Below are 144,179 nucleotides of genomic sequence, written 5' to 3' on the forward strand. Positions count from 1 at the left end.
TTTCAATCAAAAGGGCGGGGACTCCCCTCTAATGAATAGAAAGTCTGTTGAGCGGCGGTTTAGTTTGAATGAGAAGCCGTTGATAATGCGAAATAAACATCTAGGCCTTACGTAGGCACCAAATATGTTCACAAGCATCCGAAAAATTATGCTAGTCTATCTAGACACCTCAGAACTGTGGAATATCGGCGCAATGACAGATTATTGTCATGAATGAAACTGGTTCAAAGATGCAGTTAGAGAGTTGGTTATCCTGCCATCGCGGTTCGGGAGTTCGCACAGTCCTCCCCCTAGCTCGTGATTGGCGGAGTTCGAAACTGGCTGGACAAAGAGTGCTGCGGCGGTTCCCTGTAACCACGTTCAAATTTAAACGAAATTCGTTGACTGAAGCCTTTCACTGGCGTGTTCCGGTATCTGACCGTCTTCCAAACAGACTCCTACACAAGGCCATGTTGCGTAATAAATCAGCAGTATTCTATCATGATTAAATTTATGCCAATGAAGCATATGTTGATATGGTTCAGTACGTCAAACCGTTGTGGGGAAATTATTATTTATTTTATAATCTACCACTCACTTGAACCTCGTACGGAAGAATTGGAATGTTTTAAACCATATCTGATTTAACATCTAGGACATAAAAGCGACCAACCTGTGAAATTTTGATTTTGCACGACGAACAGTAATGGAGGAATGAATACATTTTTAAGGGGTGTAGGTTTTGAAATATATATTAACATCTAGGATTCGGAAGACCACCCTTCATAAAAAAGTTATGTGTGTCTGAAACGGTTCCGGAAGGATGAGTATTGTGCTATTGAGTGTCAACTACCATCTAAACCTCTTAGGGGAGCAATATTATGAAGTATACGGTATTTTAAACCTGGGGCATAAAAGAAGACCCTTCTCGTAAAATTACAACTTTGTACGCCAAACAGTTTTGGAGAGATGAATAATTTCACACCCAGGATTTAAAATATATACCGCTATTTGTAATTTTGTGTTCGTACGTTAAACCGTTTCGGAGGAAGGAATTAGTATGCTTGTTTTCGGATATTAAGCTACATTTAACACTCTGAGGGGTTAAATTTGCTTCAAATCGACTGTTATTTAACACCTAGGATATCATTTGACTTTTTAACTTCGTAATTCAAACGGCTTCAAATAAACGGGTATCTTTTTCACCATTCCTCATCCCACAGTCAAAACCTTTTAGGGGTGTATTGTTTTAAGTCCACTTCTTATTTTTACCCTCAGAAAAAGAATTCAACTCCCTTCTTCACACCCCTATGTTGATTCCTCCCCCCCCCCCAACAGAAAATGCGTGTTCCTTTATTTTTAAAGAAGATTCCAAATACCAATTTTCACGTCCGTAACATCATTCGTTTTTTAATATAAGTATCCTCTTACAAAGAATTAAAGTCATTTTTCAATTCATTTACCCACCCTTGATTGGATTTTCCGAAAACGAAAGAATGCATATTCTTTATTTTTAAAGAAGATTCCAATTACAAATTTTCATGTATGTAACATATTCAGTTTTTGAGATATGAGTATCATCATAAAAAAGAATTCAATCCTTTTTCAGTCCTTTTTACACTCCCCCCCCCCCCTCCTTTAAGTGGATTTTACTAAAACAAAAAAATGCATGTTCCTTTATTTTTAAAGGAGATTCCAAATACCAACTTTCACGTCTGTAATATCTTCAGGTTTTGAGATATCAGTGAAAATGAAAATCCACAGCCTGTTTCCAGTCATTCGACCGGATCAGGAATGGAATGAATGAAGCCCCATCTAGCGGCGAGGTTAGGAATTGTGCCGGCTGCCGAAGCCTGTCGCACTCCTCTGGGCCAATGATTAATGAATCGCAGATGAAATGAAATGATATTGGAAAGTGTTGCTAGAATGAAAATATGACACGGAAAACCTTAGAAGGAGAAGAACCTGTCCCACCTCCGCTTTGTGTAACACAAATCGCACATGGAGTGACCGGGATTTGAACCACGGAACCCAGTGGTGAGAGGCCGGCGCTCTGCCGTCTGAGCCATAGAGGCTCTTGAGATACCAGTATCGTAATAAAAATAACTCAATCCCTCTTTCAGTCCTTTTCATCCCCCCTCCCCCAGTGATTTTTTCCGAAAACAAAGAGGATGTGTTCCTTAATTTTTGAATGAGGTTAAAATTACCAATTTTTACGTCTGTAACATGTTACATTTTTGAATTATACTCATTTTTAAATTCTCCCCTTTGTCAGTCCTGTTCACCCCCCCCCTAAATAGTTTTCACAAAAACCAACAGTACGTGTTTCTTTAGTTTTAAGAGTGATCCCAAATAAATATTTTCACGTCTGTAGCAAATTCAGTATTTTATGCACTGTATAATATCCCCCTTAAAAAGAATTCAACTAAGCTAACTTCTCTTCAACCAACCCCATCCCATTAAGTGGATTTTCCGAAAACAAAAAAGTAGGTGTTTAATTATTTTTAAAGGAGATCCCAAATACCAGATTCAATGTCTGTAACATCTTCAGTTTTTGAGATGTAAGTAACCACTTAAAATGATTTCAACCCGTTTTTCAGCCTTTGTTACGCCTCCACCCCCATTGAAGTGGTTTTTCCGAAAATAAACACATTCTTGTAACTTTTATTTTTAAAAGAGTTTGAAAATACCAATTTTCACGTCTGTGATATGTTAGGTTTTGGATATATACTGTATATATGCTCATTTTAAAAATATTCCCCATTTAACCCACTTCCACTTAAGAGGATTTACAGAAAACAAATTACGTGTTCTTTTACTTTTACAGGACCAAATACCAATTTTCACATCTGTAACACGTTACATTTTAGAGATATACTCATTTTAAGAATTCACCCCCATGATCACTCCTGTACCCCACTCCTTAAGTCCGGCTCCATGGCTAAATGATTAGCGTGCTGGCCTTTGGTCACAGGGTCTCCGGGTTCGATTACCGGCAGGGTCGGGAATTTGAACCATCACTGGTTAATTTCGCTGGCGCTGGGGCTGGATGTATGTGTCGTCTTCATCATCATTTCATCCTCATCCTGACGCGCAGCCCGCCTACGGGCGTCAAATCAGATGACCTGCACCCGACGAGCCGAACTTGCCCTCGAACACTCCTTGCACTAAAAGCAATACGCCATTTCATTTTTTTACCACTCCTTAAGTAGATTTTCCAAAAACGAGAAATACGTGTTTATTTATTTTTAAAGGCGATTCCAAATAGCCATTTTTACGACTGTAACATCTTCAACTTTCGAGATATAAGTATCCACATAAAAGGTAATCAACCCCTTGTTCACACTTTTTTCACCTCACTTAACAGGATTTTCCGAAAACAAAGAAATACGTGTTTCTTTATTTCTAAAGGATATTCCAAATACCCATTTTCATGTCTTTAAGCTGTTCATTTTTGAGATATAGATACAATCATTTTTAAAGTTCACGCCCTTTTTCACCCCATTAGCGATGGAGTATCCAAAAATCCTCCCTTAGTGAGCATCTACGTTGTAATATGAATGTATCACCAACATTTCATTTCTTTATGTCCTGTAGGTTTGACTCGGCGATGATGAATCTCTCAATCAGTCAGTCAGTCAGGAAATGTTATTTCACACACACACACACACACACACACACACACACACACACACACATACACACACACACATATATATAGTTCAAATAAATAAATACATAAATAAATAAATGAATAAATAAATAAATAAATAAATAAATAATACCATTGGAAACACGATATTGCACAATGAAGAGTGAGGCACCTACCCAATCGGTATTAGTAGTAGTAAATAGTAATAATAATAATAATAATAATAATAATAATAATAATAATAATAATAATAATAATAATAATAATAATAATAATAATAATAATAATAATTTTTCTATCATTTTCATTTTCCACACTTTTCCATTGGGTTTCTATTTGAACATAGAAAAATGGGTTATAATACACATTTCTTTTCCGCAACAGTGGAATTGGATACTATAATAATAATTAGTATATCCAACACAATATTCATTAATAATATGCCCGCCTATTTGGAAATCAAATAAACATATGTCATTATATATAATTAACTATTCAAAATGGCTGGGTATCATGGCCACTTTTTTGCCATTTCCTTGTTCATATCCAATCACATGAATACGTTATATGATTATTTTTATGATGATTATTAATGTTATTGCTACAACATGTATCAGAATCAGTGAAGTTCATCTAGTGCCATTTCCTTGTTCATATCCAATCACATGAATACGTTATATGATTATTTTTATTATGATTATTAATGTTATTGCTACAACATGTATCAGAATCAGTGAAGTTCATCTAGTGCAAATATAATTTTCATGATGTTATTTTCAAGTAGTAAATTTCTTCATTAATTTTCATTTTAAAATATTTTTTTAAACAGACCGACATAGAGTCCTTCCTGTATTTTCGACAGCTGCGGTAAGTGTACTAAAACTTCTTGTCTCTGATATATATATACTGCGCCCAGATGGAGGTGTGATAAGCGTCATGCAATTGTAATTATTTATTGAGGAATATATATTTCATTTTCAGAATAAAGAATATCTTACTGTACATACAGTAAGAGCAGGCCAGGCCGAGATGGTATAGTGAAACATGCATAGACTATTGTCTCCGCTGAGATTAACAAACACAATGAACGGCAGAATTAGAATTCTCTGAAATTGTGACGAAGGTGGAAAGAGAAAGGCACGAGTTCTTGACTAGTTGCGGAAAGTTTTCATAGCCCCGGGCACAATAGCTAGTAGCAACAGCGCAGAATGCCGGGTGCAGATTTCTATGAAATGAGGCAGGGTATCTCCGTGTACTAGCGGGAGTTGAACGCGGGGTTGGCACTGGAAGAAAAAATATGAGCCTTCCCGGTCACGTGGTTTAGGTGGACCAATGGAAAAATTCACTTGACCAAAGCAAGGCGACAACTTCGTATTGTAAGAAGCACTAGCAAGGCTAACTCCGCGGATTAAACTGATAGAAGGGAGTGAGTTATCAATTCAGAATAAGGTGGAATTTAGGATCCTTACTATATTATAAAACTTATAAAAAGTTAATAATTGCGGGAGATTGCATGATGTAATTCTGAGAATTCATGGACGCTATTCGTTGATTGGCTGGAGGCAAAAGACTCCACAAAAGAGCGTGAAATCCCAGGCCGGGATACGGCAGCTAAATTCGCAAATATATCCATTACCAGCGAACGATAATAGTTGAGAATTGGTATAGAGCATTTGAGAACATAATTACATCATTGGATATCATATTTAAGCCACTGGCAAAGGCGCAAATAGTCATATGAGGATATCGGGACTGCGCGTCCTAAGATAACCTCCCTTGAACTCGGAAGAGAGGGGATACGAGTATAAATATGAGGTCGTGGACAAGGACTGACAACTACTTTTGACAAAGCGGTCGGAGCTGATACCACGCCTGGGGTGCGTGACAACTTCTGATATTTTGTTCGAGCCGTGATTATGCCAGGGGTGCGTGTGTGTACTTACTCGTGGAGTAGGGTTCGAAGTATTATATTGTTACATAGTACAGCGATTCGTGACGTGATGTAGCTCATATTACAGTCTTGAGCAGTATACTAGTATGAAGTGCTTCAAATAGACAGGACTCAGTAAAGCATAACTTACGGAGTGTGAAATTCTACCAACAGATTAGGAAGTGCGTTACGTGAGAACGGTCACGAATGTTTATGTCACCTAGTAAACAGTCGATTCTAAATGGATACCTGGTCAGCTACACGAACGTCAGACGGGAAATTCAAGTGCGCGCACGGGCCGTTGTAAAGGGGATCCCGAGTTATCCCATATTCCTAGTGTCCGGGAAAGGAATGAAGAATGTATATCTACATTAAGTGGGCTAGATACAAGGTCGAGAGGTAAAATTTCTGAGTAGAATTTTGGGTGAAAATTATTCCAAAGTGCAACAGTTATTTTATTTGTTTTTATTCAAAATGTGTAAAGTTGAAAAGGGTCAAGGATTAATTCTTCAAGCTGGCATGAATACCAGTGGAATGCAGGGCTAAGACTGGACGGGGCCTGTGCTTCTCGTCCGGCTTAGCAGACTACAAAAAAGAGATGAGTAACCGTTTCAAATATTTGTAGATTGCTATCATTAGGGGGAGGAAATCATATTATTTTTTCATGGTAACTTGATTGTGAAACGAGCCGTTTCCGGCTCGTATAAATTCTAAGATAGATAGACAAAGGGACAAATTAATATGTATATGATTAGATCGAGCACTCATCATAATTTTGATTATTAAATAGAGTATAGTAGGGTTGAGTTGTTCATTCAAGTGCTTGAGTTGTTTGATATGATATGGAGCACGTTTCACGTAAAGATAATGTTAATATTCATTTAGAAGTGCTTCCAAAGTGTTTTTCCAGTATCGGAACTTTTATAGATATTAAGGCATGTGGTTAAGATAATCCAGAGGTAGGGTTGCCAAGTGATTTAAATTATTGTGGGACGGAATGAAGTCCATTGATTTGTTTGTAAATATCGCGAAGTTCGCCAGTGGACAAAATAATAATAATCTGTACAAGTGTCGAAGTAGTTACATTAATATTGGGTAATGTGTAAAGGCGTGTTTAATAATAATCATTGAGAATAAAGGCACGGGCCTAGTTGGATAGAATGATTGCAAATCACAGCAATTTAAATGTGGAGATATTATGCGGCATGAATATTTTATTTGGGCAGTGAATCCGATTTTAACACTAATTGTTGATTTAACGTTTTTGGACTCCATAATAATCATAAATAATTTTGGTAGAAACGAGATAGGCATTTTGATAATATGGTCACGCTATGTTTGAGGCCCAGAGTGATTTGAGCCAAACGTTGAGATTTGGAGTTTGTGGGACAGAAATCCGGCCCGAAAGGAAAGTGAATTGTACTGATGTTGATGAAGAAATAGATGGATCTTAAGGCCCACATAGAGGTTGTATTTATATACCGGTGTATTGAGTGGCAGAATAGAGTCCACACACCGAGGGTTAATTAGTGGAAATATTTTGAAGAGTTCCGATGGATAAATGGACTTCAAAATTTAAAAGGAAGGAATAATTTAACACTTGCAGAAATTGGAGGTATTTGCCCAACTGCGAGGTGTTACGGGATTTGAGAATTGTCTTAGGAGCATATGGTCTCCATGAATTAACGACAGTACGAAAATAAGGTTGCGGGTTCGAACACTATTATGTCCCGACCGATGTGAATTCGGATCTTGGTGATTTCCGTTTGGGAGAGGACGTATGTGACTAAATTATAAAGATGGGGAATAAAAATAAATATTCTCGAAAGAATAATAATATTAATAATAATAATAATATTACAAGTAAATCATGTCTGGGTTGATTAGTGCCAAAATAAATCGGAATTGTAAAAGGGGTTATGCATTAAACATATTAAGAGTGGACTACCGTGTAACAAGAGAAAATATTTTTTTTAATTGATAATAATAATAATAATAATAATAACAATAATAAATATTTGAAGAAGAAGAAGAAGAAGAAGAATTTTTACTTATGAAAACAATGATGATGGTGGAATTGAATTGAAAATATTGAAATTTTCAAACCACTTTAATAATGATAATGTTAAAAAAAAGGAAGCTACTTTTTTTTGAAAAAGAAAATTTTTTATTTTTTGGACATAATAATGATGTTCTGAGTTGAAATAAAAAATTTGAGATTTTAACTAATAATAATAATAATAATGATAATAATGAGAATATTTGAAGCAGGAGAAGAAGAATAAAAAAGAAGCTACTTTTTTGATGAGAATAATAACAGCGAGAAGTTGAAGTATTATAGCGAGGATGATTACGGGTTACGATAATCACGATTTCCACTATTAATAATAATGGTGATAATAATAATAATAATAATAATAATAATAATAATATTTTAATATTTTTATTTTATTTTATTATTTCGGATGCTGATGATGAATGATACTAGGGAAGTCAGCTGGCGAATTAACGTAATAATGTCAAGTGTTGTGAATAATAAGTTAAGTTTATAGTGGTAAAATGAAGGCAAATCCCTACATCTGGACCATTAGGTTATAGTCGCGTTGTCGTTTCCTTCAACTAACGATTAGCATATCTTGGTTAGGAACCCGGGGAGAGTTTGTAGTTTCCCGGGTTGGTCTCATCTCAATCAAAGTGGAGGCGATAACATGGTCCATGTGATCGCGCCTACTTAGCCAACAGGTAATTGGTCCACGTCTAAATATGGTCATGGTGGTAACGAAGGTATATCTGATACCTTCAGATATCAACGGTTCCACCACCCAAATGGAAGGGTGGTCAAAAGTAATAAATATTATGTAATCAATTTTCAGGAATAATTTGCCAAATTACCGGCAAATCAAGGGTCAACAGATTTTGATTGTGTGTAAAAATTATTTTGTTTACTTAAATAAAATGCTCCTTTAGCATTTGCAAGGAAACAGTTCCAGGTTCTTGTTCTTGTAGAATAGTAAACCCTTGGTGACCGTTTAAATATCCGTCCCCATCCCTACGATGGAGCCTTCATAATTTCCCTTTGATCTGAATATTATATATATATATATATATATATATATATATATATAATTTGTGTTTCATGATGAGCCTTAAAGTTAAAGATTAGTGTGTCCCGTTCAACCCTGTAGTAGTGATTGGATGGCGCCCTTACATTTAGTTGGAGATCTTATATCTCAAAATATAATTTTTTATTGTTTATTACTTGCGATAGATTCGGACCGTAACACTCCCTGAGATAAATGCTGGTTGGGACTCAGGCTTTGAGCGGGTTCATCATGGCGCTCAACGTGAAGGGCTGATTGCATCATACTTGAGCAACGCGTGACTTTAATTTTGCAAGGGAAAAAAACAAAAAAAACGAAACTTTGATGCATTAGCGACGATATCATGTCACACAACTAAGAGACGGATTGCATAATAGTTAGACCCAATCGTGGGACTTAATCATTTAGGCGGATTATATCATGATTAAACCCAATCGGGGTATTTGACTTAATTATAGACCGCATCACGGTTACGCGTTGTTGGGAAGCATTTATTCAGATCTAGGAAGGTAAATCTAAATAATTATGGCATTATCTAGTGTACGAGATGATCCCATTATTATAATACTTTGTTTATTAAATTTGATGTTTACATATCATTTGTTTTTCATTTATTTATTTTGTCATTGTGTTCAGAAATTTATTAACATAGCATAGGCTAGTAGTAATTTCCGAACGGGGCTCATTTTATAGGATGATAGAAGTAGTTTGTTGGGCTCATCTGTTAGTAAAATAATTTTTTGTGGTAAATTTTCTGATGCTATTTTATATCTGCGAATGTGGAGGCTCCACACTTTCGTCACCAAAGGGCAGTAGGAGTATATTGTAAAAACAAGGAGAATATGGTAAAATTTATGCTGAGTACCAAACTCCAAGTTAAAACAGGAATGAGAACTGGAACTGTGTCGACGAGAATTTATTAAGTTCAGATTTAAGGCTACGAGACTGCTGTGTTATGTCAAAATTTCTAGGTGGTGTTTGACATTACAGTTTCAAAATTATTTTCTATATGTGTCTGACACGTATTTATTCTGGATGGAACCAAGCAAGGTTTGTTGTCCTTATGCTACTCGTTGTTTGATACGAGTGATTGAATATAAATTGTGGTAAGAAAATAGAAATTTAATTCAAGTATTGAACCGTTAGATGATAGGAACTTGACGAACAGTTAAACGTAGTGCTGTAGGGCGAGGAGCCGTTCGGCCCTAATTTTTTATTATATAAATTCATAATGTCTGATGTAGAGGGGGAGATATCCCAGGATGGACAGGTAGGAGAGGATGAATCGCTTACGATGGCGGATATGATGAGGGCTATGGCTCTTCAATTTAAGTCGTTAGAAAAGTCTAATGAACAGTCCAATGATTTTTTGAAACAGGCTATCGAACAATCTATAGAACAAAGTAATAAGTCTATGGAGCAAAATAATGATGCTTTAAAACAGTCTATGGAGCAAAATAATGATGCTTTAAAACAGTCTATGGAACAAAATAATGATTCCTTAAAACAGTCTATGGAACAGAAATTTGAAGAAATGCGGATCACTTGTGAAAATAGTAGAATGGAATTAGCAGTGCAAATAGGTGAAGTGCGGACCGCGTGTAAAAATTACGAACAGGAATTTACCCGAGGGCTAGACCAGGTACGCGAGGGGTGTCATAAGACGAAGGAGGAAATGAAAGAACATTTCGATTCAAGTCTTATCCGAGTGACCGAGAGGGTAGAGCGAGTTAGGTCCGAAGCATTGGAGGATCGAAACGAAATCAGGGAAAGGCTAGTGGCACGACTCAATGAAATCACAACCCAGATGTCAGCTGATCGTGATGAGTCAAAGGCACAGAATGACAAAATGCGAGAGGAATGTCGGCAAGGACGCGAGGAGATTAGGTCTCAGATCCAAGGCCATATCATTCAAGCCGCACGGAAAACTAACGAGATAGTGAAAAACGTGGAAACGCTACGTACTGACCACCAACGTACGGAAGCGAAAGTTTCGGTTCTGGAGTCAGAAGTTGAATCCCTGAAAAATAATCGTGAGGTTTCAACCAAATTAGAGGATGCAGGAGTCCGGATCGAAAGTTTAGATCACAGGTTGGAGGCTTGTGAAGATATAAATGATAAGCTGATCAAAGCGACCGAAGCACTTGAAATACGGGAACAGGAAACTGAAGAGTTGGAGCAAAAATTAGGCAGGAAACTGGAAGAGTGTGTGGAGAGACAGTTTAAGACTAAGTTCATTGCGGATGTCAACGCGGATAAAATAGATGAACTGAGGAAGGAAGTTGCAATTTTAAAGATGCACGAGGACAGGTCCGGTACTCGAGATTTTAACCTAGAGTATAGGGAGTTCGAGACCCCAGAGAACAGAGGGTTGAACAGGATGAAGGTGGAAAACTTGGCAGCTGATACGACAGGTTCGAAACTCCACATGGGAGACGGATCATCGTCGGCCTCTGCGAACCATGCGACGTCTCCGATAGTTCATTTTATTAGGATGTCAGATGACAAACCTCCCAAGTTCGATTCTCGATGGCAAATCACGCCAAAATGGTTCATCATGGAGATCACGAATTACATCCAAGAGCACAGGATTCCTGCCGAAAAACAACTGCGGACAGTGGAAACATTTCTGGACGGAGCGCCAGCTATTTGGTTCAGGGCATTTCTATATACCTTTGATGACTTCATGGGGTTTCGTCAAGCCTTTTTACAGAAGTATTGGAGTATGGAATCGCAGCAGAATCTCAGGTTAGAGTTATACACGAGACGATACTCTACTTCTGCGCCAACAAAGTACTCCGAGTACTTCACCGCACAATTTCATAAAATGCGCGAGTTGGGCAATTCGGTCTGTGAGACCGAGCTCATAAGTGCTATTGCGAAGCAGTTGCCGTTCGAAATTCAGCGAATGTTGATTGCTTCTAATGTACGCACTGCAGTACAGGCGGAAAGTCTGTTAAGGCAACTTGACCAGACGACCCATCATGGAAATGGTAGGCACCAAAGATCGTCAGAGCCGCAAGTCAATAATATTGAAATGGGGACAACCCCGAAAACTGAGTCCACAAGAGACCAGAGCACGAACACCAGTCGTGAACTAACAACTTCTAACGGGAGAACGTATGAGCAAAATTGGCAACATAGACCATGGAACAACCGAGGGACATTTCAGGAGAAAGGAAGACCGCTGTACCGAGGAAACTTCCAGAGAGATAGGGGATACCGAGGATATGAGGGAAGGAGGAATGACAGTCGAACTTACCCGTACCCAGGACGGAACCCAGCCCAGCATACGGCTCGTCAGAAGGCCAATAACGAATTGGAGGATCGACATCAGGAGAGCAGACGATATATAGATGAACTAAATAAACGGAAATGGAAAGATGCGATCCAGAATAGAAATCCAGATGAACAGGTTTCCGGAGCTGAGAGCATACAGCTACAGCAAGCCAGGTCGGAGCGCCAATTGAATCCCAACGGAAGCCAATTTGACCCTGAACAAAGGTTCGGGGCTACAAAAAACGCCAAATTTTAGAGGGGGAATGGACGATCGCGAAGATCGATTCATGGATCGCGACCCCGGAGGAATTGATTGACGACCCTCAGCCTCTGATCGCCAAGGGCATCAGACAGTTACCCATTATCTTTACTAGGATTGGGAACTTAAAGATTCGCTCACTTATTGATACAGGCGCTAGCATCTCCGTAGTTTCACAAAATTTAATGGATGAATTAAAATCAAATTTTAATATCCCTATTATTCCAGTTTCAAGTATCAAAATTCGAGGGATAGTTCCGGACAAAAATATCGTTTGTAAGCAGCAAGCTTTATTGGAAGTCGAAATTGGTCAGTCGACCTTTCCACACGCGTTCGTGGTGATGGCTAAGATTAACTACAATCTTATCATTGGGGCCGATTTCATGACTGAGTATCACGCTTTGATTGACATGGGAGACAATACAATCAAGTTCAAATGTGAAGACATTATAGAGGACGCATCAATGGACCCTCAGGAAGCGACAATAAATAACGAAGAAACTGTCTGGAACACGGAGGTTCAAATTTGGGACAACGAACTAGTGGACGCAGCAGGTATTGATACAGAAGAAATTGTCGGAACTATGGGAGAAGATGATGGGGATTGTGAGAAGAACATTGAGGGAAAAATCAATGAAGCAAACATCGATCCAGAGGGAAAGGCAAAATTAGCGGATATTTTGAGAAAACATTGGGACACATTTGGCGCGAAACCGGGGAAAATCCAAAATTTTGAATATGAATTAAATGTTAATGGCTGGTCCCCGTATAAGAGAAAGGTATACCCGGTCGCGGAGAAATTCTATCCGCTAGTCAGGGAGGCTATTCGGGACATCGAGAAGGAAGGTCTTATATCTAAGTCCTCGATTCCATTCTTGAACCCGTTAGTGGTGGTCAGAAAACCCGATGGTTCCGTGCGCATTTGCCTGGACGCACGGGCCATAAATGAGAGACTGGTACCAGGATATGAACAAGCGCCAGCCATTAAAGAAATTTTAAAGACATTTAGGGACATGAGGTTCTTCTCGACGTTTGATCTCACCTCGTCCTTTCATCACATAATATTAGAAGAGAAATCAAAATTGTTAACTGGATTTTTGTTTGACCAGCAAACATACGTTTTAACAGGCTCCCATTTGGTATTAAGAACGCTGGATCAGTCCTTATCCGCGCTCTTGATCGAAACCTCAGCCCTAAAATCAGAGACACAACCATTCGGTGTGTGGATGATATTTTGATAGCCACAAAAACTCTAGAGGAGCATTTAGGAATCATCGATGAGGTCCTCACAGATTTGGGGAAGAATAACTTCAAAGTAAATCTACCCAAGTCCCATCTGTGCCAAGAAGAAGTTCTGTTTTTGGTCACTTAGTTGACGGAGAAGGAGTACGACCAAATACTTTGAAAATAGAGGCAATCAGGTTATTCCCAAAACTTACCAAAATTAAACATATCAGGCAGTTTCTCGGTATGTGTCAGTTCTTCGCGGATCATTGTCCGGAGTATACATCGGTCGTGGCACCATTGCAAGACCTCCTCCGAAAGAACAACCGTTGGAAGTGTGATTCGGCATGCGAAGAGGCTTTCAATCAAACCAAGCAAAGGCTATTGCAAAACGTAAAATTGGGATATCCAAACTACGAAGCAAAATTTATCATTCAGACGAACGCTTCCACCATAGGGATCGGAGCGGTCATATTACAAGAAGAACCAGAAAACTCTAGCAAGAAAACATACATTGCGTTCATGAGCCTAAAATTGCGGAAACCGAGTTAGAGATGTTGGCATCGTCAATGCCTTGGAATATTGGAAGAAGATAATCTATGGTTTCCGGATTATCATTCGCACAGACCACAAGGCATTAACGTTGATAATGAAGACATATATGTCAAGTGAGAGGGTCAGCCTTGGGCTTTGTTTGTTCAACAGTTTGATCTTACCGTTGAACACTGCCCAGGGAAATTGAATATCTTGGCGGATACATTAAGCCGTAACCCGAACCCACATGATTTCGCGATACACCGTTTGGAATTGGTCGATGAGGAGCGTTAGGTACTAGAAAAGTTGAGGGAAATCGAAAAGCTGCAGAAGAGAGACGATTTTACCAATTTCATGATTGATTTCTTTACCCTGAAACTTCAACCTGGCAATCCCGAATTTGTTAGCGCAGGAAAAAAGGCTCCAAATTACCATTACTACAATGGGACGCTGCACAAGTTCGTGGACGAGAACCATACGAATCTGAGGATAGTCGTGCCTTCGGAGATCCATAAGGCACTTGTAAATCACGTTCACCGAGTCATAGGCCACGGTAGAATCGGGAAGGTGTTATCCACGATACAAGAAACTTTCGTATGGAATAGAATGAACAAAATTGTCAGAGATGTGTTGAGAACATGTGACATTTGTCAGCGAATTAAGCCGAATCCATTCTTGCTCAAACAATCACCGCGTCCATTGTTACCAACTGAGCCAAAAGAGATGGTCGCAATGGACCTATACGGCCCTTTGCCAAAGGCCCGCAGGGGAAACAAATTCATTTTAGTAAGCTTAGACGTGTTTTCCAAATTCCTAGCTCTATATCCCATGCAGAAAGCAAATTCTAGACTGGTATTGAGGGGGTAATATCTCACATAATCCCAACCATGGGAAAGCCGAAATTCATCTTGACTGACCATGGAAGTCAATTCACATCTTTGGCATTTGCAAACGAACTACGCAGGCTAGACATCAAACATGTACTGAGCTCGATACGGCATCCCAAAGCCAACCCGTCAGAACGAATCATGAGGGAAATCGCCAAATTCTGTAGGATTTACTGCTCAGAAGCACACTGGCGATGGATTGATGTGGTACCCATAATCATGGAATGTATCAATACTTCTATGCACGAAGCTACGGGACGGCTACCTTCGGTGGTTCACCATAACCAATTTCCAGCCAGACCATGGCATGAAGTCGTCGATTGCCCGACGGATCCGCGAGAGTCACAAGAAATGTGCGTGACTAAGACGCGTGAACACCTGCAAGCGCAGGCCGATAGAAGGTTGAGGAGGCTGAGGAACAAGCGGTTTCATCGCCCTTTGAGGGTAGGTGAGCTCGTATTAGTCAAGAAGCCGACGGCATCGAATCCAGAGCAAAAGGTATACCACAAATTTTCTCGACTTTATGTGGGACCATTCAAAATTATTCATACATACGGGAATAATTCCTACAAAGTCCAGAGCATGGATGGCACCACAGAAAGTGTGTACAACGAAGCAAATCTTAAATTGTACCACACGCCAGCCGAGGGTATCGAAGAAGGCGAAGAAGACAAAGAAGACGAGGCAGAAGAAGAGGGGGAAGGAGATGAAGAGGATGCCATACGAGAAGAAGAAGCCATGGAAGTAGATGTCCAAATGATCCGGCCTATATCAATAGCCAGACCATGTTCAGAATGTGGAAACCCAGACAGCGACGTCCTGGAGTTCATAGAAATGATTCGTCAATTAGAGCAAGAGAACGAGGCACTACAAAAGGAGAATCATCAACGACGAAACAAGATTGTTGAAGCCAAGGAACTGATTGAGTTAAGAAGGATGTCAAGAACCAATTGATGACGCTATAGTGATTCCAAAGTTATTAAAAATTTCATGTATGCACAAATTTTTTAAACGTAGCGTGGGAAATAATGCGCCCTGGTGGAAGTGCGATAAGCGTCATGCAATTGTAATTATTTATTGAGGAATATATATTTCATTTTCAGAATAAAGAATATCTTACTGTACATACAGTAAGAGCAGGCCAGGCCGAGATGGTATGGTGAAACATGTACAGACTATTGTCTCCACTGAGATTAACAAACACAATGAACGGCAGAATTAGAATTCCGAGAAATTGAGACGAAGGGGGAAAGAGAAAGGCACGAGTTGTTGACTAGTTGCGGAAAGTTTTCATAGCCCCGGGCACAATAGGTAGTAGCAACAGCGCAGAGTGCCGGGTGCAGATTTCTAAGAAATGAGGCAGGGTATCTCCATGTACTAGCGGGAGTTGAACGCGGGGTTGGCACTGGAAGAAAGAATATGAGCCTTCCCGGTCACGTGGTTTAGGTGGACCAATGGAAAAATTCACTTGACCAAAGCAAGGCGACAACTTCGTATTGTAAGAAGCACTAGCGAGGCTAACTCCGCGGATTAAACTGATAAAAGGGAGTGAGTTATCAATTCAGAATAAGGTGGAATTTAGGAGCCTTACTATATTATAAAACTTATAAAAAGTTATTAATTGCGGGAGATTGCATGATGTAATTCTGAGAATTCATGGACGCTATTCGTTGATTGGCTGGAGGCAAAGGACTCCACAAAAGAGCGCGAAATCCCAGGCCGGGATACGGCAGCTAAATTCGCAAATATATCCATTACCAGCGAACGATAATAGTTGAGAATTTGTATAGAGCATTTGAGAACATACTTACATCATTGGATATCATATTTAAGCCACTGGCAAAGGCGCAAATAGTCATATGAGGATATCGGGACTGCGCGTCCTAAGACAACCTCCCTTGAACTCGGAAGAGAGGGGATACGAGTATAAATATGAGGTCGTGGACAAGGACTGACAACTACTTTTGACAAAGCGGTCGGAGCTGATACCACGCCTGGGGTGCGTGACAACTTCTGATATTTTGTTCGAGCCGTGATTACGCCAGGGGTGCGTGTGTGTACTTACTCGTGGAGTAGGGTTCGAAGTATTATATTGTTACATAGTACAGCGATTCGTGACGTGATGTAGCTCATATTACAGTCTTGAGCAGTATACTAGTATGAAGTGTTTCAAATAGACAGGACTCAGTAAAGCATAACTTACGGAGTGTGAAATTCTACCAAAAGATTAGCAAGTGCGTTTCGTGAGAACGGTCACGAGTGTTTATATCACCTAGTAAACAGTCGATTCTAAACGGATACCTGGTCAGCTACACGAACGTCAGACGGGAAATTCAAGTGCGCGCACGGGCCGTTGTAAAGGGGATCCCGAGGTATCCCATGTTCCTAGTGTCCGGGAAAGGAATGAAGAATGTATATCTACATTAAGTGGGCTAGATACAAGGCCGAGAGTGTAAAATTTGTGAGTAGAATTTAGGGTGGAAATTATTCCAAAGTGCAACAGTTATTTTATTTGTTTTTATTCAAAATGTGTAAAGTTGAAACGGGTCAAGGATTAATTCTTCAAGCTGGCATGAATACCAGTGTAATGCAGGGCTAAGACTGGACGGGGCCTGTGCTTCTCGTCCGGCTTAGCAGACTACAAAAAAAGAGATGAGTAACCGTTTCAAATATTTGTAGATTGCTATCATTAGGGGGAGGAAATCATATTATTTTATCATGGTAACTTGATTGTGAAACGAGCCGTTTCCGGCTCGTATAAATTCAAAGATAGATAGACAAAGGGACAAATTAATATGTACATGATTAGATCGAGCACTCAACATAATTTTGATTATTAAATAGAGTATAGTAGGGTTGAGTTGTTCATTCAAGTGCTTGAGTTGTTTGATATGATATGGAGCACGTTTCACGTAAAGATAATGTTAATATTCATTTAGAAGTGCTTCCAAAGTGTTTTTCCAGTATCGGAACTTTTATAGATATTGAGGCATGTGGTTAAGGTAATCCAGAGGTAGTGTTGCCAAGTGATTTAAATTATTGTGGGACGGAATGAAGTCCATTGATTTGTTTGTAAATATCGCGAAGTTCGCCAGTGGACAAAATAATAATAATCTGTACAAGTGTCGAAGCAGTTACATTAATATTGGGTAATGTGTAAAGGCGTGTTTAATAATAATCATTGAGAATAAAATCACGGGCCTAGTTGGATAGAATGATTGCAAATCACAGCAATTTAAATGTGGAGATATTATGTGGCATGGATATTTTATTTGGGCAGTGAATCCGATTTTAACACTAATTGTTGATGTACCGTTTTTGGACTCCATAATAATCATAAATAATTTTGGTAGAAACGAGATAGGCGTTTTGATAATATGGTCACGCTATGTTTGACGCCCAGAGTGATTTGAGCCAAACGTTGAGATTTGGAGTTTGTGGGACAGAAATCCGGCCCGAAATGAAAGTGAATTGTACTGATGTTGATGAAGAAATAGATGGATCTTAAGGCCCACATAGAGGTTGTATTTATATACCGGTGTATTGAGTGGCTGAATAGAGTCCACACACCGAGGGTTAATTAGTGAAAATGTTTTGAAGAGTTCCGATGGATAAATGGACTTCAAAATGTAAAAGGAAGGAATAATTTAACACTTGCAGAGATTGGAGGTATTTGCCCAACTGCGAGGTGTTATGGGATTTGAGAATTGTCTTAGGAGCATATGGTCTCCACGAATTAACGACAGTACGGAAATAAGGTTGCGGGTTCGAACACTATTATGTCCCGACCGATGTGAATTCGGATCTTGGTGATTTCTGTTTGCGAGAGAACGTATGTGACTAAATTCTAAAGATGGGGAATAAAAATTGTACCGGGCGGTACACCTCCACGCCGCTAATTTAAAAAATGTGCGCCTGTTGAAACTCCTCTGCTGGAGGAAGTCTGAACTTTATCTACGCTATTAATTCTTTACCTTCTCAGAAGATGTCACCACGTGGAAAATTTTGAGTTTTTGAACTGTGTCATTTTTGATGTGTTTTTGTTTCGCTTGAAGTAAGAAGTGTGAACTTTCTCTTCTAGAGGACACTACTGAAGATCAACAATAGTGCACCCTAGTGCGGAGTCAAAGAACTATTTTGTTGGAGAAATTTTTATTTCAAATGTTTGTTTCTTGTTAAATTTGTTTCTGTTATGGTTTAAGTTGGCTGTATACCCCTCTTTTCCCCCTTGTTTTAGATTTATCCAATCCCGAATTTCCTTTAGTAATTTCCGACCAATCCGATGTATCTTCCCCCTACTTGGATATGTTTCTGTACCCTAGCCAATAAAGTAATTGTGGGCGGGTGTTTTCATTCCCCTAACGCCTAGAACCTTCCGCGAGAGGATATAAACTGCTGATTTTTGGGTCTCTGCGCCACTTCTGTTCCATCTTTCAGTGTGTAAAGTACATAGCAGGGGGCGGGAAGCGCCTCTTTCCTCGGCAGCGGTCAACAACAAGGTAATGGCCGATTAATAACTTCTTTCTTTGCTAGCTCAGCAGTTTAACTCTCGGGGCGGGTTCGAAGCGTTCCACCATGTAACCTTTTCCTAAATGTAACTACTCTTTTCATATATTCTCTTTTAAAGCTACATACTGGGATAGAGAGTGCTAACCCTCTCGACCTCCCACTAATATTGTTGTGAGGTGAACTTAGTTTTCTCAACCTATTCTTCGTTAATGTAAAACAAATTGTTATCTTCTTAAGTCACCTCTTTAGTATGGGATTAGCCCTTGTATTAACGGCCTAGTGCCAAGTAGGTCTTAATCAAAGTGTATTAGGAGTGCAAGTTTGCTTCCTCTCAAATTGTTATTTTAGAGGTCATTTAATTAACCTTCTTTTCATTTAATAGACCTCAGTAGATTGGGTATTTTACCCCTGTGTTTACGTCCGTTGAGGACAACTTGAAGGTGGTGTTTGGTGTGGCCTGGGAGAGGCTTAAATTTGAGAGCGAGTGGCTCTTTTGAAAATTGAGTGTTGTATGCCTCGTGGAGGCTTTTCAGTGTAAATTGGAGCAAGGGCTCCTAGGCATGAATGGGGTTTTCTGCCCCTCTGTTGAAGCTTGTGTTTGGGGTAAAACTGAGCTGATTGCCCTAGCAGTGTGAAGTCAGGGCGCGAAGCCCAAATCCTGTAAATATTGTAACTACCCTTTTGGACTTGCTACTTTGTACCTGCCATGCTTGTTATTTCTTTGTTTTTTGAAAAGAAAATATAACCTTGTTAAATTTTAAATTAATTTTACTTTAGTAGCTTGAGACCTGTTCACCACCCCGCACCTTCTTTCACGCATAACTACCACAAAAATTCGGTAACAAGTGGTAGCAGAGCGTGGTTGAATGGGTCTCAATTTAGCCCCTTTTGACGGCTAAACATTGTTTGTTCCGAACCCTAACCATTTTCTCAGTTGCTGGAATTTTTGAGTTTTTCAAAATTGTTCTGTCATCATGCCCGGCCCTCGCGATGTTCTCCATCTTAACTATTTGCGCAAGGAGGAGTTGATTTACGAATTGACTATTAGAAATGTGCAATCTGGAGGCACGGTTGCAGTAGACACAAATAAGCTTAGAGAGTCCCTTGATTTGCCCATTTCCATCCCCACCTTGGGAGAGAAAGAAATTGACGACACTCTTTCCACGATCACGGAGAATATTACTGGGCTAGCTTCTGTAGTTAATTTTTTTGATGAAAATGATCCTTCTCCTAATCAAATTAAGCGTGTGCAAGCTAGGCTGTTTCATTTTTCAAATAGAGTTAACGATCTGTTGTCTCTAAAGTTGAATGACGTTCAGAGGAAGGAAGCTAGTACGCTGCTTGAAAATATGTCTGAATTATCTAGCAAGGTCACTCAATTGTTAACTGGGGAGGTTCCTCCCAAAACTGATCAACCCGTCACGGTGAATGTAGGTAGCGAGGAAGAGCCTCATAAGGGAGAAGTCAATAGGAAAACCATCGCTGCTCAAACAACCTCTGCCCCATTGGACGAGTCTGAACGCCGTAACTCATTAAATAATGTACGTTCTGAATTAACTACCTTGCCATTGAAACCTTTACCTACTATGTCACCCGGGTTTAGTAGCTTGCCTCATCCCTTGGCAATGTTGCTCAGAGGTATCTCTAAGTTTTCCGTTAATACCACCAGTGACGTAATTTCATTTTTAAGATTTCTAGTTGAATTTCAGGATCATGCCCTTGTTTTTTCTCTTTCTCCATGTCAAATTTTGCAAATTATCTATCCGTATGCTATTGGTATTCTCTCTGATAAAATCGTAAGAGCCATTGCCGAGCAATCATCTATTGAGGATTTCCATGCCCACTTGCTAGCTAACTTCATCCCTGCTAGGGCCAGGTCCTCCCTTATTCAGAAGTATTATTATCGTGTACAGCGATTGGATGAGAACTTGGCTGATTTCATACAAGACATTAAGTTTTATACTAGGGTGTTTGCCCTTCATTTTCCTGAAGATCAGATTGTACAGGCTATTGTAGAAGGCATTTCACCATCTTATAGGTCATACTTGTGTTTCGCGGCGTGCCCGCAAACTTTCTCTGAACTTGAAGCGTTGGCCGTCTCAGCGGAAGGAGTTAGGTACGCCGATTCCTTGCGTGTGGCAAAAGAACCCCCTCCTTCGTTTAGTAATACTCGGCCTCCACCTCGCCGACCAGTCACACCCCGTAAATGTTATGCTTGTGGGTCGCCTGACCATCTGCGCAATAAGTGTCCACTGATCAAGTCTAGTAGGGCAAATAATGGAGCTGGGTCAGCACAAGGCTGTTTTAAATGTGGGGCTTTCTCACATATTGCCAAGAATTGCCCAAACTCGAATAGCACCCCCTCCTGCTCAACTTCTGGTGCAGATTTTACCTATGCCAATAATAATAAGTGACTAGTGGCTTCGGCTGAGTCGACTAGTCCATCTTCCCGAGACTCAGCCCCTGGTAAACAGGTTGTAAATTCAGGGAACGAGCAATTTTCAAATTTATCTTTTGAAGGTCCCAAAGAATGTCTTAGGATTGCGGCGGATTTCCCCGCACCTGTTCCTTTTCTTAAGATTGACCTAAATAACGAGCCTATAACAGCTCTCTTAGATTCAGGCAGTGTTTGTTCGATTATTTCGGCTGAATGGTATTCTAAATTGAAATCTGTTTGTAAACTACCTGACTATGTCTCATCTCCTGTTCAATATGTTTCGGCTAATTCATCCCCATTAGAAATTCTAGGTTCCTTATTGGTCAAAATTCGTATTTTTAAATTCTCATGGAAAGTTAAATTGTTTGTGGCTAAGCACTTGTCTTGCCCCATCATACTGGGAGCGGACTTAATTTCTCACACTGGTCTTGTGCTCGATCTTCAGAGTAAGTCGTGCACATTCAAATTTGCGTCCAATTGTAACATTCCCTTGTTAAAGTGTAATTCTGTATCATGTTCATCTATTTCGCCTACCCAGGATGAGATGTTGTTAGACCTTAGACATCTACCTGAGGAGCAGGCTGATAGTATTCGTAAGCTGTGTCAGTCGTTTCCAGAGGTATTTTCTGATACTCTTGGTGTTACTGACCTTATTGAATACAAAATTGAGGTCACGGATTCGATTCCTGTCCGTTTTCCACCGTATAGGCTATCTCCACCTAAAATGAAGGCCCTGAAAGAAATTATCGATCAGATGTTGAAGGATGGTATTATTAGGCCCTCTAAGTCGGCGTATTCTTCGCCTATTTTTCTAGTTCCGAAACCCCAAGGAGGCTTCAGGCCTGTCATTGATTATAGGGCTCTCAATCGGAAGGTGGTGTTGCAATCTGTGCCCCTTCCTGACCTTCATTCTTGTTTTTCATGGTTTCGTAAGGCCAAGTTCTTTACTATCTTGGACTTGAATCAGGCCTATAATCAAATTCCCCTTGCCGAAGAGTCTAAACATCTTACAGCGTTTGCCACGGACTGGAACTTATACGAATACAACCGCGTGCCTTTCGGGCTCCCCACGGAAGCAGCTGTACTCACTAGGCTACTAGATAGGGTCTTCTCCGACATCAAATTGGAGTACTTATATCACTACTTGGATGATGTCGTCGTATTTTCAGAGACTTTTGAGGAGCATCTAGATCATCTGCGAGAAGTTCTCAATCGCCTTCGTAAGGCTGGGTTAACTGTCAAGTTGTCCAAGGTTGCCTTTGCTAAGCCCTCTATGTCATTCCTAGGGCATATTGTGTCACCTGATGGTGTTGCAGTCGATCATTCGAGAACACAGGCCATCCGTGATTTTAAACCTCCCAAGGACATCAAAGGCATCGCCAGGTTTATTGGTATGGTGAATTTCTTCAGAAAGTTCATTCCTAACTTAGCTAATAGAGCGGCGCCCTTAAACCTTCTTCGTAGGAAAGGCATCAAATTCGAGTGGGGACCTTCTCAACAAGCCGCTTTTGAAGATCTTAAATTGGCTCTCTGTAATGCCCCTGTACTTGCTATGCCTGATTTCTCGAAGAAATTCATCGTCCAAACTGATGCGTCGTCGTCAGCAGTAGCTGCAGTCCTTCTTCAAGAGACTGAACTAGGGAGGCGACCCATCGCCTATGCATCTAGGACCTTGTCGGCTCAAGAAGCCAAGTATTCCATCTATGAGCTCGAAGGTTTGGCAGTCTTATTCGCCTTAGAAAAGTTCCGTCTCTATCTGGAACACGTCAAATTCGACCTGGAGACAGATAATCAAGCCTTAAGCTGGGTCTTAGGTAGGCCGCGTCGTACTGGTCGTATAGCCCGTTGGGCCATCCGTATTTCTGCCTTCCAATTCGATGTCAGGCATATCAGAGGTACTGAAAATGTTGTTGCTGATGGACTCAGTCGTATGTTTTCTAACGACGTCGAGACCCATGAACCGGTCGACAGTTCATAACCTCCCGAGTCCATACTATCTGGTGTTAATGCCATCTTAACAGATGCTCCCATGCTTTTTAGGGATATCGAAAAATACCAACATGAAGATCCGACGCTGGCTCCGATAATGGAAACCCTTTCTTCTGGGGAACATGTTGTCCCTTATGTTCTGAGGAATGGTGTTCTATGTTGCCCATCGAGGCATGATAAGATGATGAAAGTTGTCGTTCCAGCTGTTCTTGTACCTATGATCTTCAAGTATTATCATGAAACCCCATTAGGAGGGCATCTGGGTATCTTTAAAACTCGTGAAAAGATTCGCGAAATGTTCATCTGGAAAGTTATGGATGGTGAAATCCGTGAACTAGTAAAGGCTTGTAAATCCTGTTTGATTAGTAAACCAACCATGTCCACCAAGGTAGGCCTTTTGTCTTCCCATCAAGCGTCGCGCCCCATGGAACGCCTGTACATTGATTATGTAGGACCCTTCCCCCAGTCAAAGGGTAATGCTAACAAGTTCATCTTTGTATGCGTAGATGGTTTTACCAGATTTTCTTGGTTATTTCCGACTAAGCTGGCTACCGCTCAGTCCACCATTACTTGCCTAAATTCTATTTTTGCTTCTTTTGGTCCGTGCCAATATATTGTGTCTGATAACGCTAAGGCATTTACATCAAATCTTTTTCGTAAATTCTGTTTTGACTTGTCCATCTCTCATGTAACTACTTCTGCTTATTACCCTCAACCATCTCTGGCTGAACGAGTTAACCGTAATCTCAGGTCCGCACTTATTGCCTATCATCATGAAGATCATTCCAGGTGGGACACGTCCCTGCATTGGTTAGCTTTTGCTTTGAATTCGGCGGTTCATGAATCACATAAATTCACTCCAGCCTCTTTAATGTTCAAATTTGTTCCCAACTCGCCGCTCTCTAACCTCTGGTCTCTGAGTGACATCCTACCCGAGACAATAGATCCGGATAATATTAAAGATCTTTGGAAGAAAGCTAAAGCCAATCTTAAGGTATCTCATGAAAAGGTTAAGGAAAGGTATGATCGTGGACGGAGACCCACCCCTTTGAACGTAGGTGACCAGGTGATGGTCAAGAACTTTGTTCCCGCGGGCAAGCTTGCCCCCAGATTTCATGGGCTTGTATCATTCTCGATTTTCTTACGCCAGTTACGTTGTTAGTAAGCAACCCAGCCACCGAGAGGATATTTAGGGTTCACCTGTCACAGGTGAAACCGGTATAATTTCTGTGTTAACTTGCTTCATATTATCGTGAAAGGGGATATGAAGGTTATATTTTTTTTTGAGTTTTCAATTTCTAGGCATTCTGCCCCTTCTATAATATTTTGTTTTATATGTAAGCATTTGTGTGAAACCTCCCCCGATTTGTTAAACTGCCATCCTGTCCTTGCCTCGGCCATTACCACGCTCCCGTCTCCTGCTCCAATACACACTGTGGCTGGATTATATTAAATGCCATGGACATCTGCACGCCGCTGACCCCTCAACCTCTTCACCAAGCCTGTGCCCTCAAAAAGATGATGGTCCAACACAATTCTGCCGCCTAGCTTTAATGTTTCAGTGCCCCCGCAGCTGCGCGGCGCCGTGCAGCAACTGGGGCAGAGGATGGGCCCCCTCTTCTCCAGCGAGTACGTCATGTGCACGGCGAGCCGGAGCTCTCCTCCCGGCCAAGGCTGATGTGTGGCGCACGACCTGCTACTTGCCCGCAGCCTGTATTCCTTCACCGCGGGCGCGGCGTCTTTCAACACCTCTGCTCCCCTCATAGTGCGGGCGAGCAGTATCTCAGGGAACTTGAGGGGTCCGAGCGGCCTCCTTTGGACGCAAGCTGCAACGGCCGGTCTGGCCATCTCACTTCATCAACATCAACTACATGAACAGTTACTATAAGCATTGACTACACTTGGGAATTCAACAGCAATATTTGGTGGACATTGCAAAAATTTTCTTCACTTTCAAGTATTAAAAGTTTATCTTCAGAACTCAACTTCTACAAACATAAAGACTGTACTTCACCTGCAACAACAAAATTTTGAAACTGAATCAAACCAAATTAAGAAAGTCTTATAAATTTTTTTTTGGCAATTAATCTCCATATCTACATCAAACTTGGACCTTGTTTTCAAACAATTTCATGTGTCACCCCTGGAGGAACTTTTGGGGGGGGAGGTCTGTACCGGGCGGTACACCTCCACGCCGCTAATTTAAAAAATGTGCGCCTGTTGAAACTCCTCTGCTGGAGGAAGTCTGAACTTTATCTACGCTATTAATTCTTTACCTTCTCAGAAGATGTCACCACGTGGAAAATTTTGAGTTTTTGAACTGTGTCATTTTTGATGTGTTTTTGTTTCGCTTGAAGTAAGAAGTGTGAACTTTCTCTTCTAGAGGACACTACTGAAGATCAACAATAGTGCACCCTAGTGCGGAGTCAAAGAACTATTTTGTTGGAGAAATTTTTATTTCAAATGTTTGTTTCTTGTTAAATTTGTTTCTGTTATGGTTTAAGTTGGCTGTATACCCCTCTTTTCCCCCTTGTTTTAGATTTATCCAATCCCGAATTTCCTTTAGTAATTTCCGACCAATCCGATGTATCTTCCCCCTACTTGGATATGTTTCTGTACTCTAGCCAATAAAGTAATTGTGGGCGGGTGTTTTCATTCCCCTAACGCCTAGAACCTTCCGCGAGAGGATATAAACTGCTGATTTTTGGGTCTCTGCGCCACTTCTGTTCCATCTTTCAGTGTGTAAAGTACATAGCAGGGGGCGGGAAGCGCCTCTTTCCTCGGCAGCGGTCAACAACAAGGTAATGGCCGATTAATGACTTCTTTCTTTGCTAGCTCAGCAGTTTAACTCTCGGGGCGGGTTCGAAGCGTTCCACCATGTAACCTTTTCCTAAATGTAACTACTCTTTTCATATATTCTCTTTTAAAGCTACATACTGGGATAGAGAGTGCTAACCCTCTCGACCTCCCACTAATATTGTTGTGAGGTGAACTTAGTTTTCTCAACCTATTCTTCGTTAATGTAAAACAAATTGTTCTCTTCTTAAGTCACCTCTTTAGTATGGGATTAGCCCTTGTATTAACGGCCTAGTGCCAAGTAGGTCTTAATCAAAGTGTATTAGGAGTGCAAGTTTGCTTCCTCTCAAATTGTTATTTTAGAGGTCATTTAATTAACCTTCTTTTCATTTAATAGACCTCAGTAGATTGGGTATTTTACCCCTGTGTTTACGTCCGTTGAGGACAACTTGAAGGTGGTGTTTGGTGTGGCCTGGGAGAGGCTTAAATTTGAGAGCGAGTGGCTCTTTTGAAAATTGAGTGTTGTATGCCTCGTGGAGGCTTTTCAGTGTAAATTGGAGCAAGGGCTCCTAGGCATGAATGGGGTTTTCTGCCCCTCTGTTGAAGCTTGTGTTTGGGGTAAAACTGAGCTGATTGCCCTAGCAGTGTGAAGTCAGGGCGCGAAGCCCAAATCCTGTAAATATTGTAACTACCCTTTTGGACTTGCTACTTTGTACCTGCCATGCTTGTTATTTCTTTGTTTTTTGAAAAGAAAATATAACCTTGTTAAATTTTAAATTAATTTTACTTTAGTAGCTTGAGACCTGTTCACCACCCCGCACCTTCTTTCACGCATAACTACCACAAAAATTCGGTAACAAAAATAAATATTCTCGAAAGAATAATAATATTAATAATAATAGTAATAATATTACAAGTAAATCATGTCTGAATTGATTAGTGCCAAAATAAATCGGAATTGTAAAAGGGGTTATGCGTTAAACATATTAAGAGTGGACTACCGTGTAACAAGCGAAATTAATTTATTTTAAATTAATAATAATAATAATAATAATAATAATAATAATAATAATAATAATAATAAGTATTTGAAGAAGTTGAAGAATGTTTTTACTTATGAAAACAATAATGATGGTGGGAATTGAATTGAAAATATTGAAATTTTCAAACCACTTTAATAATGATAATATTTAAAAAAAGCTACTTTTTTGAAGGAGGAGAAGAAGAAGAATTTTTTAAATATTTTGGACATAATAATGATGTTGGGAGTTGAAATGAAAAATTTGAGATTTTAACTAATAATAATAATAATGAGAATATTTGAAGCAGAAGAAGAAGAATAAAAAAGGAAGCTACTTTTTTTTAATGAGAATAATAAGAGCGAGAAGTTGAAGTATTATAGCGAGGATGATTACGGGTTAAGATAATCACGATTTCCACTATTAATAATAATGGTGATAATAATAATAATAATATTTTAATATTTTTATTTTATTTTATTATTTCGGATGCTGATGATGAATGATACTAGGGAAGTCAGCTGGCGAATTAACGTAATAATGTCAAGTGTTGTAAATAATAAGTTAAGTTAATAGTGGTAAAATGAAGGCAAATCCCTACATCTGGACCATTAGGTTATAGTCACGTTGTCGTTTCCTTCAACTAACGATTAGCATATCTTGGTTAGGAACCCGGGGAGAGTTTGTAGTTTCCCGGGTTGGTCTCATCTCAAAGTGGAGGCGATAACATGGTCCATGTGATCGCGCCTACTTAGCCAACAGGTAATTGGTCCACGACTATATATGGTCATGGTGGTAACGAAGGTATATCTGATACCTTCAGATATCAACGGTTCCACCACCCAAATGGAAGGGTGGTCAAAAGTAATAAATATTATGTAATCAATTTTCAGGAATAATTTGCCAAATTACCGGCAAATCAAGGGTCAACAGATTTTGATTGTGTGTAAAAATTATTTTGTTTACTTAAATAAAATGCTCCTTTAGCATTTGCAAGGAAACAGTTCCAGGTTCTTGTTCTTGTAGAATAGTAAACCCTTGGTGACCGTTTGAATATCCGTCCCCATTCCTAGGATGGAGCCTTCATAATTTCCCTTTGATCTGAATATATATATATATAATTTGTGTTTTATGATGAGCCTTAAAGTTAAAGATTAGTGTGTCCCGTTCAACCATGTAGTACTGATTGGATGGCGCCCTTACATTTAGTTGGAGATCTTATATCTAAAAACATAATTTTTTTATTGTTAATTAGTTGCGATAGATTCGGACCGTAACACTCCCTGAGATAAATGCTGGTTGGGACTCAGGCTTTGAGCGGGTTCAATACATGCAGGCTAAATTCCTTATATCTTAGAAACTTCCAGCGTTATTGCGGAAACGGTTCTGAAAAACAAATGTTACGGGAAACCAGCAAATAATTTACCGATAATGGGCTTGCTTGGGTGTCAGTTCATCACGTTTTTGGTCATTACTTCCAAAAGTATTGGACATATAAACAAAAATGTTGCATTGTTATAAAGAGAAAAGTTCAATTTTAAATTTAAAAAGTAAATTGGAAAATCGCATCTTTCGTCTGTCAAAGGCGTTGGTCCCCCCTTAAAGTCTCACTAACACATCGAAAGTTTTCAGCGACGCCAGGATGGGAAGGGACTAAGATAGGGAAGGTAGCGTCCGTTGCACTTATGATGGGACAGCCCCTAGCATTTTCCTGGTGTGAATATGGGAAACAACTGAAAACCATGTTGAAGGCTTCCGACGGTGGGATTTGAACCCAAAGTCTCCCGAATGCAAGCTCACATCTACGCGACCCTAACCCCTTTGCCGATACCTCGACACAGAACTCAACGACGTGCATGGGTCCACGAACATCGACAATGGACCATGAAACGGTAATTTGCACAACGAGTACGAAAAGGAAATAGCGGACACATCAGGCTTTTTCTCCTAAAGTACACATATGTTATATAAGAATAGGAACACCATTAGCAACTACATGTGCGTAAGTGAGGAAACCAGCGTACGACTGAAACCTGCAGATAGCAACAGAGTCCCACAACGAGAGAGAATTAAACAGAAGTAAATAATAACAATAATGCTATTCGTTTTGCGCCCCGCTAGCAACTTGTGATGGTATTCAGAGACGCCGAGGAGCAGGATGTTTGTCCCGTAGGAGTTCATTTACGTGCCTGAAAATCACGAGGCTTTCGTATTTGAGTACCTTAAAATACAAAAGGACTGAGCTGGGATTGTACCTGCCAAATTGGGCTCGATCAAGGAAAGTATTGGCAGGACCATAGGCGTGGACAAATAAATAACGGCATTAAAATGAACTATTAAATATATTCTCTAGCATTTGTTTCTATTCGGTTCAAGAATTTAATAACTGGAACCATCAAATTCAAAATTTAACAACTAGAACAACGGTGATTGATCACATTTGATAACAATTCGTAGGGAATACAGTAATATCAATTAGAATATTCTGTTATAAACAATAGACCTCAGAGCTTCGTCACTGAGCAGCAAGTGTGAATTTCCAAATTTATAGAAGGCCTATGAGCCTTTGCAATGTCAGGAAAATCACTCTCAAAATATTAACAAGCTGGGAGACTGAGCCCTTGGTTTCATAAACGATTAACAACCAGGGATAATGAACTCCTAACTTCGTAGACCATTTTGGCACTCTATGTTGAACCGGGAAACCAACAAAATACACAGGTTGGGAAAGATCAAAAATGATACAGGAACTAATACCCATGCTACAAAATTGGCCCAAAGGAAGTTAAATGCAACGGGAATACCAAAATCGGCAAAGGATATGAAGAAAGGGATACAGAACAACCTCTAGCAAACCTATGGCATTACCATAATAGACTGAATTGGGCAGAAGGCTCAGTGACACACAGAGGATAAAGCACACTACGCTATGACTAAGGTATAAAGGAAAAAACTGTGGAAAGTTGCAAGAAAGTTTAATTTTTGGAAAACTTCGTCACACGAATGAAAGTGAAAAACAAAGCGATGATACACACTGGTGCTTTCAATAGTACATTTCCTCCATTAGGGTATCTACCTACGCAGCTAGAAAACCTTAATTTTAGAAATTAAGTAATGTCAGAAACTCCCTTATTAAAAACGGTAGGTACTGCGCGACCCCAAATATTACCTGTAAAGGGGTTAAATGTTATCTCCCCGTCGCCACTAGGTGATTGTAGAAGCCGTATTGTTAGTATGAGGAAGCCACCTACCTTAAATGTTGTCGCCGTACACTAGCTGCCTTACTGGGCGAGTTGGCTATGCTGTTTTGGGCGCGCAGCTGCGAGCTTGCATCCTGGAGATAGTGGGTTCGAGCCCCACTGTCGGCAGCCCTGAAGATGGTTTTCCGTGGTTTCCCATGTTAACACCAGACAAATTCTAGGGCTGTATCTTCATTAAGGTCACGGCAGCTTCCTTCCCGCTACTAGCCCTTTCCTATCACATCGTCGTCATAAGACCTATCTGCGTCCCTGCGACGTAAAACAAATTGTAAAAAAATCTAGCTGCCTTAGGTGAGGAGTGGCCGTCATTCTTCGAAGCACTAGTGACAATAGTGTCTGGTGAGAGGCAGGTGGCTGCCTTACTTATGAATGGTTGATTGAAATTTAAATGTTCAGTAGCGACAACTCTTGAAGACAAAAATGAAGTAAGAGAGTGCTAATCCCTGACTAAAACAATCCTCCTTAAAGATGGCAATAATAAAATGTTCCAACAGCAATTCGCATGTGGCACTCCTGGCCAAAATACAGTAGTGATATCTATTGGTGGGAACAGAACAACATAGTAACACAAAGTTCAGCTTGTCTCCACAAGATTTCCGAATATTTAAATGTTTGAAGTGCTGCCTAACTCCAGGGAGAGGTCCTCCTCATATCATGGAAAAAACCTGCAACCTGATTTCCAGTCATTGACCGGGTCAGGGATTGAAGGAATGAATCATATACTGTATAGGCTATTAGCACGATAGGGGCTGCCTGGCCGAGGCGGCAAAGGCGTGCTCGTTTCGCCCGGAAGGACGTGGGTTCGAATCCCCGCCAGGAATTCGTAAAATTTAAGAAACGAGATTTCCACTTCCGGAGGTGCACATGGCCCTGAGGTTCACTCAACCTACACCAAAAATTAGTACCAAGTTAATTCCTGGGGGCAAAGGCGGCCGGGCGTAGAGCTAACCACTCTACCCCAACAAGTGCCGAGGTTAAGGATGGTGGAAGCCTTTAACTCCACCCCTCCAAGGGCCTTCATGCCCTGTACGGAGATGACTTTGCTTTGCTTTGCTTCTATTAGTACGATGGGGTCGCCACTCCCAAAATGATTTATTAATGACTGATAGATGCCATTAAATAAGAATGGAGAGTGTTGCGTGAATGAAAGATGACAGGGAAAATCGGAGTACCGGTACCCGAAAAAATCTGCCTCGCCCCCGCTTTGTCCTGCACAAATCTCACATGGAGTGACCGGGATTTAAACCACGGTATCCCGTGGTGAGAGACCGACGCGCTACCGTCTGAGCCACTGAGGCTTTAACCAAAACACGAACAAATGCCAGAATGCAAAGTGGGGCTTATCGTCGTCGATTAGCGAAGTTGAATGAATTAATATCATTACTAGAGCTTACCATACATATTTGAATTGCGTTAACGTTGAATAATTTTTGGTTGTTTCTGCAGTTAAGAGTACTTGAAATATGCATAAGTCCGCCTCTGTGGTGTGGTGGTTAGTTTGATTAGCTGCCACCCCCGGAGACCCGGGATCGATTCCCGGCTGTGCCACGAAATTTGAAAAGTGGTACGAGGGCTGGAACGGGGCCACTCAGCCTCGGGAGGTCAACTGAGTAGAGATGGGTTCGATTTCTACCTCAGCCATCCTGGAAGTGTTTTTCCGTGGTTTCCCACTTGTCCTCCTGGCAAATGCCGGGATGGTACTTAACTTAAGTCCACGGCCGCTTCTTTACCTCTTCCTTGTCTATCCCTTCCAAACTTCCCATCCCCCCTCAAGGCCCCTGTTCAGCATTGCAGGTGAGGCCACCTGGACGAGGCACTGGTCATCTTTCCCAGTTGGATCCTCCGAGCCAGAGTCTGAAGCTCCAGGACACTGCACTTGAGGTGGTAGAGATGGGATCCCTCGCATAGTCCGAGGGAAGAACCAACCCTGGAGGGTAAGCAGGTTAAGAAAGAAAGAAAGAAAGAAATGCAAAAATTAACCTTCCCAAACATACTGCACATACAGTAGCTGCAAAGAATAACGTTAGTACTTATTTTAGGCTACCGTTAGGATGATTTTCCCACAATATGAATTTGTTGACTTGACAGTCAGAGAATTGGATCTTCCTATTTCTCCTTTATTACACACAATGTGCATCCCGTTCGAGCACATCACATGTTACAGTTGTTGATTTATTCCGCGACACTTGCTCCTTGTCTTTCAATTTAGTTTCTTTCAGTTATTTTATCAATGGATATTATTAATTTTATGGCATGTTTGTCTACAATGACTGTTATCCATATTGTAACTGATCAACTGCCTAATGATAAGTCGAAAACTGATCATACTACTACTACTACGGGTAGATGGAATCTGTCTGAATGCGTTAAAATATTGAGACATAGAATTTACACGTAACCTTAACTTTTATGAACTCTTATAACATGGATCATATTTCTCCCAGAGCCATTCTTTACTGTTTAAAATAGAGGCTCAGTGCCTGGATAATTTTCCACTTATCTGTGGCGAAGAGTAAGAACACCTTTAGTACATCGTGGAACACTTCATGCCGGGATACCTGTGAATCAGGCATTAAATCACACGGACAACGTATGTTTTCCCTTTGCTAACAACCGCTGTAAATTACGCTCCATTTCAGGACTATTTCCATATGGAGGAAGATTATCTCTCATCTGGCCCCATATATGATCTTTGGTTGACATATTGGATGATTCACCAGGCTAAGAAATGGTCGGTACAGTGATGTAAGCACTCTTTAGAAAACCGAGCTCCGTGCTTTCGATCGCCATCTTGGTGGAATGCGACTTCCTGACGCATAGAAGGTCCATCGTGAACAGGTAATATCACGGATGCATTGCTCTAAAGAAATCTCAAAATTAAGTCCGAACGACTCAAATTATGGGAAATTTGGTTCACCATCCACCCTGCCTTCCGCATGTCGAATATATGACCTGTTTACATCCATCATTACGACAATCCTACCACTAAACCTCACATGCTACGTTGCTTTCTTGCCTTATGACATGGTTTATGCAGCATACTCCATGAAACGTCCTAAATTAAAGCCAAAGTTAATCACGTACATGGACATTAAGTCCGCCTCTATGGTGTAGTGGTTAGTGTGATTAGCTGCCATGCCCGGAGACCCGGGTTCGATTCCCGGCTCTGCCACGAAATTTTAAAAGTGGTACGAGGGCTGGAACGGGGTCCCCTCGGCCTCGGGATGTCAACTGAGTAGAGGTGGGTTTGATTCCCACCTCAGCCATCCTGGAAGTGGTTTTCCGTGGTTTCCCAGGTCTCCTCCAGGCAAATACCGGGTTGGTACCTAACTTCAGGCCACGGCCGCTCCCTTCCCTCTTCTTGGTCTATCTCTTCCAATCTTCCCTTCCCCCACCAAGGCCCCTGTTCAGCATAGCAGGTGAGGCCGCCTGGGCGAGGTACTGGTCCTCCTCCCCATTTATTTCCCCCGACCCAATGTCTCACGCTCCAGGACACTGGCCTCGAGGCGGTAGAGGTGGGATCCCTCGCTGAGTCCGAGGGACAAACCAACCTTGGAGGGTAAGCAGATTAAGAAAGATATGGACATTAAACACTTAAGCGAAGAGGCATTTATTGAAGATGCTTTTAACACACCGTGGCACAATACTCTGTATTTAAATAACTTGAAATAGTAAACCACATAAACGAGTAGACTGTATTGTTATATGATAAACATGCAATACTGTGTACCGCGAGGTTAAAGCGACCCTAAAACCAATGGCTTTCCCAAGAAACAAAATGGCTGATATAAAAATCAGAGACACTGACTAGAGATATTACGAGATATCCTGCATCAGACAATTTGAAAAAAAAGGACAGAAATTAAGCAACACAATTAGAGGCGCTATTTTACACCCCTCTTATGACATTCACTTTTCTACACAGGTTTCTAAATCCCTACGCGAACTGAACTTCATTAAAAGAAAGGAAAATGGCAGCAACTGTAATCCACCGGTACATTAGACAACGTGAACTAGTGTTTTAGCTCACGAACTACCGAGCTATAAACACGCAAAGGCAACAGTTCTTGACAGAATATCCCCGAAAATAAGTCATAATGGAGAACAGATCCCCTTCTCTCATGTGAGCCTAAATGATATATGGAGCTTCTTCGGTGAGGGAAAATCTGGATACACCGACCACAATGGAATGTTCTTGTCTCCTATAAAAAGAATGGTGGACGTCACGCTTTCAACTATCACAGATATCATTATCCCCTCGCTCATGACAAGACTTTTTCTTCGAAATGTGAAAATACCGTTATCTGACCCGTCCCGAAAACAACAATCCAAACGGTCCCTCTGCTAGGTAAAATACTGGAGAAAATCATACATTAGCAAATGTCTGAATATCTTACACGTTACTACTTACTTGATAGATATCAACAGGGTTCAGATCATGCTACAGTACTACCACGGCATTGGTGAAAGTGATAAATTATATTCAACCAGCGATGGGTAAACAAAAATATACTTCTCTTGTTCTCCTGGGCTTATGTTAAGCCTTCGACTGAGTAGACAGCCGTATAACTCGCTCAACATAAGACGATGACCTTTTCTGGCAGTACACTCTCCTAGGTGAAATCTTTTCTTAGTCGATGTCTACTATGTGTGTTAGTATTGTGACAGTTTCAATAGGCCGGATCGCTTGAATATGTGGATGAAGTGGCATATCTTCGAACTAGTACTCTTTGGAGTCTCAATGAATTCACCTGTGAGCATAATAATTTTCGAATTAATGGTTTAAGCTATAAAACTGTATTTGGATGTCAACGACTAGGAGTAACCGCCCAAGAAAGAAAAGAAGAAAGAAAGAAAAGAAAAGAAAAGAAAAGAAAAGAAAAGAAAAGAAAAGAAAAGAAAAGAAAAGAAAGAAAAACAGAGCGCGCATCGCTAGCATTCGAGAAACTGAGTTTCACACCGGTCATAACAAACCATATGAACGATTTGTGATACTATCAGAATAGCATGATAGAAAATTAATGTGTATGTCAAAAATAACGATTATAATAATAATGATAACAACGCTCCTGAACATTAGTTTACAAATGAAACCAGTGTGGAAAATTATTATTATTGCTAATTTGACTAGAGTTCCGGCTCGAACGCGCGTGCGTGGTGTATCAAGGAGTCCAACCGGTCAGCTGTGAAGAGAAGTAGGTTATTGGGTTAGTGTGTATGCCAGTCGCCGGACTTCAGTGGAGTTTGACACGCTGTTGAGATAAGTCCTTGGTTCGAGAGCGGACGGCGATAATTAAAGATTGAATTGTGGAAGTTGGATTGTATTAACTTAGTTGGACCATTCAAATATACTACTCAGAATATTATTCTTGTCAACGTACGTAACATAGCGGACGTCAAGTTAAGTTGAGCTGCCTACCGTGTGTAATATTTGAATGATATCTACAGGAAGTGTTGTGTGGCAAATTTACTAATCTTTCTTGTAATAGTTTCAGCTTGAAATTCAAGAGGATAGTGATGAATATCATCATGGTTTTGTCACATACTACTATATGTGTTGGTGCTGAAATGGAAGCTTAAACCCATGTGACCAGCTGACAGGCAACAGGATGAGAAGAAGGCACCTATGACTATATTATTCCAGATGACGACCAGTTATTCGACATCGTGAAGACGCCTTAAAGCTAAGTCGACACAATTGTCTAAGATAATCTGTTTGGTAGAAGTGTAGTTACGTAGTAGTAATTAGTAATGGTCTGGCAGTATATTTTAGTTATGTTGTTGTAGTACTTTACCATATTATAATGACAGTAGAAGATCTTCATATTTATTCTTGTCAGATAATAACGTGATATTGGAACGGCGTATACGGCTTATGTGGTACAGTAAGTGTGTCAGGTAGTGACAATTCTCGGAGTGTATCTTTCAGTTTTATTATAGCCACAATTGGTGGAATAATGTTAGAGCATTCGTTTATGTAGAATAGATGTTTCTGGATGTACAGTCATCGTACAGAGATGAGATATAACCGTGTATGGTATTTATTGGGTGTATAATCGTAAAATATTGGAACTTAAAGTCTTAAAAGGGAAATGATTCCGTTATTTTGGATCAGAACCCGTGTAGATAATCCTGCGGAACAAAGATAGTTGAATCCAGATATGAGAACCGGTAGGTGGATTGAATCTTCGAGAATTATACACGCGTAGAACTTGTTATGTGATGTTAGATTGAGTTTGTGATATCCCGGGGTGGATCACAAATGTATAATTGTATAGTAGGAATCGTTATTGGAGATTTTGCTACGGTTAATGTCATAATTTAGTCTTCGAGAGAAGTGATTTTGTAATGAATAAGCGAAGTAATTCTTCGAGAGTAGAATCACGCCATATAGTTATTGAGGCAAGTGATAAGTTGATAGTGGATTATGATAGATATTTGCGTGATTTAGGATATGGAACCTACGTTTGTTTGAATTTGTGTACGTTTTAGAAGAGGTAATCTTAATTAGATTTATTCCGAGTTTTCTATAATTCACGACTTTAATGTTCACGATAATTTACAAGGGTTCTAGAACACCATTCGAGACTTTGCCTGAACTCGAGATTTCCAGAATATTCGAGGATTTTCTTCCAGGTCATCGGATTAAACTTTAGAAATTTCACGATACCTTCAGCTATGATAAACTTATACAATGACACTCCGACAATATGATCAAATTATTTAGTAATACTCCGACAGTATGATCGTCTTTATGTAGCCACATGTGTAGATAATGTAAAATAGGGTGTAAATAGTAGTGTATTTTTGTATTATTGTATGGTTATGGTGTTTTGGAGTTGATTTTTTTTGTCTCAGATATTGTTACACGATGCGGATGATGTTAATGTCTTCGTTATTTGCATTTAGTAGTTGTGATATGGCATTGAAGAAATTGTATTTGAGTTAGGCAGACCATTTTAAATGCGTATTGCATTTTCAGACTTCAGTAATTTATCTATTTAATTTTGTTAATCCAGTAAGCGACTGGTAATGGAACAGATTATTATTTCATTGAGCCGACTCAGTTTTAAACTGAAATTGAAGCATCAAATTATGTAATTGTAAAGAATCGTAAATTTTTGAATCGATAAGTGGAAACTTAATGGGGTTTTGAGCAAAAGTTAATTCAAATTTTTTTCTTTTAATATTTCAGAGCTGATCGTCTGAATCCAGAACTTTCAATAAATCAAACGGAATCTGTCTATCTGATCAGAATATTAAATGAATATGTAATTACGATTTGCTAGGACAAGATAAGGTATGAAATCATGTACCACCCCATTTGATTATTTCTTTTGTACTTCAAGAGATACATTTTTAATTCGTTAACGATCATTCACATCATCACAAGTTAGGAGGATGACAATTTGAGAGTATTTTGTGATTAATAAACCATGCCATATATTAATTTTATTCTGTATTTTATTTGTTATATGCCACAATTCAGTCATATTTCCTATGCATGCCACATCCTTCGATTTGTTATATGGGCGTCTAATTTATGAACTGAGCACACCTGAGGTGTCTCGGTGTTCTCCGACTGTAGCTGTACGGTTGAATTAAGAAGCGATACACTTTCGTGGTGAACTACTGTGATGGGCGAAGCGGAGGGTGGTGTTTTGACGCCGCTTCTATTCTCATTATACAGAGTGTTAGGGGTATACCTGCACATATTTCTTCTAGCAATAGAGAACGATGTGACGAACCACTATATATCAAACTTTCAGTAATCCTCGGAAGTTATTTTCGAGAGCAAAGAGATACGACGTTTTTAGAATAGGCAGCATGCCTTGTTCTTGTAAATGAATAGCTTCCCTTTGTTAAAAGGCAAGTCAAGCGCAATCCGTGCCAAACTGGTTTCTGTTTATGTTTACGAGCAAATGTACTACGGTAACAGCTGAACGCTACCTATGCAATGCACGAGATGTTACGTAACATACTTGTCAAACTGGTTTTATGTTTAAGAGCAACTAAAGTACGATGACAGCTGAAGGCGGCTACTACAGTAGTGTATGCCATGTTACGTAACATTCTCGCCTGACTGGTTTTGTTGTTGGTAGTATTTAGTTTCCGTCTTATGGGCTTCTCACAACACCGGTCATCGGTTTCGGACCCTGGAGATGTTAATACTGGTTCACTTGCTGTTACGTCCTTTAGGGGATTGGGATATTTGTGGTCATCAGCCCCGTGGTCTAATGAGTATGGAAATGACCTAAAAAACTGTGTCGTTGCGGGACCTGTACGAGCATGTGACATAATTATTGGTTGGGATAGGCGCGCCGGGACGTGAAATACGGTACGATCCCCGTTGTGCATCGGAATTGAATTATCGAAACACATCGGACGATTAGTTTCAAAGGAATAATGGGCATGTTAAACAACTAAATAAAGTAAACGTACCTACATTTCGTGCCTCCTTCCGGGCTGAGTGACTCAGACAGTTGAGATGCCGGCCTTTTGACTCCAACTTCGCAGGTTCGAACCTGGCCCAGTCCGGGAGTATTTGTAGGTGCTCAAATACTGTACGTCAGCCTCGTGTCGGTAGATTTACGGGTACATAAATAGAACTCTTACGGGACTAAATTCGGGCACCTCAGCGTCTCAGAAAACCGAGGAAGTAGCTAGTGGGACGCAAAGCACTTAACGTTATTATTATTATTATTATTATTATTATTATTATTATTATTATTAGGTCATTAAAAGCTAAAGTACGTGGAAGAAAATAGTAAAATATGCGTGGTTTAAGAGGAAACAAAATGAAATATACGTCAAGTGGGGAAACATCGGTCACAATATTTAACTACACATTACTATGCGTAAGACGAGAACCAGGTCAAGTTCGTGGGGATGAGTCAGCTGTTATCTCGTATTGTGTATAAACATCAAACATACACATCAACAAATCTGAGAAACATAAACAAGGTTAAACGTTAGAGACATGAAGCTATTAACCTGAACGCCAGGCAGACGGTCGCTTTCATGAGCACAAGATGAGGTATCAAATTATACACAATTCACAGATGTCGAACGTATCTAAGAAAATTCCACCACAACTACATCCTACATTTTACTATGATAGTGCTAATAACAAATCGCAGCAGATACGCTAGTGCGTGTTAAGATGATGTCGTAGAATATACTATACCTGTTAAGCCATAAGGCTGCAGTAGAAGAAGAGGAAGAAGCAGGTAACGAGTGCCACATAGTCAAGCAAGACAGAGCCCAACAAGGCGCACATTAGTGATACAGACATAAGAGTGGCTTGGTCGTAGGAAGTACAGTCGCAATAATAACACTCTGTTGTAGAAAAGAATGAACTAAAATACAGTACGGGCTCCGTAATTCCAGGTGGACGCTAACAAGACTATCTCGAAGAGAAAAGCAAGGATTTACGAACGTACGCGGAAACGCTTGTGTACAAAAAATGTACCTATGTTAAACATTACAGTACAACAGTTGGAAAACAAAAACGTACAGATTGCCTTACACTAAAAGAAATTTTATACTTTCTTTTGTAAATTAACAAAACATTCTAGGCAATCTTCTTAAGTTAAATGTTTACTTATAGTTCCTATTACAGTAGTGATGAACATAAAACAAGCATTTTATTGAAATTTTATACGTGATGATGATGATTGCTCTTTTATGGTCATCTGCACTTAAAAACGCAAAGTGTCTTCTGTTTTAACTCGCAGTGAATAAGAAACAAAATATAAATTGCTCGAACACACGTAATAAACCCAAACCGCGTGCAGGATAGGATTGAGGTACAGCCGAACTGCGTTCAAGGTCAATGTCTGATGTTTTAACAAGCAGGTCTTCCGTGTGTTGTATTCAGCTTTCGCCAAGTACAAGGCACTCCCGCACTGAAACTCTAGATTTATAATTTTTGTAACCGGTACATCAATTTCTCTGCTCGGATTTATGAGAATATCGATCTATCGAGACTCAAAATCATATATCGATTCTGTACTGTACTCCCAAGCATTACGTTGCAGAAATGGCGTAACATCTGACATACGGAAGTAAAACTCGTAGCAATTGTTCAAAGTGATCACCCTGGGCTTCTCTGCAGGCTTCACTTCTCCGAATCCAGTTGCGACGCATTCGAGCCAAGATACCAGGTTTGTTCAGAATATCCTCTGCTGCTTAAACAATACGTTCACGGAGGTCATCCGAAGTGGTTACTTCAGTTCGATATACTTTGTGTTTCATGTACCCCCAGATATAAAAATCCATTGGAATAAGGTCTAGAGATCTGGCTGGCCAATTGATAGTTCCACATCGTCCTATCCACCGTTGAGGAAATGTCTGCACCATCGTGTAAAATCCACGTGGTTCTGCGTAGTCGAAGCGACACGTCCTCTGAAAGATCCAGTAACGTACTGTATCTACAGGAGCAAGGTAACATTAATAAAAAGATTATTAGTCCACGTAACCGACCTCCTACTACACCCATCCAGGTATTAATTCAGAACCGGTGCTGGAATTGCCTTCTGCCACTGAATTGGGAAGTTCCACAGCCCATGAGTGGGATATAGTGGGTTCGAACCCCTCCGTCGGCAGCCCTAAAGACGGTTTTCCGTGGTCTGCCATGTTCACACCAAAAAAATGCTGGTGATGTTCCTTAATTAAGGCCACGCTTGCTTCTTCACGATTCTAGCCCTTTCCTGTCCCGTCGTCGCCATAAGACCTATTGTGTCGGTGCGACGTAAAAGACCTAGGAAAAAAGGGACTACACCTGGCCGTTCAGGACATCGCTTTTCAAAGCGTGATGTAACACAACCTGCATCGCGAATACGCTGCAGTACAGCAAGTATCGTTGCTGGATTCGGCACCTATCTTTTGGGAAGCCTTTCCCGATTGTATTACGGAGGGCGACCCGTGTTCTGTTCTGCCACACGATACACTAGCAGCATATCATTGTATTCGTGTTATTCACACACTGGCATTATTCAAATACTGCTACTACGAAGTAACTTGCGTACTAGTACGGACGATAATTCGCCTCTCTGACAGCTATTAAACAGGTCAAGGTCAGACAGACAGCTCATACCTCTTGTCCGGTTTCATGTAGGGGCGTGAACCCGTCCTACCACAACCCCGTCGCGAGGAAGAGCAGACAACCGAACCGGCACGTGACAGGTCTAGTGCTTTTGTAGAACTGCTTACGTGGAATATTCTCCCAGAGTGTGATTTCAATATCATAGATTTTTGGGAGACCAACTCGCCGTATGCAGATACACCCCGTGTTGACGTGTACGTAAATAAAGTTTATTACGTCAACGATAGAATGCATGGGATAGGATTTCCAAGTGAGTAGTATCAGTATTAAACTGTCAAAGCACATCGAACGCGTTGCTTCATACCAATAAGGGTCAAGGTATTAAAAAAATTCAACGCACCTTCCTTTCGTGCTTCCAAACGAAAAGAACATGTTTAATGGTAAATTAAAGCATTCTAGCTTATTGCTGATTTTGCAGTGCCTATTAAACGTATCAAAATAAAACAATGCCTGGCTGAGTGGCTCAGACGGTTCAAGCACTTGTTTCATGAACTTAGCAGGCTCGATCCTGGCTCACCGAGCTCGATAGCTGCAGTCGCTTAAGTGCGGCCAGGATCCAGTATGCGGGAGAAAGCGGGTTCGAACCCCACAGTCGGCAGCCGTGAAGATGGTTTTCCATGGTTTCCCATATCCACACCAAGCAAATGCCGGGGCTGTACCTTAATTAAGGCCACGGCCGCTTCCTTCCCACTCCTAGCCCTTTCCTGCCCCATCGTCGCAATAAGACCTATCTGTGTCAGTGCGACGTAAAGCAACTTGCAAAAAAAAAGATCCTGGCTCAGACCGCTGGTATTTGAAAGTGCTCAAATACGTCCGCTTCTGATCGGTAGATTTAGAGGCACGTTAAAGAACACCTGTGGGAAAAATTCCGACACCGAACGTCTCCATTGGCACGTATACATTTACTATTATTATTATTATTATTATTATTATTATTATTATTATTATTATTATTATTACTGGGCGAGTTGGCCATGCGATTAGGAGCACGCGGCTGTCAGCTTGCATCCGTCGTAAAGCCACTAGCAATATTATAATAATTACTGTGTTAGTCTATTATTACTAACTATTATGAAAATAAAAGATAAACGCCCCACTCAAACTTCGTAGCTTGTAATCTGTCAGAAAACACTTAAGAAAATAGTGAACTTTTAACAAGTCCGAATTATTATTAATCTTACAATTGTAGACATGTCTCCGAAATTACCGAAACATGTAGGCTACTTACAAATTGTTTTACGTCGCACCGACACAAGTAGGGAGAAAAAAGGGATACAAGTGGGTAGGAAGATTTCGAGGCCTTAATAAAGGAACAGTCCCAGTATTTCCATGATGTAAAAATGGGAAACTACGGAAAACCATCTTCCCGGCTGCCGACAGTGGAATTCGAACCCACTATCACCAAAATGCAAGCTCACAGCTGCGCGCCCCTAACAGCACGAATAACTCACTCTAAGCTCTAATGCCGGTCCGAGTAGCTCGGACGATAGAGCGGTGGTCTTCTGATCCCACCTTGGTAGGTTCGATGGCGGCTCAGTTCGGTGGTATTTGAAGGTGCTCAATTACGCCAGTCTCGTGTCTGTAGATTTACTTACATAAAAAAATTCTGCGGTAAAACATTCTAGCATTTCAGCGTCTCCGAAAACCGTGAAAATTAGTTAGTGGAACGTAAAGACATTATTATTATTTTATTAGTAGTAGTAGTAGTAATAATATTATTATTACTGAAGTTCTAATTAAACCTGGTCCATTACAGTCATTTTACCTATCAGCACTTACTGTTCAGTAATAAGCCTTCTGTCCTCCTCTGTGGTGTAGTGGTTAGTGTAGTTAGCTGCCACCCCCCCCCGAAGGCCCAGGTTCGATTTTCAGCTCTGACACGAAATTTGAAAAGTGGTACGAGGGGTGGAACGGGGTCCACTAACACTCGGGAGGTCAAATGAGTAGAGGTGGTCCGATTCCCACCTCAGCCATCCTGAAATTGGTATCCCGTAGTTTCCCACTTCTCCATCCAAATGCCGGGATGGTACCTAACTTAAGGCCACGGCCGCTTCCTTCCCTCTTCCTTGTCTATCCCTTCCAATCTTTCCATACCCCCGCAAGGCCCCTGTTCAGCATAGTAGGTGAGGCCGCCTGGGTGAGGTACTGGTCATTCTCCCCAGTTGTATCAACAACCCAATATCTCACGTTCCAGGACACTACCCTTGAGGCGGTAGAGGTGGGATCACTTGCTGAGTCCCAGGGAAAACCAACTCTGGAGGGTAAACAGATTAGGAAAAAGAAGAATAAGCCTTCTGTTACAAATGCCCGGTGGCAATTCCACAGTAGCTCTTTTTCCTTCGAGAAATGTTCATGCATGGATGTAACTACCGTTTTAGAAATTTGTCTCATTAATACCAATTTCACTGAACACTTATAGCCTTTTCTTTCAGTGTCCACCGTCCTTTCATTGACCTGAAAAGTTTATGAATAAGCATAGACAACTCGCATTGTCTATTGTCAGAAATTCATCGTAGTCATTCGCAATAACATCACAGAAATATTGGGCCCATTTTTCATTTACTTATTAACTAATTCCTTTCATCTTGTCAGCTTTTATAAATCACACACAACTACACAACACTTGATTGGCATGCATGTGCTGGTACGGATATTCGACGTCACTGTAAGGATTCTGTGTACATTTCGCAAAGGCTACCATAGACCGGTTTTGGAGTACAGCAAGTGGCCTGGCACGTGGGTCAACCTATCCTACTTGCCAAGCCTTTAGGGGAAGTGCACAACAACATGTATTGGCCTACGATGAGAAACAGGTTCAACAATCCCTAAACTCTGCTACTGTACTTCCACTTCGCGTGGACAGAATGACATAACCGGCGTATCCTGCAACGGCCGTTCAAAACACATTAGGTCCCGAAATATTTGGCTGAGTTATGGGAAAACTAATAGGACAGGGTAAAAAGTACATAGCATATATTGGGAGATGTATCTTCCTTTGCCGACTACCCTAATATCTGCACGTATACCCCTAACACCTGTATATGAAGGACTTACTAGAGATACCGATACTGACAAATCGTAAATGTCACCTATGTGCAGGTGATATTTACATATCCATATTTACGTATTGCATGTACTCACACACAACCAAGCGACTTATACAATACATTGCAATCATCAAGTTAAATGATGACCAAGTCGGTAAGGAACCTTGGTGTAACTTTCGATAAACATGTAAGATGGTCGGAGCACGTCACGAAAATTTGTCAACGAGTCTTCTTTTCAGTACAATTCTCCAAACTAGATGGAAGATTCTCTTCGAGGGAGCATTAAAATATTATTAGTTCAGGGTCAAATATTCCCAATATTCGCCTATGGTGATTAGTATACAGTGTGATTCGTCAGCCCCTTCCAATATCGTTTGCTGCAGCCCAACTAACATGCACATGGTGACACGGGTGCTATTCCCCTGAAGCGTACTGTATGGTACTAATGTTCAGTGAAAACACATTGCACACGATTCTGAACCCTAGAGAAATGTTATATCATCCGTTCGCAAGACAGGACGCCTTGAAATCATGTAGCAACCCCCTTTTACGATGTATCTAAATGTGTCGTTCCTCGTGACCGGGTGTAACGAAGATGGATATCAATGCATAAAACTAGATAACAGTGAAGTAATTAATGTCCTATACACCGAACCGGATGGCGTATGCACTCTGCTCTCATCGTACTACCAGCATGTTTCCAGCAGCGTAGAGTAGCGGATGTGGTTAGGCGTTCGCTTAGCAATAGACGGAATGTGTCAGCGGCGCTTTAAATCCCGCATCGTTCAAATAATTATTTAGCATTGATATGATGTTTGAATACGTAAACACAGGCCCACGTTTGCCACATTCAACAGTAGAATGACGCTGTTATTCATCTTGTGCCCTGCGCATACTCCGATTGTTTGGGCCTTAATGTACTGTAATCTCTGCTGTCATTCGGCAAGTCTTCCACAGAGGAATATGTTGATATACTCCTCTTTTATAGGGAAGCAAGACAAAACACATGCAAGACACTACGTCTGTGCCAGGAACGGTATCCCGACAGGCGACACCCGACTGCTACGACATCCTTCCCTTTTGAAAAACGCCCAAGTACAACAGGCGAGATGTCCAACCAGCCAACAGTCCGCGATAGGCCCGTTACATCGGGTGAAAGAGAGGGAGCCGTTCTGGAGGCAACTCGTAACAATCCACACATCAGTAAAACGGTGATTGCACGACAGGTGAACACCAGCCAGCCGTCCGTCTGGCGAATACTGCATGAACATAAATTTCTCCCATGCCATCTTGAGATACACCATAAGCTCCATGGGCGGGATTTCGAAGCTCTAATGGAGTTATGTCGATGGCTATAAGGCAGACTGGGTAATGATGCAGCATTCGTATCGCAAATCCTGTTCTCGGACGAATCACGCTTCCATTATAATGGGAACGTCAATCGCCACAACGTGCACTATTGTAGTGGGGACAATCCTCACTGGGAGCGACAGGCGGCCCATCAATTACGATGAGGAGTGGAAGCTTGGTGTGGAATCATGGGTGTTCGCCTGATTGAAATTTTTTAGGGCCATTGGACGGGCCCATGCTACCTGCATTTTCTGCGTCAGGATTCCACTGCTGCTGGAGGACGTGCCCTTGCACTACCCTATGACGACGTGGTTGCAACAGGATTGAGCTCCACTATATGCGACCTTGCCCGTTCGTAACCATCTGAAAGTGGAACTGCCATGGAAATGGGTAGGACGAAGAGGCCCTGTTTCTTGGTCTGCCAGATCACTGGATTTAAAGCCGTTAGAATTCTTCTTGTGGATACATTTGAAGAACGTCGCTTATAATTAAGCGTCGTAGAACCGATCAGCTCTGGCGACTCATCACGGACGCCTGCCGAGCAATTACACCTGGAATGCTTCGGCGAGCAAGACGAACTGTATAACACCGGGCCCGAATGTGCATAAACCAAAACGGTCATCACATCGAGCATTTGCTGCGATATAACATTGTCAGGGCAGTTGTGTTCCTATTGTTTTCAGTCTGTATGTGTCTGGCCTGCTAACTAGTCGGCCCTTCTTAAGGCCACAAACACATTTATTCACACACAATTTGCATGAAAGCGGGTATTGAACTTACACTGCGTGTGGTACGGATTAAACATTATATTTAAAAAATTTGTGATCTTCGTCCTGGACTCAAACCTCCCACCTGAGATGTAAGCCCGCTCCGCCACGCCTTTGCAACTCCTCAACGGTTCCGTACGAGGACTGGGTAGCTTATAGCAAGTATTAGGTTTATTGCGGTCACAAAATCAATTTAGTGTTTCGCCCGCGTGTCAGGTTCATATGATCTAGAAGGCACACCCATGTCTTCACTGTTTAATTCGAGTATAACATTTCGGCGTCCTATCATGGTGAGGCGGTACATACCAAGATATCCGGTTGTGCGTTTGAGCATACCGGCAGGGCAGATGTTTTCAGGACGGAATTAATATTGTGGGTTGCATAAATCTACATTGGAAGAGGCGGGTGAATCACGCTGTATAATAATATCAGCAAATCACTTAACAGTTGACTACAGCGCGCCTACAGTGTTTATACTCTTTCTTTCTTTCTTTCTTTCTTTCTTCCTTTATTAATCTGCTTACCCTCCAGGGTTGGTTTCTCCCTCGGACTCAGCGAGGGATCCCACCTCTACCACCTCAAGGGCAGTTTCCTCTAGCGTGAGACATTGGGTCGGGGATAAAACTGGGGAGGAGGACCAGTACCTCGCCCAGGCGGCCTCACCTGCTATGCTGAACAGGGTCCTTATTGGGGGATGGGAAGATTGGAAGGGATAAACAAGGAAGAGGGAAGGAAGCGGCCGTGGCCTTAAGTTAGGTACCATCCCGGCATTTGCGTGGAGGAGAAGTGGAAAACCACGAAAACCACTTCCAGGATGGCTGAGGTGGGAATCGAACCCACCTTTATTCAGTTGACCTCCCGAGGCTGAGTGGACCCCGTTCCAGTCCTCGTACCATGTTTCAAATTTCGTGGCAGAGCCGGGAATCGAACCCGGACCTCCGTGGGTGGCAGCTAATCACACTAACAACTACACCACAGAGGCGGACATGTTTGTACTCGTTTGGTGTAAATATACCAATCCAGTCCCATATCATTCTTTTTGCCGTCAGCTGACATTGCTAGGATGGACAGAACGACGCAATTACCTCGTTATTTCCCTACTTTACAGTGATCTACAAACAAGAGAACAGGACTCCCTCAGAATGTATTTTAGATACTTCTCCCCTGCAGGTAGAATTTCCTCAATGTCATCAAGAGAACCCTCTCGTCCGTTGCCATTCATCACAGTGGCACATACAGCAACACATTTAAACATGCTACCATAATTCCGTGGATTTCAATCCCAGCTGAAATTAATGACACAAACAGCCCGAGAGTGCTCAAAGATAATTTCTTGATGTTCTATTTACGATAAACCATGAAAGTAGATTTCACAAACTGGTCTATAGGTTACAACATCAAAACGAATATTAAGTTTAACTTAATTATCACTAATGAATTAATACTTGACTGTTTTATAAAATTGGGTTTTTAATCATATTTAGCATACGATTATTTGGGCGTATGACGAATTAATAATCAATTAATTTGTATATTTATTTAATTCAACACGGTTTGGCCTAATAGCAGGATTCAAAGCTTGCTGCATCGTATAAGGAGGAGAGTAAATAGTAATAATAATAGTAAAAGTCAAGAATAATCAGAGAAGTTTCTCTGTTAAACCTATTTGATATATTTTCTGTATACATTTTCTGTTTCTATATATCATAATACACCTCTGATAACAGGAATTTATTGTAGGCTTATGGTCTTCTTTCATGTTTTAATTCTTATTATTAACGTACTTTATCTTATCTGCTCCTTCCGTGTAACTGTCCGCTGACGTAGGTCGTGCTAAACAATTCGTCATGAGGAGTGCTGCATGTTCCGTAGAAAAGTATTTCAAACTCTAGTAATTATAATGTTGCTTCTTCTAGCTTCTTCACACTTATCAGGATATGTCAGCTTCAACATAAAATAATTAAAATTTCACTCAGTAATAAAGAAACCATTACACACAAGAAATACATCCACGAAAATAACAACCACGTCACCATTAACAGCCTCAAATACTGAAACGTTGGAGGCACGTATTATCAAGAAGCCCTGTGAGATAATATTACCCTGACCTAGCTCTGTCATATGACCGTGACCCGCGAGAGTCTAGACGACTCAAGATCTCACAGCGTCACTGTACTTAATGGGCATGATGTGCAGTCATTAGAGTATTCAACTGAAGGTTATGAACTAAACGTAATTCGTAACTGACAAGTGTTCTTACGCATCAGTGTAATGTGAATTGTTGTTTTGAAATTCCTAGAATCACTCTTTCGCTTGAAGTTAAAATAAAAAGCTCGAAAGTAATCCATCATAATCACTGCTAGAACAATATAAAGTTGAAGTAAATTTACAAATGAAGGCAGTAATTTGGACAAAAAATAAAGTATTTCCTAAATGATCTTGTTTCCTCCATCTAAAAATGAAGTATGCTAGGTGTTGGTAAATTACCGTAACACTTTATTATCGTATTATATTCTTATCATCTACTTGCTATGTTTACATAATACTTATAAGGCATTACGATTACTGTAAATAATCTATGTGAAACTACAATGGAAAATGTTGAACATCTCCGCAAATCCACTAGAAACTGTCCAAGGTCAAGATTCGGGCCCTTTGCTGCAAACCAAACAAGGAATCGGTTATCATTGCACTCACTTTATCTACCAGATCAGTTCAATTATTAACGCTCTGAATGCGTAATATCTCTTAATAAACAGTCCACTCCCTTCTTCCTCAGCTCATGAATTGAAGGGGAATACCGTCATACTAGTTCGAGACCAACACCATACTTAGTAAAAATTTTGATTGTATAATTATACCAATCAAATGAGACACGGCATTTTATATGTTATGGAACTCCGAATAAATCTTACATGTTATATGTGCACTTAATGGCAAACATTTGTAGAAGAATAGGTTTAACTTCGAACTTCATCTGTGGGACTTGAAATGGGTACACAGCCTGTAAAAATTTGATGACTACCAGTATATATATCATGTACATATAAACATGTAAATAAATAAATAAAATTCAAGAACTTAATAAAATACTTGAAATAAATTAAATTAATAAACATAGTTAATCGAAATGTCGGTAGTATGGGCGCCAGAGTTCACCAGAATGGATCCCTCGAATTTAGATAGAGCATGATAATTCTTTATATCCCAGGGCGTGTACATAATGCTGCGTACCGGTATATCTGCTACGGGCCTTACCTAACCTTCTGAAAACGACTAGATAGGTAGGAACTCCACCTAGGTTCACCAATAACTCCACTGATTCTAAATATCTAACTACATTCCCAATAAAATCCGTGCATAAGCACCTCATCAACACACCAAAATACATTTATAATACACAACAAAGATTGCTGGAGGACTCCATATTTACAACAACAACAATGAAAACAGTGGGAAAACGAAAGCGAGAACTATGCCACCATTTGCAGTTAGTTCGTTGAACAATGTACATATATGTATATAATTACTCTTTACTGTCTCTGTATCAACATGACTTGCCGATTCTCATAATCGGCAGTTATAACATCACACATATACTATACCTCGAATACTGTGTTCACAGACTTAAACTCTTGTTGTAAAGTTATATACATTTGAACAACACACGCTTGTCGATCCTGAACATAAATTATGGAAAGTCTGAGATAGCTTTCACCAACATATAATGCCAGGCCGCCACAAGTGCTACAATACTTAATGCGTAAGCACTGCACAATTGTCGATCAGCCACTTTCCACGAACACAACAAGACTACGTTCCACGAACGTTTGAAGTCCAGTCCATTATATCCGTGTTACTCGAATACTATATATCCAGTTTCACTCCCGTGTGTTAGCACCACTTCCTTCCCGTAGAGTCTGTCCGCACTACTTCTTTCTCATGCAGTGCGACAGTTGTGGTTCCCCTCCGCTGTGATGTCAAACAATATAAAGACCTCAGCATTCCCCTGCTTCTCACATGATACGTCTGGATTGGTCCTTGCCAGCTAATCATCAATGATCCCCTTGTCAAGACCACGCCGTGAACTCATTCTTGGTCTCAAGACATAAACAAACGCTGGGGTGTTTCACATGAGTCATAGAACTTTCCTAGTACAACAACAAGCTCTTCTCATCAAACACTGGGATGGCTGCATGAGTCATACAAATTACCAGAGTCCAATATAGCAATGTTTTCCCACTCATTGTTCAAAAAAATTACTCATAGCTACTTATATGGAGACCTCCCAGATTACAAATATTAATGACAAAATATACAAATGAAATACTGGCGATAATAATATTAATAATAATAATAATAATAATAATAATAATAATAATAATAATAATAATAATAATAAGTCGAATACTGACAATAATATCTCACACTTCTACATGTAGTGTGAGGGTGTGATATATGTACTATCACATAACGCCCCCTTGGTGAATCTATGATATCACATATTATGATTCACCATAAAACAGAACTTCATAAATAACCGTAGAATGACATACCTGAACACTTAAATTACTGTAATAATCATATACACATTGCGTCTACTGCATTGTATTCGCACACGCGAAATACAATTTGTCCAAACAATAATAATATGGCTATACACAAGCAACACTGATTGTTTCATATATAATTGAATGCAATCCCTTCTTACTACTGTACACTTAACTCAAAATTGATAATATATACATCCAAGGTGCAGATCCTATCTCTTATATCTGCGAAGACTATAGATATTAGATGTCCCAAGGACCTTGTTGACAGTGGTTAGGAGCCTATAAGCACACTTGCCTATTCTATTGTCCACAGTATATGGACCATGATACAACTGAAGAAACTATATATAAACGTAACATCAACATCGATAAGCGAGAAATGCGTACCGTAATAAAATCTAAATACATCTCCAATCCAATCTATCTCACACACAAGCATTCATCCTATTCAGCCACACAAGAATCATACAAACTTTCATTCGGAACATTCATAACAAAGAAATTCCTATTTCTGAAATACGCAGGAATCTCACGACTTTTCCTCTTCCACAAAAACATAATTAATGCAAGCACACAGATCACACACTTTTTCACACATTGCACGTCGATATCATTCAACACGTCATTCAAATAATTCACACAACTCTCAGCGTTAAATGAAACATTACACACTCGCTTGTATAGGCTTTCTTTCAACTCACGCACACTTCCATTCTCACGTTCCTTAAACATTTCCGACACACCCACATAATCTCTAACACAAAATTTCCTCACAAAATCTTCAAATCCTGAATCACCATACAATTTACCACCCTTCCGATGAATCCCCTTAAGCACAAAACTTGACTTTCAATTCGCTTCAAATAACCCTTCACGAACAACGGTCCTAGTTAACTCACACTTATCAAACATACGTACTTCATTTACCTCAAGCTCATTCACACCACACTTAGCACACATTCTCTTACTCACGCTCACTCTATCACTGAAATCATTACCATCATTTACTATGAAATCACTATCATTAGTACTTAATGCCCCAAAAATTAAACCATCTTCACCACCTTCCATACCGTCTCTTACTCGCACTACCTTCATGCCAACAACACTGCTACTCTCGACTCTCTTACTGGAAGTTTCATTCATCTCAAAATCACCATTTTCACACATAATCAACCTAACTTTAATCTTCTCACGTACACTTAAACCAACAAAAACATCCTCATGATGTATACTCCGTAAAAACTCTCACTCACTAAACAACCTCCATCAACTTCACAAAAAACTTCACTTTCAATTTTAGAAACTTCCACAAGATTATCTATCGCAACACCGCTATTACCCCCACCACTAGCACAAAGTAAGTCATCCGACACATCTTTCTTACTTTCATCACGTCCCCTATTCTGAAAATCTCTCTGATAACCGATTTCACTCCCCACTTTATAAAATACTTTAAACGACTCCCTTAACACTTTACCCCTCTCATTAATCTTACTGGACAATCCATCATACATACTCTACCGGGAGGTACACCTCTACGCCGCACTTTTAAATCTTGCGCCAATAAATACTCCTCTGCAGGAGAAACTCGGAACATAAAACTGGACCAACTTATAAATTTTCTCAGAAGATGCCACTACCTTAATTTTGTGATTTTGAAGTTGCCAGTACTAGGTGAATTTCAACTTTTTTGTTTTCTGTTCCTCAAGAAGTGTGGATGTCTCTACTAAAAAGCTATGATCATGCACCCTGGTGCGAAGTGAAGGAACTTTATTTGAATAAATTTTGTATTCATAAGTTTGTTCTTTACTAAATTTCGTTAATTCAGTTCTGGGTTGGCAATATTTATATTTCTTTCCTCCAGTTTTGAATTTAGCCAATTCAGAATTTATGAAATTAATTTCTAACCAATCACAGGTTTCTTCCTCGGTTTGATGTGTAACTTTAAGCGACCCAATAAAAGAGAGAGGGTGTGGCTTAATTATTCATGAAAGATCCCGAACTTTCCCCGAGGGTTTATAAACTGTTGATTTTCTCGTCTCTCGGCCACTTGATCAACATGTAACCTAGTGTGTGGACGTGTAGCAGGAGGCGGGTGGTGCCTCTTTCTTCAGCCAGCAGCTCTTCAGCAAAGTAATAGACGTTTAAGATCTTACTTGTTGCTAGCTCAGCAGTTAAACCCGCGGGAAAGGTCCGAAACTTTAATATGTAACCTACTTTTCTAAACATGTAATTTTTTGCCGGCTTATGTAAAAGCTTCATAAAATCTGTAAGCGTATAATTCGGGGATAGAGAGTGATTTACCATCTCGAACTCCCCTACATTTTGGTTTGAGGTGACTACGTTTTGATAACTGGATCTCCTTTTTAAGGTTTTAAATTTCTTTCTTATACGGGTCACCTCCATAGTTTGGGAATAGCCCCTGTGTCATCGGCCCAGTGCCTTTTTAGGTTTTAAGAATGCATGTATAGGAGCGCATATACATGCCTCCATTCCTTTTGTTATTCCGGGCCATTTACTTAACCTGTTCTTTTTCTGCTAAGGCCCAGCAGGTTGGGTACAAGATACCCCCGTTTTATTTTGTAAGTGGTGCCTTAATGGCAAGTAATTGTAAACTCTACTATTGCCTTGAAGAGGCTTGAAAAACTGAGAGCGTGTCAGCTCTTTTCTTGTGTTGTAAAAGTGCCTCTGGGAGGCCTGATTTTGTAATTGGGAGCAAGTGCTCCATGTATCAGGGGTTTTCTGTCCTTCTGAACAAATTGTTGCTTGGTTAAAGTTAAACTAGGAGCTCAAACGTTGTAAGGCTAGTGGCTTGTAGCCGAAGTGTGTTAAAGATTCGAAACCTTGAATTTTGTTTTCCTAAAACTTGTTTTTAAATTACTATGTTATTGTTATCTCACTAAGTGAGAAATTGTTCCTTTTTGAAAATGTAACCTTCCATTTCAATTTAAATTATTTCTTGACAAAGTAGTTAGATCCATTCACCCCGGCACCTTGTTAGGTACACTTTGGTTTTTAAAATGTCACGAAATATCACACTTGTGGCCAGAGCTTACCAATCCCTTTTTTGAAGAGATCAAAAAATGAAAGGTCGATTCCACTATATCGCCGAGCGTTAATAGAAACGGCTTTCGCAAGTATCAAACTCAAGATCGAAGCGTAAAAGGCAGGATGCTCCAGTATACAAGTTCTAACTCACAAGGCAATAAACTCAGCAGAGCGGAGCGCAGAGGAAGGCATAATACACAAAGCCGTACTTCGGAACATTCAAAAACAAAAAATTAATGGTGGGCCATACCCAAGAGGAGTTATCGTGGTAGGTGCATGTTAAATCATAGGAAAGGAATACCAGAAAAGAGAACTCCCAAAGCACAGAATTCTTTTTTTAAAGATAACATTTATATTGAATAAAGTTTTCGAAATAACAAGATATAGATCCCCAAAAAAGATATAAAACAAATCACGAGGGACTATTTCAATGGTCAATAATCTAGTTTAGATAGGCACACACAATTACAACGAAGGGTAAAATAACCCGTAAAAATCAACCTTATCTTTGGTTAAAACAAGGGATAAAAACCCCGAGAATTACAACTGTCTTTGAGGTACAACCAAGGGGTAAATGCCCCGTGAATTACACATATCTTGACTCCTACAAATTCGAGTGAAAAGGTTAAACCTGAGCAAATCAATGTTCTTGTTTACATACAAGCTCCCATAGGAGGGCCATTTGATGAACCGGAATAAGATAGTTAATAAACAATTGGCAGTAATTTGAATTGAAGAGAGGTTTACAATACAAAAAAGGAGTACTTTGCAAGATACTACCACAATCCCCCAGATTCGTGTTTCAGCTTAGACCATATAGGAAAACATATGAACATCGAAGCTACCTAGTGTAGATAGATCATAAAAGGGTTAGCAGACCGCGATACACCATCTTAAATAACAAAGGTAAACAAAAGGACAAAAATAATAAAGGAAGGGAAAGGCTAAAGGAGGGCAATGAGGCGAAGAAAGAAGAAAAATCAGGAGGGATAAGGAGACAGAGTACCGATCAGGCCGCGAAGCTCCCACATCACATGGATGGAAGGCAAAGTTCACACATCACACACCGCGAGTCCAGTCCACATTCTCGATTCACTTTTCTATCTCAAGTTCGGAGTTAGAATGTTACCAGAGTGTCAACTTCATAATGCCCTTAAAAAAAGGACTAAAGTTCGGATTCCAATTAACAAGCCGAAGAAAAGGGCAAAATAGAATGAATGTTAATATGAGGAGAAATATGAAGTCTGCTCACCCAGTACTTTGAACCGAGAAATTTTAAAACCAGTATGTACACGGGCCAGCCGCGCACACTTCCAGAGCTTCCACTGCCTATCACAACATTTGATCCACACCTGAACATCGAACAAGCAAACGCAGCCCGTATATATACGGAACCGAGGTCGCCGTGGAACATGCGAGAAGCGATGACGTCACAGGGCCTCGCGTGGAGCGATGAAACAGTCCAGACAGTCAAGTGGCAGGCGTGAAAGCAGACAGGTTGTGTAGGGAGACGATGCGTTGGGTTTGAGCGTAGAAGAGAAATAAGGTAAGCGATTTGAACACGTTACAACCTTCTTTCGCCTCTGCTGACCCACCAAACAAAGGTAACACATACTATCGATTTTACTGGACAGTACATTATTGTTATCGATTTTACTGGAGAGTTCAACATTATTATTATCGATTTTACTGGACAGATCAACATTATTATTATCGATTTTACTGGACAGTTCACCCTTCAACTTTTCATTCTTACTATCAATCTTTCTGGACAATTCATCACCCTTACTGTTTAATTCACCCTTCAATTCATTCAGTAGCGATTTAAGCATATTGAGCATTGAAGATTCGCCTTCATCCCCTACATTCTGAGTTTGAGATGGGATACTCGGCTCCTCACCTATCTTTGCCAATTGATCTTTTCTGCTGTTAGCCATTTCGTTACTCTCACTTAAATTCAATGAACTCAAAGTGGTGGAATTCTTTTGGCCTCTCTTATCCTGATTCTTAGTACCAGCAACTTTAACAACGTCTCTACTTCTTAATTTTATAATTCTCGACCGGCTACAACATTTCTTCATACTCCAAAATACATATCACGTACATAAAAAAACACTTCACTGACATAGTTTGTAGAATTCCAACCACACCTGAGAAGTGCGCCTACGCTTAGAAGCCTAACAGATGTACCAATCATTCAGCTCCATGATGGGCAGCCAATTGTAATTATTTGATGAACACCAATAAATAATAATAAAGTATCATACATAAATAACATAATAAATAAAATTGCATAAATAAATAAAATGATTCAAAAACGTAATAAAATTAATCGAAATGTCCGTAGTATGGGCGCCAGAGTTCACCAGAATGGATCCCTCGAATTTAGATAGAGCATGATAATTCCTTATATTCCAGGGCGTGTACATAATGCTGCGTAATGGTACATCTTCTACAGGCCTTACCTAACATTCTGAAAACGACTAAATAGGTAGGAACTCCACCTTAGTTCATCAATAACTCCACTGATTCTAAATATCTAACTATATTCTCAATAAAATCCGTGCATGTGCACCTCATCAACACACCAAAATACACTTATAATGCACAAACAAAAGATTGCTGGAAGATTCCATATTTACAACAACAACAATGAAATCAGTGGGAAAACGAAAGCGAGAACTATGCCACCATTTGCAGTTAGTTCGTTGAACACCTTACATATATGTAGATAAATACCCTTCACTGTGGCTGTATCAACACGACTTGCCGATTCTCATAAACGGCAGTTATAACATCACACAGATACTGTACCTCGTAATACTGTGTTCACAGACTTAAACTCTTCTTCAATCAATCAATATCAATCAATCAATACTGATCTGCATTTAGGGCAGTCGCCCAGGTGGCAGATTCCCTATCTGTTGCTTTCCTAGCCTTTTCCTAAATGATTTCAAAGAAATTGGAAATTTATTGAACATATCCCTTGGTAAGTTATTCCAATCCCTAACTCCCCTTCCTATAAATGAATATTTGCCCCAGTTTGTCCTCTTGAATTCCAACTTTATCTTCATATTGTGATCTTTCCTACTTTTATAAACGCCATTCAAACTTATTCGTCTACTAATGTCATTCCACGCCATCTCTCCGCTGACAGCTCGGAACATACCACTTAGTCGAGCAGCTCTTCTTCTTTCTCTCAATTCTTCCCAACCCAAACATTGCAACATTTTTGTAACGCTATTCTTTTGTCGGAAATCACCCAGAACAAATCGAGCTGCTTTTCTTTGGATTTTTCCAGTTCTTGAATCAGGTAATCCTGGTGAGGGTCCCATACACTGGAACCATACTCTAGTTGGGGTCTTACCAGAAACTTGTATGCCCTCTCCTTTACATCCTTACTACAACCCCTAAACACCCTCATAACCATGTGCAGAGATCTGTACCCTTTATTTACAATCTCATGTATGTGATTACCCCAATGAAGATCTTTCCTTATATTAAAACCTAGATACTTACAATGATCCCCAAAAGGAACTTTCACCCCATCAACGCAGTAATTAAAACTGAGAGGACTTTTCCTATTTGTGAAACTCACAACCTGACTTTTAACCCCGTTTATCATCATACCATTGCCTGCTGTCCATCTCACAACATTTTCGATGTCACGTTGCAGTTGCTCACAATCTTGTAACTTATTTATCACGCTATAGAGAATAACATCATCCGCAAAAAGCCTTACCTCCGATTCCACTCCTTTATCCTTATCATTTATATATATAAGAAAACATAAAGGTCCAATAATACTGCCTTGAGGAATTCCCCTCTTAATTATTACAGGGTCAGATAAAGCTTTGCCTACTCTAATTTTCTGAGATCTATTTTCTAGAAATATAGCAATCCATTCAGTCACTCTTTTGTCTAGTCCAATTGCACTCATTTTTGCCAGTAGTCTCCCATGATCTACCCTATCAAATGCTTTAGACAGGTCAATCGCGATACGGTCCATTTGACCTCCAGAATCCAAGATATCTGCTATATCTTGCTGGAATCCTACAAGTAGAGCTTCAGTGGAATAACCCTTCCTAAAACCGAATTGCCTTCTATCGAACCAGTTATTAATTTCAAAAACATGTCTAATATAATCAGAAAGAATCCCTTCCCAAAGCTTACATACAATGCATGTCAAACTTACTGGCCTGTAATTTTCAGCTTTATGTCTATCACCCTTTCCTTTATACACCGGGGCTACATTAGCAACTGGTATAGCTCCTCCGACCAAACAATAATCAAATAAGTACTTCAGATATGGTACTATATCCCAACCCATTGTCTTTAGTATATCCCCAGAAATCTGATCAATTCCAGCCGCTTTTCTAGTTTTCAACTTTTGTATCTTATTGTAAATGTCATTGTTATCATACGTAAATTTTATACTTCTTTGGCCTTAGTCTCCTCCTCTATCTCGACATCATCCTTGTAACCAACAATCTTTACATACTGCTGACTGAATACTTCTGCCTTTTGAAGATCATCACATAAATATATGTATAAAGATATATAGATTTGAGCAACACACGCTTGTCGATGCTTAACATAAATTATGGAATGTCTGAGATAGCTTTCACCAACATACACTGACTGACAGTGACAATGCAACACCAAGGAGGAGTGGTTCGAAAGGGATGAAAGTTGGTGAAAAAACAGAGACGGCACGGACGAATGATTGATGTTTATTTCAAACCGATATGCAGGTTACACAATGCGCACGGCATCGACTCAGTAGGATGTAGGGCCACCGCGAGCGGCGATGCACGCAGAAACACGTCGAGGTACAGAGTCAATAAGAGTGCGGATGGTGTCCTGAGGGATGGTTCTCCATTCTCTGTCAACCATTTGCCACAGTTGGTCGTCCGTACGAGGCTGGGGCAGAGTTTGCAAACGGCGTCCAATGAGATCCCACACGTGTTCGATTGGTGAGAGATCCGGAGAGTACGCTGGCCACGGAAGCATCTGTACACCTCGTAGAGCCTGTTGGGAGATGCGAGCAGTGTGTGGGCGGGCATTATCCTGCTGAAACAGAGCATTGGGCAGCCCCTGAAGGTACGGGAGTGCCACCGGCCGCAGCACATGCTGCACGTAGTGGTGGGCATTTAACGTGCCTTGAATACGCACTAGAGGTGACGTGGAATCATACGCAATAGCGCCCCAAACCATGATGCCGCGTTGTCTAGCGGTAGGGCGCTCCACAGTTACTGCCGGATTTGACCTTTCTCCACGCCGACGCCACACTCGTCTGCGGTGACTATCACTGACAGAACAGAAGCGTGACTCATCGGAGAACACGACGTTCCGCCATTCCCTCATCCAAGTCGCTCTAGCCCGGCACCATGCCAGGCGTGCACGTCTATGCTGTGGAGTCAATGGTAGTCTTCTCAGCGGACGCCGGGAGTGCAGGCCTCCTTCAACCAATCGACGGGAAATTGTTCTGGTCGATATTGGAACAGCCAGGGTGTCTTGCACATGCTGAAGAATGGCGGTTGACGTGGCGTGCGGGGCTGCCACCGCTTGGCGGCGGGTGCGCCGATCCTCACGTGCTGACGTCACTCGGGCTGCGCCTGGACCCCTCGCACGTGCCACATGTCCCTGCGCCAACCATCTTTGCCACAGGCGCTGCACCGTGGACACATCCCTATGGGTATCGGCTGCGATTTGACGAAGCGACCAACCTGCCCTTCTCAGCCCGATCACCATACCCCTCGTAAAGTCGTCTGTCTGCTGGAAATGCCTCCGTTGACGACGGTCTGGCATTCTTAGCTATACACGTGTCCTGTGGCACACGACAACACGTTCTACAATGACTGTCGGCTGAGAAATCACGGTACGAAGTGGGCCATTCGCCAACGCCGTGTCCCATTTATCGTTCGCTACGTGTGCAGCACAGCGGCGCATTTCACATCATGAGCATACCTCAGTGACGTCAGTCTACCCTGCAATTGGCATAAAGTTCTGACCACTCCTTCTTGGTGTTGCATTTGCTCTGTCAGTCAGTGTATAATGCCAGGCCGCCACAACTGCTACAATACATAATGCGTAAGCACTTCACAATTTATCGATTAGTCACTTTCCACGAACATAACATGACTACGTTCCACGAACGTTTGATGTCCAGTCTATTGTGGCCGTGTCACTCGAATACCGTATATCCAGTTTAATTCCCATGTGTTAGCACCACGTCCTTCTCGTACAGTCTGTCCTCACTACTTCCTTCTGGTACAGTATGTCAGTTGTGGTTCCCTTGCTCTGTGATGTCAAACAATATAAAGACCTCAGCATTCCCCTTCCTCTCACATGATACATCTGGATTGGTCCTTGCCAGCCAAATATCAGTGATCCTTTTGTCATCACCACGCCGTGAACTCATTCTCGGCCCCAAGACATAAACAAACGCTGGGGTGTTTCACATGAGTCATAGAACTTTCCTAGTACAACAACAAGCTCATCTCATCAAACATTGGGATGGCCGCATGAGTCATACAAATTACCAGAGTCCAATATAGCAATGTTTTCCCACTCATTGTTCAAAACAAATTACTCATACCTACATATGTGGAGACCTCCCAGCTTACAAATATTAATGACAAAATATACAAATGAAATACTGACGATAATAATAATAATAGTAATAATAATAAATCGAATACTGACAATAATATCTCACACTTCTACATGTAGTGTGAGGGTGTGATACATGTACCATCACAAGCCCAATGCTCGAAACACACAATTTGGCACAATGATCGCAGGTATAATTTTAACGTTGAATCAGAATCCTTCCGTTTTTTTTCTGGGAACGTCCTTTCCTTTGTTTCCTTATCTCCTGTCCATTTCAGGGTTTCGCTATATTTTTTCAAATCGGAGCCCCCCTTTACGTGCCAATGCTCTCCAAGATGTGCGGTCCAGAATTGATGTCTCCCAGTTATAAATGGCGATGTTGCATCTCGTCATACTTGCTGTAATCACAGCTTGAAAGCGTCTTCTTAGAGCACCGATAATGTATTTACCCGGAGATAGCTCTAATTATAATATTTGTTTGAAAGGCGGTTGTTAGGCATTCGGAACACATGGCCCATCCAGCATAATTGCCGTTGGACAATCAAAATTTCATTACTTGAGGTCTTGGCTTCAACCAAGGCACTGAAATTTGTACGTTTGTCCCGTCATGCTATTTCAAGTATCCTCCTCAGCCATCGCTGGTGATATTGTTCTTGACTTTTTAAATATCGTCTGTAGGTTGTCCAGCATTCACATCCGTACAACACGGTAGGAAGTAAAATTGAACTGTACAGATTCAGCAGTGATATCACTACATCATAATGCACTGTACAGGTCATAGAACACACCAAAAATAGTCAAATAAGGTGGAAGGTTTATTCAGCTGAGTATATCCATAATTAATAGCAAAGTCTATCATTAATATTGAATTCATTATCAAGAGAGGAGCAAATTTAACCGTTTCAAGGGCCCGTTTAACCTTCTACTGAAACATCAAAAATGTGTAAAATTTTATATTTTCAATCTAATATGCTTATTCTCTTCCTCGTGAACAGAATACCAACATCAGTACAGGATAATTTCCATAAAATAAGACTGAAAAATGACATCTGGACATCTCAATGGGAACCACGTACATCATGAAATCTTACGCCAATTAACAAGTCCTGGGTCAGGATGAATAATAAGGCGTGACCAGCACGCAGCACGGCGAGATGTTGAGCCCTCCACTCACACCACTGTCAAGGCTGGACTGAGGAAGGACGGAGAGTCTCCGTACATATAAAGGGCATGTGGGAGGTTCTGGAGAGATACGAAAATATTCGAGAAAATCGGCAGAAGAAGACGTATTCGTGACGTGACCATGACACGGTGAGTGAAGAGACAGAGGCACACGGCGTTGAGTAGTATGACAGGCAGCGTTGTGAGGCGATGGTAGTACGGCGGTGATGCGGATGTCGATGACAAAGGTAAGTGTAGTAGCCTGTAGGCTTTTGGGGGAATGTTCAAATGATGAAATTAATATTGGGGAATATATTATCGCAACTCTGACCTTTTAAGATCAACTGTACTCTTTATCATAGGGAATCGAATGAATGATAAAACCTGGTTATAAGAACAGGCGTACAAGGCACTAATATCTTATCTGATGAACACGTACACAATGTAGTGTTTTATCGCATTCACATCCTAGGTTCCATATAGAATAGTTCAACGGTCGACAATATCCTCTCCAAGTTAACAATTTTCTGGATATATTCATAACTACCTTATAGAACATGCTGCTGTTTAACCGTAGTTGACGGGTTAAGTTTTGTAATTACAGTTGTAGTCCAATCTGGTGGAGATGAGTTAAAGCAGACGAGACTCAGCACACCTCAGTCAGTAAAATTTTGTTGTAGACATATTTTGCTTTCTTCCAGCTCAGTGATATTAGGGCATTCTAAATCTTGGCACACAACCCTTACCCCTCCTTTCATTTCCCCCTTTCCCCTCATTATGAATGTGATCTTTTTTCACATTCTTCTTCTCATTTCTATGGTCGCATAAATAATGGTGATCCAAAAGGGCTAGATACAACGTGGTTTTGTAGCTTATAGTGGTAACCATCATCGTCAATACCAGTTAGTTCGTTTCTGTGAAGAACAGAATATATTTCCTTGTTAGCACTACTCTCTCTCTCTCTCTCTCTCTCTCTCTCTCTCTCTACAGCATAAGTGATCCAATTACTCTGAATGAATGGTGGGTGGCAGTAGCATTGGATTGATGTGCTTCGGAAGAAAATTCTAGCACTTTGATGCAAGGCAAGGGCCTGAGAGGCCCGGCACCATACGCGAAGTTGAATGTTTCTGCTGTTTTCTGAAAGATCAACCTATACCTCACTCTCATCTTCACAAAATGTGTTAGATGGCACGCAGCTGTGAGCTTGCATCCGGCGGATAGTGGTTTCGAACCCCACTGTCGGTAGCCCTGAAAATGGTTCTTTCCTGGTTTCCCATTTTCACACCAGGCAACTGCTGGGGCTGTAATTTAATTAAGGTCATAGCCGCTTTCTTCCCACTCCTAAGCCTTTCCTGTCCCATCGTCGCCATAAGACCTATCTATATCGGTGCGACTTAAAGCAAATTGTCAAAACACATGTTGTTAATTATTGGCTCCAGGAAGGAAATACTCTTCACAAAACGTTTACTCTGTTTGATGCAAAGTAACTGAAACTACTATTTGATAATGGTCTGAAAAGCTATCGAAGTATTCTTACTTGTTTTTAAGCGTTTAATTCTTGCAAGTGAATATTACTCATGGTATGATGAATGTTGTAACCATAATAGTTTCTGATGTGTATTTGTGGGTTAGTGATGCGTTAGCTAATCAACACAGCGAGCTCATAAGAAAGGTGAGTTCGAGCTATTTCAGCCAATTGATTGAAAGAAAGTTCAGCTATCAGTGGCTTAATATTTTATCACTTGTAATGGATGTATACTATTATTAATAGAAATGTGTATTTATCATGATTTCTTATTGAACTTATTAGCTTTAGCCTTGTTTCGATTGTACCTCCAATTGCTCACTGGCCATAATTCTGTAGTCACCTAAAATCTACATAAATGATGTGTTAGAGGTTCTTTACTCGGGCGTACGATGTATAGTCAGAATTGGGTTAGCCTTTGACGTGTATTACAAGACTAACTGTAAAGTCAGCACTATCTATTTCTAATCTTTAGGAACTCTAGGACCACTTAAATCTATATAAATCGAGTGTCGGTGGCGTGTACTTTGTTCTTGGTCATGCAGACGAGACTCAGCACACCTCAGTCAGTACAATTTTGTTGTAGACATATTTTGCTACAATATCACATGTTTCGTCTCCCAGCGCGAACAGATACTCCCCAACTTCAATCGTCAAGTCGAAAAATTGCATTATGTCCTTCCTTTGCACTCCTAAACTCACTTTATCCGTCCTATATTGGACCCAGCTGTTTGCAATTGATAGATTAATGAAATGAAATATGGTTCTCACTGTCCACTTCTTCGTTCTGTTTTTGATTCTCTAATAACTTATCATTTTATGTACGTGGTCAATATCCCTCCCTCCCCATACAAAGTTACACACACACAATTCTAGCGCGAGGAACAACTACATTGTTTTTCGATTTTTGACCATCTTCTACATGAATCCTCTGGCTGTACCTAATTTTGTGGATGCAATTAAAATTGCTTTTTGATCAAACCATTTAAAATAGAAATGGCTCTGTCCTCCTGAACCAACTGATCTGATGATCCCCTTGGTAATTTTCTCATGATCTTGTCGTCAATAAGATGTACAACATTCGGAACCCTCGATTTCATTATCGTACCTGGGCTGGGAAAGGCCTTCTCAGCAAGTTTCTTCAGAAGAGACAGGGATGTAAAGTATTTGTCAAAAAACAAATGTATGCGTTCCGATAGAGTTTCACAAAGTCGGAGAAACGTCGATCCACCGACGCCCAGTCCACTACCAGGAGCGGTTGCTTCAGGAAAAGTCCCTTGCCTTCATAAATCTCATAATCAAGGACCAGCCCTGATGGAAGGGCAAGTACAAAGTTTCAAAGCCCCTCAGAGTTAGGCTATCCCCTAACTAACTGTCCAATGCCACAAACTCCTCTGAACGGAATAATTTGTTCATGAATAGCAATATTTTCCTCTCTCGGCAATTTCAAGCATCCTTCTGTTACCCTCGCAATAGTGGCCTGACTTTCCAAAGTTTGTCACTTCGCCTGGTCTCCTCAGGAACCAACATACCATTACAGACTTTCAGGTGAGCCCTAATCTGAAAAAATCTGTCTCTGGTTATTCTGTCAGCAATTGCTGGGACAGGCGTGACTTTAGCCCAATACATTCTAATACGGGGATAGCCCAAGCATGTCATCAGAATATTAGCACCAATAAAAGTGTTAATTTCCTTTTCAGTGAATAAGACTGGCTTCCCAGTCTCTTGCAAGCATTTCATGTTAGTTAGCACTGCCATACTTTTAAAAAATCTACATCAAAATTTTGGCTGACATAATCGAATACTTTCCAGCTTTCGTGTTCGTTTGACGAATATTCCACTGAAGGTGAAGTAATGCTGAGGGCATCAAATCTAGAATTAATTAATAACTTCAGTGAATGGTGTTAACGAATAGAAACGTTTCATAGAAGAGAGCTCAACATAATATTTCGTCTAGGCCTACTTACCTCTCAGTCTTTCTCCAGAAATGTCTCCGGGAGTGTGGAGATCTATCTGTACTTTCATCATCATCATCATCTACATCATCATTTTCATTACTGATAAATTCGCAATCAGATTGCTCTTGGATTTCCTGCTGGACACTCTCATCCCGATCATCAACCCCACCTTCTTCATCAACACTTAATTATAAAACCAATGTCTCCCCACTCACCAACATGTCTAAAATTTCATCTGCAGGGAGTAACAATTTTTTCCTGTAAAATGGAAAAATCTTAATTACTACTGTAAGAAACGATGAAAATCCACACGCTGGAAATTTATATTAATGGATGTCTACGTAGTAATTTGGCCTAACCTCTTAATATTGATTTAGCATCTATTTATTGGTTTTAAATCTTACAATGGCTACTAAACCATTAATGTCCAGTGCAAAAGTTGAGGTTATGGCAGAACAACAAATAACCGCACCATGCCTTCATGTCCAATAAAATGGACATACATTTTAAACTGTTTTTCCTACAACTTACCGCATTAAAATCGCATAGTTATTACTAAAATACTTAAATATGTAGTTATTACTTTCTATGCCAATACACATATTTTAGAACCAGGTGGATGGAAATACTACATTCAAAAACCGAGTCATTTAATAGCAAGATATTTATTTCTAGTACTCTTTATTCCCAGAGGAATTTCACATAAAAGTCAATATGGTATAAACTGTGTGAGTGAAAGTAATGTGTGCCAGAGAGTAGAAAGTTTTCAAGGAGACCAAATTCCAGTCGCTAATGAGCAGCACTCGGGTTGTGGGTTATCAGCCATTACTTGTGAAAACTATCCTTATGTGAAGATAGGCGGAGTTCCGTGGCTACTAGTAATTGCATGGTTCGCAATAGTGCTGTCATTGTACAAACCAGGAGATTTAGCAATATTGTTATCTTATTACGGGTTGGTTCGAAGGCATTTCAACACAAGTTGAAACCTGCACGGTGTTCGAGAACGTTATTGACGCAATGTTATGGTTAGAGTGAGCAGTTTAATGTGTAGGCCTGGATGAAACCTGATTTCTACCAGGACTCGCCTCATCGTACAGTCTGGGGAGACTAAGGAAACACCACGATAAAAATTTCACAGTGACAGTGGGGTTGAAGAAGATAGAGCGTGTCTGTATTCGAACATTTCTTTCTCTTGAAATGAGCTGATATAAATGGAAAAAGTGTATTTAGAAGAACAGGGGTTACCTGTAAATGTATGTGGGATTTCCATGTTAAATAATGTATTTCACCCTTTCCAGTTGAAATAATCATGTAACACAGAGTATCAGAATACGGCACAATCAATCAATAACTACTGACCTGCATTTACGTCAGTCGCCCAGGAGGCAGATTCCATACCTGTTGTTTTTCTAGCCTTTTCTTAAATGATTTCAAATAAATTGGAAATTTATTGAACAACTCCCTTGGTAAGTTATTCCAATCCCTAACTCCCCTTCCTATCAACGAATATTTGCCCCAATTTGTCCTCTTGAATTCCAACTTCCTCTTCATATTGTGATCTGTCATACTTTTAAAGACAGCACACAAATTTATTCGTCTACAAATGACATTCCATGCCATCTCTCCACTGACAGTTCGGAACATACCGCTTAGTCGAGCAGCTCGCCTCCTTTCTCCCATGTCTTCCCAGCCAAAAATTTCGCTACATTTTTGTAACGCTAGTCTTTTGTCGGAAATCACCCAGAACAAATCGAGATGCTTTTCTTTCGATTTTGTCCAGTTCTTAAATCAAGTAATCTTGGTTAGGGTCCCATACGATGGAACCATACTCTATTTGGGGTCATACCAGAGACTCATATGCCCTCTCCTTTACATCCTTACTGAACACCTATACAACATCATAACCCTGTTTACAGATCGGTATCCTTCATTTACAATCCCCTTATAGGGATTACCCCAATGAAGATATTTCCTAGGTACCTAGATATCTCACCTAGGTACTTACAGTGATCCCCATAATCAACTTTCACCCCATCAACGCAGTAATTAAAAGTAAAAAAAAATCTTTTACTATTTGTGAAACACACAACCTGACTTTTAACCCCTTTTATCATCATACCATTGCCTGCTGTCCATCTCACAACATAATCGAGGTCACTTTGAAGTTGTTCACGATCTTGTAACGTATTTATTACGCTATACAGAATAACGTAATCAGCAAAAATCCTTATCTCTAATTCCACTTCTTTACTCATATCATTTACATATGTAAGAAAACATAAAGTTCTAATAATACTGACTTGAGGAATTCCCCTCTTAATTACAGGGTCAGATAAAGCTTCGCCTACTCTAATTATCTGAGATCTATTTTCTAGAAATATAACAACCCATTCAGTCACATTTTTGTCTGTTAAAATTGCACTAATTTTTGTCAGTAGTCACCCTTGATCTACCCTATCGAATGACTTAGACAGGTCAATCGCGATACAGTCCATTTGACTTCCTGAGTCCAAGATATGTGCTATATCTTGCAGGAATCCTACAAGTTAAGCTTCAACGGAATAACCTTTCCTAAACTCGAACTGCCTTTTATCGAACGAGTTATTCATTTCGAAAACATGTCTAATATAATCAGAAACAATTATTTCCCAAAACTTACATGCAATGCATGTAAAACAGACAGGTCTGTAATTTTCACATTTATGTCTATCACACTTTCCTTTGTACACAGGGGCAACTAAATAAGTGCCTTACACTTGAATTATCCATTGCTAGATTTGCGCTCTACTGGCTCGGTAGTTTAGGTAGAATTCACAAATGGGTTGTGATTGGTATAATTGATGGTAACATCGATCATACTGATAGGGAAAGGAACTTAATTTCATGTGTAGAGTAGGAGTACTGGCTGGCTACTTTTCATAATTTATGTTGTACTTCGGTTCAGAACCAGTCCATTGTTCGGTATAACACTCCAACTCTGTGTGTGTGTGTGTGTGTGTGTGTGTGTGTGTGTGTGTGTGTTGATGTTCCTATATAGTTAACAAAATATGTTCAACATGACGTATTTTTGTTTATATTATTTGTGTAGTTAACGAGAATTGTTTCAACATAACTTCTGTTTGTCATCGTTCAAAATGAATCTCAATACTTTTAATTAGTTGATTCTGAGCTACAAAACAAGATTATTTACCACCTCATACTTCATCTGAGATTGATCCTGTGCTACACTCAATGGAGCTTTCCAGTGCTTGTGATGGCATAGGTGTATGTTTGCCCATATAACGCAAGTTATACTGCACCGAAACCAACTTGTGCTCATTTTACTGTGGATCCTCCTATGAGTGGATTAATTGCTCTCACTTGCAGCAGTAGTTGGTGGTATATTCAGAAGCTTATGCCCCAGAAAGCTCAGTGGCTGGTTCCTTCATAGTCCTTTCCTTCAGCCACAAGATGAAACATGTTGGGTCCCACAAATTATCCAAGGAGCAGAAATTAATAATGGTAAGCTTAGAATTCAGCGATATTAGCCGTAATGCGCCATCTGTCATGCCACAACAACAAGCTCGAAGAACTGACACACCACAATGCATGGCCTTCATCTTCAGGACTACTTCATATCGGCGATCTAGCACATTTGCTTGTAGATCAAACTTCCATGTTCCCAATTGCAGATCTTCTGGAGATGTCATTGAACTAATAATTTTTTTCAGAACTAGGTTCCCCTGTTCTGTAATTTCAGTAAAGTGATGGTCCACATCCGACAACAGAGCATTGTCCGCGTTCAGTTTGGTGGTGGCTGTAGATATTGGTTGTGTAACATGTGTCATGTTAAATCCCTTCAAATGATAAAACAAGCCATAATGAATTGTAGTTGATAAGTATATGTTATCGGAAAGTGGGGGTCTAGGTTGCTTCACGTGCGTAGGTTTAACTACCACTCTGCCCTACACGTGTCCCCCGGGTGGTTCTAAGAATGCAAGTGATAATATGAGACCTCTCGGTCAAGGAGCGAACAAGAAGGAGATGTGTGGTCCATTTCAGGACCTTCAAGTTCAGATAATTGGACCATCGCTTCTCATTTGTCAATTGAATATCGAAGGGATTAGTCGAGCGAAATGTATCGTTCAAGGATTGCACTGACATATGCAGTTGATGTCATCGTGCTTCAAGAAACACGTACAGCGGACGAACTACAGTTACAGTGTACGGAGAAAATTTCAGACCTTAAATTTATAGCGTCCAACTATCATCAAAATTACAGCCTTGCAACTTATGTCAGGAATTATGTAAGGAATTACCAGTCACTGTACGTAAACTCTGAAAATGACATTTTTACTACTCCAGTTAATATTGAAAACTTGACAATAGTTAATGTGTACAAGCCACCAGATACTACTTGGCCTAATCCCCCTATACCTTCTCTGCAGTTTCCTACTATACATATCGGGGATTTCAACAGTCATCATCATTTTTGGCTGTATAACAAGGATCACCCTAGTGGTGAAGTTATTGTGGACTTGATGGAAACTCAAAATTTGAATCTAATTTTTGATGCTAAAAACCTGCCTATTTGTCAATGAGCTCGCTGGTTTCGAGGCTACACCCCTGATCTTTGTTTCAGAAATCAGCTTCAAAATTCACACAATCAAGTTTGGCGTCCAGTGCCAACGATTTTACGCATAGTCAACACAGACCTTTCCTCTTAGAGATTGGGATGTCTTTACCTGTTGTTCTATCACATCCTAAACAGAGGTGGAACTTCAAGAAAGCCAACTGGGCTGAATTTGCAAAGCAAGCGGACTCCAATATAAGATGGGTCAAACCAACATACAACAACTACAGCAGATTTGTAGGGGTTATAAAAAGTGCAGCTAGACGATGCATCCCTAGAGGATATCAGACAGACAGACAGACAGACAGACAGACAGACAGACAGACAGACAGACAGACAGACAGACAGACAGACAGACAGACAGACAGACAGACAGACAGACAGACAGACAGACAGATTTATTGAACATAACAGGCTTTCGCCCAGTTGCAATGTTCCAATTATGCAATTTAAAAATAAACACTTGCAGAATATTTATTAGCTAAGGACTAACTACTTACTACTTAACTACCTCTAAATCTACTGTGTAGCATCCTGCACATGGGCGGATAGCTAGCTCCACATGCAACGCACTACCTCTACATCTAACTAAACTAACTACGTAACTACATTAAATCTACACTAATTCTATCCTAAATCTGTCTGGCCGCGACATCACCCCTGGTGAGAAACTGCTACCACCCTTCTCTGTGATGTCACGACCAGACGTGCCACATGAGGCTCGGAAACAGATACCTTATAGAGCCCATAAGCTGGCAATGTTATTTCCTCACCACTCCTGCAAGTAACATTCCACATTTGAGTGGATTGCCAGCTCTACATATAGCCTGCCACGCCTGCATTCTTCTGCCGAGACGGCTCATCTTTCACTGTCTCATTGACAACTTACTTCCTCTAACCTAATACTATTCACTACCTTACTCTACCCTACACGTGCAGACGTACAGAACCAACACTTTAGCTTGAGATAGGTCAGGCTTATTTCACCCTCTTCCAGCTCTACCTCACCAGCCAAAACAAACTAACGAAAAACAAACCGGCAGACAAACAAACAAACAAACAAACAAACAAACAAACAAACAAACAAACAACAAACAACCTAATTAGAAGGAATACAGTACGGCTTACATATCAATGGACTGAAATAATTCTAATTACAAAATATACAATACGTAAGGAACAAAAGAAAAAACTGAACAAATATAAAAACGGAACATGATAATAAAATTATAATTATTGTCACCCTTACTTATTACTGACTTAAACTCTATAATGTTCCATATCTGTGTGTCAAAAGTTGTGTTATGTACATACATGGTTGCAAAACTTTGTTATTATTAGCCCATACAGAGATGATACTTCAGAGATTAATAATTTTCCGTATGTTTCTTCTACTCAATATAATCAATTTAAACTGCTTATTTAGTGTACTGGTAAGTGATCGATTTTGAGTCTCCTTCCAACTTCAGTTGTCCGAGGTAGGAGAGCCGATACTTGGTTCATCCTGAAATATTATCATGCATTCCTCTGTGTGTAGTTTAAATATCCTATAATATCCTTTTAACCACGTGTACTCGTGCTGATTTCACTGTTTCCGTTTCTTCAACTGCATATACCATTCCCTCTTTCACCATTTCCATTTTTTCCCGTACGTTCATCAGCATGTAGCCTTCCCTCATTCACCACTTTCAATTATTCTTCTACAAGCTTTTTAGAATTATCAATAATTTCGATAGTTTCCGTGGCCTTCTCCCGTAATTCTCTTGTACTTTCACACTGTCTCAAGGAATGTGCCTTTCCTAACTCCTTCTCTCACAATAAACATGTATTTGCAACTTCTGTAAATACTCCCATCAGCCACCATATCATTCCCCTGTATTCTCTTCTTGTTAATTTATCGTGTATTATTTTCATACCTGGATATATATTCATGAATTCCTCCAGAGTTCTCCTATTATTAACCTCAGCTCTTAGCATTTGTATTTCTGTATCTGCTACCCTCTGTGCCACTTTCCTACAGACTTTCCTTTCGTCTAAATCTCTAGAAGATATCGTAAGGAGTATATCCCTGGCTGGAGTTCAGAGAGTGAGGAATTACTAAGAGAATATGAAGAACATTCTAATTCGGACAATGCAGCTGATCTCCACTAATCCTTGGATGAGAGTCGAAGACGGACATGGCATAAAGCAGTCGAATCCCTAGATGACACGCATTCTACCAGGAAGGCATTGTCTATAATTAGGAAATTGGGCTCTTCAAACTCTGCATATAAAAGATCAAAAACAGCCATCAATGTGAATGATTTTACTAATCATATAATATCAGTTTCCAAAAACACAAAATACAAACGAAAAAAAAAGAGTATCAAATTAAAGTTGAACATCAAGGAAAGTCCAGCGCCGCAGTCTTCCTAATTATCTACTCCATTCACGGAAGAGGAAACTAAGGCCACAATAAAAAGTATGAAACCTGGAAAAGCTGCGGGATTTGATGGAAGTTGTCCTGAATCTTTGGCTTATTGCGGACCAGCCACAATAAAATGGTTAAACAACTTCTCCTCTAATATTCAGCAAACCGGAAACATTCCATCTTTGATTAAGGAAAAAAATATTAGTCTTACTAAAATCAAATAAAGATCCAACAAAAGTGGAAAACTATCGTCCAGTAGCACTTCGAAGCGTCACATATAACCTCCTTGAGTGACTGTTCTACAATAGAACTTATGAAACAACCAATAGCTATATTCCTATAGAGCAAGCAGGATTTATACCAGGAAGAAGTTGTAACAATAAAGTACTGTCTCTCATCACGTATATCGAAAATGGATATGAGAGGAAATCAGTAAGCGTGCCTGCCTTTCTGAATCTATCATCTGCCTATGATGCTGTCTGGCGAGGACTCCTTCCGAAATGTTTGAGTGTTACCGCGTATCGTAAGCTTAAGGCCTTACTTAGCAATATGCTTAGCAATAGGCACATCCAGATCTACGCTGATAATGACAGAAGTAGAGTGTTGAAATTAAACGATGGTTTACCTAGAGGATCAGTCCTGGCTCACCATCTTTTCAGTCTGTATATATATGTGACTTCCCAGACACATCTTCAAGAAAAATCATTTATGCTAATGACATTTGTTCGGCGACTCAGTGCTCCAACATTTGTGACGCTCAAACTACTTTATACACTGATCTGAAAGCCTTCGATGTATACTTCAAGAAATTGTGCCTGCATCTAAATCCTAAAAAACAGTTATGTGTACGTTCCACTTACGCACCAGACAGTCTAATTACAAACCAACAATCAGATTCCAGGGTCAAGTGTTGCCGTTCTGCAGTATACCAAAAATACACGGGAGCGACACTTGATAGGACTTTACCTTTCAAGCAACATCTCTCAAATAGAGCTGCTAACGTTAAAAATTGAAATAATATTCTTCAGAAAATTGCTGGTACATCATGGCGAGACAATACTCATGTTTTAGGATCAACAGCATTAGCCTTACCATATTCTGTTGCTGGATACTGCTGCCCCTCCTGGATCAATAGTGTTCTCACTAAGAAGGTTGATGTGCAATTCAATCAGGCAATGCGCATAATCACGGGATGCATTTTGTGCACGAACACGCTATGGCTTCCTATTCTCAGAAAAATTCCACCTCCAGCCCTGAGACGATCAGGAGCTTTCCTAAAGGTATGAAAAATCATTCAGCAGAACCCCCAACTACCAAATCTATCAAGATATTTCAAACACTGAGCATCAACGTCTGAAATCAAGGAAACCACCCTGGCGTACAATAACCGATCTTGAAAGGAACTCTTTTCATGTTAACAGTTTATGGAAAACCCAGTCGGATCAGTCATCAGTAGTCAACGAACATCTAGTTCAGAACCCTTCTAAACGTGTACAAGGATTTGATCTTCCAAGGCGACAGTGGAGAATCATCAATCGGATAAGAACTGGACAAGGCATATGTGGTTATTTATTGTGCAAATGGGGTTGGACTAGCTCTAAAAATTGTGATTGTAGTGCCCCTTCTCAGTCAATCCACCAAATTGTTGCTGACTACCCAATTCGAGCTTTGAAAAGGAAGCTAACGGATATTCACCGCACAACGGATGAAGCAGTTGATTGGGTTAAGAATCTAGACCCAGAGTTGTAGTATTGTACGAACTTGTGACTACGCACATTTATTCTGAAACTATATATATATATATGTACATACATTTATCATACGATAAATAAATAAATAGTCAAGTGAAGGATTGTGCATAAGGTAAAGTAATAAAAATGTAATGATGTATACGAATGTTAACAACTAAAACACGCAAGTTGAAATAAGACCCTGAAAGTCAAGTGACACAAGCACTAGTTCCGTCACGTGGTGTGGCAGAGCAAGCAGGGCGAGTATGAGAGAGTAGACATTTCTCTATTTCTATTTCTCTACCTTTGCTAAGAACAAATTTTCTTAGCGCCTTAATATACAGAGTTAATATACGCCTGCTTCCGATAGGGTGTAATATAATAGTCCATCCAAGACGTCAGCGAAAATCTCATATTCAATACAGTGCAACATTAGGCGTACGAAAGACGGCAGCGCTGACTATTCAGCCCTGGTTTCCCCTTCCACACACCTCGGTGTTTCTAAGTGGTGCACATGGAGAGACCAAGCATGGAGCTTAACGGAAACTTCCCCCGTGGGATCTACGCGAGCACTGACCCACAGTCACTATTCGGAAACATTTGACAATCTTCACTTCGACTGGCTAGCGACAGATTAGAAAGCTTCTGGTCTTGTATGACTGGAAACAGAACGGAGTTATTTGAAGTTCGCATTTATTGCGGGTTATCCCTTGGAGTTGCCGAGGATCGGATAGATAATTATGCAATACTCGTATATTGTGAAAATAACGTTATTATAAAATCTGTTTGCAATGTGTCTGATTTTCGAACGGGGTAATTGCCAACCGATGGATAAACGCATGTGTCAGCTGGGGTTCAAATCCCAGAGGAAATCTAGACAGAAAAGCTTGGTGTTGTGTCGTTCTCTGAACTTCTTATAGTTAATAATTTGTAATTAATTTTGTTAAATAAGTGTCAAACACTGCTACGTCGAAACAGGGTCGCTGAAGTCTGAGGACTCCTGGGGTTTGCACAACGGGAGAAAGGAGAAGGCGGCCTGCATCGATATCAAGTAATTAAATATTAACGCCGACACGATAGTAAACCAAAATGGTCCACAATGTTACTCATGATGAAGTTTACGCAGTGGATATAATGTACAAAGTGTACATTACGAGAAAAAGGCCTAGGTCCGTTGCAGAGGTTTTCCGTGGGCCGCATGTAAGGGGAAAATAACGTAAAATATTGGGTGAGGGGAAGAGACTCGTAAAAGAACTGTAAGCCATGTCAAGACATAGAATTTTTGACAGGCTGAGAAAGGACGAAGGGATGCAATGTAACTGTCATCAAACACGCATTTTCTACTCGTAATAATGTACTGAAGAACTGGGAATATTTCAATATATGTACAATAGTAAGAAGAGTAACAATTATACAAGGAATATTTACAACCATGAAGAAGTTACCCGCTTGTAGCGCAGACAGAGCTGCTACAAAAGAAAAGATATGAGATACAACTGATCAGTGTAGCATGGAACTAACAAGATAACAGACTGCAGCTCTATTGCTCCTAAATGACAATGTTACAACCAAGTCAAAACGAATGAGAAGTGATGTACATCCAATTAATGAATTAAGATCTATTTACTGGGAGTACAAACACCTTTCTCCTCAGTTACTTGCCGACGAAAACAGATTTTTCGAATATCATCAGTCTTCATTTCTATAGAAATCTTTCTACAACAGCCATTGACGATGTTCCTATTGTAATGATTTTTAATTCGCTTATCCTATATCGGAGAATTAAGATGAACAAAATTTCAAACACACTCAACATGAAAAATCAACAGCCAGCGCGGCAAGTTGTCCGAAACCAGAATGAACCAATCATTCCGGTAAACATCTGAGTCAGACTACCAGTGCGCAGGCTTCCTGCGCGCAGGTGCATTATGGCCAGTCCCGCTTAGCAACAAAGGATATACTTTTGCCGACTCGGCGCCGACTGTCTGACTCAGAAAACCAGCGTGCATCAAGGACATACCCTAAGTGAGTTTCTCTCATCGGCTAGTCAGCAGGCGCGCCCAGTTGACTCATCACTTTACGTTACACAGCGCAGCGACTGCACGGGAATGCCCGCACTTCGCAGTTAAGGTCCGTGGTTAGGACGTGTATTAAGTGTTGATCTGTCGATCCAATTGTTCTCTATTTGCCAAGTGTTACTTCTGGGTATAATTCTCATAATGCTTCCACATGTGTACACGGTAGAGGAAAGGGTATTTATATACGATAATTATGTATAAACGGGATCTTGCAGGGAAGTCGTTAGGCGATTTGTAACACAATTCCCAGGTATACGCACTCCACATGGAAAGACCGTGCGGAAACTCGTAAACAAATTGAGGGGAACTGGCTTTTATTCGAAAAGAAGCGAAGTGTTAAAAAACGTGAACTTAACGAGCTAAAAGTAAATGAAATCTCTAAAGAGATTAGAACATGCGCCTACAAAATCCCTAAGATGAAATGGACAAGATGCATAGGTTTTGAAGAGCAAAGCATGGGGGCTACGAAAATGTTAAAATTGAAACCCTACAAGGTAACTCTAATATATGAACTGTACGCACGTGATCGTGGTAAGCGGGTAAGTTTTTGTAATTGGATGTTCGAAACGTTCATGATGAAATAATTCATCCAAGCCGTCACGGTCCACAAATATAAATGTCTGTGACTTTTATTTATGCGGTATCTTAAAAAAATACAATGTATGCAAGAAACTCTCACACGTTGGACGAACTGAAAGAACATTTGCGGGGAGAAAAGGGCTCAATTACGGAAGACGATCTTATGTGTGTGAATAGGATTTTTCTTAGACGATGCCAGAAATATGTGGATGCAGGAGGAGAGCATCTCCTGTGATAAGGTACGAGCTAATTTTTTTAATTACTAATTTTCTTAATTCTTAGGTTGTTTAATTCTTATTTTCTTAACTTTTAATGGCATCTCATGCCATGCGCGGATAAAGTGAGCGATGTGCTGTAATTGTTGCTATGTCGGGGAGTCAACGGGAGGAAGATGAGCTGGGCCCACCTACCCACCAACCGATGGGAGGAACTCACTGTAAGAGGCCGTACAACTATTTAGAGAATCTATTTCGACTAAACCACAGCGTCACAGTGATAGAGATGGCAGGTATTAATCCTAAATTGAACAGCAACGATTTAAACGCAAGATAACTCAGAGGGACTTATAATTATATATTAATACTTCGATACAAGTATCAGTAGCAAGAATTATTCTTGACACACTATTTCATAATATTTATTTGTTATATACTTCCCTAAGCGGAAATATTATTCTCAATTTCCATACAATTATGTCCAAAAATAGGAGCATTACAAACATCAAAGTCATGCATTGAAAATGGGACGTGGGATCAACCCACCAAATGACTGTCGAAGTTTTCTCTAAGGAACATAGTCCATGTCATTCCCTCGATATCTCAAAATCATCAAAATTTCAAATGGACATTCGAATAGGGATACATTAACAAGATAAAGGGTTCAGTATGAAATAAATTTAAAGTAGTATACTGGAGTCCTGTTGACTAGAATGTGAGTTATTTCTTGTGCTTACGAGCGTAAGCGTAACTGTACTAAATATCATTGGTGTAAAATTAATTGGAGCTGTGTATTAATGGCTAAGTACCCGAGAAGCACTTCTGACTAGTGGGACTAGATATTAGGAAGGTCAATATGATACTTGTGGTATCTAGTAAAGTTACTAAAGAGGGATATACACTGCCAAAGAAAGAAATTTGGTCAACTTTGTTTATGTTCATATCTCTACGACATGCATACATACCGAAATGAAAATAGACACACAATGAAAACAAATGAAAAACCAGCGAAATGAAGAGCTTTCTTTGTTTGGATATTCATTGCACGAAGTTATAAGCAAAGTGGCTCCTGGCCATAAACCAAAAGTGCTACGTGGTAATTTAGTGCCTTAATAAGGAGTATTGCTACGTCTCGGATGGATAACAGCTTCACTACTCGTTCTTATGCTTCTGACAAGGTGCTGTACGTTCAGTTGGGTTGAGATGGACACCCACACTACTTTACTGAAACGGCGCCTTGAATAATTTGTAGTTTTTTGGGTGGTGGATCTCTCCATCGAATGAGTTGTTTCAGTTGTTCCTAGAATCGTTCGCTCACATTGAAGTCAGGACTACATGGCCACTCCGTTCGTTGCACGTCGTGGTCTTGCAGGAATACCCGATCGATATAAGCATCATGCGCTCAAGCATTATCATGCATGAATACTGTGTTTTCTTCAAGTTTTCTCACTTAAGGAATCACATGTGACACTAAAACTTCGTCAATGTACCGTGGAACAGTTAAGGATCAATTACGAATGATCAGGACCGTTTTTCGTGTCAAGACTTTTGCCGCCCCAAAACATAACCAATCCATCTCCATAAGCAAGGGTAGATTATACGGCTGTCGGACAAAATCGCTCCCCACGTGTTCTCTAGCCTCGCAGACGACCGTTTGAACGATATATCGCGAAACGGGTTTCATCCGAGAAGGGCACAAGATGCCCATGTCTCAGCTGCCAGTGCAGGTAATCCCTAGCAAACTGCAGTCTCCAGCTACGATTGTCGTCTGTTCAGTGGAGTTACTTGAGCGGGACCTTAAATCGACCTCTCGAAGCCTGTTTCTGACTATTTGGTCCCTAACTCGTACTGCAGAAGCCTGTAGTGCTCGTGCTGCAACTTGGCGAGTTCAGAGACTCGTAGATGCACAGGACGACCCTATCCAAAGGTTGTTTTCGTTGGGTGGCACGTACCAGGGCGTACCGGTCACTTGGTAATTTTTTCCACAGAAACCAATTAGTATTCTGAGCAACGCCGGGCATTCTGGTAATGTACCTCTGTGAGTAACCTTCTTGAAGTAAGTGTAAATGTAAGAGTGGCTTTCCCCGTTGCTACACCTCGGTCCACACGATCAGCTATGGCTTGCAAACAACTACATTCCAAAAAAGACCAACCTCCGTACAACACGTCGAATTGAGGTAGTCGTAACTTTCAGCTCATACTGAGACCTCCCAAGCATCCGGATGGATTGATATATACATAAACGGGACGTGTTATTGAAGTAATAGTCCAATTAACATCCCTGTATAGTGAGAAATAATTAATTGTTATGAATTTAAGAGGAAGGAATTGTGTTATTATTTACTGATGTAAATGTACATATTTATACAGCAATAGAAAAGTTTTTCATGGTTAGAATCCTAGTTACATTTTCGTATCTATTTAACCTTTTCAGTGAATATTAGGTAACGCCCAACGACAGAATACCAGATTTGCAGTTGGCGCACACAACATGTGAAGGGAACTCAATGCTCCATTATTATTATTATTATTATTATTATTATTATTATTATTATTATTATTATTATTATTATTATAAATTTTGGGATCTTATTGTGACTTCTGATGCCCATTTTCCGGTTTTTAGAAATATTATTTTCATTAATGACCAGTGAAAGGGTAAAGTGACGGTTGTGAGTGTTTCTCCTTTGTGTCTTCCGTTAACACTCTACTTTCAACTAGGCCTAGGTCCACAAGGCAATCAATGAATGCGATACCCTCAAATGTAGGAAACAAACTCTAAATACCAGTAACTAAGGTTGCATCTTAATATACCAATAAATTTTATTTGAAAAAATGACGTAGTGTACGGTTAATTTGGTTTCATACATTACACTACGATGACTTCACAACTCCATCTATTACATAGTTTACAGTCCTTGAATTAACAAACAGGAAATATAAATGTAATTTCAGTATCTTAATGGGAAATGGACGTCGAAATAATGTACCATTTTTCACACATTTCTGTTGTAGTTTCGAGGAAACGCTACACAGTACTTTTTTAACAAATATTTCGCTGAAGGATCAGTCGTGCACTAAGATCGAATTCCGACAGTGAGTAGTTAGGTTCATATATGCAAATGTCCATGTCAAGTTTGGTATGAACCATTACTGAAGACGTAAGTGACGTAGTGTACGGTTAATTTGGTTTCATACATTACACTACGATGACTTCACAACTCCATCTATTACATAGTTTACAGTCCTTGAATTAACAAACAGGAAATATAAATGTAATTTCAGTATCTTAATGGGAAATGGACGTCGAAATAATGTACCATTTTTCACACATTTCTGTTGTAGTTTCGAGGAAACGCTACACAGTACTTTTTTAACAAATATTTCGCTGAAGGATCAGTCGTGCACTAAGATCGAATTCCGACAGTGAGTAGTTAGGTTCATATATGCAAATGTCCATGTCAAGTTTGGTATGAACCATTACTGAAGACGTAAGGATAAATAGCCATTGTGTGCATATAATTCATCTGAAAGTAAGAAAATAAATTCGATACCATGGGGTATTTGACAAGACCAACCAAATAATTCACTATCTGACATGCTAGTTTCTTATTTAAACCTAGGAAATGTGACATAAATCGAAGAGTTCACAATCACAGCACCGTACTAAAGAACGTAAGGCATTGCAACACTTTCGTGAACGTATATTCCTCGTTAGCATTAAGTACAATATTGCCATATTAGTCGATTAATGATGTACTTAATGTAACTGAGTGTAATTCACTAAGACAGGGAAATGTTATAGTAATCTCTATGAAGAGTTAGGAGATATACACATGCATGCCATTTAATGACCACTTCCTCCGTTATGAAAGGTTTCTCTGGTGGTAGAAGTGTTATTGAATGCGGCAATTTTGCGCACGAAATCATCTCATCCCCTAGTAATGGCTAAGTATCCATAAAACTACCTTTATAGTTGAGAAAGAGCTTTAGACATCGTTACTAAAGGGTCGTGGTTGTCTTCGCGTGACAGTGAACGCTTATTGAGAACAATGCTTCCTCCTGGGTTGTATACTATTCATGCTACGATACTATTATACGGACGGTCAACTTCTCGTTGTATCTTTCCATTCTTAGTGCTGCAAATACAGTACTACTTCTACTTACATGTTAATATGGGCAAGTTGCTCAACTTCCGAGGCGGAATTGATACGGGTCGTTGGGCAAGTCCGAGTTCGATAATTGAGAACAGGTCAGGAGAATAATAATAATAATAATAATAATAATAATAATAATAATAATAATAATAATAATAATAATAATAGTAAACAGTTATTACAGCTAGCATACGCAGTGGAAAATCATAAGGCCAGAGGGCTCGTGAATGTGGAGAGTGGCAACGATGAAGGTAGTTAAAGGAAGTGATATTTTCAATAATAAGAGTTACTTTTACTTCAATAAAAATTATGTGTACATTTCCTACCAGCGGGGGGATAACAACTAAAAATTGCAGGAATAATTTCCTATGCGATTTTAAGATAAGTTTCACAAAAACGTTAGCACAAGATGCTTAGGTGATTACATGAGAAAAATTGGGTGATCGAAATAACATTAGTAAAAGCAGTGGATATAGGCCCATACATGTACATACATCTGTTCCGGAAGGTTTTACAAACACGAATGTGCCAGGGGAATATATTTGGACAATAAATAAGTGCTATATAAATTTAGGGTAGAAAATAAGCTAATTTAACATGATCAACAATTACATTGCCTCTGTAGCGTAACGGTTAGTGTGATTAGCTGCCGTCCTCGGGGGCCCGGGTTCGATTCCCGGTACTGCCAGAAATTTAAGAATGGCAGGAGGGCTGGTATGTGGTTGGAATGGTACATGCAGCTCACCTCCAAAGGGGGTGTGCATGAAAAGAGCTGCCTCACCTCGGGATGAGGACACGAGTTTACTTTTAACAATTACATTCACTAAAAATTGCTAGACAAATAATGAAGTAGAAGCTAAAGTTATTAAAGTTTCATACAAAATACCTTAAGGATCTATATACTGTGAATCATACAAACAAATAATTAACAAGGTATAGGATAGGCTGAGGAATGACGGAAGTTCGGAAACTGAGAAGCACGACCATAAAACGTTGTTGTTAGATGCACGAAGCAATGAGTCGAAAACACGCGAGGATTTACGTAATATTTTAAAGGTTAGAAGAGTTTGAATGCTCTTAATAACAATGTGAGCCCTAGAGTAGTTCAAAAAGTCTGTTGCCCGTTGGCACAGAATGAAAAATAGTGGCCTGTAAGTCGATGACTCCAAAATTCCGTCAGCAACCGAAGAATAGAATAATAAGAGAATATATATATCACATTAATATTGCTCTCTATGTCTCATCTGGAAGTGAATTGGAAAAGATGGAGCAGAGAACCAGCTCTGTCCAAAATAACGTGCTCGCACATCCAGCAGGGAACGTGCACTCGTTCATCCTGCCGGGTTAGGGCAGTGGAACGTATTTATATGAATGTAAATTCGTTCTGGAAATTACGAGAACTAGAATTGATGTCAGGGGAGCGGGAGAGTCATGTGATTAACTATGATGACGGCCAGTTTGTGAAGAACAAGTGTGAAAGAAGGTAGTTTTAGAATGAAGTACCGGGGATATGCAAAGTAAGTCCGGAATATTTGTTTCACAGTGCAATATCCCCACACTCGCCGAAAAAAGGGGGCACAGAACTTTCTTTAGGCCATAGAAACGTAGATCTTCAGTCATGTTTCTTATGATGATGCAGTGTGGAGGATAAGTTCATGAATAAGCAGCAGAAGAAATGGTGCTCCAAGACGAGATGTGGTGCGGAATCGTAGGTGGCGCCAACCAGGTGACAGCAGCAGACAGGTGCGTAGAGAAGATAGTTTATTACACTGGAAGAAGAAATAATTGAAGCTGCAAAGGAGTCCAAAGTGTTTCGATAAAGTTCTCGGAGGAAAGAAAGGAGAAGGTTATAGAGATTCAGAGTTTATTATTGACTTTAAAACATCGACTCACTCTTGACCTACTCGATCTCTTCGTTTTATTTCCCTCTCTGATGTGCTACTCTATTCGGTCGACTATTGATATTTCTATCATATTCGTAATTATATCCCCTTTTTTCTGATGATCTAATTGTTTATTGGAACTGTTTTTGCCTGCTGTCTTGATAATGTTTTATTGCTCTGTCAACTTCTCTAAACCTGGAATATTGTGTTTAATATCTGTCAGCTAGTAAAGTTCTACTAGATTTTCGAACGTATTCACAACAAAAATTTCCCTCATGGTCATGCTATTTTTCTTATTAATTGAATCGCCTTTGATTCACCAGTTTTCCTGCTTTTATTCTCTGTTTTCTGGGAATTAAATGTCCCTCTTGCTCTTATTGTACCTATTCAGATTTTTTACTTTCCTCATTGTCACCCCATCTAAATTTTTGCCCCTCTCTCCAGCTGTGCAGGGCGTCCTCCCTCCCAAGTCTTAAGGCACTACTATAATGGGAGTAAAATATGTTTCCAACCATCTTTCTAATTGCTTGTTATGTATTTCTACCCCTCTGACCCTTTGTCATCTCCTTTTCTATCTCGCCTTTCACTTTTCGTATCGTCATCTGTACATTTATTTATTGACTTTCTTTCGGCTTTCTTATCCAATTTTGTACTATTGTAGATGAAGTTTGTTGGAGCACCTTTCTGCGCCATTTGATTTCTGTTCTAGATACACCTGACCACTTCTCCGGACCTTACATCACATCATGCAGCCCTACATCTTCATTATTGCTATACTCAAGATACTCTGAATACTGAAGCGTCTCTTTTCTGGACCAATCCTACTGCCAGTGACACCTCCTTCTTTTCATCGTTCATTTGTATATTCTCCTGCACAAGATAATTGGGGCAGCCGGCGGATAATGTAACATTGTCAACTCACCTCCGCCGCATTCGTCATTTTCCGCTGCTTTCTTCCCGGTGTTTCACATCCGCACACTGACACAGCTCCGGGTCTACTGTCAGCTGATTACCTGTATGAAACCTGAATGACGTCATCGACTCTACACTCTTCATGGATGTTCTCGGCGTTTTTAGAGCCGCATGTCATAACTTCCCCTGTACCTCCCCTCTTCAACTGGTCTATATAAGCACCTCTCTTCGCCCATTACATCGAGGAGTTCTTCGGCTTTTGGAGAGAAGGCAACATCTTTTGTTACGCCGATGTAGATTTTCACACATGGGACTTATTCTTCGACCATGAGGTACTCTGAACTTCGTATGACTATGTTCTCGAGTGGTTGTACGCGATTATTTATCCATACGGGAGCAGATCGATGTCTATACGTAATTCCTTTGCTTAGAACGCTGTTTTAAGTTATGCAATAATGAATTTTCTATGTGTCAATACTCTCGAAAACTTATGGTACTTCAAATTAGTTTACATTCTTGTACTGCGTAATAGTGTTACCTTGAACTTGTGTTTTTGTTCTGGTGGTTGGGAAACATCTGTTCTGTTTAAGGAATGTAATTGTAAATGTTATTCGGATGAAATGCAAATTGCCGCTATCACCGAGCTTTGAAATATATCCTTTGTGGTTTGTTGTGAAAAGTCTTCCAATATTTCCATATTTTGGTGCTGTACAATTCTTAAATTGTTGTGTTTTGTGTTTCAATGCAATCTATTTTAGTTCATCTGAACATGGCAATTATTTTTCATCTCCTAGTGTCCTTGTATTTTGCTGAATGCTTGTACATTGCTATTTAAATCTTCCCCCTTTGTATCAACCACGGTTTACATCTCGTTCCTCAGTACTTGAACATGTCGCTTCCACGATCCCTTTTTATCTTTCGTAAATAAAATTAATAATCGTAATAGCAACCTACCCGCGACAGAATTACTGAAACAAATGCTGGAATTGGATAATGAGACATAACAGCGACTTACAACAGCTCATGCAGTATCTTCGATTGAATTCGTTTAGTTTTATGATAGGATCATTTTTGATTCAATTGATGTTAAAGGAAAATTAATACTCCGATCGCAATCATTGTCAATTCTAAGCTATTTTCAATAAATACTGTATGCTCGTGAAGGTAACTAGTAATGATACATTAATCTGCATTAATAACGGAAGACAGACACCGAATGCTCAGCTTCCAGTTGAAAGACTTGTTTCTAAATCCGTACGTGCTACCATTTTAGTTCAATAGCTTCAAGATCGGGACGTTGAGTCCATTATTTGAAGAGGATATTTACTGGTTCCTTCTCTGATACCTTAAGGATATACACCTAAACGTCGAAGACTTATATCTCCATAAATACATGCTCAAAATATCATCAACTGGGACATGTGGAGATCACTACAAAGACTATCCCTAAAGAGTTCCACCAGAAGTTTTCAGGGATGTGTAGTTGGTCGAATCGATCTTCAAGACGTTTTTGGATTTATGGCGGTCAATGATTTACGGCGAACTAACAAGTACGTTTTCATATGAAAATACACTTTAAACTAAAATAGCGAATCAACTATGTCGCCATCTATCTATTAAAAGTCGCTGCTCAGATCTTATTTCACTTGTTGTGGCTAACATTTCGGATCAGTTTACGAAAAATGCAAACGGAAGGTGAACTACTACATGGTACGTGTACCAGTTTTTTTATCTACCAACGGTATTGACTACAAATGTGAATAGGTAAATTATAAATAAAAAATAACTTCTCCTAACGGATGCAATCTCGTCACTGATGATACAGAAATGAACTGTACGAGAATGCTCGAAGAAGGCGGAGGGAGAAGTTCCTTATCTTCACTAAGCTTATCATAAGAAAAACGATCAGACGCAAATTTGGTTTGGTTGATTTTTCCATTTAAATTCGATAATTATCGAGCAATTATTACCATCGATATATTAGTAAACCACCGCGAAATCATTATTTTATCACTTCTGCGATATAGGGTTACACTGTACATTAGTTTCTGGTAATTGCTCCTTATAATCATTTCTATTTCTTCATTCACTGAAACGGTAAATTAAGGAGTGATTATTTTTTAATAATTTAGGAAATTCTTAAAGGCATTTAATAACCCCAAGTCTTAAGGATACTTTCCACTTGGAATCACAATCATTAATTATGTACTTCGGACATTCCAAAACCAATATAGCCTAGGAATTCTTCTATATTCTAGCTTGTGCCTAACCATCAAATGATATTTTTATAATAGTAACAATAATAATAATAATAATAATAATAATAATAATAATAATAATAATAATAATAATTTTATATCTAAACAAATAATTCGAATAACAGTAATTTTCCTTTTACGGCATTCCAAGATACATTTGTGTTTAAAGAGGTTGGTATAAATGACATAAAACGAGTTGCATATTCTCTCAGATCAAATGCTGTTGGACACGATGACATACCTCTGTCTTTCTACAATCTTCGGCGCCACATTTGCAACAATTGTTTGACACAGGGAATTTTCCGTCATCATCCCAATCCCGAGAAAGGATGAACCAAGTGTTCCTCAGATTACCGACGAGTTTCTATCCTACCACCCCTGCCTAAAATGCTGGAATGGCTGGTACATGAACATCTCATTACGCACTTGAATAATTAAGGTTTACTCGACTCATACCAGTCATATTTAAGGAAAAAATACATAGCTCTGCCGAAAGTGACAGGCGACATTACATGTGTAATGGACAACAGACCAGTAACAATACTTATTCTTTTCGATTTCAGTAGCCCATTTGTTACTGTCGATCAAATGTTGCTTCTTTCCAAATTCCAGTCCTTAGATTTTAGGCAGAAAGTGCTGGAAATTTGTATTCTTACCTCAGACACCACCGGCTGTGTATGGTTGTAAGTAATAATAAATCAGCGTGGTGAACAAAAAATCTTGCTGCCCTACGAGGATCAGTCCTGGATCCTCTTCTGCTCACTTTATATATAAATTATATCAACACATCAATTAAACACTGTAATTATCATCTTGATGCTGATAATTTGTAAATTTGTTACCTCACTAGAACTAGCAATAAACAATAAGCATTATGTTATGAAAATGCTGAAAAAACCAAACCAAACCCTTTGATGCAACAGCCCCGAAGGGCCATGGCCTACCAACCGACCGCTGTTTAGACCGAAGGCCTGCAGATTACGAAGTGCCGTGTGGTCAGCACTATGAATCCTGTCGACCGTTACTCTTGCCTTTTCTAGGCCGGGTCGCCATATTCCATCTCACTGTTAGATAGCTCCTCAACTGTAATCACGTAGGCTGAGTGAACCTTGAGCCAGCCCTAAGAAACAGTAAGAATCCCTAACCTGGCCGGGAATCAAACCCGAGACCTCCGCGTAATAGGCAGGGCCGCTCCCCGTACACGGCGGGGCCGGCATATAAATGCTTACTTTGAGCTGATTAATGGCTATGCAATTGAAAACAACTTTAAATTAAACCCCCATAAAATGTAAGACACTATCATCGGTACATCAAAGAATCTGCACATTTAAAAAAAAACAATGTTGTATTTCTCCCGCAACTGTGAATAATACTATTGTACCACATTGTGAATCGGTTACCTACTTTGGAGTTATTATAGCACCTTTTGAAACGGTTCAGAAATACATTCCCTCGATAACTAAAAATTCAGCGTGTTCATTCATTATTATTCCCATCTTCGGTTACTGTGATGTAGTTTTTAGGGATATAACGTCCAGCTCCATGGCTAAATGGTTAGCGTGCTGGCCTTTGGGCACAGGGCTCCTGGGTTCAATTACCGGCAGGGTCGGGAATTATAACGTTAATTGGTTAATTTCTCTGGCACGGGGGCTGGGTGTATGTGTCGTCTCCATCATCATTTCATCCTTATCACGACGCGCAGGTCGCCTACGGGAGTGACATCAAAAGAGCTGTATATGGCAAGCCGAACTTGTTCTCGGACACTCCCGGCACTAAAAGCCATACGCCATTTCATTTACTGATATAACAACTGAATTAGGACTGAATTGAGACTGAAACTACAACGCACTCAAAATGCTTGCCTTAGATAGGCCTATGCTATGCTTTTACGATATGACGCTAGAGTATTTCCCTACTGCACACCACTATCTTAGCTACGACTAGACGATAGACGTTACATTCAACTACTCTTGTTTAACAGGTGTTTTCGGAAGACATTATTGCTTATCCCTCCAGCAAGTTTCGTCATCTTGTTTGTTTTTTTTTTTTTTTTTTTTTTTTTTTGCACCTTCACATACTCGATCAGTGTCCTCCCAGAAATACCTATCCACTGAATTAGTAAACTACCATGAAATCATTATTTCATAATTTCTTTGATATGGGGTTATGTAAATGCTAAGCTGGGCCGCCATATTTCATCTCACTGTTAGATAGCTCCTCAACTGTAATCACGTATGCTGAGTGGACTTCGAGCCAGCTGTTGGGGATATCACTAATAAATAAAACACTGAATCACTTTACTTCGCCATGGCTGCCATCTTTGTTCTTAGTTACTACAACCCAGTATAAAACAAAAGCATAAATACAAGCGATATGGCAGTTCCCAGTAGCTCCGCTAGATAGCAGGAGCTCATACTTGAAATATTAAACTATGTAAGGGAGATTGCATATCCAAATCACATAACGCCGTTAGAGTGTGTACGAGTCCTTTTCTATGAATCTCCAACATCCTCCCCACCCTGGTCTATCTCGAGTGGGATGGCCAGCTGGACAGGTCGTGTCACATTGTTTCCGTCTGAGGTGCGAATAATAACCGTTCTAGTTCTCCCGCCACGTCCTTCGCGTAACTCTTCGACCCGTGCTTTACTCCACATGTGTCTTGGGCGTGTATCCTCTTGTAGTAAAACAACGTCGCCGACCCTGATTCTTGACCCGTGGTCTCTGGGCTGGCGAACTTCATGAAAATTTCGTAATAGTAGCAAATACTCTTTACTCCAACGCTTCCAGAAGACGTCAGTCATTCGCTGGAAGAGTCTGAAGTTTCTTACAAGGTTTCGCCTAGGTGGTTCTGGTCCAGTAGGTATCGTGGTGAGTCGATCGCCAACGAGGAAGTGGGCTGGAGTCAATACACGACCATTGTCATCATGTTGCGTCAAGGGTCTTGTGTTTAATACGGCTTCTATGCTGGTCAAAATAGTCCGTAGCCCTTCATCATCAATAGTGGAACGTCCAAGTATTTTCCGTAGACATCGCTTGGTGAGGCCGATTAGTCTTCCCCACCATCCTCCCCACCAAGCGGCAATGAACTTCCTTGTGATACCTTGCTGGGCCATATAGTGGTGTGTCCGTGCCGCTGTCAGTTCTCTTCACAAGTCTGTTCACTCTGCGTTCGCTGAATGGATGTCTGAGCGTTGTCGCTGTAGATCGTGTGTGGTATACCACGTCGGCCTATAAACCTCTGCAAGGCCTGTAGGAATTTGTCTGTCGACATGTCACCGCACAGTTCCAAGCGTAAGGCACGCGTTGTTGCACAGGTGAATAATGTAATGTAGGCTTTCTTCATAAGGTTGCCAGAAGTAACGTACAGTGGTCCTGCGAAGTCTAGTCCCGTTACTTCGAATGGTCTGGAAGGACCTAGACGATCCAGGGGAACTGATGCTTCTAATTCCGTCGGTCTCCTCCGATGAACAACTTTAGACGGAAGGCAAGTGTGTAAGACCTTCTTGATTGTTTGGCGGGCTCGCAAGATCCAGAATTCTGTGCGTAGTTCAGTTAGGATAGCGGGAACGCCTAGATGGTGAAGTCTTATGTGAGTTTGTTTTATCAGAAGTTTACAGAAAGCGTGTGAGCCATCCAGAAGTATTGGGTGTTTTTCGTTGCTCGAGATGTCTGCGTGTTGTAGCCATCCGCCTATTCGGAGGATACCATCTTGTAGAAATGGATTGTAGCGAAAGATCTTCGAAGCTCGTGCTAGTGGAAGATTATTCTTCAGGGCTTGCAGTTCAGAAGCAAAGCATTCCTGTTGAACTTGCTTTATCCAGTACGTTATTGCTTTTTGCATTTCTGAGACTGTGAAGTTGTGACAGTACTTGGTTTTCTCCTTCAAACATTTCACGAATCGTAGAATCCACGCGGTAACTCGTAAAAGTTTCCAGTATGTGCTAAATCGTGAGGCAGCAAACAATGGTGCTGGGCTGGTGGTTGCAAGAAATTGAGTGGTTTTCCTTTCCTCAGGTAGACTCATATTAGTGGGGTGACATCTCTGGGCCATGCGTAGGAAGGTCCATTAAACCACGAAGGTCCATGAGTCCAAGGACTCCAGGTGGTGTGCTTTAAGTCCTCTAGAAATGTGGTCAGCTGGGTTGTCGATTCCGGGACAGTGTCTCCACTGACTGGACGTGGTATGAGTCAAAATTTCAGTCACCCGGTTACAGACAAATGTCTTCCAACGGTTGGGATTACTTTTTATCCACCCCAGCGTGACTGTAGAATAGCTCCATAACGTGGCAGGGATGGACGTTACTCGAGTGGCTTCGTAAAAATAATGTAGAAGTCGGGATTCGACCAAGGCTGCTAACAATTCGAGCCTGGGAAGGGTCACTTTCTTCACAGGGGCAGTCTGGCCTTGCTGCAGACTAAACGAACAGTGTAAGCGTCGTCGACAAGTGACCGGACGTACAATTCGGCGCCGTATGCTCTTTCAGAGGCGTCGCAAAACACGTGCAGTGATATGTCTGTGCCGGAATTTGAAATGGCAATCCATCGTGGTATCCCGATAGGAGAGAGGTACTGAAGGTGTGAGAGCCAATCATTCCATCGATGGGCGAGATTAGGTGGTAAAATTTCTTCCTATGCCAGTCCTTGGCACCAAGTGTCTTGGAAAAGGATTTTGGCAGTGATTGACACGGATGAAAATAGTCCAAGTGGGTCGTAGAAGCATGCGGTGGCTTTCAGTAACTGTCGTTTCGTTGCTGGCTGTATGGGTAGTTTTGCAGTGACGTCACCTGTGGTTGTAAAGAGTTGGTCTGATTCCGCATTCCAGTCGATACCTAATACTCGTGTCTGCAGTACGACTTCTCGATTTTCTGCTTTCCAAATGTTCATTAATGGCAAGGAATTCGTGACCCGTTTGGAAAGTGGGAGTCGAATGTGGCGCAGGAGGGCTATCAGTTCATAATAAAGAGTAACGGCCGCATTGTCGTCTTCTACGCTGGCAGTGAAGTAATCCATAAATGTGCAAGCATCTAGGAGAGGTGCTGTCGTGGGATAACTGCTGTGGTGTAAGGTAGCTTGTTCACGGAGAGTGGCTGAGAGGAGAAACGGGCTACAGGTGAGGCCAAAGGGTAGGCGGGTGAATCGGTACGTTACGACGTCCTCTGTTGCCTGCAGTAGTGTCGATGCGGTAAAAAAGAAATCTGGTCAGAGCTCTATCTTTTTCGTCGAGGGATAGCTGGTGGAACGCCTGGGCACCGTAACAGGCGATGGCCTTTCGATGCAATCGAAATCTTAAGAGGGTGGCAAAAACTTCCGGTAGGAGATTTGGACCCATGTGGCAGATATCGTTGAGGGATGGTAATCCTGGTTCGTGAGAGCAAGCGTCGTACACAATTCTCCATTTAGTGACATCTCGTTTCTCCTTTTTGACGGCATAGTGCGATGGATAAAACATATTTCCAGGGATCGCGGTATCGGGGGCTAGTTCCACTTGCTCTCGAAGCACATAGTCCAACATTTGCGTCTGATACATGTTCTTGAAACTTCCGTCTTGATGTAGCCCTCTCTGTAGTGTTCGAAACCTTGCATCGGTGGTTGCCAAATTATCGGATAAGACTGTATCCCGTTTCCGAGGAAGGGACACGACTCTTCGTCCGTCATGGATGCGGTAATTGTCGTGGAACTCTTGAAGAATAGCAGCATCCGTGTCGTATGCCTGTCTGTGTTTCGTTTCTCGAATGCCGATTGCCTCGAGGTCCCAAAAACGTCGCATAGAGTCGTCAGATAGCTCGTCATTGTTGACGTAGACGTAGTTCGTCATGACATGATTGACAGTGGTACCAGAACGGTTGCCTGTGAGGACCCAACCGAAGATTGTTGGAAGTAGGACTAAGGTGGGTGTGATGTTCTGTGGTGGATCTAGTTTCACGACTTTCCAATAATTGTCTCCACCAATAAGGATTTCAATTGGCAAGTCATCTGCGTCGTTGGTTTTTGGATCAGCAAGTGGCAGGTTGCTGTGGTTAAGAGTGACTGCTGAGTGAGATGAATAAGTGTTGGCACTTTCGAAACCTGTGACGGCGGTTTTTGTCGAAAATCCGATCATTTCAAATTGGGTGAGTTGACGTGGCTGAAAGCTATTGCTGGTTGTTTCGAAGGCTGTGACTACTAGGTCTCGAGTAGAGATTACTGGTAGCTGTAGAGTGTCCAGTAATGACGTGGCAATAAAACTTGATTGACTTCCAGCGTCTAGGAGGCATCGTGTGATTTTGTGTGCCCCTGTTGGTCCTTGTATCTGAACACGGGCTGTCTGCAAAAATGAAAAACTGGGTGGCCCAATTTCAATCTTTCCGACAGAAGTTGACTGGGATTGGCTCTGGTTGCAGATGGATACGTGGTGAAGTTGTTTGCATTTAGAACATGACACTCTTCCCTTGTTGTTGCAGTTCTGGACGTTGTGACCTCGATTGAGGCAGAGAAAGCATCTTTTGGACAGTTTCAACTTTTCCACCCGAGCTTGGGGTAGGACTATTTGTGTGCATCCCTGTGCCCAGTGACCTCTGCTTTCGCAGAAGGCACAGAATCGTGTTATTGCGGGCTTGTTCTGCTCCCTCCTTAACTTTTGTGGCGTAGTACTGACTTGGAGAGCAGCTGCTGTAGGTTGGTAAAGCGATGGAAATGCGATGCTGGTCCCTCCCCTGAGTTTCTGAGTGCTAAGGGCCGCTTCTACCACCTCACGAAGAATTTCTATCAGAGACATCATATGACCTTCGGAGATTTTGTTGCGCTTTGCGTGAATTAGCCAACGTGTGCAGATTGCCGCCGGAAAAGCTCGTAAAATCTTCGGGGCAATCACGCGCCCATAAACATTAATGTCTTCGCCGAGCGCCTTGGGGGCTTGAACTCTACGGTGGCACTCCCGGTATGTCACGTTGAGATCATCAAGATTCTCTGATAATGTGAGTGGTAAATTCTCCAGGTAGTTCAGATGAGCCTGAATTATTTTATCCTTGTCGCCATAACGTTCAGTAAGTAAAGTCTTGACCTGGGCGTACGTTTCTGAACTAAGTGCTATACCATCAACGAGTTGCTTGGGTTCCCCCAGTAGATATCCTCGTAATAACACGTGCTTGCTAATGTCTGGAATCGTGGTGTTGTTGTCAACTGCTGTCGCGAACTGTTCCCAGAAACGGGACCAGGACTCTATGTCACCTGAGAATGGCCCAATGTGTATTGTCGGGAGTTTAAATTCTGGAACAACTAGGGGTGGAACATAAAAGCTAGAACTGGGAATGGATGATGACGCATTTGTCTCTGCTGGTTTCCGTGTAAGAATTTTGTTGGCATGCTGTATAGCTCTTGTTGCACTGTCGACATAGTTTTCACATGCCTGTACATCTGTTTCATAATCTGTGTCGGGTAACTGGTCGTGTATAACATCGTCTGAGGAAACTTATAATTGCAAAGTGTTCTGAAGTCTATCACGAAGATATTCTATTTCGTCATAGTCTGGTGTATTTGTTTTGTCTTTTCAAAGATTGACAAAGCGCGTTATATTTGCTCGCAGAATAGTTCGCTTTCTTTTCAGAAGGGACAGGTCTTGTAAAGACATCACTGAAGGTGTGACAGACGGGCGATTTATGACGGCTGAGGAAAGGGTTCAGATGAACGTGCTGCAGGCAGTGCTTTGTTCCCGTGACAGTACGTAGTTGGCCGGTAATAGTCCGCCTTGTTTAAAGTAGTTGGCAGCACTAGTCACACAGACCAGCGTGGAGTTGTTTTAGAAATAAAGATATTCTTGGAGCATGCAGAAATATCTACACCAATGCAATAATGCCGTGTAATCCCCATATAGCATGCTACGTTAGTGATTCAGTACATTGTATCTCAGAAGAAATAACTGTTCTACTAATCGTGATCCTGGGTCGAGTGGCCTGATGAAACATTCCCTTTACAGGAGATCCGTGTTTACTTGGCGTGAAAGTTCTCCAAATCTTGAAAGTTCGTGATGAAACGTATCGTAACTTGAACAGATGGGTTATTTCGGCACCATAACTGTTGGGGATATCACTAATAAATAAAATACTGAATCACTTTACTTCGTCATGGCTGCCATCTTTATTCTTAGTTACTACAACCCAGTACAAAACAAAAGCATAAATATAAGCGATATGGCAGTTCCCAGTAGCTCCGCTAGATAGCAGGATCGCATACTTGAAATACTAAACTATGTATAGGGAGATTGCATATCCAAATCACATAACGCCGTTAGAGTGTGTACGAGTCCTTTTCTATGAATCTCCAACACCATCCCTCAAATCCAGGTAAGAATCCATAACCTATCCTGCCTCAGGATAGTGGGATGCTCTATCTAAATTCATCAAGGATGCTGCATCAAGAAGTAGGCCTACATTTAAAACCACTTACTATACTTAGAGTGATTAAGGTCTAATTCTCTTCATGTATTTTTGGTCTTATTTAACAACATATATCAATAATTAAATGTAATTAAAATATGAGTATTCGCCAATTAGAAGTAAAGATAGTTAGAAATTACAACATTTCAATGTTCTACCTAAATTCATCAAGGATGCTGCATCAAGAAGTAGGCGTACATTTAAAACCACTTACCAGCAGTTGCTCGTGTCTGTATGAGTGGAACGAGTGACGGTACGTGTAAATGATGTTAGAAGATTAATGTACAGTTAGAGAAAATATTAATTTTAAAAGGTTAATCATAATAAATTTAGTTCTCGGTATGTATTAAATTAATTGAAATCTACAACTTTAATACTATACTTAGAGTGATTAAGGTCTAATTCTCTTCATGTATTTTTGGTATTATTTAACAACATATATCAATAATTAAATGTAATCAAAATATGAGTATTCTCCAATTAGAAGTAAAGATAGTTAGTAATTACAACATTTCAATGTGAACAAATACGGCAAGAATAATGTGGTTAAGTATAAGAGAGGGTCAGAAGCCCTAACTTCGCCACGGATAATATAGGCTTTTACGTATTTTTCCACCTGCCTATTTATTTATTTACATATCTCTTTCACTTATTTGACAATGAATCAAGTCTTTTGTATAGTAAATAGAAAATTAAATCTGTTCTAATCGGTTAGTCAGATGGAGTGCTCTGTGCGCCAATCCACAGACAAGCTCTGTTTAGGCTGTAACCACATTACGTTCTACATTCTACAAGGCGGCAGACAGAATGACCCGTTCAACAGTGAAGTTCCTCATTCTGTTTCCTTTTACGCAGTCCCCACATTCAACAGTACTAAAGAGGAGCATTAAGCCAAAATTAAAATGCCGAGGCGAGCTACAGTACTTCATCAACAGTTTGAGCGCCTGCCGTATGAAAGTAATCACACGGACTACTGTCGTGGAAAATAGTATAGACACCCGAGTTAATACGTTAATAATAAGTTTATCCCTTGTCGCACATAGAAACAAGTTACACCAAAATTTAGCTTATTTTGTTCTACGTTCAATTATGTGGAGTAGAAATTTCTATCGTACCCAGTTACGATTTTAATGCAGGATGAACGAAAGAAAATGTGCCGGTATTTTTCCAACGGAGCGTTCACGTTGAAAATTCATACCTTTAAAAGTATTGATCTGATCGGTACCAAACTTTAATACGTCTTCAAGTAACTTATTTTTAATATTTGTACCTCTTTTTTATTTCGTCTTGTATTCGAGAAAAGGTTGTTGTAAAGTGTGTGAGACAACGTTTTCTTATTACAGAGTGATCATAGCCGTAAAAAATTCAGCTTGTTATGAAGCTCATGAGAATGTCAAGCTAAAATTAAAACTGATTTTTGCCTGCACGCAATTGTTGATTTATATTTAACTCAGAAGTTTTGAGAGAAGAAAGCAGCGTGTCTGCCGAGCGGTGTTGCCTAGTGGCCTATTTTCCGCGCCAAGTGAACTCTCACTGTTCAGCTTTGAGTACTGTAAATCTAATTCGCAATGAATGTTTTGTATTTTGGGGTCAGAAAATTGAATAAGGGAGTAACATGCTAGATGAAGAATAGTTGTATTTTCCCGCCATCACCAGGAACATTAAATACAAAACGTTTCAGACGTTCAACGCATTCCATCATTACTATTGATACCTTGAAGGGAGGATACACTCAGAGTAAGCCCTGTCACCTAGCCACGAATTAAGACAAATTTCAATGACCTGGTTAATAATCGAACCCGGGACCCTTGTATCCGATAACCAACATGCTCCCATTCAGCTACTGAGTCTGACAAAGATGAAAGGATTTTTACAGGGCGAGTTGGCCGTGCGGTTAGGAGCGCCCAGCTGTGAGCTCCGATCCGGGTTCGAACCCCACTGTCAGCAGCCCTGAAGATAGTTTTCCGTGGTTTCCCATTTTCACACCAGGCAAATGCTGGGGCTGTACCTTAATTAAGGCCACGGCCGCTTCCTTCCCATTCCTAGTCCTTTCCCGTCCCATCGTCGTCAAAAGACCTATCTGTGTCGGTGCGTCGTAAAGCAAAATAGAAAAAATAAAAAATAAAATATGAATAAAGGATTTTGGCACACACTGTAGGGGCTTAAACTTCTCCTGCTCTAAAAAAACAACGATGGATGATAAACACGCAACCTTTACATTCCTTTCAGAACCGAGTAGTGAAGATTCTCTCAGTAACTTTTCATTTTGCTTGGGATTCTCGGTGTTCACGTAGAAATGAGACATTTTGAAGAAACAAAGACTTCTTCCCTATTTCTACGGAATGCAAGTTTCCAAATAATTCTGCGAAGTGTACTGATGAATTAATCACTAACGAAAGGAGGAGGCCCCCCTCTCATGCCGGAACTTACGTCAAAATACGAGTCATGCTACGCAATTCTTGCTGAGATATCGAGGGCTAGTCCGATAAAGGTTTTAAACAACTGACGAAATTGATGTTTCTAGGGCCAAGTTCGTTGTTCATGCTGGCGGGTAGGCTCGAGTATTCTTACACAACCAACCAATTATATATAAATCAATATAAAATCAACAACAGCATGCAGGCAAATATCAATTTTAATTATAGCCTGACATTCTTATGAGCTTCATAACAAGGCGATTTTTTACAGCTATGATCACCCAGTAATGAGGAAACGTTGTTTCACAAAATTTAGAACATTCTTCTCAACTACCAGATGAAATATGAGTTTGGTATAGGCCTACCGAATAACAGTAAGTTACTTTAAGACGTGTTAAGGTTTAGGTACCGATCAGATCAATACTTAAGTTATGAAATTTCAAAGTGAACGCTCCGTTGGAAATGGAAAAAATACGGGCACTTTTTAGTTCAACCTGCGTTAAAATTTTAACTGGGTAAGATGAACATTTCTACTCCACATAATGAAGCGTAGAATACAATAAGCTAAATTTTGGGGTGCCGTGTTTCTGTGTACGGCAAAACATAAACCTTTTATTAACGTATTAACTCGGGTGTCTAGACTTCTTTTACGACAGTAGTTCTCACGTTTGCCCTTTACTTCAGTAAACCTCTCCGTGTGCAACCTTGATGAGAGGACTTTGTTGGTAACAACTTCCAGTGTACTTACAAGGTATATGTTGTATTTAATAGCCTTCTACTCTATTATTTAACGCTGTCACACTTTCAGTGCATGGATTTATTTATTTATTTATTTATTTATTTATTTATTTATTTATTTATTTATTTATTTATTTATTTATTTATTTATTTTACTTTTGAATCCATTTATAGCGAAGTAGTTTAAAATAATGGTTCTCTTTAACAGTCAGATAATCCATGTAATAATAAGGAAGGAAATATAATTTTGAAAATGTACAGATTTTAGTAACTACTGCCCGAAAATGAAAATCAATATTTTATGGGTATAGATTCCACATATTAATAAACGTCTGTGGCAACATGTCATTATAACGCTCACGTGGGTGAAGAGATTCGTACCTACCTATACACATGTTTTTTCATATGTATGTCGTTAGCCAGAAGAAATTGTCTTATTTCCATATAGAATAATTCCTTTCTCATTTCCGTCGTGTCAGCGGAACCTCCATAAAGTTTAGGGGACATACAATAATAATAATAATAATAATAATAATAATAATAATAATAATAATAATAATAATAATAATAATAATAATAATAATAATAATAATAATAAGAGCACAAAGTTACAAACCTAAATCCGCCATGAACACGAAACGAACATGCGTTTTCAGCAGATGTTCTCGGGCTGTGATCTTATGTTTTTAAATAGATTCCGAGTTTCTGCAATCAGCTGGGAGTGAATTACAAAGTTCATACCCCATAACAACGAGATATCGAATGTACGTGGAAGAGCAGTTTGCGGAAATGATGAACATCTATTGTTTAGATTATGATACGAGGACAAAATGTGAAATTATGAAGAATTCATTCTACACCATTCTATATCAACGTCAGAGTATGAAATTTATTTATTTCGTCAGGTTTATCCACGATAAAGCTCGGTAGCTGAGGATGATACGGGTATCGTAACTCAAATTACAAATAATTCAATGATCGTCTCAGTCTCACTGTTTCTTCACATCAACGTAAACTATATCGCATTACTGAACAATATTGTTATTATGAGTGTTTGGAGAAGCTTAGTTTACACATCTTGTAGTAACATGCCCTTATTCCTACGAAGATAAATTGCAACCTGAAGAGCTTGTCTCATTGACATTCTTATGGAATGTTTTTCTTTTCACTTCTGAGTTGACAGTGGCATCTCCATAAATTACAGATGATATGGATAAAATTTTAACTATGATTAAGGTAAGAATTTTATTTACAGTTACCTACGCTAAATATGAATATTTCATTTTAATATGTGGAACAATCTATTTACTCGCAGATTAAAGTCAACACATTCATAACATGCTAAAATATAATGTTCCTATTTCTTAATTATTGCGTTTTGTATTATAACATGTTTTCAATGCATATTCATTTGTTCAAATTAAAAAAAATTTATGTATAAAATACTGCCATTGAAAACTTAATTATCTACCAACAAATTTTCTATCAGTGGTTACACATTTCTCTAATAGTTTAGATTTGTTTAACAAACCTATGTATTCTAAACGGGCATAGAAGTTTGCAGGATGACAGATTTGATCCTGCTTCTTTCTTGAACCTATCAGGCATTGGAAGCAGTGCGTTTGTGAAGCTTGATGCCTGCCCGTGGTGCCCCTGTTTACGTCCTTGAAATCGAATTCCAGTACGGAACTGAGCATCAGGATTCCAGGAGAATTTTCAGTCTGTGTTATAGTGGAACATGATACACTGAATCGGTCCTTTTCAGAACGAAAGCTAGCTATAATCTCCATTAACAATGAAGGTATCACCCACAGTAAAGAGGTTCTCTTATATGCTCTCTGTCCCGAACACAAGTGTGATGTGCTATACATCCACGAAACTCACAGCAGTAAACAACAGAGATGACCATCAATTCAAGAAATTGTACTAGTTGTTGAATGATATCACGAGCAATATGGTTGTTCCATCTTTATTAGCCCATGTATCACAGTCTTGTCCACTGAGTGCGATGAAGAAGGATACTACCAGTGGAGTTAACCATTTTCACAATATCTTCAATATATAAACTACCCAATTCTCCATTCTACTTTAAGAATACGAGAAATGTGGATAATATAGATTCTCATTTTAGAATTGGAGATTTCAATAGTCACGGCAATTTATGCGGATATGTTCATGACGGCGAAAATAGTGAAGCTATCATAAATTGGACCGAATCAAATGAGTTGTGCCTTTTTCAAGACCCGATACTGCCTCCATCCTTCAACTGTGGAAGATGGCATCGTAGTTACGACCCTGACGTAATTTTTGCTAGTGAGTCAATTGCTGTGCAGTGCGATAAGAACATAGAGAACCCTACTCCCAACACACAACATGGATATATTGTGTGCCAAGTTTTCTCTGCAGTACGCCCTCAGTGATTTCCATTTCGGGGAAGATATAACTTCCAGAAAGTTAACTGGGACAGATTTAATGCATTATTGGATGAATCAGTTCTTGAGTTAGAGGACTCTCCAGAAAATTATGGACAGTTAGTGGCTACTGTCTAGAAATGCTCTCGCCAGTGAATTATCTGAGGTTGTAGAACAATGTACATTCCAGACCTTGTTGCAGAGACAACATGTTTATATTCTGTATACATTGTTCCTTAAATAGTAATCCATTTCGGAACGAACCACTGCCCTTGCAGAAGGAAAACGAAAGCGATGGACACAAGCAATATCGGACTTTGACATGTCTCAAAAGAGCCAGAGAGCCTGAAGGCTGCTGGAGAGATTCAGCAACGAACCACCTATTAGAAAACTCATGCTATCGTCTATACCTATCAATTAGCTCATCAAGTTGTGTCGAACGTTGAAATCAAGGAGCACATGCGTAAGTCTAAAATCCAAAGAGACTATGAAAATTAAACAAGTGACTTTTCCTCTGGCTTCAGTTAACAGTACTAGAGAAGTTCATTAGAATGTTCAAGAATGGAAAAGCGGCTGGCCTGGAAACAATAAAAGTAGTTCATTAAAAACAAAGGAGTGGCTCTTAAAACTTTTCAATAACATCGTCCGCGGCAAACAAATTCCGGAACACAAAAGTCATAGCCCTCCTGAAGCCTGGTAAAGATTCATCTGATCCTAAGGCTGCTCGTCCACTGGAAGCGACTGCGCGTGATTACAGGATGAGGCGGCAACGTGCGTACTAGTGTGACTGATCCCAATGCGAAGAGTTAAACGAAACAGTGTCCACTGCAAACAACCTAGAGTGGACAACGTAACGGTCCTCGTCCACTGGATGCATAAATCTGCGACTGCGACGTAGAGCATGTACCTGCGACGTGTTGCAGTCAACTGTCGATTGTGCTTGTTGTTAGAGGGGCCTAAAATGTAAAGTCATCGGCCCAGTGCATCGTCCTTTGCTCATGTTTTTCGTCTGATAGTAGCGGACTCAATCCTAGCTCTGTAATGTGATCATGGCTTTCCATGATGATGCATTTTTAATGTGTGCTTTGGATATGCCTTTGCTTGCGAAGCGAAGAGCCCAAAAGAGGAAAAAGGAGTGGATAAATGAAAGTTTAGGAAAAAAGGAGTCGTTTTGGTGAATGTCCCCACTTATATGGCGATCTTCAAGTTAATGAAGCTCAACATTTCGGTTATTTTTGGATGAGGAAAAAAACGTTTCAGTACATATTATCCAAGGTGAAGAATCGTCTGCTCAAGTACAGTAATTTCAGGGAAGAACGTGGCACTAACTTTATGCTAATGATAATTTAAAGTTTTTACACAAGACAGCAGGAATCTAAGATAGAACTACCTGTATTACAAACCGGAATCACATAATAAATCAATACTGGATGCAATTAATGCGGTAACTAATACATTAATTAAAATCGTGCCACTGAAAAATAAGCATAAGAAACAACCAACGCCCTACTGCGGTAACTAATACATTAATTTATTAATTATTAATTAATTATTAGTTAATTAATTATTCATTTATATTTGTCAATTTTAATTTATTCATTAATTATTATTAATTTAATTATTATTTATCATTAATTAATTAAAAATATGTCACTGAAAATTAAGCATAAGAAACAACCAACGCCGGGAATAGAAATTCTCATAGTACGAAGCAGTGCTAGAATCAGTGAAAGTGAATTTATTAATCTGTCAATATGAAAACTGAGATGATAAATCTGTTGAAGATTGATTACGTCTCTGTCTTTCTACCTGTTCTACCAGGATAACACTCATTAATTTCATCGGTATACGTAACTTACTTTGTGGTGGTACTTCACGTAAATGTGGTAGAAGATTAGGCAAAAACTGGTAGTCGCCGTCTCCATCAGTTCACGCTGTTGTGTGAAAGAAAGATAGTTTCTTATTTTCAATCTCAAGAATTTTATCGTCGTAATTAACTTTTTTTTACCCTTCTTCATTGAGAGCTCCGAAATATTTCATTCCCTGTAAGTTTGCTTGTTTCAGTGCTGGATTGTGAACATTCCCATTCTCAATCATTGGCAACCGGTCGTGCATTATCATCTTGATTTGAGTCTGTGTGCGTCGTATTGGTGGTACAAGGACTGTCGAGCATTTCGTCTATTGTGTTGTTTGTAATATCTGCTTTGCGTGCTTTTTGGTTGCATAGTATCAATATGAAAACTCATTTGGTGGAAGAAAGCCCATGTATTAGACGATTCTCTATCAGATTCAGATTTTGTTTTGTGAACTGTTTTCAATTCTCGCCTGAACTAATCCTTGAGATTCCTCCATCTTCTCTTAACTTTCTCAAATGCAATGAAAAATACACTTGCTATGCTAATCACCTACACAAAGAAATTACAAAACAGTTATTTTCATTAAATCACAACATAAAAATCAATGAAAACATTGAACATACTAATCTTTAAATAATAGCCGTTGTATTTTTAATTACATTATATTGTAACTAGCTCCCTGTGGATGAACATTATTACAACATTGTATTTTGCAGATAATCAGCAACTGGTTCATCTTTCAAATCACTGGATTATTCTCAGCGAATATCGGATATCGGATGTTACAGTTGGATGAATTATTCACGAAACGTGTTCTGTGTAATGGAAAACATTACACGGTGACCATATCCCATTCCCTTCTGAAGATCAAACTCATGAGACTGAATCACACTTTTGGAGAAAATGGGAATTCGCGAATTGCGCTGGGTGTATAGACGGTAGGAACATCACAATCAAGTGTCCGAAACAGTCTGGATGTATGTATTACAACTACAAAACTTTTTTCTCTATCGTTGTGCAAGCAAAGCTGGAGCAGACTACAAATTCATTTGCATAGATATTAGAGCCTATGAGAAACAGAGTGATAGTGGGATTTTTGGGTACTCAAACTTGAACCAACCGCTTGAGCATGGTGCTTTAAAGGTGAAATGCTAGAAAGGACTTCTTGGTAGTAATATAACTATACCGCATTTTCTAATAGGGGACGGAGGATATCCCCTGAAACCCTATTTGGTGCGCCCTTACCCTATGAGACATTTAACACCCGAACAAGGGATGTTTAATAAACGTTTATCGCCTGCAAGACAAGTGGTCGAGTGTGCCTTCGGTATGAAAAGCAATAAATGGCGCATATTAATGAAGGCAATATAAGTTATCCCAGAGAAAGCGGAAAGTATTGTGAAATGTATTTTTTAATACACAATGTTATAATAGAGAGAGGAGGCTCACCAGAAATACGTCCTTCAACATAATCGACTAAAAGCCACTATAGGTTTCCTAGCATGGCTGAAAATAGGAGTAGTCTCTGAGCTACAGATGTGCGGGAAAAATTAAAGGCCTATTTTCCTAATAGTCCATGATAATCATGAATGTTAACAACAAATGTTAATCTGAGGTCATCAATATCAAAATATGATGGCAACTATAAAAATATAAATACGAATTTAATTAAATTAATAAAATGGTAATTAAACAATATAATATACTTAATCCGTTAATTCTAGGTGCAACTGTCTGCATGCAGGCTCAAAGTTCACAACAAGATAGGTTATACGCTTTTTGAGTTAGTTTACTGTTAACCATCAAGGTGTTCACATGGAGGTAAGACCTCTCGTCCTAAAGCTACTATAGGCTACTTTTCTAATCTACACATCATTGTATTACATTATATAAATAGTGAGTAGCAAGTGCCTAGTAGATTTAGTTTGTTTCTTTCAAAGAAGAATTAGTTAGCAGAAGAAAAATTCCGTAATGGAACAACCCATTTCTAGATATATTTTCAAAGTATCTTACCCCATGTAGACGTAAGATACTGTAAAGACCCCAAGTTACTCGTAAAACGTTTGAAACTGTTAAGAGGGTATCAAGATGTTGGTTACACAGAGTACAAAGCAGATATTTTTGAAACAGAGCAAGAATTACATCATGCAGGTATTATTGAGTAGTAGCTCTTCAAAGTGAAGACCTTACCTGTAAGATCTTTCTCGACAGTACAGCAGCCTAAACAAATTTCACATTCCCGGCCACCGAGCTCGATAGCTGCAGTCGCTTAAGTGCGGTCAGTATCCAGTATTAGGGGAATAGTGGGTTCGAACCCCACTGTAGGCAGCCCTGAAGATGGTTTTCCGTGGTTTCCCACTTTCAGACCAGGAAAATTCTGGTGCTGTACCTTAAATAAGGCCGCGGCCGCTTCCTTCTCACTCCTAGCCCTTTCCTGTCACATCGTCGCCATAAGACCTATCTGTGTGCGTACGACGTAAAGCCAATAGTAAAAATGAAAAGGAAAAACATTCCCATCCCTCACACTCATTCTTACCTAAGTCATCCTTCTGTAGCATATAGTGGATCGAGTAGCTATACTGGTACAGACTCGTTCCCATCATTCCCCTTCCGTAGGGTGTTAACTCCGCCTATGTTGTAGTGCAGGTCTCAAGCCCGGATATAGAGAGGAGAGGCACCCTAAATACTAGAAAAGATGTAAGCCATTTTGCCCTTTAGCCTTTTAGACATTTTGCCCTTTTGCTATTTAGACCTTTAGCCCTTTAGCTCTCTGGCCCTTTAGAAGTTTCGCCATTTAGCCCTTTTGCCATATAGCCGTTTTGCACTTTTGCCCTTTAGCCCTTTTGCTCTTTAGTCCGTTAGCCATTTAGCCCTTTTGCTCTTCAGCCGTTTTAACATTCGACCCCTTTAGCCAATTAGCCCTTTTACCTTTTCGCTATTTAGCTATTTTGTCCTTTGTGCGGTCGCGCCCTCGCAAAGGGGTTAGTGTACTGGCTACACCTCTGTAAGACAGGCTTACAACCTCTGCTGCTGTGCTAATAACGATTTCTGCCTTCTAACACCCCGGTTGGCTTTTAACCCTAACACCTGCATACCTCTGACCTTTGAGCGGCTATATTTCCTCGTGAGCCCTGGTTAGTCCCATCAGAACCTACGTATACGCAAGAGCCCCGGCACTAGACTGAAGTTGTGAAGGGCATCCCATTAGGAGAATGAAACCCCCGCATTAGCCCAGTATGCGAAATGCCCTAGCACAGCTCTCCCCAAGTTAGTGCCATAAAAGTCTACGTATCACCACTAGCTCTTGTGCTAGACTAAAATTATGAAGGGCGAGCGATAGACCAGCTCTTTAAAGTTAATCTAATGTAACCACTGTACAGCAGCTACCTTGTCTGGTAGCCCCTGGCTCAGTTCCCAAACGTTAGGAGATAAAATTAATGGGTCATATGTTACAAGTTGTAAGCCCCTGAGGTAGCTCTCTACAGTTCGGTCCATGAGAATAAAGTATAGAAGCAATCTTGCATAGTAGCCATTGTCTCAGTTCCCAAAAGTTAGCCAGGTAAAACTAATAGGTCGTAAGGTACAAGTTGTGAGCCCCTCAGTTCTCGAATATCGGGACGATAAAACTAATAGGTCATACGTTACAAGTTGTGAGCCCCTGAAGCAGCTCTCTAGATAAGTCTATATGAATAGAGTATAGCAACCATCTTGCATAGAAGCCCTTGCCTCAGTTCTCGAATGTCGGGCCGTTAAAGCTAATAGGTCATAAGTTACAAGTTGTGAGCCCCTGAAGCAGCTCCCTAGTTAGGTCTATACGAATAGAGTACAGCAGCCATCTTGCATGGTAGCTCTTGCCTCAGTTCTCGAATGTCTTGCTGATATATATAATAGGTCATAAGTTACGATTTGTGAGCTCCTGAGGCAGCTCTCTATTTAGGTCCATACGAATAGAGTATAGCAGTCATCTTTCATAGCAGCCCTTGCTTCAGTCTTGAATGTCAGCCTGTTAAAACTAATAAGTCGTAAGTTCCAAGTTGTGAGCCCCTGAGGGAGCCCTCTAGTTCTTTCTATACGAATAGAGCATAGCAGCCATCTTCCATAGCAGCCCTTGCTTCAGTTTTCGAATGTCATGCTGATAAAACTAATAGGTCATAAGTTACAAGTTGTGAGCCCCTGAGAGAGCCCTCTACTTAAGTCTAAACGAATAGAGTATTCTACAGCAGTTATCTTGCATGGTACCCCTTGCCTCAGTTCGCGAAAATTAGGCTGATAAAACTAATAGGTCATAAGTTACAATTTGTGAGCCCCTGAAGCAGCCCTTTATAGTTATTTCCATAAGAACAATGTATCACAATTAGCTCCTGGTCCATCTCCTTAAAGTTAGTCTCATATAACCAATGTATAGCAACCATGTTGCCTCGGGAGCCCTAGCACTAGGAAGTTGCACACGGCCGCCAGCTTGCGCATGAATCCGTAGCCAGTCTCCTTAAGGCATATGTCTCCCGCTTTGAGCAAGCTTTCTCCATAAGAGCCCATGTATGGCCGCCATTTTGCGCAGTAGCCCTTGCGCCAACTCCCACGATTTAGTCCCGTGAGAGCTCGTGTATAGCCGCCATTTTGCGCAGTAGCCCTTGCGCCAACTCCCACGATTTAGTCCCGTGAGAGATCGTGTATAGCCGCCATCTTGCGCAGTAGCCCTTGCGCCAACTCCCACGATTTAGTCCCGTGAGAGATCGTGTATAGCCGCCATCTTGCGCAGTAGCCCTTGCGCCAACTCCCACGATTTAGTCCCGTGAGAGCTCGTGCATAGCCGCCATCTTGCGCATTAGCCACTACACCTGCTATTTCCTTTTCTCCCTCCTGGCATACATTTAATATATGATCGTGAGATAATTTTTTCATTAATACAACATATTTAATGTCTGATGAGGAATATCAGAATGTATCTATTCGAGCCTCTACACCTACTTCTCGTAAAGGACTAAGGATGATCCTTGTTGTGTCTGCTACATCTACTACTCCTATCACAAATAAGTGAATACCTCGAGTATTGATCCTTGTATTTATGTCACTTCTGGGAGTGAGCTAATTGTGTGCAGTCGACTTCCTAAAATATAATGAAAATTTCATCGGCTCGATTGTGTCCAGGAGTCACATTATCTTTTCACAGTAACACCGCAATAATAATCAAAACTAAAGGTTAGTTCTGTGGCATAATATCCCTTTCATGAGGGCCGATGATCTAGATGTTAGGTCCATTTAAACAAAAACAATAATCATCATCATCACCTTTATGACTTATTTTTGTCAATATTTTCATAACATGATACTATTTCTCTCTTACATGAATTATGTGCCTGAGTACCTAGGAACTGAGTAGAAAAGTCTCAATGACCCCTAAATCAAATACATCCACTGAGCATATCGCCTGTATTAACATCTGCCTTAATAACAATGATACGATTCTCAGAGAAGAGACTTGCATTATTTGTAAAAATAGTTCACAATTTACCGCAATGTAACGCATAACCTAAAAGTAGGAAAGTACTCTCGGATTTTTACTACACATGAATTTTAGGGCTAAAGATACTCGAAAATTTTCTAGAAATGGGTTTTATTTCTCATAGAATACTCAAGTATCGATACGCTGAAGTTCGTCACTTGAAAGTGTAGCGCTGTTCTTTGTTCAAGCTTGCAGGATCGATTCTCGGCGCATTCGATTGACGATGCACAGGGCTTAAATGCGATAGGCACGCATCAATTGATATCCCATCCAGATTAAAGGGTACCTTTCTAGGACAAATTTTCGGTACTCCAACTTCCTTCAAATCTACATTAATTAGAGAGACGTTAAACGCATTGTGTTACGTATTTAGTATATAAGCGTAATGATGATGATGATGATTATTATTATTATTATTATTATTATTATTATTATTATTATTATTATTATTATTATTATTATTCCTCATCCTCATTCCACCCATAATCTTGACATCCCTGAGTCTATATGTGTAGGCTCCGTGATAATTCCTGATAAGTGGTTAATATTTGTGAGAGTGATACCTGCGTGACAAACATGATACCTGTAACAGGGAACTCCTAAGGTTGTGTACTTTAGAACATTATAGCTATTTTTATATCCTGAACCTTAGCACATTATAATTCTTCGGCAGACTGAATATATTAATAGTGAACCAATACCTGAGAATTCCATAAGCTATGAAGGCTCCCTAAATCTTTATTATCACCGAGCTCGATAGCTGCAGTCGCCTAAGTGCGGTCAGTATCCAGTATTCGGGAGATAGTGGGTTCGAACCCCACTGTCGGCAGCCCTGAAAATGGTTTTCCGTGGTTTCCCATTTCCACACCAGGCAAATGCTGGGGCTGTACCTTAATTAAGGCCACGGCCGTATTCCTTCCCACTCCTAGCCCTTTCCTGTCCCATCGTCGCCATAAGACCTATCTGTGTCGGTGCGACGTAAAGCAACTAGCAAAAAAAAATCTTTATTCTTATATTGATTTTTCTCTTTGACGTTATGACCATCCTTCTCTTTTATGACTGCCCACCTGTGTAGTGTAACGTTTAGAGCTATTTGCTGCCGCCCTCGAGCGCCTGGGTTCATTTCCCAGTACTACCAGAAATACCAGATTGGCGGGAGTTTTGGTATGTAATTAAAATGGCACATGCAGTTCACCTTCACTGGGCGTGTGCCTGAAAAGCATTGCACCACCTCGAGGAATACGAGGACATGAGTTTACTTTAGTTTTTGACTATTCTCGAGCTTTATTAATTTATTATTATTGATTTATTACTCATTATTTTATTTATTAAGAAGTTCTCTAGTGAAATACCATATGTTCTCTTGAACTATTTATTTTCAAAAGTCACATCACTTTCCACTGTTCATCGAGTAATAAATTAATTTTTTGTCATTTTATTAATTTATTTTGATTTTTGTACGCGCTTGTAATTAGTAGGCTGTTGAGAATGCTTTAGTCTTGTCATACTAATAAAGTAGATAAACCTATCGAAATTTCATTAATTATTTGTGTGTGTGAACCATTTAGTGGTTATTGGTAGAATTTCTTGTTTTTTTTTTTTTTTTGCTGGTTGCTTTACGTCGCACCGACACAGATCGGTCTTACGGCGACGATGGGATAGGAAAGGGCTAGGAGTGGGAAGGAAGAGGCTGTGGCCTTAATTAAGGTACATCCCCAGCATATGCTTGGTGTAATATGGGAAACCACTGAAAACCATCTTCAGGGATGCCCACAGTGCGGTTCACACCCACTATCTCCCGGATGGAAGCTCACAGCAGCGTTTCCATAACCGCACGGCATATTCGCCCCGTTTCGTAGAAATTAGGAGTAACGATATTTATTTTAATGTTATATCAAGTTATATCAAGTAGTTCGGCTGGAGTTCGGTAGGTTACGTCTTCCCAGTAAAGTAGGTTAGGTTCACTTTGATTCGAATTTTGTTTGGGAGAAATAGGAAATATATTACCTTTCTAAATGTATATTAAAATATGTGTAGGTTTGTTGGTAGAATACTTACAAAGACAAGATATTACAAGACGTTGTAACTTCCGCAGCTTTAGCATTCTTGAAGACAATAGACACGGTATTTCGAACTATCAGGAAGGTAATAATTTATTTAATTAATAACAGGATACGCCAGTAAACGTTGATGTTTAAAAATAAATCTTTCAAGAGAATATTATACGGTACTTCACTAGAGAATTACATAACAGTCTTTGTATTGCTGGCGATTGTTAACTGCATACCGACGGGAACAAAGAGCACCATTTAGGGCGGTTGAGGCAACAAAAAAAAATAACCAGCCGATTAATGTATTCCGATTATTTGTGCTCCAAATCTCCAGTGTAGACTACCTTGTACCTAGGTACTTTGCGCCTTCGAATATTCATCGAGTAAAAATTAATAATTAAATTCCTATATTCCGATAATTGCACTTCACGTCTTCGGCGTAGTTTTGATAAAATTTTAGAGAAATTATTGTAGACATCCCATTTTCTTGCTCAGCATTTAATGGCAGTTTTAATTTTTCTGTCCCGCATAGGAGAAAAATACTAGTAATCTACCAGCTATAATAATCACATAACCGCATCTTTATTATTTACGCAAACTTGTTGCAATAAGATACCTTTTAGCAGTGATAGGTTGCAACTGGAATCGCGAATAGGCGATTCCATATTCATGGGGAATCGGGTACATGATTCCGGAATCGATTCCAAGGAACCAGTAGCGCCATCTATGATGCAGATACGAAAAAAGTGCAATATCAATGTGTTCTGTGAAGTGACATCGTTTTGGTTTATAATGAAGTCACTCTACAGGCCATGTCTGCCTTCATTATAGTGTCCTGGAGTTATATACCTTAATATTACTGTTATTCCATCAGGATATACGATTGTCCATTTGAAACTAAACAAATTCTATGGATGGTCAAAAGTCAAAACTTTTACGGGGATTATGACACAATATAGTACTACTATTTCAACAAAATACAATTGGACTAAAGAGATAACCTTAGCTAGTGTTAAGCAGTGATGAAAACTAAAATAGTAATTCCAACAGTTTCTCATAATAATATATGGTATGAAATTTTCATTGCAAAATTACATGTAACGGAGGACAGGTACGCTACCAAACAAGCTGTGTACTTATTAGAAGTGTGACTTAATTCCACAGACATTTGTACGTTTATACTAGTCATATTTGAAAACCACATTAGAAGCAGAATACATTATAAGCGTAAATAACAACGCTTATGTGTAATGTAATTTCCAGACTACAAGGTTATATTGTTATTTCAGTACTATGTGGCATAATTCACACTTAACGACCAACAATACATTTAATTTAAAAGGGTGTGTTCCATACTACGCTATATATATAAAATACATAGAAAACATTGCAGTTCGAATTTGCCCCACTTATGTATATATGGACGACTCACTGTAGTGAATACGCCCAGTACACCCTGGTGACGTCATCGCAGAACCGACTTTTCGCTTTCGACATTGAGTCGTAGAAACCGATTCTCACGATTCCAGGCTTCATTCGCACACATCGCTAATTTTAAATGCAGCTTTGAATTGTAGTTAGTAGGCCTAGTCACGGTAGTATCTTCCTTGCATTCTTTAATGTTGTATAATATTCTTGTATATTCCTTTCGATATTCAGTACTGTAATTAACGGCAATTTTCATTTCTCTTTAGGCGTAGTAATAACCCTTCGTAATTCGGATACGTCTGAACGCAGTTTAGAATTATTGTGCTGAAGTAATTTTTATTACATATTTTATTACAGCGAAATATTTGTGTAGTACGCTAGGGGAAATATCTCTGTAGACATTTAGCTCTTACTAGAACTCTATTGTTTTAATTAGGATAGGCATAACTGCTGTTTAGAACTATAGCATAACTATTCTTATTAAACAGTATCTGTCTCCAAGTAGTTGTAATAATAATCTGTCTATAAATGTACGTATTTAGTGTAGCTATACATTTCTATAGTTAGCCTGATATTCCAAGTACTGTTATAACTCAGGATACGTTTAAACACGATAATGTTAGTGTAATAATTCTATCAGTCGGTTTCCTTATTACCCTCTAATCGAGATATCCTTGTGAAGTGTAGTATACATTAGTTCTTCCCGCAGACATATACACAAACTTCTATTCATTGAATACGATATTTATTTTTGTTGACATATCGATATTGTTTCACGTTTCTTTAAAGAGATAAAAGAATGCCGAGAGAGGCAGGTGTAAGGACTGTGGGTGTAAGTAGGAACGGAGGAAGATCAGGGAATATATAACCAGTTTGAGGGAGATAATTAGACTTGTAATGGAGAACGGGGATGAAGCTAGGTCTCTCTCAATCGACGTACAGGATACGGCAGGAAGGTAAGAGGAAGGGGAAGGAAGGGAATAAGTTGTGGAAGCCAGGTGGGCTAATATAAATTCAAGGAAAACGAGGGCTAAGTGTTTTCCTCAGGCAGTGGGCCAAGGAGAGTTACCGGTGAGGAATCTGTTTGAGTCACTGCAGTTAGGTCGACAGAGAGAAGACGGGGTTCAGGGAAGTGTTACAGAGCGTTGGTGGGAGAGCACTATTAAAGGGAAATGTACAGTAGAGGGTGGAAAGAGGTAGATGGAGCAAGGTAGTGAGAGGAAGAAAAGGGATGAGGGAGTTTCTTCTGCAGGCATCAGGAAAGTTAATGGAGACCAGTAGGCCAAGGCCCTTCAGGGCTGTAGTGCCATGGATTTAAATTTTAGAAGAAGAGGGGACCAAATTTGATGGTGTAGTTGAGGCTCGGGACATGGGTGACTTAATTGTTAGGCATGTAGGAAAAGTATGTTGTGCAAATGTAACCAGAGTAAAGTGTTATCCAAGGATCAGTTCAAGGCAGATGTTGAGAAAAATAAAAGGGATGGACGAGGGTAAGTAGAAGATAGTGAACTTCCACGTTCATACCATTAACGTAAGGCAAGCAAGAATAGGTACTAACATACTTGAGAATGAGTGGGATCTGGTTACAGCAGCATGGAAGGAGTTTAAGGAAGTAGAGGTTGTTATAAATTGGGTACTGTGTAGGAGGGATACTGACTGGTGGTTAACTGGGGGTTTGAATGAGATTTGTAGGTCTTAATGGATGGGTAGGAAATAGGGATCTACGCTCAGATGGCCTTCACTTGAACCGCAGTTCCTGATGGAGATCGTTGTAATTTCGTAGGTATCAATATAAGGAATGATCTTCATCGGGGCAATCACATAAACGATCTTGTAAATGAAGGGTAGAGATTTCTATACACAGTTATCAGGGTGTTTAGGTGTTGTAGTAAGGATGTAAATAAGAGGCTATATACGTCTCTGGTAAGACCCCAACTAGAAGGGTTTCAGTTTATGGGACCATCACCAGGATTACTTGATTCAAGAACTGTAAAATATCCATAAAAGCAGCACGATTTGTTCTGGGTAGTTTCCGTCAAAAGAGTAGCGTTACGAAAATGTTGCAAAGTTTGGGCGAGGAAAACTTGGGATAAAGGAGACAAGATGCTCGACTATGTGGTATGCTCCGATCTGTCAGTGAAGAGATAGTGCGGAATGATATCAGTAGACGAATAAGTTTGAGCAGTGCTTTTAAAAGTAGGAAACATCACAATATGAAGGTAAAGTTGGAATTCAAGAGGACAGATTTGGGTAAATATTCGTTTATAGGAAAAGGAGTTAGCGATTGGAATAACTTACCAAGGGAAATGTTCAATAAATTTCCAAATTCTTTGAAATTGTTTAAGAAAAGAACTAGGTAAGAAACAGGTAGGGAATCTGTCACTTGGGCGACTGCCCTAAATGCAGATCAGTGGTGATTGGTTAATGTAAACCAAGCTTCTCGTAACGAACTTTTTACCACGAAAATAATGTTCAGAATGCAGTTTTCAGTACTCCATTGAGCATAATTAATTCAGTTTGCAGGGATCCAACCTCTCATCCTCCGTTCGGCAACTCACTGAATCCCAGAAAACACGATGATGGCTGAAGTATTCGCGAAGCTTCCTCCTTCTTGCCTTCTTTCGTATATCTAGAGGGGGTATCTGAGAGAGTACCAACGAAAAGGTTGTTTGACATACTAAGGGATTACGGGGCTAGGGGTAAGTTTACACAGTCGGTCAGAAGCATTTATGTCGACAATCTGGCCACAGTGAGAATTATTGATGGCAGAATGAGTTCCTGGTTCAAAATAGTTACAGGGGTTCTATAAGACTAATCTTTCTCCTTTGGTGTTCAAAGTAAACATGGATCATGTAATGAAAGGTATAACGTGGCAGAAAGGGACTGAGTTGGGTGGAACGGTAGTAAGCAAATTGGCCTATGCTGATATGAAGGGTACGATATTAAAATTAAAGTATTCAAAAACCGAGTTCGATAGCTGCAGTCGCTTAAGTGCGGCCAGTATCCAGTATTCGGGAGATAGTAGGTTCGAACCCCACTGTCGGCGGCCCTGAAGATGGTTTTCCGTGGTTTCCCATTTTCACACCAGGCAAATGCTGGGGCTGTACCTTAAGTAACGCCACGGCCGCTTCCTTCCCACTCCTATCCCTTCCCTGTCCCATCGTCGCCATAAGACCTATCTGTGTTGGTGCGACGTAAAGCAACTAGCAAAACAAAAAAATTCTAAACTGTTAAGATGTCAATAGGGAAGAAACTAAGAGTATTGAATGTCAGATCAGAATGCAAAACTGGAACAAGTAAAATCATTTCAAGTATTTGGGATGTATGTTCCACAGGGATTACAGTAGAGTAGAGTGAAATCCTATCCAGTTGCAGCAAATCTAATGCAGAGACCTCGCAGTAGCAATCAGCGGTATTCTGTAAGAAAGATGTCAGCTCCCGGACGGAACTGCATTCACATTGGTCGGTTCTTAGACCGACTTTTCATTACGACAGTGAAAGCTAGGTGTACGCAGGTTATATGATTCACAGGAGACACGAAACAAGAGAGAATGATCGCTAGTACAAAGGTGATAATGGTGATCCAATTGGGTTTACGTCACACTAACTACTTTTACGGCTTTTCGGAGACACCGAAGTGCCGGAATTTAGTCCCACAGAAATACTTTTAAGTGTCAGATGGAAGCAATTGTGTAATAGTACTCGGAGTGAGGATATAAAGGCACAGTTAGAACTTGATGGATGACGCTTTACACATAAATTGATTTCCATGGTGGAATCAGGTAAGGTGAATGGCCTAGGATGGTTTACCAAGACGTTTAATGGAGTGTAAAAGAGTTAGAGGAATAGCAAGTCGACGGTGGTTAGACTCAGGTTTTAATTATTTAATGACAAGGGAGTGGGCCTTAACAATGTCTCAGATCACTTTGAAAATACAGGAATGGGAAACGCCTAGTTAATTCACAAGGCTTGCAAACTGGACGCTGAAAGGCATAACAGTCTATGATGAAGAGGATGAACGTATACAGTATGATTAAGCAGACCCTTCCAGTAGAGTTTGCTGCAGTCCAACTAACGTGCACATGGTTATAGGGGTGCTATTCCGCAGCTGGCGTACTGTGTGGTACTAATGATCAGTGAGCACATCTTGCACACGATTCTAAACCCTAGCGAAATGTTATATCACCCGTTCGCGCAACATGACGCCTTGAAATCATGTAGCAACGTCCTTCTACCATGTAACTATGTTAAGGTGCCGTGTCTCGTGACTGAATGGAACGAATAGGGGAATCAATGCATAAAACTAAGTAACAGGCAGTAATTAATGTCTTAAACACCGAACCGGACGGCGTATCAACGCTGCTCCCGTCGTACTACCAGCATGTTTCCAGCAGTGTAGCGTAGCGGATGTGGTTAGGCGGTCGCCTATCAATCGACGGAATGTGCCAGCAGGGGTTTAAATCCTGCTTCGTGGGAATAATTTTGCATCGGTATGATATTTGAATACGTAAACACAGGCCCACGTTTGCCACATTAAACAGTAGAATGACGCTGTTATTCACCTTGTGCCCTGCGCATACTCCGCTGTTTTGGGTCTGAATGTGCTGTAATCTTTGCTGTCATTCGGCAAGTTTTCCAAAGAGGAATACGTTGACATGCTCGTCATTTATTGGATAGCAGGACGAAACGCGTGCGACGCACTACGTCTGTACCAGGAACAACATCCTGACAGGTGACACCCAGCTGCCACGAAATTCCGCCGAGTTGAAAGACGCCTAAGGACAACAGGCGTGATTTCCAACCAATCATGTGTCTGCGATAGGTCCTCTAAATCGGGTGAAACAGAAGAGGCCGTTGGAGGCAGCTCGTAATAATCCACACATCAGTACAAGGGCGATTGCACGACAGGGGAACACCAGCCAGCCGTCCGTCTGGCGAATACTGCATGAACATAAACTTCACCCGTGCCATCTTGAGCTACACCAAGAGCTCCATGGGCGCGATTTCGAAGCTCGAATGAAATTATGTCAGTGGCTGTTAGGCAGGCTGGACAATGATGCAGCATTCGTATCGCATATCTTCTTCTCGGACGAATCGCGCTTCCACAATAATGGGAACGTCAATCGCCGCAACAAGCACTATTTGAGTCCGGAGAATCCTCACTGGGTGCGACAGGCGGCCGATCAAGTACGATGAGGAGTGAATGTTTGGTGTGGAATCATGGGGAATCGCCTCATTGGACCTTATTTCTTTGAGGGCCATTGGACTGGACCACACTACCTGCACTTCTGCGCCAGGAACTTCCACTGCTGCTGGAGGATGTGCCCTTGCACGATTGTTTGACGATGTGGTTGCAACAGGATGGAGTTCCACCACATTTGACTTTGCCCGTTCGTAACCATGTGACGAAGGAACTACCAGGGAAACGGATAGGATGGGGAGACCCTGTTTATAGGCTCGCCAGATCACCGGATTTAACACCGCTAGACTTCTTATTGAGGGGATATTTGAAGAACGTCGTTTACACTCAAGCGCCGGAATACCCCAACCAGCTCCGTCAACTCATCACGGAAGCTTGCCGAGCAATTACACCTGAAATGCTTCAGCGCGCAAGATCTACTGGACACCGGGCTCGAACGCGCATAAACCAAAACGGTCATCACATCCAGCATTTGCTGTCATGGCAGTTGTGTTCCTATTATTTCCGGTCTTTACACGTCCGGCCTGCTAACTAATCGGCCCTTCTTAGGGCCACAAACACATTCATTCACACAAATTTGCGTGAAAGCGGGTATTCAACTCACAGTGCGAGCAGTACGTATTAAACAAATATTTCAAAAATTTGTAATCTACGCCTCGGATTCGAATATCCCACCTAACAAGCAAGCCCTCTCCGCCACGCCTTTACTAAAAAGAATACTACGTTTGGGTACGGCACCCTGAGAAGCTTATAGCAAGTATTAGGTTTACACTGGTCACAATATCAATTTAGTGTTTCGCCGGCGCGTCAGGTTCATATGATCTAGAAGACACGCGCATGTCTTCCAGTGTTTAATACGAGTATAACATTAAGGTGTCTTATAATTGTGAGGACGTATATACCAAGATATCCGGTTGTGTTGTCTGAGCATAGCAGCAGGACAGATGTTTCCAGGACGGAATGAATGTTGTGTATTGCAAAAAAACTACATTGGAAGGGGCGGCTAAATCACGCTGTATATGTATACATGTATGAGAAATCTGAAACCTTCTTGAATTTCGACCAACATTATCTTCGTAGATGTGCAGATATTTGTGATTAGTACAGTGATTTAGCTGCTGGTCTTCTACTGGAATGACGGAGGTTCTGTTCCCGGCGGATATCGAGGCGAAATTTCAAATGTGTATGATCAGATAGTGTCAGTAAGATTGTTGCTTGTTGTTTAAATGGGCCTAACATCTAAGGACATCGGCCCATCTGTAAGATCATCTGGCTATAACCTGCAAGTAATTCTGCAAGTAATGATACTTTCTTGGTCCAATGACCCGATAAATATCTCAGATAAATGGATTATAATGTGCATTCAAAGTAGAAAATAAAGAGAAGGAACATCTGAAATAAATCATATGACAGTTACTTACAAATATACAAAATACGTAGATACTTTCCCTTTTGTTCAGAAACAAGGTGATCGTCTTTTGCTAGAATAATTTCGTAGTTAGAATTAGTTTTCTGTGTAGACCAGAATTGTGGTCCGTAACTCGGCCAGGAACACAGATCTGCCTTGAGCTCCAAGCCAGTGGAATCCACCCGACTTACTGAATTGGCTATGTGCCAGCAAATGAGAGATACAATGGTGCTGCAAATATCCTTTATAGCCTAAACGTTGACGTGAAACTCGGAAGTTTTGGTGCGTATATAATATGTTACTGCTTCTTGGGAATGGATTATAATTGTATATATAGCCCACCTGCGCCGCATTTGCTTAGCAATATCTTTGAAGCGCTAATAAACACCCCCTTAAATTGAATACAACCGTTGGAGGAAGTGCAGTAAGTCAGTCCCTTAACTTCGTCAGAAACCACACTGAACTACTGCAAAACATTGAAGTAACATGATGAACTCTAGAGCTCAAAACAAACCAGGTGCCCTTTACAAATGTTGCGCATGCACTAGTAATGCACAGATGCCTAATCACTAACTTGTTTTAGAAGGAGTGCTACAACGTGCTGTATTTCCGATGTTGAGAAACAGATGGCAATCATTTTACTGCACAGTGTGCATTTGTAAATACGCCAAAGGTGCAGAAAAACCTACTTAATACCCGGGATGATTGCTCAGACAGTTGGGGCCATGGCCTTCTGAACCTAAATTAGCAGGTTCGATCCTGACTCAGTCCGGTGGTACTTGAAGATGCTGACATACGGCAGCCTTGTGTCGTTAGATTACCTTGCACGAAAAAGAACTCCTGCGGAACTAAATTCAGGCAACATGGCGTGATCGAAAACCGTATTCGTAGTTAGTTGGACGTAAAGCTAATAATATTATTATTAGAAAATGGAATAACTGATTAATATATACACTCTATGAAAGAGTTGTTTGTATGAAAGAAAAACGGATACATATTATTATAGCTTCAAAACTCAAAAAACTAAAATGTAACACTTGGATCGAACTCAAAGTTTCCTTTTGCAGCTACTCATAATACACAGTTCAAAAAAATAGAGTAACGTGTTTTTGAACTTATTCCATGCTCCGCAAAACAATACCACACACCCACGTATATTACCAACTAAACCTCTCTTCTTGACCATTGAGGAATGAAAAAGAACATCGATGGATTCGCGTTCATATTCAGAACAAAAACGGAATTTTCAAATAGTAGTAAAAACAAAGTGATAACAGTCTTCCATGGTGGATTTTTTATCACAGTTGGAGAGCTTCAGTATGGTGTATGTCCTTCATGAGCATTTATCACAGCTTGGCACCTACATGTCATGCTCCGTATAAGTCAACGGAGGTCACGTTGCGGTATCAGGTCCCATTCCTCAATGAGAACCTATTCGAAGTCTTGGAGAGTCTGTGGTGGAACAGGACGCCCACGAACACTTCTGTAAAGTCTATCCCACACATGCTCGATGGGATTAAGGTCGGGACTTGCTGCTGGCCATTCCATCTCTTGAATGTCCAGTTCTCGCAAGACAGCTCCAGTGATGCGCGCTACATGAGCCCTTGCATTGTCGTGCATGAGTACGAATTCAGGGCCAACACCGCATGCAGCAACCAACACATGCTATAGCAGTATCTGCTCGATGTACGCCACAGCGGTAAGATTACCATGGACCACAACAAGATCCGTACGCCATCAAAACTGATGCCTACCCACACAATCACAGAACCTTGTCCGAATCGGTCGCCTTCCTGACAACATTGCGCATTTACTGCTCACCAAGGCGTTTCCATACACATTGACGTCCATCACACTGTGTCAGGGGAAATCTGGACTCGTCTGTTAATTAACAAAAGTCTCCATTGGCGAAGTTGGCAGTTGACGTGTGTACGGGCAAACAGAAGGCGAGATGCGCGATGTTGCTGCGTTAAACGGGGCACTCGAACAGGACGTCTGGGTCGTAAGGACACTTATCTTAAACTGTTCCTTACTGTCTGGTCAGACACCGTGACTGCAGTGACCCTCCTGAGGTCATCTTACAATTCTCTGGCAGTTGCTGAACGACGCCGCAACGCTCTGATGGTCATATATCGGTCATCCTGTGGGGTGGTCATGCGTACTCGACCTTTTCCAACCCTCCCTGTGAACAGGCCTCTCTCAATGTAGCGATTCCACAAGCGTTGAATAACTGACGGAGAGACATTGAGATCCACAGCAACACGACGAAAAGCCCATCCTTCCTGGATCAATGTGACGGCCCTTGCGACTTGAATCTCATTAAAATGTCTCATGGGATGTGCTGGTTTATGTACAATGTGCTAAAATGACCGCAGTAGTCTGTGTACCTCACAACGACACACGGACGCACCGCTATTCGCTTTGTTTTGAGGGCTGACCTGACGGTTTAATGCATGGCTACGCCTACAGATGGAGGGTAACTTTGATTTGACATACCCTGAGTATCTAAGGTCTCACAATACGCTGTAAGACCATTGGAACCCCATCTACAAAATTAACGTTCACATACCAGACGTTACAAGACATGTTCCCTTAATGTTTTTAACTGTTTAGATATGCTCAAATAGATATCTCTGATGGTGTGAGCAGTGCTGATCGTTTCTCGCAGAGGCTGTATGGACACATCTCAGCACTTCAGGTGTCACTACTGCACACGGCTCACGAATCCGATGTTGTAATTTTTCAGCATTTTCTGGCTCAGTTTCGTACACTTTAGAATTGATATATCCCCGCAGAAAAGTCCAGAGGGGTGATCTTAGGTGATCGTAGTGGCCACGTCCAGGTTTCTCCATGACCTATCCAGTGTTTGGGATATCGTTCATCAAGATGTTCCCTAACGGCTCAAAAGTAGTAAGTTGGTGCACCATCAAGTTGGAACCAATGTTGCAGGACTAGCTGCAGTGCAATGTCTTCTAGAAGTTTTTCTAGAGACACGTCGAGCTGTAAACAATCCAGATAATGCCCACCGGCCTAGGGCCTATAGGAACAGGCTCAATGATGTAGTCTCCCAAGATACCGCACCATACATCAACCCCCCCCCCCTCCCAACTTTTAGAATTGTGTATGCGTGCTCGAACAGAGTGGGGGTTTGGTGGAGCCCAATAATGGAGAATGTGGGAGTTGACGATTGTAGCATTCGAAAAGTAATATTTGTCGCTCCACAGGTTATCGCAATTCTTCACCAATATGTTACCCTGTGATCAAAATAGTCTCCATAGATTTGCCTTAGATAGGTGCCATTTTCTATACTTCAGGATCCTTTGTACTGACGTTCGGGATACTCCTAGTCATCCGCAGGCTGGTCTCTGCGCTAAGTAATATTAAACATGTGTACGTTTTAACAATGATGGTTTATATTACTATTATTCTTATTATTATTACAATTATTACGGCATTATTATTTTCATATCATCACAGTTAGGTGAAGTTAAACTTACCATGTGAAATATTGGGTTCCAAGTAATGGAGTGCATTCTGCACAACGTCAGCATTGTCACAGTAGGGGACTGTCCCTGCTTTGAACGATCCATTAACTCTTAATTGTAGCACTCTTCGGCGAAATACGTTTATAGAAGGCAGGCGTTTGTTTGGAAACTCGTGTGCAAGCAGTCTGCGAGCTTCGGCTGCATTCCGACCTTATTCTCCATAGATTCAAATGATGTCTGTGTATACGTACGTGCTGAACACACTAGCCCTTGCCGATATTTAGACAGCAAATATAGTGCTGCTCTACCATACACCAGCCTAGTACTATGATGCCGAGAACGAGGCTTACTAATACAGGGGTTGCAATAGATGGAGAAGGCTGAGGACTATGCTGGGAGCGACCGACCTCTTTTTAGCTCTTCCTATTCTGTCGTAAGCTGCCTACTGGCTGTAGTGTCCCCGTGGAAATCATTTAGTAGACATCCCAGTCATCACTAGAACATGCAGGACATTTATAAACAGAAAGGACGGCGCTCGCGGGCCATCTGGTATAGTTTAAGAAATGAGAAAATGCATTTTCCTAATCAATATCAATCATTTGTATATCGATTTTCTGATTTTAACAAATCTACATAGGGATTATAGGATTATACGAATTATTCAGATTATGCTCAAAAATCTGAAAACAGCCCATTTTGCATTATTATCTTGAAACTTGTAAATTATTCACTGTTGTTCAGGTCCCTAAAACGTGGATTTTGTTCAGGCATGAAATTTTATATATGATGGCAATTCAGAAATTTCTTCAAAAATAAAAATAAATGTGAATTGACAAGCATATAAATTCCCTAGCAAAAGTGATATCCCGCCGCCAATAAGGAGTTGTGATAAATATATCAAATTCGGGAGGTATGTTTGCACAACTGAAAGATGACCCCTAGTCGACGAAGTGTGGTGCTAGTAGTGTCACTATGAACTTGCAAAGAAAGTTTGCTTTAAATACACGCTGTACACTCCATGACCTTTAGTCATAGCCCGGCGTTGACGTTATGAGGAGTCAAACATGCCTTTAAGGAGAATAATAATAAGAAGAAGACCGTATCACCAGCTTACTAGGTTTGAAGGAAGCCTTGCAATAAGGCAATGAGAAGGTGGATGTTGCAGAAAGACTTGGCTGGGACATATCTACTGTGCATAGGTACTGGCAATAATGATCACGGGAAGACATTTTCTAAAAAGACCCTGGTCCGGCCGCATACGGGCCACTACGGTGAGGGAAGACACCGCATTCGCCACGTGGCTATGGTGGATCGTACTGCATCTAAAGCAGATATAGAAGCTTCATTTGGCACCGGAGTGGCACAGCGAACTGTAACAAATCGATTACTCGAGGACAGATCCGAGCCATATGTCCTATAGCGGTCGCGCCACTAACTCTGAATCACTGCCATCTGTGACTTCAGTGGTGTCAAGCTAGAGCTAACGGAAGGATGGAGTTGAGATCTGTTTTGTTCTCAAATGAAAAGCGTTTCTGTCTTGGTACCAGTGATGGTCGTTGTTTGGTAAGTAGGAGGCCAGGTGAGCACTGGGAACCAAGACGTTTTTGACGTCGACACACTGGACCTACACCAGGAGTTATGGTTTGGGGAGCACTCTCGTCATTATCCCAAGAACGTTGAGAGTGGATCTGTACGTCAAACTGGTGACTGAACTGGTTATGATGCCATTCGTTCGCAGTATTCTAGGAGGTGGTGTCCATCAGGATAACGCTCGTACTTAAAATCGCTGCTGTCTCCCAACGTGCTCTAAGGAGTATCGACCAGTTTCCGTGGCCTGTGAAATCGCCAGACCGTTCGCCCATTGAGCATGTATGGGACGATACAGGAAGATAAATCCTATAGCAGTATTAGCCCTTGCTGATTTGACTGACCAAGTGCAACATGCGTGGAAATCCATCCCACAAAATGACATACGGCACCTGTAAAATACAATGCATGCACGTTTGCAGCTTGAATTTAAATTCGTGGTGACTACAGCGACTATTAATATACCATGTAACATGTCTTCTCGCGCATACTTGAACCTTCGAACAGGTAACTTTAATAAATATGTGACCTACAAAATCGCTTAAAATTAACTGCAGTTGGGACTTCATTTTCTGCCTGTATCTATCACAAGAAGTTAATTACTTATTTAAAAACACAGGTATAAGATGTTCATTAAGGGAATAAATCATCCAGTATCTGCACACTTTTCGGAATGATTTACAGGGTAGTAAGAATGAACCGAGCAAAAAAATAGTAGAATGTGAAAGGAAATGCCGTAGACGTAGAGAGTACATTGGACGTATAGGTACTCAGGTACTGCAAGAAGTTGACGGTAGACTATTCTCTCGCACTGTAAGCACCCATGTGTGCCGTATGGTGGTAGTCTTGAAGTGAGGGTATAGATCGAGAACACATCGCAGATTTAAATGAGACTATGGAGTGAATATTTGGGAAACAGGGAGAGGGATTTCTATACTCTAATGCGTAGGTAGGGGATAAACATCTCCGCACAGATGACCTCCTCTATGACCGAATGGTACGTATAAGTTAGAGTGATTGTTTAGAAGACTTATATGGAGGAACATTCCGGGAAACGGTCTGGACATGGGAGTGGTGATGAGAGTACAAGGTGCTGGAATTCAACGAATGGTGACATAATTTCGTTACTGCTAAACCTTAAAAGTATCGTAAAGAAAGTAATACAATTAAGGATATATATAAGACATTGTAATATGAATTGAATCATGGATGATGTGACATCATAGATGCAGAAATTTTCTCACGCAACTGGAGGGTTTATCTTAGAGACAGGATAGGAAAGGAAGTAGGGCGGGAGTATTCATATTAGTCAAAGAAGCTACGAAAATATTAAAGGAGTGAAACATGAAATTCTAGGTGTAGGGCTCATCTCAGAAGATAATGGGCACCTTCATGTGTTTGGAGTGTACAGACCAGTGACGAGGACGCTGATACGGAATTATTCAATCAGATAATAAATTATGTGGGGAAATACACACAAAGGAATGTAATAATAGCGGGTGATCTAAATTTACCAAATGTTATCTGTGAAGGAAATGCGAGTGAAAAGAAGCATGAAAAACAAATGATAAATACTGTAAGTTAATCTGGGAAGGACAGCCGAATCAGAAAGAGAAGGAACCAAATAAAGGGGAACCTATTCTAGACGTGGTGTTGATAAAATCAGATGAGCTCTATAAAGAAAGTGAAGCAAACGTTGGTATAAGTGATCGAGGAACTATTTTCGTCGTAATTAAAATAAATAAGATAGGAAAGAATGTTGTAAATGGACTATTGGGGAGTACCATATGTTTGATTACAGAGACATGTGGAAAATTTAGGAAGTCATTTTGATCCGTGGAAAATGATAATAAACATATAAACAGCCTATGGGATGTATTTAAATCACATTATTGTGGTGTGTAAGCAAAAGTTAAGGGAGTAAAATGTGACATTCCAGGTGTAGGGCTCATATGTGAAGATAATAGACACCTTGATGTGATCGGAGTGTGTTGTGTTGGAGTGGGTTGTAATGGGTGGTAAACATCAACTATATTAAGACGGGATTAAGAAGGAAGTGCAGGTTAGAAATACATAGTGTAATAGATGCTGTGAAGGCAAGGAAAGATTGAAGGAACTTACCAGGAAATTGATTTTAGCACAAAAAGGCAAGCTGAGGATAACATGATGGCAAACATAATTGGCAGTCATATACATTTTAGGGAAAAGTGGAAGGAAATATTTAGGTATTCTAAGGTACAAACAGGTTCTAGGAGGGAAATTCCATGGATCGTTAATGATCAAGGTGGGTGTATACGTGAAGACTTACAGAAAGCAAAAATAATTCGGTTAGCAGTATGTAGAGACAGTCGGATACAAGCATAATATCTAGGTTTGCGGAGATGACTAATATTGGTGAAGTGCTGAAATGTGCAGTATCTATGATAATAACGATATTTATGAAAAAGTTACAAATTTGAAATTTAGCAAAGCAGCTGCTTTGGTATAATTTCTGGAGATATACTAAAGGAAATTGGTTGGAATAGATAGCCGTATCTGGAATACTTACATGATTACCGCTTACATGGAGGAGCTATATCATATGAATGGAGAGTTGCTATAGAAACACCAGTGTACAAAGGAAAGGATGATAACATAATTACAGGCTGGTAAACTTGTTTGTTCTTGTAACCTCTAAGAAAACACCTTGTATGATATTATTAGACTGGTTTGATAGAAGCAGTTCGGGTTTAGGAAAGGATATTCCGGTGAGGCTCAACTTGTAGGATTCTAGCAACATAGCAGATAGTATACATTCAGGAAATAGAATGGATTGTATCGCTCGCTATTGAATAAATCCAAGGCAGCTGACAGGCTAACTAACTGCTAGTGATTAAGAAGGGTTTTCTAGAAGAGATTGTAATTGAAACTTTATGTTTTCTTATGTATATAAATTACATGACTGAAGACCTGGAATCACAGATAAGGATTTTGCGGATGGTGTTTCACTGTATAAGAATGGTAAATACGTTACCGGATTGTGAGTGAAGGCAAAAAGACCTCGAAAATATTGTAAAATGGACAGCAAATAATGGCATGATGGTAAAAGGAATTGAGTGTCAGGTTGTACGTTTCACCAAGAGGAAAGGTCCCCTCAGTTGTAATGGTTGTGTTGATGCGGTGAAGATCACGGGGATCAATGTTATGTACTTAGGTGTTAATAAAGGAAAAATATTGATTGCATTTATCAATTTAACGCGTTGCATACTAGAGACCTCTTGATTCGGTTATGAGGGTGTTTACGGGTTGTAGTAAGAATGTAAAAGAGAAGGCGTACAAGATAGGTTCTGGTGAACTGGACTCGCATCAAGATAATTTGAATCGAGAATTGGAAAATATCCAGAGGAAAGCAGCAGGATTTGTTCCGGGTGTTAGTTGACAAAGTAGTAGTGGTACGAAAACATTCCAAACTTCTGGCTGGGAAGTGTTAGGAGTAAGGAGACGCGCTGCTCGATCAAGTGGTGGGTACCGAGCTCTCAGTGGAGAGATGGTGCGGAATGACATTAGTAGACGGAGAAGATTGAGTGCAGCCCTAGATTTCAAAGCTAGGATCATATAGTATGAAGTTATAGTTGGAATTTAAGACAACAAATTGAGGAAAATATTCATCTATACAGAGAAATTAGGTATGGGATAAATGTTCACTTTTTCGATCAATTTCAAAGTTCTTTGAAATCATTTAAAATTTGTCAATGTAGAAGATTGATAGGGAATTTACCATCTGGGCGACAACTCTAAATTTCTATCGTTGATTGATTGATTGATTGATTGATTGATTGATTGATTGATTGATTGATTGATTGATTGATTGATTGATTGATTGATTGATTGATTGATTGATTGATTGATTGATTGATTGATTGATTGATTGATTGATTGATTGATTGATTGATTGATTGATTGATTGATTGATTGATTGATTGATTGATTGATTGATTGATTGATTGATTGATTGATTGAAACTGTTGTTTTTATAATTGGATTACAGGACGTACAAGTTGCCCTTAGTCGATTTCGATCACCCTGTATGTAGAAATTTCAGCTGATATTTAAGTTATATCTCAGTCCCGTAAGACATTACGAAGGGTGTATATATTTATTCTTCATGTTTTGCCTCCATTTACAATTTTGAACAAATTTCGGTATGTTACAGTAGAGAGGGTGTATCTTTATCACTCATCTATCCTGCAATTTTTGATTTTCATAATTAGTGCAAATATATTACTTAGGTTAAAGGAACTTACTTCTCAGTCACAGGAAACGTAAGAACACATTGCCTCACCGGGAACGATACTATAAGTGAATGATAAACTTTGCATAATGCCATAATATACTGAAGATTGTTATCTACAGTAGACTTGAAATATCCAATTTCAATCACTGATGCGATGGATCAAGAGCAGGAAAACGTGAAGCAGCATGTGACTAAATCGAGTCACATTTAGACAGAGACTATCCTTAGTACGAGTGTGCTTTAATATATGCAATATCACTTGCCTGATCGTCCGGAAGTTTAACATCAAACGTTTTGCTAGAAACCTCAGTAAACCCCTACTGAAGTATGAGTTGATAAAATCCACTGACACCGGACATAATGTTTCTTCAAATTTGATTACTTTCATTACACGACTATTACATTGCCACAAGAAGGAAAGGGGAACTAAGTGAGTGAAATTTCTAAGAAGTTTTAACTCCACAGTTCCTACATTTTTAATGCGAAGTTATGTTTTGTTTTAGGTTTCTACATGTTCTGATGTCTATCTAAAGCCCTTGAAATTTGGTCTATATTTTCTTGTTCACATAAAGATTACTAAATTAAAATACCGTATTATTTGGTGTAACGAGTTTACGTCCTAGACTAACGAATGTGACATTAGTTTGAGTGTGCTTGGTGTGAAAGAGACAAGTTTTCAAGGAAACTGTGCTCCACCCCCTCAGCAAAGCATAATGATCGTTCCCGCATAGCTGTATTCAGTCGCGTTCACATCCGATGAAGTGAGGCAAACTCTACGCAAAACGCGAAGGTTCCCTACAGTTTCTCTCCTTCATGCGGCATAAGCCTAGAAACATGTCAGGAATATTTCTTATTTTATTTTGAAAGTATGAAGTAACATAAATAGTTGTTCTTTAATGCAAACTAGTAAATATATATACTGCTGTGAAGTTCGCAGTCTGGATTAGAACAAGTCGGTGATTTTTGTACCTCATGTACGGGTTGTCGACGTTCATAATTCATTTCAGTATTCTTTATCAAGTTGACTTACCTACCTCTTCTCGGTACAAGGTTATCAGTATCCCCAAGGAGCTAACATTCACTATGATAACGACACAATCCAACCCGGACGGAGAAGGCAATAATTTAACAGGCCGGAGGAGCTTCAACTCTAAAGTACTAAAAATATAGATTTCTAAATTTTTAATTCCTTCAGAAGGTTATTCTATTCTCTTACTTAAGTGATTGTACTTTCCAATTCAGCAATTTAAATTAATTACCACTAGTGACATCCCCAGTGTTGAATACTGGGTGTAATAGTTATGTTACTGTTTCACGAAGTGTGCAGTGAATTAAAGGGGCCCTATACTTAATATGCTAGATAAGGATTATCAATATTTTTGTAACAAGTTTATTACGTATACACTGCATGATGTTAGTTTTCCCAAAATGCAATTTACACTTCATCCATCATTACACGAGACCGTTACCGAGCTTAAGAGCTTTATCACAGTTTCTATGTGTGTCAGATCTCCCCGTGATGGGACATCGCCGCTATATTACTCCTCATCTGCACGATGAAAGCGTTTCAGTCAGGGTTTCTTCAATGTTGCAGAAACTTTATAGGAAATATCCAATTGAATGTTTATTTGCGTTCATTTTTTCATCTAGCCAAATGCACATTGCCTAATGTAGATGAATTTCAACAAGATCGTTGGTGTTATTAGTCCTTTGTTTCTATATCAGACTCCATTAATCGATAATCAGTTTATAGCAATACCATTTGGAAAGTATTCTCGGCTCTATAACTCAGCAATACATGCATTTCTTTGTTAACTCATGAAGTTTAGATAGTTTTTGAGAATTAATAACTTTATGCTTCCAGCAATGGAGCTATTCACTCTTGATTCTTCGTAACAGCTTCCAACATTTTATGTAACATAGTAACATACTACATATTTTTTTTAACTTCTTGATTCGCTTGTTATTCATCACATATAATGAATTACTTTCAAATGTCGTTTGCTTTTACTGCAGTCACATCGAGCTTTATCTGCGTGTATCTCTCCTCCTCTGGATTGAAATCTGTCGCCTAAATTTGATCATATTTGGAAGACTAATTTTATATTCATTGGTGAATTTGATTATCGTTTTTTCATATGTAAGCCATGTCAATAAGAAGAACGCTTGAGTTGAACCTAAACATATATTATTCGTGCTGACTGAGAATATATATATAATTAATTCGGAAGGTAAAATTAAATCTGCATAGAGATAATAATCTGCCCAGTATTACTTTCTCAATATAACGATTTGATGAACATGCGAAGCTCATTAAATTATTTAAGTGAACATACAGTAGTTTTAAAATCTATTTAATTAAGGCAGACACTCCAACCAGTGTGGACGGCATCTGCCATGTATGGAAACTGCAAGTTTTTGTAGTGGAGAATAGTGTTGTGTGTGAGTTGGAGGAATGTTGAGGACAGTACGAACACCCATTCTCCGTGCCAGGGGAAATAACAATTGAAGGTTAAAATCTTCAAACCGCCGCCCCCTGAACCGAAGGGGCTATGCTGATTATTCAGCCAAGGAGCCGGAATTTTAAACTGTGAAATAACTAAATACTACATGATGTTATCTTACTATTTCAGTTTTACACCTTATTATTATTATTATTATTATTATTATTATTATTATTATTATTATTATTATTATTATTATTATTATTATTATTATTATTATTATTATAGGAAATCTCGTAGCTTATTTATCTGCAACTTTTATACTTGCATCGCCCATTTGAAGAGGTTGGAAAAACTGATGTAATTGAGAAATGCTTAGAAATATTTTAAGTATATATTTTATCGTTGAATAACGTTAGCGAAGGAATGGATATGGAATTAACTCATTTCAATAGGTAGGTGGGGCAAGATACGTCGTCGCAACTGGAATCTATAATCATTGAACACGCTCTGAGTGTAATTATTTTCATTGTAACGTCACAGTTTGTTGGTAGCGTGGGATTTTCAATAGTTAGCCAACTGTAGTGCACGGCAGTGGTGGTAATGTACATACGATACTGATATAATATAGTATAGAATTAGTAAATATGTATAGCTTAACCCGGGAGAGGCCGCGCGATGTTTGATTACACGAAAGGGCGCGCACGGAACTTTTCTCCGCATCGGTATGGGCTCGCAATAAAGAAAGTTGCGTTTGAGCCATGCCTTATTTATTCGGCTATAAGTAAAATAACACCTTTTTGTACAATAGTTGTAATATTTAGCTACATCTGCGCATACATTAATGTACAGTATGCTGATTGTTTGTGCATGATTTAGACAAAGAAAATTTCACCATATTTGCTGTTATAAACTAATCACTATAGGCTGCACTACATAAACTGGGTCGTTATTAGAATATACCAAGTCAGTTTCCTAAATCAGATAACATTCGATCTTAGTTCTGTCAGTCATTTTCAAAATTTATTGCTTGAAATAACATTCTCTACCTTTCTGGGAACCTCGTATTTTGAAACAGCTTCATTCCAGTTCCTCTGCATTCCGTACATCTGAAAATCATACAGTATATAAAAGTATAATATAGGCCTATTGCAATTCAATATAAAATCAATAAAAGGTGATTCGCTTACCGCGTGGTTTAGTAGTCTTCTTCTAAGTACATTTCATCATTGTTGTCACATGCAGTGCATTCTATACACGACTGTGTTGAATGTTCAGGGGATACAAACCGTGAGCACTGAATGCATTTCTTCTTAGACTTACGGTTCTTTTTGCGGTCGCAAAATGCACACCGACCTGATTTTTCTGTTTCCTGGTGTTGTTGTGTTTGTGCCTCGGGCTCCAAACCAAGAATGCTTCTCAGGCGCATCTTTGTGTCCCTGGGAATGCACTGCAATGTGGAACGCTGAACCATGTATTCCCTGCACAAATGTATTGACATAGTCTTCAAGAACGCACGGCGGCTGGAAGCACTATGTTTAGCTTGATATATCACAAAACTGTTTTCTCCTGCAATATTCAAGAGCATGTAGAATAAGGTCATTGGCCAGCGGTTAGTGATTCTTGACACTGAATACTCATTTTTCATACGATCTACCACATCAACCCCACCTTTATTTAGGTTGTAGAAAGTCAGCATTTCCTCCTTATTTGCATCACCAGAGCTCTCATCAATTGAATCGTAGTCATGCATAGACGATACTAACAAGACGACCTTTCTTTTGGCTGATACGATAGTAGGGTGCAATCCTTGCCGAAACCGAATATGCTGGAATTTGTTGGTCTTGAGGAAGCCTGTAGAAATAGCGGAGGGATTTCTCTTTTGTTCTTCTTTAGTGTTCCAACCACTCTGAGTTTGTGTTCATTGTGAAGTTTATAAACAAGTGGTATCGATGTGTACCAATTGTCCATGATGACATTTCGTCCAGTTTGAGATATCGGTGGAATAAGCCTCTGAACAACACTTGCAGGGCTATTGCCCACCTTATATGGTCCTTCGTGCTGCTTTCCAGCATAAACCTCCATATTTACTGTATAATATGTTCTTGCATCCGCTAAAGAGAACACTTTAATTCCGTATCTGGACTGTTTGTTAGGAATGAACTGCCTGAAACTGCATCTTCCTCTGAATGCTTCGAGCATCTCATCAATGGTTGTGTATTCACTTGGACTGTAGTTCATTTTACACCGAGTGACAAAGCCTTCAAATAATTCCCTGATATAAGTGAGCTTGTCGATCATGATTCTGTCAGTCCTCGTATTTATATCATCGAACCTCAGAGCTCGTAACAACAGCTTAAATCTCTTCATGGACATTGTAGTTCGAAACAGCTCGATTACAGTTCCATCTGTGCTCCATAAATCAGAAAGGTTGAGGTGCTTTGCCTTATGTACTCCAGCCAGACACAGAAGTCCAATCATGGCTTTAATTTCTGCAAGATTAGTCTCTCTCGCATCACGGTGCCTTTGAAACTTATGACGTTTCTTCTCAAGCCATATATTGGTGTAAGTTACTATGTCGTCCAATACGTTATTCGAAAAAAATAACCCCCACGCTTGTAAAGGGGTTTGAATATTCCTAGCCTCCCATTTAGGGCCCGGTAAATGAATTACAACATTTCGTTTCCTAGTACGACCACGTTTCTTAGCACAATGAATATTCAAAACAGTTTCGCCGTCTTTGCCAGTGTATTGTGGGGTAGCTTCACTGGTATGCGGTGGACTATTCTCTCCATATTCCGAGTCTATTGACACTTCACTATCCGTCTTTTGAGCAGTTTCTTCAACTTTATCTTCTTCTGCTACGCATTCCTCTTCTGAATCTACAGTCAGTTCAGTAACTTCATCAGGTTCATCTTCACTTCCATCAAAATGAATCCGTCGAGCCGAAATCTGCGCCCGTAAAAGTGAGTCATTCCGATCGAATTATTTTTCCACACTCATAAGTAGTTTATTAATCCTTTCCTCCTAGTTGATAACCAACATGGTAGTGAAAGATAAAGCACAACGAGTAAATCAAACCATATACTGAATTAAACACAGTCACACTCAGACGTAAACACAACAATGTACGTGTCAGCAAGAGTCGCGCGCGGAGAATACTTCCGCAACCATGACAATACCTAACAGTAACAATCGCCACAACAACAGAGTTAGAGATAGATATAAATTAACCTTGACAATTGGTTTCCAAAATCCCCGAGAACAATAAGACAAGCGCGAATGCGACTTGGTCAAAGTCTCATTCTCGTACAAACAAAATACAGTAAGAAACGTACGGAGGTTTTCTACGGGGCGCACCCTTTCACGGGTTAAGCAAAAAGGTCGTAGAAAAAGAGGCACAGATAATAATAATTGAACGATGGAAACGCGCAGTAAGAAGGAGCTAGGCCAAGAAATGAAAGAATATAGGAACAAGAGAAAACCAATGATTAACAATATAAATATGATATATTTAACAATAAACAAATAAATAATGAAACATTTTGCAACAAGATAAAAAATCGAAGACAAAAGTTTGATAGATAATGAATTATATAGAGGAAACCTGAGAAGATAAGGAAAATGTGCCACATTTACAATATAGATTATAAGAAATATATCCAAAAAAATTATGACCAAATACAAAGCGTACAATGAAGAATATAAAAGCTCACTAAAAAAAAGAAGCAAAACCTGAAAGAAAAGAAATGCGAAAGGAAGGGAGAGGCGAAGTGGGGTAAGGCTCGAACTGGGGAAAGGATTTTCTTCGCCGGGTGTGTCTATGCTGCGGGATCTGTTATTGTGATATTTCTAATACAAAGTAGCATGCGTCCTAGGAGGCGGATGATGAGATTACCATTTTTACATTGTCCGTAGCGCAGTTCGGGATTTAAAAACTTTTTCAGAAATAAAGTCTTGCATATGTGATTTGAAGATACAAATTTAAGCCGGCGGAAGAAAAGTTCAGCTGTGGCAGATGGCCCAATAGAAAATTTAATGTCCAAATAACATTATGATAAGTCTTGCTCACCAAATTACTTGAAGAAATAACAGTCCAGATGGAAGTGACATTATACAACGTAGCACAGTTATTTTGGTGCTCCACCACTCCGAGACGAAGGCAGACTCAATTTTTGCAGTAGCGGAGTGGGAATATATAGAAGTACAGAAAGACTGAGAAAAGTAAAGAGGCTAAAGCCAGCATGTTCCAGAAGCGTCATTATCAGGTGTCCAATAGGTAAGCACCAGCACACACACAAGCGGAGAAGGCGAAGCGGGGAGAGGATGACGTCAGAGTCACGTGAGGAATTGAGTAAGCAGACAATAGGTGAGCGGAGTAGTAGTAGCGGAGTCTCCAACCTTCGTAATTTTAGTTTAAATTAACACTACAAACATTATTATAAAAATATCGCATTGCAAAATTATTATAAATATCCTAATACACTACATTGTCATCATTTATTACTCCTACTGAACTGTAGTATTAACGCACCATTAAACCCTGTCCCCAAAAATGTATCCCGGTTTAGAGATTCAGGGAGATCTCGACACATTGAATACCAATCGATTTACACTGGACGAATCCATGTATAATTAATTATATATACTATAATTGTAATAATCAACGAGTTGAAGATAGTTATTGGTGTATACGGTATTGAAAACTCCTTAACAAAACCCAAAGTGCGTCAGGATTTCTTCAGTGACCCAAGAAATATCTGGCATAAGTTAGAGAAAATTTAAACTCTTGGCCCAATAAATTTGGAATAATGCTCTCGTTGTAGGTTTACGGTGTCTAGTTGTAAGTATCAAGTAACATAGAGTCGAATGTTCGTGGTAATCGATAAAATCGAGAGGTAAGAACATTTTATGCCCTCTAAAAAAGATCGGGATTCGAGCCAAGAGACGTTTCCGATAATTGAATTCTGGCGCACCCATTAGAGAATGTGCCCAGTGGGGAGCAAGTCTGAAATAAGTCTGAGAACGGAAGCTGTGATGGATTAAGCAGTCTTCTAGTGGGTAATCTGGTGATCACTTACCACAGAATCAGCTAATGCGGAGGGAACAGTGAACTGCTCAAACCATATGATTCCCCTCAGCAGGTACAACTAACACGAGTGCTACCGAATGTTTCATGAGTAACGGAACAGTCAGAATGTAGCTCCGACTCGAATTACTTACTCATAAATCATGACTAAATTACTTTTGTAGTGCATATTGACTTCTTCAATGAATCCCATACGCAGATTAGGTGAGATCGAGGAAATATTTACACATTTTTTATGCCTTTTTAATTCGCACCGACGCAGATAGGTCGTATGCCGACGATAGGATAGGAAAGAGCTAGGAGTGGGAATGAAGCGGCCGTAGTCTTAATTAGAGGGCAAGTAATTTTTCCTGATACTCAAGAAAACTTACTGTTTATCGATACGAGATGATTGGTTGAGGTGCAAAACAACTTCGGACTGACCTATTTGAGGTAAAATAATTCTAAATAAAGTAAGGCGAAACTCAATCAGGACGTTTTATGACCCTGATATCCTGACTCCTAATACTGTAATTAACGCTAAGCAGTGTAATGAATGAAATAACCCTAGAACACTAGCCCTTCGTAAATTTTACGACAGTAGGTAGCAGAACGATGTAGTTTATTGCCTTTTGTGCATGCGTGCGTGCCGCTATTTTGTGTAGCTGATTTTGTCGAGCAGTTATTGACTGTGGCATGTGCGATTGTTGATATCTTTGCTCATTCTTGTAATAATTGGGTGGGTGTCGTCATGTTGACGAACGGTAAGTGATAGTGTGAAGTAAATAAATGTAAATAAAAGTAAATGTAAATAACCCACATTCGTAATTTTAAGGGTTTATTTGAATATGTTGTGTTATAAAAATTCATTTCTTATAAAACATATTCATTTAATATTTTTGTGCGTCACGTTTTCTGTTTTTAATAAATAATCATATAAAATTATTTAATATCTACGTATTTTGATTCATGTTAAGTTTACGACACTATAGGAACTCTAAATAACCAAAATCTTGCCAAATATAAGCTGTTACGTAGAAAATATAACAATTATAAATTGGAGTAGTCAAATTTACGAAGGGTTAGTAATAATGTGTGGCGAAATAGGGTTAGTGTTCTAGGGTTTTAATGAGATAATGGACTTTAAACTGAGCCAATAACATGGCAAAAAATAAACGGTCACATGCTTCTATCGTTTGAAGTAAGATCATACATAGATACAGCAGGGCTATCCTGCTCAATGGCGATGAGGTCTGAATGCACATATATCTTGTGTGCAGTAAATATTAAAAATGGCCTTTTTATGAATCCTACCTAATGTTTTCCTCTTTGGTTCTTATTTCTTTAGAAACTAAAGTAACCTTTATTTGACTTTGCTACTCTACTGGAAATAGTTCGTGTCGATAGAGTCACTCATTTCATGGCTTCCAACCGTAATGATGGTAACAAGCCCAAGTCAAAGCTCTGCAGTTAGGGATGTCACCCACGTCGCAGCTCAATTGTTTACCTACCATTTTCTTACAGAATTTCAAAGAACTTGGAAATGTTTCGAACATTTCCCTTGAAGAACTCTTCCAATCCCTTACTCCTCGTCCTACAAATGAATATTTGTCCCAATTTGTCCTCCTGAATTCCAACTTTAACTTCATATTATCGTCTTTCCTGCTTTTATAAGCTCCCCTCAAGCTTAACCGTCTACTAGTGTCATTCTCTCCACTGACAGCTTGGAACATAGCACATAGTCGAGCATCCCGTCTCCTTACTCCCAAGTCTTCCCAGTGCAAAGTTTGCGACCTTATCTTAACACTGCTCCTTTGTCGGAAATCACCCAGAACAAATAGTGCTACTTTCCTTTGGATCTTTTCCAGTCCTCGTATGAAGTAGTCGTGGTGTGGGCCCCACTCACTGGAACCATATTTTAACTACGGTCTTACCAGAGGCGTAAACGCCCTCTCCTTTACATCCTTACTACAACTCCTTAACACATTCGTAACCATGCGAAGAGATCTTTAAACTTTCTTTAAAACCTCGTTAATGTGATTACCCCAATGAAGATAATTCTTAATATTAACACCTAGGTGGATACAGTATCCCCATGACGTACCATAACTCCATCAGAACAGTAATTAAAACTCAGAGGACTTTTCCTCTCGGTGAAACTCACAGCCTGACATTTCATCCCGTTCACCTTCCTGTCCATCTCACAACCCTGTAATTTACTTACTAATCTATGCAGTATAACAGCATCCGCAAATAGCCGTATCTGTGATCCCAGTTCTTTACTTACATCATTCGTGCTTGTAAGAATACATAGAGATTCCTGCCCTGTGGGAACCCCTCTTAATAATTACAGGATCAGATAACCATCTACCTACTTTAATTCTCTGAGTTCTATTTTCTGGAAATCGAGCCACCCATTCAACCACTCTTTTGTCAATTCCAATAGCCCTCATTTTTTCAGTAATATATCATGACCTACCCTATCACTAGCCTTGTATAGGTAACTAGCGATACAGTCCAGTTGATTTCCTGAGTCAAACATATCTGCTATATCTTGCTGGAATACAGTACAATAATGAGGTAATTAATGTACCGTCAAAGTCAATAGTGAAGTTGGTGTAATTCGTGACAAAATGATTTGCATCCAGCTACGGTGTTAATTAACGAGCTATATCCAAGAATTTTTAAGTCACATAATAAACTCGGCTCGGAGCTGAATATACCACAAACACTCCAATCGAAGATTACTTCGAGTAAATATTCTGAACACACTTCATATAGATACTGAGAGATTAGGTCAGATTCACATTCTTATAGCACCGCAATATGTGGAACTGATTTTAAGCAAGTCCTTCGGCACCGGTGGATGATGCTAGGAAATCTGTAAGGACGGACAGAGGCAGTATGAACTTGTGGCAGCTCCTTTCTAAAGAATTAACTATAAATCTTCCTGCCAAGAACTCTCACTTTAAGAAATGTGACCGGGCGAGTTGGCCGTGCGGTCAGGGGCACGCGGCTGTGAGGTTGTATCCGGGCGATAGTGGGTTCGAATCCCATTGTCGGCAGCCCTGAAGATGGTTTTACGTGGTTTCCCATTTTCACACCCGGCAAATGCTGGGTCTGTGCCTTAATTAAGACCATGAGCACTTCCTTTCCACTCCTAGACCTATCCAATCTTCGCCATAAGACCTATCTGTGTCGGTGCGACGTACAGCAACTAGCAAATATAAGATACGTGATCAATTGATTGATTGATTGATTGATTGATTGAATGATTGATTGATTGATTGTTTGATTGATTGATTGATTGATGGATTGATTGATTGATTGATTGATTGATTGATTGATTGATTGATTGATTGATTGATTGATTGATTGATTGATTGATTGATTGATTGATTGATTGATTGTTTGATTGATTGATTGATTGATTGATTGATTGATTGATTGATTGATTGATTGATTGATTGATTGATTGATTGATTGATTGATTGAAGTTTCCTTGGAATAACGAAATTGTTACCAAGTATAGCACCGTGTTCTTAATCAGTTTTGTTCTAAGTAGTTACAGTATGTATTTTTGTTTTCTTGGTAGCCTGTACTCACGCTTTGCTGTTAGTAAACAATTGATCACAAACCGCGACAATTCCAGGAGAGACCAACCCAAACTATTATAGAATCATACGCATATTAACAATTACACGTAGGTCACAGCAACTCAGATAACTGTTACAGAGAAGTTCGTTGTGCTGATGACCAGAAATATTTTTACATACCGTAAAGCTATTGTTATACTTTTTCCTAGGAAGTTACTTAATCTACTGACCTGTGAAATTTTGAGAAGTCTGTATGAAGAACTTCATACTGCATAGCGTTCACAACGATAAGGATACCGTACTTCGCATACAATTGTTCTCCGAAATTTCTTAAAATGTATCAAATACTTCTGAAAGTTTCAATGTAGTCTATGGCTTAAGAATTTCTAGTATGAGGAACTAAACACCCTTCTAGTAGCACCGTTTTTAACTAGTTAGACTTCGGGAAAATTGCTGAAAAAGTATCATCATAAACTGTTCAGCAGTAATGTCTTCTAGCAGGTTTGAATGACTGCTGAAGCGAAGTGTCCGTTCATTTTAACAATTAGTTCACTGAAGATTTTCGCCGTCTTGTATTTGAGCATGTCTAAGTGTCTGATAAACAATAAAATTATCATGGTTGTAGGAGTGTGTTCACTGTTACTGTGATTATTAGGGCTGGAATTTGGCTTTAGGTATGGTACCATCCCAACATTTTGCTAGAGAGTGTAGGATACCATCTAGCATTAGTCTTGCCAGAATAAATGAACAAATGCTCAAGTAGAAACCCACACTCTGTATAGGTTCGTCCTATGACAAGATAAATTTATCGTAAAATATTTGAAATACTTTCACCTACTACTTTCCTTGCATTCACTATTATCGAAAAGTTAACCACTGAGCAAATATGAGACAAAGTTTTCCTCTAAAACCTCGTCCTCTACTTAGAAATAATATAGTAATTTTGCGATATAGGGAAAAACGTTTTAGTTTCAAAAGTCAGTTTCCAGGAGAGAGCACTAAACATTTAAATACTGTTTTCTCAATATATCAGAAGTTGAATTGTAAGTGTACTGGAGGCTAGTATCACGAAAAGATATTCACATATATAAGAATGACATATGACGGAATTTAACATTGCTAATAGCATTTACGAGATAGAACACCTATGCTTATTTGATCAAAAATTACAATACAATATAATCAAGTACACATAAGTAGTTCTAATTTACTTTATTACTGTTCTTGTCAAAGCAGAAAAGGCAGCATTGCGCCGATGACCATAACATGAAAACGTTGTACATAATTTTGGTTAAGAATGCATAACCAGATATTTATTCGTAGCAAAATATTCTGAACTAATTTCCAGGCACTGAGTAGAAATGCATTCACTAACACGAAAAAATGTGAATGCTAACAGTAGTAAAACGGACATGAGTTTTATTGAATCAAAATGGTTCCTATATACTGCTTGCACAGATTTCACCTGGTGAGGTCTTCTAAAATAATTGTGCCCGGAGTTACGAAGTTTTTCTCAGTGATGGAGCAAACGAAATAATATTACTTGCCTCACTAACCTGAAATGAATTAAACGTGAACTGATGCACTTCTGGGTGCCACAGAGTGTATAGACGAGTTCTTCCAGTATGCTATGTATTCAAATGCTAAATTCATTCCATTTTCTACAATCAAGTTGACACGATACTTCCACTAACAATATGACATTACTATACTGCACCCGTCATGCCGGGCTCAGCTCGGCGTGTGAGCGAGGATCTCCAGGGGTTAGATCGTTCGCTTATCGGCTGTGCGAAAATTTTAAAGTGCAGGGATAGATGATGAACTAGTGGCAAATGAGAGAAAGCTAAATAGGTTTTACACATTTATTACAACTACTGCTCTTCTTAAACTTTACAATAATTTACAAAATCTAGGGATTTTGTTTTATATGATTTGTCTTCTTTTATGTCGTAATCACATAGACACTTCATCGATAAACGGAACAGCAAATGCCTGAATCTGTAAATATAATATTTATATTTTGAGTTGAAAATTAATTAAATAATTAATAATAATTAATTTGAGATGATCTCTCCCATCGATAATTAAATAACTTGAAAATAAACTTCCTTCCTCCATGGATTTAACTTTAACCAAGTTTGAAAATGATCATTTTCACTCCTCCTTGAAAATTCAATAAAAAATTTTCCCCCATGAAATTATGGTTAAATCGCCTTCCTTGACCTTTAAATTAATTAATAAACTCTACTTTATAATTATTTAGTAGTTGATTTTCACATAATAGCTTGGAACTTGACATCATGTCAACCTACATTTATCCATTAATTGGAATAATTAATTAAGTAACTCTTACAATTTTGATTTTTGTGAGTTCAATCCACTGACATGGCCTATACTTATTTATGTGTATTCGTTAGATAAGATCCTATTCTTCCTTAAAATCGAATAAAATTCACTAAAGGTTTAAATTCAATCAAATGGTGAACCACTAAAGTTGGCGTAAAATAGGCCAAAAATTCCACGAAACAACGAAGAGCATCATCACAAATATGGATTGAAAAATTACATTAAGCAAAATACAGACAAATCACACACACTACACTCACACAAAGATACACGGAAATATTATATACATATTTACACGAACGCTAGCCCTTGATTATTAATTTTCATGTTTAGTCAAAGTTAGGAAAAATATTCTCATGATGACACTATCGTGGCGACCTCCTCTCATCAACTTGAAATGTGATAGAGCAATGATTATCACTTTATTAAAGAACTCAGTTATACGACGATGTTCAGAGAAAATTTACGAACAAAAATCATCCAAAATCATCGACAAATTGCTTAAACACAGGTCAGAATTAACATTCCGCGCACGCGGTTCATGAGCTGCGATATTTATTTTTACTTCTCCACCATAATTGTGGCTCTCGATTAATCTGCACTCACAACGAAGAAATTACGTCAAGTAACATATTTTCTCCTTAAATTGACTCACTAATGGATGCACAGCTCATCTGCTGAATTCAATAATATCCATCTACCAATCAACTAATTATCACAGCACAGCAAATATATAAAAAATTTGTATCGGTCAGATACTGCCATTTCCCAGGCCTAAATTAATATAAATGAGCGCACATCAACCATATTCAATAATAACTAATATTATGCTCATGACCTTAAGTATTCTTTTACGCGATAATTAAGTTAATTTATTTTTATTATTATTATTATTATCATCCCTGGCCGCGCAAGATCATACATGCGGAAGCTACTGCACAACAATGTTTCAGATGACTCTATTGCACTCGAAATTCAACCATACGTCGCATAATTGAGGAAAGAACTCTGACATAATAGAATCCACGAAAGTACTGTCCCATTTGATCTCAATTTACGTCTAAAAATATTCAAATAGTCCTAGTTTAACGTTGAGGTCATTTTACATTTATTTCTCCTGCCGCAATGAACTCGGGACAGTTGAAACACTTCTCGATGACATTCACTCAAACAAACTAATAGGTTCAAAATACTCACACATCCTCAAACTACCTTCACCAAGAAAGAAGAGGTGGAAAAATTCTAACTAATAGAAATTTTTCTAAACAAATAAGTAGAGGCTATGTCATTACAATTACATTTACAGATAGAAAGAAAGAATAACAAAGTTTAAATATTACTTGGTGGTGACTGTCGGTCGTAGAACTCGGGCTGATGACCTAGTGCATTACCACATTACGCACCATCGATCCTGGTCACGCCCGTCTGGACTGCCTTACATTTTACTCGTACATTGAGGACATCCTGGCGCGCTGGAAATCACACCATTCACCTCGTAAGAAGACAGGCATCCTGACTTGAACTCGAACCAGTGATCTCTTCTGTGGAAATCCTTGTAAAAGCTGAAACTGAAAATTACGTCTGAGACAAGTCCAAAACACACACCGCTGTTTGATAAGATGGAAAAGTAACTTATCTTTTAATATCTGGTGAATTGTAGATGGAATCCGTAAATATCTGAACTGCTGTTGCAACAAGTTGTAGGCTCTGAATAAGACGAAGTTCCTCAGTAAGCGAAGTGCGTCTTCTCCCGTCCGTAGTTGAAGCTAGAGTAATTCTCCACACGTCGTGTTCAGAGGTAGAAATTTCCGAGTAAAGTTTCCTTAGGAAAATCCATAATTCACCGTCTTAAGACAGGGGTGCGTCTTTTCCTTATAAGCGATTGGTTAATTTATTAACTTCGCACCAAATTAATCGCTTGATTGGCTGCCATAGTCAGACGTCATGCACCTTCACTAATATCGATCGAGCACTTGACACACATTCTGCCTGGTCACGTGGCATTCACGGCTGATTTGAAGGTTATTTGGCTAGCAGTATCTGCTCTCTCCCCTCGTTCGCCCTCGGCTGGAATTCCCATACACCTGGCGTCTAGCTCAGCCGACTCGATGTGTTAAAACTCCCTTCCTGGTTCACGAAATAATGTTCCAACACACAGTAGAAATAAAATATTCTCCAATAAATGAATTTTACCACTTTTGAAGGGGACAATACGTAGATGATATTGAGCTCCAAAATTTAAAGTATAATTCTCGACCTACCTCGGCTCTCTGCACACATGAGAATCCTGCAAACGTATATATATATAAATATTGTGCCAGTTCACTGTCATAAATTTACACTTTGGAACTCAAATGGACGCAGTTGCCACGAGACGAATAGATACGGCACATAAATTCAATCATCGATATCGAGTAAGTGATATATCTAGCGTAACCGAAACAAGAAATATCAAGGCGGCGGTGAAAAAATAAAGTAAAGCCTAGGATTGTTATATCATTATTACCACTTCTCGTAAAAAGACTGCAAACTGAAAGAAGCAAGGTACCGATCGTGGTAAAATAATCGTATAATACGATTAGCATATTGAGATTTGAAGAAAATCAATAAATCAATACAATATTTGGGAAAAGAAGACCTATGATACAGAATACTACGCCGAAACACGCAAAATAAATTCAAATAAATTAAAGTGACATATTGATAAGGAGATTGCGGGAAGGATTACGTCATGAATCCCGAACAGCAGCAGTTAACATTCATAGCTGACCAGAAAGAACTATTTAAGTCACAGCAATTAGTAGTATCATTGTATCAAATACAAATCGTAACTGATAATTGAGTTTTAGGCAGTCATATTGATAATCTACAAGAATCTACAAGAAAAATCAGAGTTGAAACTTAAGAAACGTCACATTTGTCACAAATATTAATGTTAGAAGGCAGTAGTTTTGTTACATATGCGCAAGAAATGACTGCCAACGTGAGTTAAGAAGACCATGGCCCGATGTCCAGAGAAGACTTGCCTGAGATGACGGAGAGGGAAGCATGACCTGTCCCACAGCATCCCAGAGACCAAGAGAATGTAGCAGCCTAATCTAAATCATAGATGTACCAGTACGTCTAATTCCAAC

The sequence above is a fragment of the Anabrus simplex genome, chromosome 2 (assembly GCF_040414725.1).
Source record: "Anabrus simplex isolate iqAnaSimp1 chromosome 2, ASM4041472v1, whole genome shotgun sequence".
NCBI lineage: Eukaryota > Metazoa > Arthropoda > Insecta > Orthoptera > Tettigoniidae > Anabrus > Anabrus simplex.